The sequence below is a fragment of the Sciurus carolinensis genome, chromosome 12 (genome assembly GCF_902686445.1).
Source record: "Sciurus carolinensis chromosome 12, mSciCar1.2, whole genome shotgun sequence".
NCBI lineage: Eukaryota > Metazoa > Chordata > Mammalia > Rodentia > Sciuridae > Sciurus > Sciurus carolinensis.
Window position 1 is genome coordinate 112,640,837 of NC_062224.1, and position 144,179 is coordinate 112,785,015.

General features: G+C 43.4%; 1 protein-coding gene and 1 long non-coding RNA gene across 3 annotated transcripts; one reads left to right on the forward strand and one right to left on the reverse strand.

Annotated features, from left to right (window-relative positions):
* The first annotated feature begins 6,613 nt into the window (after window positions 1-6,613).
* LOC124961954 (uncharacterized) lies at window positions 6,614-13,810 on the forward strand. 2 transcript variants are annotated; one of them, XR_007104390.1, is made up of 3 exons: window positions 6,614-6,867; window positions 8,311-10,418; window positions 12,748-13,810. It is a non-coding gene; the product is annotated as an uncharacterized LOC124961954 (long non-coding RNA). The 2 variants fall into 2 exon arrangements; XR_007104389.1 differs by lacking the exon at window positions 12,748-13,810 and adding an exon at window positions 10,589-12,140.
* Window positions 13,811-16,408: 2,598 nt separating this feature from the next.
* Window positions 16,409-90,372, reverse strand: Mroh9 (maestro heat like repeat family member 9). Its single transcript, XM_047519995.1, has 20 exons — window positions 90,319-90,372; window positions 56,952-57,031; window positions 56,273-56,408; window positions 55,613-55,699; window positions 52,124-52,228; window positions 45,919-46,054; window positions 44,963-45,012; window positions 37,517-37,666; window positions 35,250-35,404; window positions 33,536-33,701; window positions 32,448-32,590; window positions 31,430-31,567; window positions 29,934-30,054; window positions 28,034-28,171; window positions 26,022-26,198; window positions 24,361-24,513; window positions 24,148-24,264; window positions 23,496-23,598; window positions 18,109-18,171; window positions 16,409-16,719 (listed from the first exon to the last, which is right to left on the reverse strand). Exons 1-20 carry the CDS (start codon window positions 90,370-90,372, stop codon window positions 16,409-16,411), a joined length of 2,583 nt encoding a protein of 860 aa, XP_047375951.1.
* Between the last annotated feature and the right edge of the window lie 53,807 nt (window positions 90,373-144,179).

Here is a 144,179-nt window from a genome sequence, read left to right on the forward strand (position 1 = left end):
CCCCAGCCCTGACCTCTCCCTCTCACTTGCATTCAGATGAATGTGCTGTCCACCATGTGACACAGTCAGGGGGCCTCTCACCAGACCTGAGCAGATGTCAGCAGCATGCCCCCAAACCTCCAAAACTGGAGACTAAAGAAACCTCTTTTCTTTATACATTCCTTGTCGCAGGAATTTTGTTATAGCAGTGGAAAAAGTACTAGCAATGACTACTAATTCACACTCCCACCATTAGTGTATGAGTTCCCCTTTTTCCATGCCAGAATTTGATATTTTTTGTCTTTTTGATAATATCCATTTTAAATAGGGTAAGCAATAGCTTACTGTGGTTTTATTTGCATTTTCCTGGTAACAAGTGATGTTGAATATTTTTCATAGGACTATTTGTAGTCTTTCAAGAAATGTCTCTTCAGGTTTCCCAGAGTCTTAACTGGTTTCAGCATCAACATTAAAGTTTAAGTTCAGGGGCTGGGGTTGTGGCTCAGTGGTGGAGAGCTAGCCTAGCTCGTGTGAGGCACTGGGTTCCATCCTCAGCACCACATAAAAATAAATAAATAAAATAAAGATATGGGGTCCATCTACAACCAAAAAATTTAAAACAAAATTAAGTCCAAGTTCAGAGTCTTATTCAAATATAATACAAGTCAGATACAGGAGAGACTGGGCAGGAGTCATTCTGAGGTCAGTTGCTCTCCAGCTATGAACAAGGAAGCTCAGTTACAGGCTTCTGACATAAAACAGGGGGGACAGACGTTCCCATTCCAAATGGGGACATGGGCATGGAGAAAGGCACAGCTCATCTTTGCCTAAGTAAGCCCAAAAGATGGTTTCAACTGTGAACAGAGATAATGTATCTTCTTCCTTTCTGATATTGATGTTTCTTCCTTCCTTCCTTCCTTCCTTCCTTCCTTCCTTCCTTCCTTCCTTCTTTCCTTCCTTCCTTCTTTCCTTCCTTCCTTCTTTCCTTCCTTCCTTCCTTCCTTCCTTCTTTCCTTCCTTCCTTCCTTCCTTCCTTCCTTCTTTCCTTCCTTCCTTCCTTTCTGTTTTCTTTTTTTTCATGCCTGGTTGTTCTGGCTAGGGCTTCTAGGACCATATTATGTGCAACCTGTGGGAGAGGTTACCCTTGTCTTCTTCCTGATCTAGAGGCAAAGTCTGTTTTTTAGCCCCTGAGTTTGATGCCAGTTGTAGACTATCCCATTGGTCTCTATTTTATTGAGGTAGATTTCTTCTATACCTTATTTCTTATGAATGTTTGTCATGAAAGAATGTCAAATTTTGTCGTGTTTTTTTTTCTGAATCCATTGAGATTCTCATCTAATTTTTAATCCTTCATTCTGCTAATGTGACATATCATATTTATTAATTTGTGTCCGTCAAACCATCATTGCATCCCAGGAATAAATTCCACGTGATCATGTTGTGTGACCCTTTTAATGTGCTGATGAATTCTGTTTGGTAGAGTTCTGTTGAGGATTATTGCACCTGTGTTCACCAGGGGCATGGGTCCGGGATTTTCTTGTCGTGTTTTTATGTGCCTTAGTTATCAGGGCAGTGCTGGCCTTATAAAACCAGGGTGGAAGCATTCTCTCCTCCTCAATGCTTTGAAAGCCTTGAGGAAGATTAGCATTGATTCCTCTTTAAATGACAGGTAGAATTCACCTGTGAAGGCATTGGGTGGCGTCACCTCTTATTGTTGGGAGGTCTTGATTACTTATTTAATCTCTTCATTTGTTATTGGTATGTCTAAAATGTCTATTTCTTTATGTTTTGATCTTTATAAATTGTGTATTTCTAGGAATTTATCCATTTCATCTAGGTTATTCAATTTGCATATAATCGTTCAAATACCTCTGACATTTCTTTGCATTTCTGTGGTATTGATTGCAGTGCCTCCTCTTCCATTTTTAAATTTAATTTAGTGGAGTTTGAGTCTTCTTCCTTTTTTTTTTTTCTTGGTTAATACAGCTAAAGATTTTTCAATTTTATTTATTTTTCAAAAACAAATTGTTTAATTTTTTAAATTATCTTTCTACTATTTCATTTATTTCTGTTATAATAGTTATTATATCCTTACTTCTGCTTGCCATAAGCTTTAGTTGGTAATTTTTCTCATGCCTCATTTTTTCTCATGCAGAATATGCAGAATGAGGCCTGAGACCATTTTTTCCCTATTCTTCTTCTTCTTTTTTTTTTTTTTTTTGTCTTTTTTGTGGTTCTGGGGTTGAACCCAGGGCCTTGTGCATGCTAGGCAAGTGCTCCACCACAGAGTATATCCCCAGTCCTTTTTCTTTATTACTGTAGGACTTTATCACTATGAACCTCTCTCTGGAGATGACTTTCCAGCTTCCCATAAGCTCACTTATGCTGTGTTACCATTTAAAATCATCTCAAGATATATTTTGGCTTCTCTTTTGGTTTCCTCTTGGATCTATTGGTTGTTCAGAGTGTGCTGTTCAATGTCCTCGTAGTTGTAAATAGTATAGCAGTCCTTCTGATTTTGATTTCTAATCTAATCCCACTGTGGTCAGAAGGGATAATTGATAAGATTTCAATCTTCTTAAAAATTTTAAGACTTATTTTGTGACATAACATATGACCTAGCCTGGAAAGATCACACGTGTGCATTCTGTGGTTGTGTAAGGGATAATTCTATATGTCTCTTAGGTATATTTGGTCTATAGTTCCAGTCAAATCTGCTGTTCCCTAATTGATTTTCTGCCTGGATGATCAGTCCATTGTTGGAAGTGAGGTACGGAGCCATTTACTGCTATTGTGTTGCTACCCATGTCTCTCTTTATTTTTGTTAATATTTACTTTATATGTTTAGGTATGCCCAAAGTTCAATGCATATATATCCAAAATCATTATATTCTCTTGATTAACTGGCCCCTATATCATTATATAGGGACTTCTTAGTCCCTGTTACAGTTTTTGGCTTAAGATTTTTTTTGCCAAATAATTTCAACACTCTTCTCTCTTTGGTTATCATTTGTGCATAATATCTTTTTCCATCTCTTCCCTTTCAGCCTATGCATGTCCTTAAAGGAAAGGGAGTCTCTTGCATGAAGCACGTTGTTGAATCTTGTGATTAAAAAAAAAAATCCATTCAGCCGTTCTGTGTCTCTAGTTGGTGATTTCAATCCGTTTATATTTAAAATAATTATTGATAGGTTAGGACTCACTAGTGCCATTTCCACCCCCTATTTTGTAAGTTTTTTCATTGCACTCTTGCTGTCTTTTGTAGTGGATGCTTTGATTTCTTTCTTTTTATCTTTTGGTTTCCACTAGAGGTTTTTTTCCTCTGTGGTCAACATGTTGCAGACACAAAATATCTTATAGTTTATTTAAGATGATAACTTCAAATCAATAAAACTCTACATTTTTACTTTCCTTTAACATTTTATGCTAAACATGCCACACTGCATCTTTTACATTTTAAGTCTGTTAGCAAATTAATGTCACTATCATTGTTTTTAATACCATTTTGTCTAAATTTGATGATAGAAGTTATAAAATATTTACACACCACTATTACATTTTTATTCTGAATTTTACTACATATTCATCCAGTGAGTTTTATGCCACCATATTATTGTTGAGCATCATTTCATTTCAACTTGAAGGATTCCTGTCTATATTTCTTAGAATAAAGGTCTAGTGTGGATAAACTCCCTCAATTTTTATTGGTTTGGCTTTATCTCTCTTTTATTTCTAATGGATAGGCTTGCTGCATGCAATATTCTTTATACACAGTTTTGATGAATCACTTTTTCTCCTAATACTTTCAAAATTCTCTGTTTTTTATTTTTGACAATTTGGTTATTATGTATGTAGGGTAATCTTTGAGTTGATGTTACTTGTTGACTTTTTCATCTGGTTATACATATTCTTCCCAAGTGGTGGGAAATTTCCAGTCATTGTTTCTTAAGTATGCTTTTTTTTTTTTTTTTTTTTTTTTGCTTCTTTTTCCCTCTTGTCTCCCTTTGGAAGTCCCATAACTATAAGTTCATTTGTTTAATGATGTCTCATAGGTCCCTTGTGCCTTCTCCACTATTTTTTGTTCATATGTTTTTCTTTTTATTTCTCCAGGTGGATGATTTCAAACTATTTATGAGTTCACTGATGGTCTCTTCTGTATGATTAAGTCTATTATTGACGTTTTCTATTGAATTTTTCAGTTCTGTTATTGTACTCTTCAGTTCCAGAATTCCTTTTAGTGTTTTCTATTTCCCTACTAAATTTTTATTTTGTCTATACTTCTTTGCAATTTTATTTAGTTGTCTCTGTCCTTTTAGTTGTCTCTGTCTTGTATTTTAATAAGCATCTTTAAGATAAGCATTTCAAATCCTTTGTAGATCTCCATTTCTTTGGCATCCATTACTGTAGCTTTAGTGATTTAATTTGGTGACTTCACGTTGACTTGATTCCTCATAATCCACGGAACCTTATATTGGTGTCTGTGCATTTGAAACAGTTAACAACTTGCTAGGCCTTACATATGAATTTTGTCATGTCAAGAGCTTCTTCTGTTGACTCCCTGGGCTGACATGATATGGTCAGGTAGGTGGAGCTGAGTCAGGTGGCCTCTGCTGTGGCCACAGTGACACCTGGAACGGGCAGACTTGCATCAGCATTCTGGTTTGACATGGTTCTTGCCTGGTCTCTGGGTCAATGTGACTGCCCTCATGATCTTGGCCAATAGCACTAGAATCAGGATTTGGTTGAAGGCTCAACGTTGCGTGCAAGATGGTGGGCCTATTACTAAGCCATTTTAGTAATGTCTTCTGCTATGTCACGGAGGGTTGCTGTATGGACAGGATTGTACCAGTACTGTAGTGGAAAGTGATGGAACCAAGTTACAAGGCTGTTTTAAGGTCCACAGGAGAAATGAGATTTTCAGATGTGGCTTTGTTGCATGTGTGGATACGTCTCTGGCCAGATCCTTCAGTGAGCAGGACGCCTCTGAACCATGACTGAATGGGACTGGAATTGAGACACAGAGACTCCAGGATCTATAGTCAGACCAAGGTCAGCAGGCTTTCCTCTTGGTGTTCCCTGTTCATGCCTCTTGCAGGGTTCCTGTTAGGAGCCCCTGGGGTGTGGTTAGATCTGGGTCTTGGGCTGCTGCAGGTCCATGGCCAGGACCAAGGTCAGTGGGTTGTTGCTTGAGTCATGTGTGGGCATGTTTCCATCAGGGGGCTTGGTAGACTGTGCTGGTGGCAGGACTAAGGCTAATGGGGCTATGGCTATACCCATAGAGGGACAGAGCTACTTCTGGAGCTATCAGTGGGGCCACAGTGAGTAAGCCACCCAGACACAGGCCTGCCTTCTCAAAATGGGTATCCTTGGTCTTGGGTTTCCCTGGGGTTTCATAACTTCCTACCTGAATCCCCAAACTCCAATGTCAACACTTTTGTCCAAGAATGGATACCAAATTATTATTGCTATGGGGGGAAATATACATGGGAGTCCACATATTCTACCATCTTGCACCAGATTTTGTTTGAATTTCAAAGAAACTTTTGCTTTTCTTGACTGCTAGTTGATTTACTAGAAATAGGGTATATATTTCTAGTGACTATGTTGTTATAGCTGATAATGCTTAATGGCTGAAAGGTTCATATGAAATACTGATGGCTTTTATAGATTCAGATTTGATCACCAAAACTGCTGTGGAACATTTCACAAATACTCGCTCTTCACAGGTCATGTGCTGATGCTGATGTCTGAACTGTGTAACAGCAGAGGCAGTGCCAGGGTAGGCTTGGTCAGCCCCTGGCACCTCCTGTTACCAATTTAAGAACCTTTTGAATTTCATAGCCAGAAGAATGCTGGGTTTATTTCCAAAAAAATATTTTCATATATTTTTATCTAGCTATGTCATGTAACTGTGGGACCTAAATTACTGATGTGAAATTACGCAAAATGTTGGGTTGTTGCCAATTTCTAATTTCGATAATGAGAATGGTAGCAATGATGATAAAAATAATTTTATCCAGCAATTTCATCTTCAGGGAATTTATTCTATAGAAATATAAATACAAGTATGTTTCAACAAATTATACAGATAAGTTTATTTCAATGTCATTCAAAGTGTCAAAAAACTGGAAAAAAATGAATGCTTATTGTTAGATAAATGGATGTCTTTCTATTCCCTCTGTGGGATATTCTTTGGGTTCCAAAAAGCATAAATTAAAATTATAATGGATGGCTTGGAGAACTATCCCATGAAGTATTGGGAAGGAAAAAAGCAATATGCATTAAAATGCTTATAACATCCTAATATCCAAAATAAACACCAATCTGATTTTAAGGAAATTCTGTATAAATGTGAACATAAATGTACACAGACACACTCGCCTACATATATACACCTCATCGTTAGTGCTTTTCCTTGGTGGGGAGGCTCATGTGTGAGTAGATGAAAACTCAAAGACTGAGCAAACCAACAAAAGGACGGGGAGGACTACAAAATTTGTCACCCACTGGGGAAAAAAAATAAAATGTTCTAGAACTTAGATAATAAAAGAGATAACAAGCCAGTGTAAATTTGAACAGGAGTCTAATACAAAGCTTGGTTGTGCATCTGTGGTTCCTGACCTTTGGATGCATGTTGGAAAATACTGACACAAAATCAGATCCAGCAAGGGCATCGTGTGGGTCTGCCTGTGGTGTCCCTCACAAGGGCCAGTCTCTGCTCCTCATGCTGCTAATGTGATCCCAGGAGCAGGGAAACCAAATGGGCCTTCATTAAGGGAACTTAGGACTCTGAGTTCCCTTCCAGGAGAGTTGCTGAAATTCCAAAAACCTGGAGTCACCAGGAAAGACAGCAATTACCAGAGCCTTCCAGAGCAGGAACCTCACAGAGTAAGAAAATCACTTATAACTCATTAGAGAGAGACTCCTTGTCTTGGTTGCTTTGATATTTTTGGTGGGTGTGGGGAAGAGTGACAGGATAGAGTTTAGGGCCTAATTCTACTCTCTGGATTGCATGACCTGATTAGTGCACAAGGTCCAAATACTCTTTACAGGGCTGGTTTTGGACTTGTGGGGAGCAGAGCCAGTCATCTGGCCTTCCCTCCAGAGAAGCGGGCCTCTTCCTCCCTACAGTCTACGGACAGCCATGGCTCTCAGATCCAACATCCCCTGAGACACACCTGGGGCAAAGGAGGGAGCAAAACCGGGACCCTTCCAGTGATTATTACTCATGTCTGCATTGTAGAATAATAATTCTCAAAATTTACTTTCCACTTACAAACACTTAATTTTAGAACTCCACAAGACCAAGGATTAACATTCCAATTGGCCTCACTAGACCTTTTGGCCAGGGCGATTTTCTGTTGTGCGGGAATACCCTTAGGATTTCAGGGAGGTTAACCTGCCCTGAAAAACTGTCCTTAAACGTTTCCAGATGCTCCTGTGGGGAGGCACTTCTGACTCTGAGAACCACTTACAGGTCAGCCCACTTATTTTATTTTTAGATCAAATAATGTGGAGGAGGTTAATTGATTTATTCAAATTGTAGCTGACAAGTTCATCAAATATTTTCCCAACACCTACTATGTGGCAGGCACTGAGTAGGGTGCTGAGGGCAGAAAGATTTGTAAGGCACAGAGTGCAGAGCTTAGCAAAGAAGACATGTGGAATAGTTAATTTCACTGTTTTACACACACACACACACACACACACACACATACTTTGTTCATTAATCTAGTAAGCCAGTGCCCACAGTGTGCCTGGTAACAGTTTTAAGCTTAAGTGATCTGTAACTTATACTGTTGCTACTTTCCGGTTATACTCCTATGCATCTGACATACAGTGACATACAGTACTTAGACTTTAGGATCCCCTCCTTAAATTTTGAAATAGTACTCCCATTTCACTATCCCTCCCTGCCCCAGGATATCATCAAAGGAGACCAGTCATTGATTGGCCCCTCTGTAACACAAGAAGTCACTTAGAAGTTATCATCAAAAAATAAAACTCTTTGAAATTGTTTTAAAAAGTTTGAAGTTTTTGAAAATGTTACAGTGACTATTATTGTGGATCATCTAGAGATCAATCAAGATTTGAGGAATGTAATCTTTGAATGTATTTGTTTACATGAGACCTAGTGTATTTGTCAGCTAGCTTTGTTGGCTTGACTTCTGAAGGTGCTGGAAGAGATTCAAGAGTTCTTCGACCTTTTCATCCGAGAACAAAAAATAACCCTGTTTTCCTACACAACTCAACATTTTATGGAGTGATAAGAGTTGAGGCTTTGATATGATCTGCATCTTACAGCAAAATGAATTTTTCTTTCATTCCCAGGAATTATGAAGACCCCTGAGTCCCTGTTTACTTTGACATCTGAACCTTGCGCAGCTCACCAAGGCCTTGGTTATCATCATTGTGTAAGCTTTTCTTTCTAAAAATGGATCGGTTCTGGCAGAGCGTAGGGGTCGTGTCCACTGTTTTCACTTGGATTTTCCTCAGGCCCAGCACGATGCCCTCTTCAGGAACAGGTTCTCACCTGGTCACCTGCTGAATGTCCCCGTTTCAGAATCAGAAGCCCAGCACGGCAGGAGGGGCTCCTCCTAGCAGGTCCCCGAGGCCAGGCGCACTTGCCAGGCTTTGGCAGGCCAACGCTGCTGCTCCTCGCCCTTCGTTCCCCTCTGGAGATCATCAGTTATCGTGATGTCTCAACCAGGGATTACGATCAGCCTCGGAGAAAAAGTGTAGAACTGTTTTCTCTTCGTTTGGCGACTTTCTATTCTGGTCTCCCCAAAAGATCGCGTACCAGTCCCTGAGGCGGTGTGTGCGTTCGCTGGAAGCAGGTTCCTCAACGCGGGACGACCTGAGCACGTGACCAGCCGCAGCACAAGGGACCCCAGCCGGCGCGACCCGAGCCTGCTCCACCAAGTGGGGGACCAAGCCCAGGCACAAGTCCCCTGCCCCGAAGCGCCTCACCCTTCCCACCCCCGCAAGAAAAGAGCATCAGCCTGCCCGAGGCCAGGGGATTGCCGAGCTGCCATCTGGAGAGCCGCGCACGCCCGAGGTGCCGCCCTGGATGGTGCAGGCCACAGGCTGCCCCTGGACGCGGACCCCGCGTGCGCGCAGGCTCTCCAGAGCCGTCTGTGGCCTGTTACAGCAGCACATTCCCAAGTCACATGACAGTTGCCTGTTAGGACAGGATTCCGGGGTCTCCGGTGGACGAGCTCCGGGAAGCAGCTCTGAGTCCTCATGCGGTCAGCCAGCCCGCTCCGGCTGGCAACACCGTCCACTCCGAGACCCACCCGCACCGCAGGAAGCAGTTCTGGGGGTCTCTCCCTGGCCCGCCCACCTGCTCAGACGCTGCCTCGTTTGTTGTCTCGCGTTGGATCGGGACTCCAGCTCGCAGCAATGCTGCGGTCCGAGATGGGTCTTGTCCTCCTAATCACCACCTACACTCTCCGAGGGAAGGGAACACATCGTATGTTCATGGGAGCATCTTGGGTGCCTAGCACTTTGCCATTTACTCTGTAAATATCTTGTAAGAAAAACTGTCACGTGAGATAAGTATGAAAATGCTTTTTTGTTTCAAACCGTGAAATAAAATCTCTGGAGGCCAAGGTGCATGAATATAGGCCTATTAGGAAATAGCAGTCTCTGACACAGGCCCTGGTTGATCTGCCCTCCAAAGTACCATCTCCGACTTTCTAGTTTGATATGGCAATTACATTATATGAGCTGGCAGGGAGTGCCCAGGGACACACTGTCGGGAGTACCACGTGCCGCTCTGGGCTAGCAGGTGACTCTGGAAGGGCGCATGGTCGAGTGCCCCCACCCCTGCAGCGATGTGCTGTCTATCTGGACCCCCAGGGTGAACAAGCTGAGCACATATGAACCTGTGTATGAGGAGCCTGCAGCGGAAGTCCCCTGACCCCAGTACCCTTGCTTTTATCAAAGCAGAGACTCAAGTTTTTCCCCAAGCGACATACTGTGGCCTGAGACCCAGCTCCCAGGATCTTAGTCAGGGCTTCCTGTGGAGTTGGGAATTTCCTCGATGGGAGAAGGGGACCAGGCTTTCTGTGATGCCCCAGCAGCACCATGTCCTTTTCTGGGCTCACAGCCTGGGGACCTGGGGGTGAAGGAGGCTGCTGGAGCTCCTGGCTCCTGCCGATTCCTCTCCCCCATCACTGTCTTCCCATGGCAGCTTCCTTCAGTGGCGCTATCCGTCTTTTACTTATTGACTTTTCTGTCTCCTCCTTTGCCTCCCACTAGGGTAAGGCTTCCTCGTGGTTTTATTCACTTCTGAAACCCCTTCAATTAAACAATGTCTGTGGAGACACTTGATGGTATCATGAGATGGGAACCTTCCTGAACACGTCATCTTTGCCCCTGATGCTCTGGGCAGCTGGCATTGGATCTCCCCAGGGTCTGAGGAAGAGCAGAGCCAGGTGAGGTCCTTTGAGGTTTTAATTGTACTAATAGGTCCTAGGTTTGGCTTGCATTGAACAGAAACTCCAGAACTACTCGAATCTCTTTTTATTTTTTATTTTATTTTATTTTTTGTTACTGGGTACTCAACCACTGAGCCACATCCAGCCCTATTTTGTATTTTATTTAGAGACAGAGTCTCACTGCAGTGCCCAACCATTGCTGAGGCTGATTTTGAACTGGTGATCCTCCTGCCTCAGCCTCCTGAGCCACTGGGATTGCAGGTATTGCTAGAATTTGAACCCAAGTCATCTGGTTCCAGAATCTAAGGTCTTAATCACTACTTCATAAAGCCTCCTTCTATCAACAAATCCAATAGGTAAATGTAAATAACAATAACTATATAGTGGGATGATATTTTGATAAATGAACTAAATTTGTTGTCAGTCACTATTTCCTATAACTTGATGATCTTCCTTCAATAGCAGTGTCTTGATGCCCTTAGGGACAGTATGACAGAATGTAAGACAGAAAACAAAAGAATTGAACTGTGAGGTCTGGGCACAAGCAATAGATTTGAAAGAAGAGCATTGTATCTCCTCATCCAGGGCAAGTGGGCCTGTCTCCTCTGGAGGAGAAAGGACTTAAGCTGTGTTTTGGTTACTCCTCTCCTAAATTCCTGTGTTAGCTCTTCACTGCTGTGACAAAATTCAAGAGAAAAATGACTTGGAGAAGGAAAGATTTATTTTGGTGATGGTTTCAAAGATTTTAATCCATGGTTGATTGGCTCCATTGCTCTACGCCTGGCATGAGGCAGGACATCATAGAGGAAGAGTGTGGTAGAAGAAAGAAAGGTACTGAGCTCCTGGCAGCCAGGAAGGAGAGAGGGAGAAAGAGAGAGAGGGAGAGAGAGAGGGGGAGAAACTGCCCTGGCAGAGAGTACTTGGTAAATATTAACTCATTAACAAATGAAAGAATTTCAGGGAGTGTTCCAGGACTTGTTTTGGAAGAGAACCTGGGTGTTCTATTGATGCCCAGGGCCACTCCTTCCCCGCCTGAGACCAGCTCTGTCTGGGGCCTGCTCTCCATTAAGCAAGGCCACAAACATATAATTTTTTCCATTCCCAGTAGGAATATATTTTTCCTACAAGTAGGACTATCGTCGAGATAACTGATGTAAAGATTTTTGATAGCCGAGGTCTTCACAGGATGGAAGGTTCTCTGATCAGTGTGATGACCTTACAAAGTGAGGAAGCTGCAGACCTGAGGAATCGAGAGCCAGCGGGTTTCAGTCGGAGAGTCTGGGCTGGAACCTTGTTGCTCCTCATGGAAAGTTACTATGCAATTTGATTTTGTTATCTATAAAAAGCGAATTTAAAAATTGTTTGCTTTGGGAAGATTGCTATGTGAATTAAATAAAAGGTATAAAGTTCTTAGTGCAATGAAAGTTGACTGCCACACTCAGCTGGGATACACAAGTACTCTGGGGAAGGAGCAGGAAGTTCGTGGGAGCCACAGAGCCAGACAGGTGTCTGCCACTTTATAGTCAGGGCAGAACAAAGATAGATATGGCAAAGAACCTTTACAAGTCAAAATTAATGCTTTGACAGAACAGTATTGTTATAAATGTCTTATTTAGTAAAGCTTTAACCCATGTTTGAAATTCCTTGAGTTTCTCTAAGTACATGAATTGTTTATTTTAGAATTTTCTGAAGTAGTTAGATAATGTTTCATTATTGGAGTTATTTCATGAATTTTTTTTTTTTTGTAAATGCATCTGTAAATTAATGGACATTTTATGAGTGAGGAATAAACCAAAACACTCCCAAATTTCAAGATGTTATGTAATGACTTATGCAATTACCACTTTTTAAATCAGCCCCTGCTGATTTATGTCTGTTGTATCTTCTTGGTGCACATTGTGAAATTCCTCTGCCTGGCTTGTTTATTACAATGAACCTTGTGTTCATCTTAGACGACATCAGCCCAGACAACTCCTACTATTGGGGTTCTGCATCATTTATTCACTCTCCTCTACTTAAAAAAATCAGTTTTTAGTATTTTTGGTTATGATTATAACCTCTTAATGAAATGTCTTCCTCTGTATTTGATAGTTTGCAAAGGAAAATTTTACCTTGAGACGTTTTTCCTATTTGTAGGTGGTAAAGGGAGACTCAAAGGAAGAAATCATGTAGTTAAAAAAATGGGATCCCAAAGTGTCAGGATTAAATTTGCTGACACTTGGGAATAGTGCAGTCTCCAGGTCTCATAATACATGCCTGAGTGGTGATCTAATTCCAACCACATATGAATATTGTATAAGTGCAGTTCTCATATTCTTTGATTAAGGACCTCTGAAGAGTCTCCTTTCAAGCTATGAAGTCAGAGTTCAACTAGATTACTTTCTCTCCACGTCATGGCAAGTGGTCAGGGAGAGATGCAGCGGGAGCACCCACCGAAGAGGAGTCAGCAGTCTGGTGGACTCGGAGTGTCAGGATTCTATGGCAACTCTCTGAATGGCATCTGGGTGGTCTAAGGTGGCCTGAGGTGGTTGGTTTGACTTCTTGGGCCTCAGTTCTTGGATCAGAGGCACCTTACTGGGGCTGGAGGACCAAGTGGGACACTGACCCTTGTGATAGATATGCTACTGTATTTTGAAGTATTCTAAGTGTTACGGAGGTGCAGACCCAGCTCTGGCTCCCAGTCACAGTCCCCACTGATGCCCTGTCTTAATCTCAACTGCAAAACCACAGTGCAGCTTGGTGGCCCTTCTGACTACACGGGCCCTCCTCAGCCTCCAGCAGATTGCCATGGAACCAATTTTTCCTGACTGTCTAATTAAGTCACCACCCTGCTCCAGATCATCACTTCATACTTAACCCCTTTAGCCTCTGTTTCTCTGCATAACATGGTTTTAAAATTTCCAAAATATTTATCTGGTTCCTAATATGGGCCAACAAGGGTGCAAAGCATTGGGGATTTGATGGCAGATACCATGCAGTCCTTACCACAAGAGAACTTGTCGATGAATGAGAGGCAAATGATGTTTCAGCTTCCTCTTCAATGAGAGAAACTAAAAATCATCCATTGGATCACCATGTATGTGAGTGCTCACTAAATGACAGTCACTGCTCCAGCACTTGAGGTCGCCCTGGTGGACACGGTCAAGTGGTCACTTCCACTGCGGCTCTGTCCTGGGTTGGACTACTCTGGAAGCAGTACGTGCATGTCATTGAAGAGTAAAAATCTGCTCTTTCACCTTATATCCCAGGCCACAGGGTTCATCACCATTCATGACTTGTGGACATTTCCAAGATTTTCTATGTGTCTACCACCATCTGCATGTATTTTATTTTTAAGCAAATGCCCAACTCTAATTCTGGTGCATTAAAATGAAGCACATTTTAACATCTCTGAAATGGGGATACACATTATTGTCAATGCCATCTTACGGTTTTAGTTGGCAGCTTGTTTCTGTTTTATTTGTGATACTTGAGAGGGCGGATCTCAAGACTGAGTCAGTGAATATGGCATTGTGATAGGGACCTGGCTATGAGAACAGAAAACCAATACTGTCTCAGGATCTACATTGGGCTGAAAGGTAGAAATGAAATCCAGTAGTGTAGACAGCAACGTCATTTTTCTCACATAAGCTGACATTCAGGAGCTGGGGACATAGGGCTGATGCATGGTGGGCCAGATTATAGGTGCCCCCGCCCCAGGAGCATGCTGGAGCGAAGCATCTCTAAGACCTTGCTCACTCTGAGACTCAAAGGCAGAACACACTCCCTCACTTTGCTCAGAGTCCAGAGTTGCATCTGTTGGCTCATGACCACTATTTCAGTCTTCAAAGCCAGCAGAGTAGCATCTTCAAAACTTTCTTTCACATGGACCTCCCATCTTTCTCTAATAAAGACCCTTGTGATTACCTTGGGACCACTTGAATAATCGACTAGAATCTGCCCTTCTCACAATTCGTGATCATCTCTGTAAATGTTCTTTTACCATGTTAAGCAACATTTTCAAAGATTCAGGGATTAGGAATGGGATGTTCTTGGGGATTAGGAATGGGATGTTCTTGGGGAGATTACTATTGACCCTACCTCTCTAGGTATCCTGCTATTTTATTGAAGGTTGCCCTAATCTTGAAAGGTGAATTCTGGAACTTCTGGGTGATATATCATATTATGGGTTAGGGGAAAAATTAAAGTAATTCATTTTCCTTCACTTCTTTAGCACTTATAAATGTGCTAATGTTTTTGTTGAAGCAGGAGGGGAAGGTGTTCTGTTGGCATCTCCCTAATCTGGCAGGTATGGGCTGAGCATACATCTGGGGCCAGCCATGTGAGTCCTAGAACACACAACCAAGTGTAGGAGATGACCGCTACTTGCCAGAAACCCCAATTGTACAGAGCAGAAGGGACATAGATTACTTTATGAGTCTGGTAAATGCAGTGCGTCATATAACCCGGGATGTTCAGCAAAACAGGAGCAGCACCCGGCAGGGCCTGAGGAGGTGTGGAAGGGCACCCAGTGCCACCTGTCAGGTTGACTAGAGAAGCGGGCGGAGGATCTGACTTAGCAGTGGTGGCGCAGGGGAGTCATCTGGGCTGGCTGCTGCCTATGCATCTGAGCTGGAGCTTGAAATCTGCAGGGCGGGTGGTGGGATGGGAGGTGCGAGTGAAGGGGGAGGCAAGGTCAAGGTGGACCCTGCAAGCCCAAGTGTGTCCTTCTCTTTCTGCCTCCAACACTGATGTCGATCATGTGCGTGTTCTGCAGGAGGAGCTGGGGTCCTTTGTCAACAGACCCCAGCCCTCCTGGCCCAGGAGTCAGGTGCTGGAGGAAGTTCAGGGAAGCGGGGTGGCTGCTGACCCACCACGGAGAGGTGACCCAGCAGAGAAACGCCGACACACGTGAGCTCCAAGTCTGCACATCACAAGACGCCACACCCAGTCACAGGGGAGTGGGTGCAAGTCTAAGTGCGGGTGTCTGCTGTGGCCAGAGTGGCATCTGCTCCAGGGCCCTTGGGGAGGAGGGAGGGGAAGGGGAAGAGGGGAAGATGGCCTGGGACTCACGCCAGGCAAGGTCACTGTAGTGCTCCTCGGCCAGGACCCTGTGGGCCTGGGTCCTGAGGGCAGCAGGGAACCGTCGCTGAGATCCACTGTCAAGCTTCATTTCAGAAAGTCGAAGCCCTCCAGGCTTCAGGTCTCTGCCATCTTCCTTCAGGTCCCGCCCTTCTCCTGCCCACCGCTGACTGACAGGTGCCTCGGTGTCCACCTAGAGCACACTCCCTCCTCCTGTCCCCTCCCCCGTCCAGGCCATCTGCTTGTCTCTGAAGTGTGCCCAGGCAGCCTTCCTCCCAGCAAGACCCAGAGGACCACACTGTGCGTCACCTGCCCCGAGAGCCTCATTCACATCATCCCGTGTCCCCGCTGCCCAGTACAGGCTGTGGCCTTCGGAAGGTGCTGAGTGATGGAATCAAGTTCCAACAGCCTTTCATCAAACACTTCACCTAAACAGCTGGCCCTCCGTCTTCGCAGTGCCACACCCATGGGTACAAGCCACTACCATCCGAAGGATCAGAGAAGGATCGCGTCGGTACTGGACACGTCCGAACCTTTTCATCTGGTCACTGTGTCCTAAACAATAGCACACGACACCTATTTATATAGTTTTTACATTTCATTAAGTGTTATATGTAATCCAGAGATTATTTAAAACAGGGGAGGATGTGTGTCGATTACACGCAGGTGTCATGCCATTTGGTGTAAGGGACTGAGCACTGCAGAGCCGGACATGTGTGAGGCTACTGGAACCAGTGCCCATCAGCACAGAGGGGTGACTGTGTATTTTCAGTTGATTCAGTGGGTTGATCACCATCAACCTAGAAAGGCACCAGATTTTGCAGATTTCATATATAGGGAATTAAGAAGGGGCAGTGAAAGCTTCCAGCATCCTCCAGAAGGGCGTCTATGCATAGGCTCGGGTAATTCAGAGGGAAAGGAGAAACTCATTTGTCCTCTACGTCCTGCTCCAAGTCTTCCTCAGACTTGTAGCTCTTGGTCAAAATCTCCTCTTCCTCCTCTTCCACGAGGCCTTCCTTATTGCCCTTCGTGAGCTCTGCAGGGGCAGAGTCTTGGGGCTTGGGCCAGTTATAAAGAGGCTTCAGTCTTTTGGTGTAGAAGAACTTAAACCATCTTCGGAAGATTTGTTTAATAGTTGAGGAGGTCATCTTGTGGGCTATTTCCTTAAAAATACCATAGGTGATTTCTGCTAACTCCTGAGTTATTGGGTCTTCATCCCGGATGGTTTTTTCAATCACTAGAATGGCAAAGGGCACTCAGTTTGAGGCAGCTCTCTCTCAGAGGCCAGGAAGCTCTAGCCCTGAGCAACCCACCGCCTCTAACCCCACCACCTCCCTCCTGCCCACTCCCTCTTCTCACCCTGCCTCACCCATTTCTTTTTCACTTTGACAAATAGCATCCCATGGAAAGAGAAATGGAAATCTCCACTAAGTGTTGACTGGGTTTCTATTAGGTTCTCATAGCATCAACATACAGTATGAAACTTATGAACACACACATTATATTGATCATCATAATGGAAAATATTTGGGATCCATCCACATGATTCGGGTTAAAAGTTAAGGTCATCCAAAAATGAACTAGTGCACACATTTTAATAAGATGAGGTAGGCACGTACTCCTCGGCATGGGGAGAGCTTCGCAAAAAGTCATGGACAGTCACAAGAGTTCTAAACACCAACAAGGACATGGCACGTACGCCTTGAAAGATGTGGGCGAACACAGAGACCAAAGGCTGCTGGGATGCTGTGCGGACGGCAGCCCGTGGGAAGCGGTGGTTTCATTTCTTAAGAAAAGAAGTAGAATAAGGAGGGACCTTTAGAAAGAAAGAAAGGGCAGAAGGAGCAGGAGGAGGGGGAGAGGAAGGGGAAAGAGGTCGTAGGAAAGACCAGGCGGGATGCAGGCTGGTGCTCAGCAGGCCCGAGAGTGCCCTGTGAGCCAGGGACGTGGCACCACTGGGGCAGGCCGGCAGGGAGGGTGGGCGCTGGCGTCTCTGTACTTGGGCTCAACTTTGCTGTGACCCTAAAACTGCTCTGAAAAATAAGTCTGCTTTTTTTATTTTCAAAGGAAGGGATGAAGGCAGCTCCCCACCTTCTGCCTCACTTGCTTGTCAAGAATTCTGACCCTAATGAGGCAATAAGGCTGAGGGAGAAAGAGGCCCAAGCCCAACCATTCTGATAGAGCCACATGACCCTCTTCTGTTCCCTCCTCTGCAAGTGGGATGCACGTTACTGTCACCTATACTGGGAATTCTGCCAGGGGAGGGAGGAGATTTTGCCTTTTGTTTGCTGCTGAGGCCCCAGAAGCTAGAAAAGTGCTGTCACCCAGGAGAGGCTGGAGAGCCTTGCGGGTTGAGTGAGTGAAGGAATCCATGCACTGTCACTCCCGAGGGCCCCGGGGGGTGGTCAGGTTGCAGGGAAAGAGAGAGAGAGAGGAGGAGACAGAGAATAGAGAGAGCCAGGAGACACCATATAACCCAGTCCTTTCACTGACTCCTCAGCTGGCCCTGCCACTGTGCCCTCCTTCCATCTGGGCACCCTCATGGAGAACTCATGTGACCAGAGTCGCAGGTGAGGAATTTATTTGCACCTATGTGTAAATATGTCATTATGACCTTAGTACGTACCCTCAATCATGACTTCAATTTCATCTCTGAGTAGCAAATAGGCACCCAGTTTTGCCAAGTACCCTAGGACAGAGTGAAATTAAAGTTACCCCCAAACACATTATGAAAACACATTCTCTGATACTATCTGGCTACATGCTTGGCTTTCTTTAGAGCAAAGTATCTATAGATGATCTTCCAGTCATCTTTTAGTGCTTCAAATAGTTACTATTTAATAAAACTATTTATTGAAACACGTGTGTGATGACCCATTAAGTCCCAACAATTGTGCAACTATTTTAATGAAATTGACAGGTGTGTTCAAATAGGTTGGAAATCATAATCTAGAGGTTCTTATATGATCTATTACCATGAATAATATGAATGACTATTATCACAAATCATTCACCTATGACTTTTTTCAAAAGAACAGAGCTTGAAAAACAGACATTTATTTCACAGTTACCATGAGTGGGATCTTTGTTGCTCAGTTTCAGGTTTTTAGGCTCCATACGTGGAATGCTGGGACACCAGGGGTTAATGAACGACGACAACAGAACCAACCCTCTTAGCTACGTCCAAGACACCAGTGTCCCCGAAACGCGCCTCAAGCCCCTTGCGGTTTCTTCCTCCGCCTTTCAGAACTGCTCTTTCAGGTCTGCCGCCTTCTGCTCAGCTGTAGGTTGGGGGATTCACCCTGGTCTTGGATGCAGCAATGGTTCATCCATTCCATTGACATGTGGCAGATCGAAGTTTCCTTGAAACCCAGTCATGCACCTTGGTTCATGTTCACACATCATCTACATCTGCATTCACCTTCAGCAGAGTTAAGTACCTCCAGCAAAGATCCTGTGGCACCCGAAACCTAAAATATTTACTGTCAGGTTTTCAACAAAAAGTTACCCTGCTATGTGATATTCTACCTTTTTAATTTATATATATTTTTAGTAGCTCTGGGGATTGAACCTAGGGCACTTTACCACTGAACTACATCCCCAGTCCTTTATTTTGAGGCAGGATCTTGCTAAGTTGCTGAGACTGCCCTCCAATTTGTGATCCTCCTGCCTCAGCCTCCCAAGTTGCTGGAGTTAACGGGCATGTGCCACTGTGCATAGCTATGATATTCTATCTTATGAATGCAGGCATTATTTTTTTTTTATTCTGCCGATGATGGACATTTGTGTTATTTTCAGTTTGGGGCTACAATGAGTAATGATGTTATGGACATTCTTGTGCATGAATTTGAATTGCTGCTTGGTATATAACTAGCAGTGGATTTACTGGGTAATGGAGATACTTATGTTCAATTTTAATAGTTACTACTAAATAGTTTTCCAAAGTGATTGTATCAACTTCCACTCCCACCCAAAGCATGGCAACGCTGGCCACCATCTTACTGCCTTCAAGTCTATGGAGTGCCTTGATGTCCAGGAGAACAAGTCCTTCAACTTTGGCTGGTCTCAGGTTATGGTGGCTGCTCACAACCCTTTCGATTTTCATACAAAGCTTAGACCAACTCACCCAGCTTCACATAGGCCTCCTAAATCCCAGGTAAGGATTTGTCCCGGATTGTGTTGACGGCTTGGGGAAATGGTTACAGTATCTCATCTTTCAATCCATGATCATGAGCCATCCCTTCATCTGAGTCTTTTAAAACATTTCTCATGGTTTTCTATTTTCCTGTGTATCAGTGTTGCACATCTTTTCTTAGTTTTAATATATTTGTTATTTTTGGTGTTATTGTATCTGAGAATTCAAAACTTTAATTTTCCAGTTGCTTATTGTTTGTGTACAAATATCCAATTGATCTTTGTCAACTGATGTTGTATCTAGAAACTTTGCTAAATTGGTTTAATTTGAGTAGTTTTTAAGAATTCTCTCCAATGTTCTAAACATATAGACATATTTTGTGGAAATTTTGGAAGTTTTATTTTCTTTGATTCAAACTTAGGCATTTTATGTCTTGCCGTTGCCTTATTTCAGTTGTGGATAATTCACGGCCATTATCTGTTCAAATGGTTCTTCTGCCGCATTTTCTCTTTTCTTTTTCTGTAACACACACATCAAAACTTTCCTCCATGCTTCGTATTATCTTATGCTCTTTCCACATTTTCTATTATTTCTCAAAGTTTTGATCTTGAGGCTGAATATTTTGTTGTGACATACTTAATTCTCTCATTCTCTTTTAGGTTTCCTTCTAATCTGCTGCTAATGTCATCCATTGAGTTCTGTATTTATTTTAATTTAATCATTCAAATATATTAGTCATTTATTTTAAATTTTATATCTAATATCTTCAATAACTACACATCCTGGATTCCACTTCTATAGTTTTTTCTTCGGATTAAAAACATTTCTATAAGACTAGTTAATTTTGGTTAATAAATATAAGCTATTTTAGGAAGATGTATATTTTCTGCATTTCAAATAGCCCTTCTTAGAGGAAGTAGCAATTTACAGTGTCATTAGTGTAAGTGATTGCTCTTTTCCTGCCACCTGACCAAAATGTATAGTACAAAGTTGTTGTCTTTTTTCCCCTCCAGTACTGGGAATTGAACCCAGGGCACTCTACCACTGAGTCATATCTCCCATTCTTTTTATTTTTTATTTTGAGACAGGATCTCACTAAGTTGCTGAACTTGGCCTGGCCTCCAACTTGTGATCCTCCTGCCTCAGCCTCCCTAGTAGCTGCAATTACAAGTATCACCAGACTATTCAGCTAGTATAAAACTTTTGATTTTCCTCAACGTCATGGACAAAAACATTTCATCATTCAATTTGCTTTACTGTTTGTGCAAAGTTGTGAAATGTTATATTTAAGTGCCAATACATGTGTTTTTCATATTCTTTGCCCATTTTTCTACTGAGTTGGTTGTCTTATGATTTGTAAGGATTCCTTTGATAATGGGAATTCACCCTTTGTCTGTGATAAGTATAAATATTTTGCCTCAATTTGGCTTTTAACTCTGTTAACTTTACCTCACCAAAAAATGTTTTATTTTTATATGTAGTTAACAATCTTCCATTACGGCTAGTAGGCTTAGACTTTTACTTAGAAAGCTTTTCCTTCTCCATGATTATAAGGCAGATTTTCTGGATTGTTTTTATCTTGTTTTATTTATAATTTTGAGTTGACTTTAAGCATTTGACTCTTTGATCATATGGAACTTATTTAATGTAAAACACTAAAAAGAAATAAATTTTAAAATTCCTAGTGGCTCACCAGGTGTCCGCACATCACTTAGAAGCCGCCCACAATTCACTTTCTAAAATGCTGCATGATTGGGGGCTGTTCTGGGTGGTCTCCGTTGTGCTCATCTGTCTGAGCAGTCCCTGCAGTTTTAATGACCACTGCCGTGTTGGTGTCTGACCGGGTTGGTCCCCGCTCCTTGTGATTTTTGCTTAGAAGGTGATTCTTGCAAGCTAACTCTTCTACTTAGTTTTAGAATCAGCATGGCAGTTTAAAAACAAAGCCAAACAAAGCCTATCAATGTTTTAATTAGCCTCTCGTTCCATGGATAGATTTAGGAAAGAATTCATACCTTTTTGTATTGATTTTAACTTTCCCCAAATATGATTTATACCTTTCTCTTTATTCTAACTTTCTTTGTGTCCTACAGTAATGCCTGCAGGTGTTCTTCATAGGTATACTGCACACATTCCAAAGTTCAGTTTTTGATGTCCCCTCCGCCCTCTGTCCGTCCTTCCTTCCTTCTTTCCTCTTCCCATCTCTCCTCTTTCATCTTCCTTCCTTCCTCTCTTCAGGAGCCCTCCCTCCCTCTTCCCCTTCTCTCCTCCTCCCCTTCCCTCCTCTCCTCCTCCCTCCCTCCTCCCTCCTCCCCTCCTCTCCTCTTCCCTCCTCCCTCCCTCCTCCCCTCCCTCCTGTCCTCCCATAACTAACTGAAGTTATTTATTGATTTATTTCCAGCTTATAGGAGATTTCCTTCCCCCTTTAACTGCTCAAAGAATTCTCTAACTCCAAGGTCCAATAATTAGGAAATGTCTTCATGTTGCATTCTGTATCCATTCTTAAAAAATGATTTATCATCTCAGTGCATTTAATCAAGTCTTTTTATTTCTTAAATTATACTCTTGGTCCTTTCTTGGTTGTCATTATTCACTTCAGGGACATTGTTCATGCACATTTATTTTTCATCTGTTAGCATATCTACCGTTACTCGTTAACTTTTTTTTTTCCTTCCTGTGTGGTGCTGGGGATTGATCCCAGGGCCTTGCGCATGCGAGGCAAGCACTCTGCCTACTGAGCTATACCCCCAGACCTTACTCCTTAATTTTTAAAACTGTCCCTCGCTGTTCTTTGTTCTGTTTTGCCAGCATTTCTTACTCGCGGATCATCAACAATGTATATTTTCTCTGTTGCTGGTTCACGGCCATTCTCGCTTTCTGCGATGGTTGTGTTTTCCTCACACTTTCCCCTCTGGTCTGAAAGCTCATTTTCCACGTGCTCCTCTTGTCCCATCCTTTATTTCCTGTGTGCGTGTGAGTTTGTTAGATCTTTTTTTTGAATTCATGGTTTTCATCTGCTCTGTAGATATGTTTGCTAAAATTTTTCTTCTCTCCTCTCTTCTTTCCCTTGAAATACCTCTATCCAAAGATCACACTGTTTGCTTTTTTAAAAAATTACTTAGCTTTGAATCTTGTGATTGTCATATGCTGCAGTTTATTTGTGGAATATATTCAGATATTTGTGGTAGAACTCAGCCCAGCAGGGACTGTCCCTGGTTTGACACAGTTCTTTCCACACGGGGCATGGGTGACCGTGTGTTCTGGTGCATTGCCTCCCTCACCGCTGCCCCTGACATTACCTGGTGCCAAAAAGGCTCAAGGTCGGATCCCACCATCACGTGGGGACACACACCCATCCGGGAACTTCAGTGTCACCAGTGTTAATTTTGATTTTCGCCGTGAGAATCTCATGGGAACGAACTTTGCTCAAGTTTATCACGATTGGGGACTTGAGCTGTCTTCCCTTGAGTCTCGCTGGACTCCACCTGCCTCTACTTTTCTCAGAAAGGCGCTTCCTCATTGGTTGGAGTCTGTGGCTGCAGGTGTCCCAGTTTTGTTGGCGACGGCATTGGTGCATGCTTACAATTATTCTCGGGATGGTGACTTCAAGCAGTGACAGGAATGATGAGCAATGACATGTCTCTGTCTTAAGATTTAAAATCTGCCCTGTGGAATGTGTTTTGTGCAGTAATTTGATCAGATGTTCGCTAACTGTGCATGACAAAGACAACTCTGTCCTCACCACGTGTATTAACCTCTGTTCATCACAGATGTCACCGTGACAGGCGCCGGACATCATAAACAAAGAGAATTTGTGACTTTTAATGCAGACTCACACTGCTAGCCTATTCTGTACCTTGAAAGACAAGAAATTTATTTACCTACTAAAATAACTGATCCTCTCCTCAGATATGGTCGGGAGCTCCCCAGGAACCCTAAGGTATCAGATATTAAATCTGTAATGTAGCTCTCGTGAGAAGCGACCTGAGAATAAAAAGGGGAAAACCATCTCTCAGTTTCTGAGATAACGTCTGTGCTCCCTTCAGAGGCTTCAAGTCAAGAACACCGGCTGCTTACGCTGATTCAGCACCGGCGAGGCCTGGGGAGTTCTGTGTGCGAGCCGCACCCTCTGGCGACTTGCCAGGTGTTGAGCTTTGGTGATGGGACTCCAGAGCCCCACTTGCTGAGCTCGGCCACCGCCGCCCCCGTGCCCACCTCTGCTCCTGCTGGTCTGCAGAGGACCAGCCCGAGGTGTGGCAGTCACCCACTTTCCCTCTGGGATCTGGGTAGTCTTCCTGTCTCTGGATCCATCCTTAGCCCGAGGGTGGGTTAGGGACCAGCCCTGAGGCGGGGCAGTGGAGCGTTCTCACTTTCTGCCGTCGGAAGCCCTAGCTGCAGCCTCACGTCCTTGTCATCTCTCTTCGCGTTCCTCCCTCCAGATGGCCCTCTGCCCTGCCTCCCGCTCATCCCTTCGCGGGTCCCTTCAGTTGCGTCTGCAACTCTGAACGGTAGAGAAAGGGAAGGGCTACTCACGAGATGGTTACAGATATTGAGCACCACCAGCTCAAAATTGTAGTTTTCGTCTTTGAGGAAAGTGGATGTTGTCCACTTCAGCTGTGAGGCACAGATTCGCAGTGTGTACTTACAGGCCTGTGAGAGAGAAGGAGGCCCCTAAGGACCTCTTCTTTGGGGGGTTGCATAAAACTTGGTGATTTTCAGCAACATTAAGGAAAGAAATAGTCTTACTTTCGATACCCTTATCTCCTTATCCTCCAGAAACAGGATCAGGGGCACCAAGACGCTCAGGACCAGAGGGTTCAGCATCCAGGTGTACTGATTCATGTCCCTCAGCAGCTCCCCGAAGTGCCGAATGGCCATGCTGCGGATGCCCCCGTTGCTCTGCAAGGCACGAGGGGCAGGAGACAGAGCCTGCTGAGCACGGCCGGCACTGCTTTCTGTGATCATCGGGCGCCACTTGTCTGCCTGTCTGTCTGCCTGTCCGTCTACCCTATATTCTTACAGGTGTATATCCAAATGTCTGAAACTGTTATTTACTTTTAGGAAAGATTTGGTTTAAATAGTCAGCTCTTTTTCTGGTTTTAATGTAAGATTTACTTACTCATTATCAGCAACAGCCAAAATATAAAATCAACCTGAATGTCCATTAATGGGAAAATGAATAAAGGCCACACGCACGTGCGCGCGCACACACACACACACACATACACACACACACACAGGAGAACTCTTGGTCATAATAAAGAAAAAAATCCAGTCCTGGCCAAAATACTACTGAACCTGGAGTGCAGTATGCAACGTGAAATCGGCCAGGCCCAGCACAGAAAGGTACTGCCCGCTCTCCTTACACACAGTCAGGGAGCGTCACACTCATAAGGCTGATCCAGCAGTGGCCTCTGGGAGCTGGAGGCCGGGGGTGGTGGGATGTAGGACAAGGTAATTCGAGGGTATGAAGTTGCAGTTAGATGAATATGTTTTGGAGTGCTGATGTATAGCACATGGACTCTGGTGAATAATAATGCATTCTATACTTGAAAATTGCAAAACAATTAGATTTTAAATGTTCTGACCATAAGAAGTGTTTTGTGACATGACGGATTACACTGGTTAGATGGCTTTAATCACTTCATGGTGTATACATCTATCAAAACGTCACATTGGACAACAATAATGTACACAATTTTCATTTGTTAGTTATGCTTTCACTGGGGGAAATATTGAAACTAGTTATAAAAAAATGCATTTTTAATGCACTCAGATTGCATTCAAAAAACTCTCAAGTAAGAAGTGAGTTTCTTAAATTTAGGAAGGTGTGTAGTACTTAATCCTGTCCTCAGGGTATAAGCTGGAATAATCTGTATAACTAGGGATAACTTAACCAGGACATGTGCACACGCAGTTAGACTTTGCAGAATCGCCAATGAATAGCAAAGGGAGTGCCTTGCATACGGACATACAACGGAGTTGGCAAGGGTCACTTAGGCCAAATAGGAGGTGACGACATTATGAAGATCCTAGAAGAGAGAAATCTCAAGTCACAGTAAGAGACTATTTTTTAAAAATACGATATTATCTAATAATACCAAGAAAATATCATCTTCTAGCATTGACACCACTAAGCTGTAATTCTTTCACCCACGGATGGAGGCTGTTCCTTGATTCTCCTTTCCTGTGGACAAACTTTTCTAGGTTCTCATAGTGTAGTTAAAAAATACATAAAAGGCCTGACAGGTATTCAGGCCTGGAAAGGAAAGCTGGCTCTGAGGGAAAGGCTGCCGCCATAGCCCCCACCATTGCACCTGGGCAAATGGGACACCACCCTGGCCCGCAGCTGGGGTTCTGCTGACTCACAGAACCGACCCGTCTACTCTGCTCTCCATCTAACTCACGTGATCCATCAGAGGACAGTAACTGGAAGCGATTTTGGTGCACAGTGATGAGTAGGTCACCCTGTCCAGTTTGCCTAGAAGTTTCCGGAGGGTGAGCAAGGCCCGGATGACAACGGTCTTTTCCTTGGAAAGGAAGGCTTCCAGGATGGCCATCAGTAGGCTGTGGACGTTGTCTATCTGCAGGTAGAAGGAAGATGGCGGGGTTTTGGAACTGGAAGAAGACTTGTGCTAGCATTTGGTGGTGCCCACCTTACTCTGGCCTGCTAGCCCTGGCTCTCAAGAGTCACTCGTCAAGTCGTCAAGGATTTTGTAGCCGATTGTTTTTTAAAAGTCATTATTAAGAGTTAAATTGTATTAGTTTAGCATTAAATAAAACCAAAGGTAATACTACAAACGGATGGATTCCCAATTGTTTTTGTGACAACTGACTGTTTTCTATGTTCCTGAGGCTACGTGCATTCTATCTGAATGTGGGAATATTAATGTATCATTGTGCCTCTGCCAACTTCATGTTTGACAACATTCTTTTGATAGCCTGGAGTTAACCACGGTGGAAATCTTTACAGGAAAGTTGGTCTCGTTTCCAGAGAGCTGGTCATTAAACATGGACCGCCATGCCATTGGCAGCATGACCTCTAAGACCAATGGCAGTGACCTGCTTAGACACCAGACCTGCTGAGCCACTGAGGCAAATCATGGGAATCAACTGCAGGTCAGAGCCAAAGAGAATAGGAGGTAAGAAAAACAGAAACAGAGACAGCAAAAAAGACAAAGAAAGGCAGGAAGGAAGGAAATAGAGGGAATGGATAAACATTATTGCCAAAATAATAGCTATAAGGGGATGAAAAATATGCAGTTAAGGACCACTGTCCCCCTGGAAAGTTGAGTCTTCACCAACCGTAGGGAAACCTCAACCCAGATCACTCCAATACTTCTCTCACTCTCCTAGCTAACCTGGACACAGAATGCCCCTTTTGTTGTTAATAACATTGGGAAGACCTCTGGATGAAGCAATAAATAACTCGCTACTTCCTAAAAGAATATATACTGATGATAAACCCGTTCATTTGCATGATTTATTTACAGCAAACAGATCATGGCTCATGCCATTCTAAATGCAAAAGGGTGTCTACTGACAGGTGTTGAGCTTTTAGAGACTATGCTGAATAGTAATCAAGTATTTATTATTAGGCTTATTATTAAATCAACAATGATTTATGCCACATCTACAATCTCAGCATAGTACAAGACCCTTTGGAATGTGGAGTTAGTAAACCCAGAGGCATGCTTAGATTCTGTGGACCTGAAAGGCATTCGTATGATTCAGTGGGAAACCAGGTAAGACAGTGACTCTCAACCTTAACCTTAGAATCAACTGAAGATTCTTTTAAAATGCAGACTGAAGGTCCTCAGCCCAGAATTTCTGATTCCACAGGGTGTGGGGTGGGGCCAGATGATCTACGTTTCTAACAGGCTGGAGGTGGTGGTGCTGTTGGTGGCTCCAGACATGAAATTTTTCATAAGACTGTGTTCATGGCCCTTTTGGCTCTGAGGAGAGTGGGGCTGCCAGAGATGAGAATATGCAGTGACGTTCACCTGGAACTGATGGCTTCAACAGGAGAGAAACGTGGACGTGTGCAGGCGACAGAGGAAGGTGTGAGGAGTGGAAGGGGAAGCTGGAGTGAGCTCCCAAGATGGGAATAGGTGTGTGCTGGAGGGAGATTAGCTGAGGAGTTTATGGTTTGGACTGTAAGAGGAGTGCTCGTGAAGGGCACTGCTGAGAAATTCTGAGGGCAATGAATGATTTTATGGAACACTGATAAATAAGGCAACGAAGCCCCTAAGTTGACTTGTATTCTCTTCATTTAACTCAGTATTCTTATTGAAAAAAAATGCCAGGTGTGGTGTGGTTTTAGCTATACAGAAACTGGAAAATATCCATGTTTTATTGTAAAGATATTGAGCAACATCAAAATATCCAATTAGGACAAACACAAACCCCATCCACGTACGTCATTGACCACGGGCGCCATGTTGGCAACTTTCTGAAGGCTCAGCTTGCTAACTATAGGATTGGAATCTTGGATCCAGTGTTTGTAGAGGACCAAAAATTCTTCCGGGAATGGGTCCTTGAAGAAGTTATTCAGAAGCTGAAAGGAAAGAGTTAATAAGTTAACGAGTGGAGTCAGGCCACCTCGCATGATTTCTGCCTGGCATGACGTCGAGGCATTCTCAGCAAACGGGAATACAAATCAAACTCAAACTCCAAGAACGTATGTGTATTCCTCTGCACGCGTGTGTGCTCACAGAAGAGGGGACAGCAATCAGAATAACTCATAGACACTTTGCCTTTGTTTTCAGGATTTCTCTCCGTTTTTGGAAACTGAATGACTCATTTAATCCTCACGCAGATGGTTGAGTTTTTAAAAATATTTTTTAGTTGTAGAGGGACACAATACCTTTATTTTATTTATTTGTTTTTATGTGGAGCTGAGGAAGGAACCCAGTGCCTCACACGTGCTAGGCAAGTACTCTACCACTGAGCCCCAGCCCCAGCCCTGAGTTTTTTGGACAGGGGATGTTTACATATGCCAACAGGTGATGCCTACAAATGGACTGGTAAGCAAAACAGTTCCAGTCCATGACCCTGTAACTTACAGACCAACTGAGAGACTAGTACCGTGCAGGAGAATACTAGACACTGTTCCAAAGAAAACAGTTGTGAATGGTGACCAGCACTAGGAAGGAAAGCTACCAGATACTGCAAGAGCATTCACCAGGTACTCAATTTAGATTGTGTGATAAAAATGTGATTTAGAATGAAGAGCGATATTTAAATTTAGACGTGAAGACTGAGTTGACATTAGCTGGACACGGGGTTTGAAGAAGACACCTCCAGGAATGGTAATCATGTACCAAGGCCCTGAGGTTGATGAAGCAGGGTGTGATTGAACACCTTTTAAAAGAGCAACCATAGGGAAGGGGGTAGGGAGGACAGGTGATGGTGAGGTGGAGGCAGGAGGCACCTGGAGGCCAAGTTGAGGAGTTTTAGTCTTTTACAGCCAATTCCCCCAAAAGACATGATTATCATAAGCCACCTTGTCAAATAAGTGCATTTTTAAAACCTCTTAGAAACACAACAGCTTTAAAAACACAATTTTCATGGAAGAAAATTCCAGGCTTTCTTTTAACAATCTTCCAAAGAACTTTCCTCCAAATTAAACACCAGATCAGAAAGTATCCACCACTTCCCTCCAGCAAGATGTTTTTTTTGTTTGGTTTTTTTTTTTTTTGGTACTGAGGATTGAACTCAGGGGCACTTGACCACTGAGTCACATCCCAGTCCTATTTTGTATTTTATTTAGAGACAGGGTCTCACTGAGTTTCTTAGTGCCTCACTTTTGCTGAGGTTGGCTTTGAACTCACGATCCTCCTGTCTCAGCCTCCCAAGCCACTGGGATTACAGGCCTGCGCCTCCACGACCAGCACCAAGATGTTCATTTAACCATGGTATGGAAATAAAGGAAAGCCCACAGAGTACATGGAAACTCAGGGACCCCTCCTCCAGTTTGTGGGTCAAAATCATAAACCACAGAAACCAGACAAACAATAAGGATGGCTACAAGACAATGAGAAATAATAAGAGGATTCTATGAAATTTATATTACAGTTGGAAACAGATTCGTAGCTTGAGTCTACATGCCTTACTTAAAAAGAAATGCTAAAATCGTTCGGGACAGCCTCCCCTCTCCAGATGTGACTCCGCTCCGGGTGCTGGGCCCAGCTCACTCCTCCGCGGTTCTCCTGAGTCTTGGTAAGAACGTACCCGGATGGAGATGAGCGGCTGCGGCCTGGCTGGGTAAAGACCAGGGCAGGGACCAGAACACCCTTCACGTTCTCCTAGAAACTCACTTCAGTGAAGAATATGATCGTGACGATATTGTCTTCAGACCTTCTAGGACCTTCCACGGAGATCTTGTAGAAATAATGTAAAGTCTCTGGAAACTGTGGGAAGTTAAATTCGCTGAGAGTTCTGTAAAGGACAAGCAGCTCCAGATGAGCACAGAACAAGAACACGTCTGCAAAATCCTGACAGTGAGAAGAGAGGTCGGCGCCCTCGGACTCTCCAGCGCCCCCGTGGGAGGGAAGACACTCTCTACCGTTCCCTGGCCAGGGCACGCTGCAGCCCACCACCAGGCCCAGGACGCTGCAGAACCTTGTGCCCGGATCCTGCCACCGTTTCCTTCCCTGGGGTCACTCCTCTGTCCTGTCTCCCCAACCCTTGGCCACACAACAGGGGGACCATTTCTGTGCAAGCTCAATAAATATCTAAAGCTCAATTCGAGGCAGCCGCATGGGTCACTGATGTGGTTTTGAACCAAACTTCCTTTGAATGCTCCAAGGAAGGAGAGTCAGGGCCTCTGCTGGCTTACTCAGGAGAGGAGGTGGCCAGCTCTGATGTCCCTAGCCATCCTCCAAACACACCTGGGCAGAGGCCGGGCTCACAGCAGCCCTGACACGTGGGCCTGGATCAGCTTGGTAGAGGCAGGACTGGAAAGGGTGGCCTGACAGAGCTTCCGCGTCAGGACTCCACACTGGTTTCCTTAAACTTTAATGTGCTTACAAACCAGTCAGGGAACTTGCTAATATGAGATTCTGAATTCGATGATGGTGTTGCTGCTGGGCCGTCCTGTGCGTGGAGTAAGAAGATTGTGAATGCTAAGGACAGAGTGACACTCAACTAGGGACCACTTGTAGGGTGCAGAGGTGCTACACTTTTACACAGGAAGGGCAGACAAGTGGCTGTTTTTAAAAGCAACCATGGACCACATAGGCCGTGCTTTCTGGGTTGGGTACAACTTCCAATGGTCTATCATGTTGACAGGCACCATATCTCAGTTTTTGGTCAGAAAATCTGACCCCTGAAATCTTAAGCTTGCTATTCACCAAATAACCAGAAAACACACCTTTCCAGTACATGAAAAATAAAAATTCTGTTCCATTGTATTTTCTAAAACTTTCCTGACTCGTTGAACATAGGTCTTTACTGGAGCTCTTTAAAGCACATCTAGAAAGTTCTGGTGCCTGCCAAGCAGGAGATAGCTAACATCAGAAGGGAAAAAATCAAGCTTACCTTTAGTTCTCTGAAAGGTACTTGCAAGAGAAACCTGTTCTGTAGAAAGAGAATAATGGGGTACCACCAAATAAAAGGGAAGGAAAGGGAAAATGTCCCCCCCTCCAAACTCCTCAAAATAATTGAAGAAGTAGAATCAAATGCCAATTCAGACCACTTGGAGAGATTTAGAAACTGGAGTAGATGCTGACTGAGTCCTCTGGTGTCCTAGGTAAAGGAAGGCGGAGAAGGTGGTGCAGAGACCAAGCGTCCTACACAGAGCCCCCTTTCTTACTTGGCTATGAGGTGAACCCCATGGTGATGATACAGTGCTTGGGGAAACTGGTTCCAGCAGTTCTTCTTCATCAGAGCAGCATCCACCTCTTGCAGTCCGGAACAATTCAGCAGCGCTCTCAGGGCATCCCGGGCGTAGCTGAGAACCCCCCAAAAAAGCAGTCGTTAAAGGACGGTGACCTTCACATAGCTAAGTATGCGTGACCTGCCCCTTCATCCCCTCTTAGGCAGGATGTAGGTTTTGAGGAAGGGGATGTTTCTGGGGAGGCAGATTGCGGAGCGCTGTCATCTTGACATAAGGGGCAGAGGTTAACTAACACTGTAGCCGTGAGATCAGGCTACCCAGAGAACCGCTCGCCAGCTGATGGGCTTATTTGTAAGACATTCAGCAATGTAATGGCTTGCAGAAGGTGTCACTGTTCCTTGGCGGAGGCCATAAATGGGTAGGATATGTTTCCATCTGCCTGGGGTGGTTGGCCTAAAGAGCAGGGAGGGGTTATACATCCGAAGGACTGGATCCTGTGTGAGGGCGCCCCTAGTGTAGACGTCCCACACCAGACAAGGCAAATAGCCAAGAGTTGGGCTGGGAATTCCCTACAGGGCGGTGACATCAACTGACTACAAGAGGGCGGTGAGGAGCCTTTCCCTAGGCAAACACGCCAATGTCAGAAGTCTCCTGGTCCCCAGCCAGGAGAGGGCTCCACAGCCGCCTGCACGTTGCACACATTGCTTTGCTTTCCGTGCACACTAACCCAGAGCGGTTATGGTCTGGAGCCAGGGAGCCAGTGCAGTGTCCCTGGTTCCCTCCTCCCCTCCCCGACAGAGAGCAGGGGAGGTTCTGGGGCCTGGATCCCCCTACGCTGCACGCACACCCCACACCCGGGAAGGTCCCGCCTGGGTACTCGGGCGAAGGTACTCTGCCCTTCGGGGTCATCACTGAATGCACCCACAGGATGCAGGAGCCCCGGGGGGCCCAGGGCTCAGCTCTCTAATGTGCAGCGGCTGGTTGGCACTCTCACAGGGGCCTGTCCTGGGGCATCACTCGCAGCTGGCTGCTGTAGAAGAGCTGCAGCATGAGGGCCAACAGGAGCTGCGGGAAGAACTGGGCCACGGCTTTCTTGTAAGAGCCCACCGGCAGGAACGTGCCCAGGGCCTGCGAGGCCTGTCGGGAGGAAAAGGACCGTCCTCTTAGCCAGGGAAGAAGGGTGGGACCCTGCCACCCTCCCGCCTCCCCGAAAGAGCTGCGCGGTGCCTGCGCTCACCCAGCCACAGCAGACCAGGAGCAGTGCCCAGCGTCCTCTGCTAAGGGGCTTCCAGGGCACCAGGCAACCCCACCAAACCAGCAGGAAGCAAGCTGGTTCCCAAGGAGGCAAATATCCCAAGGGTCCCTTCAGAAGTGGCCGAGAAGAAAGGTCCTACCAATGACCCAGGCCCTCCCTGCGCTTAAGCAATGGCGGGGGGTGGGTGGCCTAGGTAAGGGGAGGGCCGGCGCGTGCACGGGCCTTTGGGGTACTGACCCCTGCGATGCCAGCACGGTAGACCCCACGTCCCGGCACCTTGCTGTGCTCCTATTATATTTCTGTAACACCTGAATTTATTCCCAACAATGGTGATGAGGGTCCTTGGGGAAGCCCACAGTGGACACAGGTGAAATTAGGCCTCAGGTGGCTAGACATCCAAGTGATCCAAGCTGGAGGCGGCTCTCTGCTCTCTACACCTGCTCCCGGTGCAGTTCACCCAGATTCCTGTCCCCCTGTCATTCACCAACCCAGGTGAGCTTCTGTCCCCAGAGGGCATTTGGCTGTCTGATCTTCCTGGACACATGCAAGGGCCGCCCTCCCCAGACTCAGGTTTCTGACCAGATGTCACCTCAGCAGAGAGTCCGGCCCCGCCCCGCTGACCTGAGCCACCCCACCCCACACAGAGACAGGACGTGCCGGACCCGCGGCACACTCATTTGTCCCTCCCCTCCGATCTCAGCAGAAGGCCAGCTCCAGGGTCGGACGGTGTGGGGAGCGTGGGTGCCCAAGGCCAAGGAGGCGTGACTGAGCCCGGGCTGACTGGGGTCACCCACAGGCAAAGCCGGGGGAACACGCGTGTCCTTTACCGCCACGGGCATCATGTTGGTGGCATCCAGTGAGAAGCGCCTTTTCTCCTCCATGTCTTCCTCCGTCTCCCCGGGCTTTCCTTTCAGTATCAGCAGGATTGTCTTCAGCACAAGAGGGGCCACGCTGGGCTCAGACCCCGCCGCCTGCCACATCAGTATCAGCGTGCTGCGGACACAAGACGCTGGGGACTCAGGAAACCTGCGTGCCAGCCCTGCTGCGTGGCACAGTCGGGGAGGGAGCCCTGTTCTGACATCCTGGCAGCAGAGGCCGGGCAGACGAGCCCCGGATGAGCGGGATCCCACTGCAACGATCCCCCCATGGGTGTGGGACCTCAAGAACAGAGGAAGAATTTAAGTTAGATCTTTTGGAAACTCAGTCAGCAAGTCTGTATGTTCATTTCTTACTGCTGTGTACATATCGGCCAAGTTCAGTGTCAAGAACTGACCAGTTTTCTGCACTCCACGCTCTGCTCCTCTAGCACGTGATCTGGTTCGTCCAGGAATAGCGAGTGACACTTTCAAAGACTGGTGTGGAGGTACAAATTAATGTACGAATCAATATGTAGAAAATTCTTTAAAACCCTAAATAAAATAACTAAAAATAAAAATCAAAGCCTGAGCTCATTTTGCTAAATGTCCCACCTTTAATTGGTTGACACAGATGTGACTCGAGCCCTGGCTTCTTCCCTCTAGTCCCCAAGCTCCTTTCCCTGCACACTCAGCCACTGTCACCGTTACCTGACTGCATGTCTTTTTGCCAGTATATCCCTGATGTCCTGTCGACCTACGCAGGCCTCTGATGCCTATGGCTCAGTCTTTCCGGTGGCTCCTCCAGGGCCCTGGACTCCTGGAACTTGGATGTTCCCAGTTCTGTAGAGCTGTCCCTCTGTAGGGCTCACACCGGAACCACGGGCAGCAAATCTCACAGCCTTTCTTACTTCCTTGCCTCTTGCTCATATATTCTGCTGACCAGTCCTCCGTGTTTCTCTAGCTTGGCTCCGAGTCCTAGCCTTTTCTACTCCAGTCCTCGCCTACCATTGCATGAGACTTGTGGCAATGTCTCGAGGTCACCGGGCTCTGCTCATGCCTGTTGCAGGTGCTGCCTCACACTGTGCATCGCAGGTTCTACCCACAAGGATATGCTCCCCACAGAAAAGGCTCGAGGGCCAATAACGCTGTGCACACAGTGGTGCCACAGTCCTGAAGGAGAGGACACTGGGCCTTCCGAAGATCTTTCCAGAAATGTGATGAATACTGAGATATGCTATGGGTTTAAACCTCCTAAAAATAGCAATCTTTCAGTCAGGAAAAAAATGGTATAGACTTTGTTCAGAATGTAAACAAAGCACTCTGAATATTTTTCCCTCAAAAAAATAAGGAAATTCACAAATGCAAAGTAAAGATCCTTCATCATTTTGAGAAGTTTGTTCCCACACGATATGTGATTGAATACAGTTTAAGGCCTCAGATAATCATCATTTCTTGAGGGCCTACTGTGAGCTATCATGTAAGGTTACAAATTATATATATGATCTTATCTGAGCCTTACGTTCATCCAACATGATATAAAAATAGATATTGTCAGAAAAAAGAAACTGGGCCTAAGCATGGTGAACGGAGATTGAGCCAAGTCCATCTGACTGTGGAGGCTGAGGACAACCCCGGACAGGGGCGGGTGTGAGGGGCGGGTGTGAGGGGCGGGAGGTTGCCTTACTCATCGGCGGGCACCGGGTAGTCCATGAGTTGAAAGATGACCTTCTTGGGTGAGGTACGCGTCAGCAAGGCAGTGACCCGCAACATGGCGTGCTTCATATTGTGGAAGGGATTCTCATACAGTTTCTTATAAATAAAGGCCACAATCTTAGACACCTGGAAGAGAAATTCCTCAGGTCAACTGGAGTCTCCTGTTGCAGGGCCACCTTTAAACCAAGGCATTTCTCAATGCAAAAATTCAGTCCCAGAAGGGTCAGAGCAGCAGTTAATAGACAAATAAGCACCAGCAGAAAGTGTGTGTGAGTGTGTGTGTGTGTGACAGTGCACTTATGTAGAAGGGGGACCAGTGGCAGGGGGTGATAGGCTAGGGAGGGAGGAAGAGAGGTGCTGGGGTGAAACTGATCAAGTTATGCTGTGTGTCTGTAAGAGCAGGCCACAGTGGAGCTCACTATTCTGTGTTGCATTTATGAATATTGGAGAAATGCCCATTTTTTAGAAAATTTGTTTTGGGAGGCTAGACTTCATTATATAAGGCATACAAGCTTAATGATAGAAACCATAAATACTTTCAAGTTCTTAAAGAAGAAAGTCAAAACAATTGAGTAGGATAATGATGGATGTGTTTATTTCAAAAAGCTTTCTGAAAATGAAAGACTTGAATCCACATATGGAAGGGGTGAACTGAGTATGAGAGGAATCACCCCAAGTGTAGTCATGATCTGGTAAACACTACGCATAGATTCCATGTTAGTTTTATTTTTTTCTCTTTTTTACCCGTTCTTGAACAAGGAGTGTCCCACCTAGGCCTGGGATTTGTCTGAAATCAATGAGGTGTTAAATAGTACAGTACCTCATGTGCTCCAAGTACAAGAGAGACCTCACACCTTGTCTCCTCCAGGGACCGCCTCCCTGTAGGGTCCAGAGCTGCTGCTGCTGCTTGTCCTCCTGCTCTGAATGCAGCTCAGCTCTGAAACAAGCCAGCTCCGGCACTGGGTGCTCAGCTCTAGGAATGATGGCCTGTTTCGTGCTGGAGAAACACTGACGTGCTAGATGATGCAGAGCTCATAAGGCCACATACCATGAGGGGCCATTGAGGGGATTTTCAGGAATATTTTTAACCAAGCGCGACCCCGTGCTTAGTAGCACAGCTGTCTGTGGGAGCTGGGGGAGGGTGATAAAGTCAGAGAATCACAATTTTGTTCAGTTTCTGTGTGGTTAGTGGTTTGCTGTAGCAGAGGAGTTTACATATGGCTTTCTGATGGTGTCCTTTCTCTCCAGGGACCCGGAAAGGTTTCATCTAGCCTCCCTGGAGTGTTCTTTCCTCCTGTGTTAGAGGAGAACTCTGTGGGGCAGAGTGGGGGGGTCGTTGTTGTGGGTTCTCTCTCCCTCTTGTAATCCTCTCTTGCCTGCCACCACAAGATGATGCCACAAGAAGACCCTTGCTAGATGCAGAATCCTCGACCTGGGATGACCTGGGACTTCCCAGTCTCCAGAACTGTAAGAAATGAATCTCTATTTGTTTTATATCACCTGGTCTCAAGGATTCTGTTATAGCTACACAAAGCAGACTAAGGCAGAGACCCATAAATTCTCTTCATCTTTCTTTACTTATTAGGAGGGAGAGGATGTTAGAGTATGTGAATGGCAAGAAGTGAAATGAAAGCAGCTGAATTAGTTCTGTGTAGTGTTTTCACTTATTTGGTAAGAATGAAATACATTTGTGTGCATATACTATAAAATATAAATTGCATTATTTTGGTGATTATGCATGAGCTAAATGCTCTTTTATTTACAGTCATAATTGACATTTTGCAACACAGATGTGGAGAGCAAAATTTGTGCTAATAGTTTAAAATTGTTAAAAATTAAAACTGCTCTTTTTACTTAGAAAAACATTAAATAGCAAATAAACACACAACGAATACTTGAGAGAGGGAGACTACAGAGGAAAGGTGAACATCCTCATGTGCTTAGACACATAATGACACCATCCCTCTGTGGTGGGTGGTCACAGGCCCATCTTTGATTTTTCCTACACTCCACAAACTAGGCAGTTAACCTTACACTAAGCTGAGGGTTTTTGAAAACTTTCCCTAAAGGCTGTGCAGATTTCAATTATAACTCTACTTATTATAATTAATGCATTTCTTTTAAAAAATCAGATCAAATATGGCAAATACTCTGTACTGAAGGAAGTAGATTTAGAGCAAAGTCAAAAGGTAGTCTGAGAATGAGCCCTGGTCCCCTTCACTCCCTGTCGGGCCTTACCATGGTGACTTTCTGGGCGTGATACTCCAGAGTCAGCTTCAGTATGGAGGCTGCCTCAGACGCGGTATCATAATTGACTTCAGACAGTTTAATCAGGAGTTCCCACACGAAGTCGGTCAGCAAGGAGGGCAGTAAAGTATTTCCTACACTCTGAAACCAAAAGGAGAGCGGTGGCCTCAGACCTCATAGCAACACAGGAAATCACTAAACTCAGGCCCTGGGGGGAGCTCCGGGCCTTGCAGGACCTCGAGACTCTCACCGGCCATGGTGGGCCCTTCCTTTAGTAAAAACTAATAGTAGTTATATTTTCTAACAGTGTTAGCATAAAGATAACTGTAATCCCAAAATAATTTTATTCAATTTTGTATTCTGATTTTAAAACAATCTTGCTGTCCAGGTATTGGGAACATCTTCAGCTTTGGAAATGAGTTTACTCAAGTCAGAAACAAGCATGGCAAGCCGAGGCAGGAGGAGATGGGCAAGAAGTCACGGTGACTCCAATGTGCACACTTTTCTCTTTCCCACATCAACGACTAGGAAGAGAGAGAGGGTCTGTCTGCCCACAATTGAGGTCAAAGAACTACTATGCAAACAACCCCCTTCTAAAGTTAGAGGAATATCAGTGAGCCAAAAACTTGGAATCCAATTACATGACTATGGACCTAAGAAAGATGAATGAACCCTTTTCTCCTTGAACTTTGCATGAGAAAAAGGCACATTCTTCCAAGTTCAGAAGGTGCCCAATCTCACCAACAAAGTTTTTCTGTATCACCTCTACAGGGAGGGAGATTGCTCTTTCTGAAGGAAAAGGACTGAGGTCTGAGTGAGAAAGCATGACCACCAGCCCTGCTTCCACGGGTCAGAGAGGCAAGAGATGGTAATCCTGGAGAGCTGTGGAAGAAAGGCAGAAGAGGGAACCAAGGCTTGGTGAAACAGACGGACGGTTGTAAATAGTGGCCTTACCCGAAGAAAGCCAAATTGAATATAAGATGCTGAATTTTAAAAAATCATCAGAAGGAGGAATATTCTCTTTTGAATATTTGTTGACTCAAAAATTTTAGTATCTATTATCTATCTAAAAGTTGTGGAAGTTTCTCGGGTGCCACTCAGAACTGAAGTTGGGTGTTTCTGCTGTGTGAAGACGCAGGTGTGACGGTAGACGTGTTGGAGGATAGGGTTCGCTTCATCAGGTGAGGTCTGCACCACGTCATCCACTCTCTAGAGACCCCTCGTTGCCCCTTCTTGCTTTACGCCCCCTTGCCATGTGTTCTGGATGCTACTTGTTCTAACAGTTGCCTGACATGCTGGAGACTTGATATTCCCTCGCTTGCCATTTATTTCTCCACGTTGGACATAACTTCAGAAAACAGGCGTTTGTGAAGAACCTCTTCTTGTGAGTAGATGAATTGTCTTGGATTCTTTCCTTTCCACAAATTCCCATGAGTGAGATTACTAGGTGTTTTTGTTTGTTTGTGTTTGGTATAAACATTTTTTTTTTTGACAATGACACTTTCATGGCCCTCTGTGAGTCCTTCATAAGACAGTGTCCTCTTTTACAAACTGTCACTATATAGAAGGAGAGTGCCTTTGTCTATGGGCAGCCTTTTTATTTCCAATGCAATCCTCTCATTTTAATGGTGTTTTGCTTCGGTGCCTTGAGCTGACAACCTGGCTGTGCTGCTCCTGTTTGCAATCTCTGGACTTTGTGGTCCTCTTGATCCCCTTGCTACAACTCTGGGTTCTATCAAGCCACCTATTGGTCTTCTTGTTCCAACCTTGGATGCTCCAAACTCACCTGTTCCTCCTTCTCCGGAAGTCCCTACCTCTGTACGGCCCAGCTATTGCTGCTGTACTCACTGCCAGCACTGAACTTGCTTGGGTCTCAACTGGGAACTGAAAAACAGGTCATAAGCACAAAGACCCAGGGCACCCCAAACCCAAGGAATTCTAAACCTGGTAGACATTAAATGCAGAAGAGGGAGGACACCAGCCTGGAGGTTGTGACAGCAACTCTCATAAACCACTTGCAAGAGGTCCTGCGGAAGCCTCCGGTCCCAGCCTCCTGAGCCCATCATGGCAGTCAGGATGTTAATCTAGGGCACCACGGGACTGGAAGTGGGGATGAGAAGGGTTTGCTGGCACCCCTACATAGATGCCTCGTTTCTTCACAAAGGTGACCAACTTCAAGGCCAACCAGGCTTGTGATAGTTGAGGGGTAGTGTGTAGGAAAAACCCTAGATTTTGGAAAGATGTGCCTTCCTGCGTGTGCATATTTAAGCTATCACTGTGTCACATTAGATGCCTGGCTTCAGCGTATTTCAGCCTCCCACAATTCCATTCACTTCGGCCAGGGGAGGAGTAACGGCTTTATGCATCTAGTTCTAGAACTCTCAGGTGCTTCCTCCTCAGAAGATGAGCAAGCCGGAAGGGGCTCCCCAGTAGTTTTTCTGAGTGACTGTCCTCCTGATAGCCCAGACTTTGCCCATTGCTGGGCAACTCTTTGAGCCTATGGATAAACCCATGGACTTTGGAGAAAGTGAGAAATTATGTAGAGCTATGCGACTTCAGGACTCACCCAGGGATTAGGACCATCCACTTGGTACTGAGGCTTGTTCCATACATTTTTAAATTTTATTTTCTTATTTAATAGCTCTTTAAAAGAAAAATCTAAGTCGTAATTTCTGATGTTTTCAGGGTAAATTATGATCATATTGAAAAGCCTGTTAAGTGGGGACTCCATTAATTTTGCTAAGTCATTAGTCAGGAGTTCCCCATGTTTGAACTATGTGTTATTCAAATAAAAAGAAGAGTAACTAGGAAACATTCATCTTATTTGTATTTTATAACCATTAAAATATTTATGAAGTAAATATATATTATTAGAAAATGCTATAAAGTGCTATACTTGAGAATAATAGACTTAATTCTTACCGATAAGAATAAAAGTCAGGAAACCAAGTGCTCTGTATATCATTTACCTAAGTGGCGCAATGATACCTGAGCAATCTTAACTTTGTCTCGTTGCAAGTTCTTGGGTTGGAATTCCACGTGAGGAGCCACAGGCAGGTAGCAATAACTTCCACGCATGTTATAATTTGTAGGTATATTTTTTTCAAGGTCTGTTGTATTAAGGAAAAAGAATTTAAAGTTTCTACTTGAACACGGGTTCCTTTGGTGATATTGCTATTTCCAATTTTCTTTTCCTCCCCAATTCTATAGAGCTGGTCTTCTGAACATGTAACTCTCTAACCAAGTTTTGTCACATAAAATATTATAATGGCACTGACCCAGAATTTAGTAAGTATTTAAAAGAGGCCATGTGAAAAATGAAGGACATAAATAATTTTTATAGGTTGACCAGCAGTTTAGGCCATCAAATATGATGTTCAGTGACCTGGAGAAGCTATTTCTAAGTTGCAGGGTTTGTTGGTCAGAGAGCTAACTTGGAGGAACTTTGAAGACAGCTGAGGAGTGGGGTACCAGGAAAGCCAGAGACTCTGAACAAGTGGTGCAGGTACAGATGTCCTTACTTCCAGAAAGATGTGTTTTAAGAATTTCATTCATAAATAGCTTTATGGAGCTGTACTTGATATATAATGTTTAAAGTGCACAACTGTGTAAGCTTTTGCATATGTGTATACCCAAGACCCCATTACTACAGTCAAGAAGTGAACGCGTCTGTTGCCTCCAGTTTTCTTCATGTTTTTTCCTAACTTCTCACATCTGCTGCCTCTACCTGCCTCCAGGTTCCAGGGCAACCACTGATCTACCTTCTGCCATGTGCCTTCTGTCAAGTTTGTATATTCTAATTTTTTGTAAATGAGGTCATATAGTACCTACCCTTTTTTCCACATTTTTATTGGTGCATGATAATTGTACATAATGGTGGGAGTCTACCGGGTGTGATGATTCCTTTTACTCGGCAAAACGATTGACATTTACCCACATTATCTCCTGAATCAACAGCTTATTGCTTTGCACTGATGGATCCCGTGTCCTACTGCAGGTGAGTGCCAAGGTATCTTTCTCCATTCACCTGCTGGCAGGCACTTGGGTTGTTTCTAGCTTTTTCCAGCATTTGAAAAATCAAAGCACTACAAACATTCATGGGTAAGTGTTTGTATGACTATTTGCTTTCATTTTTTAGTAAATACCAAGTGGTGGAGTGACTGGATTGTATGGTAGATGTAGGTTTACCGTTTTAGGATACTGCCAAATTAATTTTCACCAGCAATGTAGGCATGATTGATCTGCTGCATACATCTTTGATAATGTGTTGTATGGTCAGTCATTTCAATTTTAGACATTCTTTTGGGTATGTAGTAATGGTTTAAATTTTGTTTCTTTAATGATTATATATTGAACATCATTTGATGTGCTTCTTTGTCAAAATGACTATTCAAATCTATTATAATTTTTCAGATTGGTTGTCTTTTTTATCATTGAGTTTTGCATGTTCTTTGTGAATTCTGGATATGACTCTTTTATCTGATATGTAATTTGCAAGGATTTTCTTCCAGTCTGCAGCTTAGGGACTACAAGTTTCCATCAAAGAGCAGAAATGCTTAATTTATCAGTTTTTCATTGATGCATCATCTTTTTTGTATTGTTTATAAAAAATCTTTACCTGTCATCAAACCCAAAGATTTCTTCCAGTTTTACTGTTTTGCATCTGGTTCAATCATCCATTTTAAATTCAATTTTAAAAATTGTCCTTTTTCATGTATCAATCTGTTTTAATTTTTAATTGACACATAGTAAGCGTACACATTTCTGGGGTAGAGTATGACACTTCAGTATGTATGCAATGTGTAAGGATAAGATCAGGGTATATGCATCATCTCAGCACCGTGGTGAATATAAGTAATGACCATGCATATCCTTCTCTTGTCCCAAAGCTTTCATGAAAGTTGTCCAATGTTGCACACTAGTTATGATGTAGTTTAGGATTTTCACAGACACACTTATTAGGTGAAGAGAGTTCTACTTTATTCTTAGTGACTTTTTAAAAAAAAAATCAAGAAGGGATGATAGACTTCATCAAATTCTCTTTATCTACTAAAATGACTATATAGTTTTATTTTTCACTTGTCAATGTGGTATATTGCACTGATTGACTTTCAAATGCTAAACTGATTGCACTCCTGGGATAAATTCCACATAGTCATGATGCATTTCTTTTATTATTGTACTTTATTAGCTAAACTTTGGAAATTTTTGCATCTGTATACATGGGGGTCATTGGTTAGTGTTTTTTTTTTTTCCTTGACTGCCTTTGGTTTTGATATCAGAATTATGCTGGCATCAGAAAATGAGCTGGAAGGCATTCTTTCATCTTCACATTTCAGGAAGGATTTGTATGGAATTGGTATTAGAAATGGTATAATTCCTTCCTTAAATGTTTACAAGATCATTTCTTTCAGGAGTTTTCTTTGGGGGTCTGAAGTTGCCTTTGCAAAAAGGCTTTAACTACAAATTTAGTTTCGTTGGCAGATATAGGAGCATTCAGGTTTATCAATGTCCTCACAAGTAATTTTAATAGTTTGTACCTTTTAATTAATTTTTCTTTTTCCCCTAAGTTGTCACATTTATTGGCATGAAGTTTTATTCATTGTCCCTTGTTATTCTTGCAATATCACGTCATTTCTGTCATCCCTAACATTGTTCATTTGTCTCTTCTCCCTTTCAGTGTCCATGGTCTTCTCAAAGAATCTGCTTCTGGTTTCCTTGTTTGGCTTTCTCCTGGTTGATTTCCATTCTCCATATATGCATTTTATTCTCATCTTCATTCCTTCCCTTCTTCTGCTTCCTTTGACTGTTTGTTCCTCCTCCTCCGGTTTTGCCCAGTGGAGGCTGAGATCACTGATGTTAGGACTCTCCTCCACTCTCCGAAAGGCAAGTCATCCTGTGAACTTTCTCTCTTTACACTCCTTTACCTGCATCTCACAGATTCTGAAATTTTGACAATTTGAACTTCATTTAATTCAAAATACTTTTCATTTTTCTTTCTGTCCTGTGGGTTATTTAGAAATATGTTACCTAATTTTTAAATATTTTGATTTTTCCAGATTTTTTTGTTTTTATTTTAAAATTTAACTCCATTTAATGAGAGTAAATGATTTCTTGATGTTTATTCATCTAAATATCATCTATTCTGGAAAAGGTTCTACTTAACAAAAGCACTAAAAGGAATGTTCATATTTTATGATTGGTGGAGTGGTCTATAAATCTTGATCCTTGTTGATTTTTTGGTGTAATTATGTATTGTTGAGAGATGGGTGTTGAATTCTCTAACTGCAGTCGCGGATCTTTCTTTATAGTGGTTTGTTTACATTTTGATTTCTTAGGATAAAGTATTTTTGTTTTCAGGTACATAAGTGTTTAGGATTGTTATGTCTAATTAATTACTCCTTTGTCATTATTAAATGACTCTCTTTTTCCCTAGAATCATTCTTTGTTCTGAAATATATCCTTTAGATATTAATATAGCCAATCCAGTTTTCTTTTGATTCAAGTTAGCATGTTGTATCATTTTCCCACTTTTAACTTTTAATTTTTGTGCCTTTATGTTTAAAGTGGGTTTCTTGTAGGAAACACTTAGTTTAACCTTACTTTTTATCCAATCTGACAATCTCTGTCTTTTCATTTAGGGTGTTGAGAACATTTACATTTATTGTAATGTGGTTAGATTGTTCCCTTAACTATTTATTTTTATTTTTCTTATCTGTTCTTTCTATACCCACTTTTGCCTTCTTTTGGATTAAGTATTTCTTATAATCTCATTTTATTTCCATTTTGGTTCATTATATGTCTTTGTTATATTATCTTAGTAGTTGTTTAGGGTTTATACAATACATTTTCATTGTATCACAGTTTACTTGTGTGATATTTCATGACTTTGTGCATACAGGAAACTTAAAACTGTATTCATAAGTATTTCTCCTCAAGTCTTTGTGCTATCATTGTCAAACATTTTTATTTTTTTGTGTTCAACAGTTGAGTTTTGTATTATTTTTTGTGTTCAACACTTGAATATCAAAGAAACTTAAATAATAAAGACATTTTTAATATTTATTTACATGGCTACAATTTCCCATCCATTTTGTTCCTTTAGTTTAGATCTAAAATTTTATCTGGCATCATTTTTTCCTTCAAGGATTCCTTTAGCATTTCTTGAGGTGTAGATCTGTATTCTATCACAATGCATTCCATCAGCTTGTATATCTAAACTCTTTCTTTCACTTTGGATTTTGGATGATATTTTTGCTAGCTATGGGATTCTAGGCTGACAGTTTTTGTTTCTGCTCTTTATGACTTTGCTTCATTGCCTATGGTTTACATTGTTTCTGATGAGAAATCTGCAGCATATAATGTATCTTTTTTTCCCTGGTTTCTTCTCAGATTTCCTCTTTATCATTGATTGTAAGCAATTTAATTATCATGTACCTTGATGCCATTTTCTTCACTTTTCTCATGCTCAATTGAGCTATTTGGATCTATGAGTATTCAGCTTTTATCAAATTTGGAAAAAATTCAGCTGTTATTCTTTAATTATTTTTTTGTCTCACTTTTTTCATATTTAGGAACTCAGACATGTATGAGGTTGACTAGTCTCACAGCTCGCTGAAGCTCTGTTCATCTTTTTCAGTCTTTTTTTATGTTTAGTTTTTGCTAATTACTATTATTGTGTTTATAAGCTCACTAATCTTTTTGGCAATGTTAACATATATAACAACATATATGCATATATTTATAAAAACAACATATATATACACACACATAAATATGTGTGTGTATATTTAATCATCATGCCATATATGTGTTGCTCCTTATCTGAGGGTAGATTTATCCTCTGATACATTCTTGACAGAGACAGAGAATTCTAAAATTATTTTAAAGTTTTGTTCTGAGATATAGTTAGGTTGCGTAGAAAGAGTTTGGTACTTTCAGGTCTTGCATTTCTGCTGTGTTAGGCAAACCATTTCAGCATTTATTGTAGTTTTGGGCTGAGTTTTCCCCACCACTGAAGGAAGACTCTTCTGGGAATTCTAGCTGATGATCCACTAGACGGAAAAAAAAGTTTGCCTTTATTTTTAAAAGTCCATTAGGAACCTTTCTTCTTCCCAACTGGTCCTGCTCTCTCTGGCCTTCCTATCCCCCCATCTACACCCCATGTTTACCTAAGCACAATACTTTATAGATGCTGAAGAACCAACTATACCACTCTGAGAATTTCTTGACAGTGCCAGGGAGACATTTTAAGCACATTTTAGAAAGTGCAGCTGTGAGTGTTGGGCTGGGATTTAGAAGTTCACGGATGTAGAGCCTTCCTGGGACTCCCAAGGAGAATTACGAGGGGCCGAGTTTAGTAGCCTTCAGGAGGTGGGACGAGCCTTTCTTACCGTTCTGCCACTTCGCCATGCAGAGCAGGTGGAACATACCCATGGCGGCTTGGTACACGATGGCGTTATCCGTGTGGTTACACAAGAGGGCCAGCTCGGCAGCCAGGACGCCCAAGCACGGGACGTCCACACTCGTCTGATGGAGAAAGGAGGAGAGCATTGGTTACACGAGTCAGCGTGAGTGTCTGCATCCCATCCTCTCATCCATCAGGATGGGTTTCGAGGAGAAGCCTTAAGAGTTTTAAAGGTCTGTCCTGGAATCCTGGCTCTGTCACTGAGTCTCAATCTTCTCACCTGTGAAAAGCCATCCTGTATCAGTCATGTGAGCACAGAGGGGGACGTTCATGACCGAGAAAGTGCCTGGCAGAGTGCCTGACAACAATAGCACTTGGGGGCGTTAGTTTCTGCTCCCAGGAGGAGGGAACAGTGGCAGGGAGCAGATCCCCGGGATAGGAGGGAGCAGGTGGAATGTGGGATCCAAAATCTTGAAAGCTCCCTTTTCACATGCGAAGTGCTTTAGACAACTCTGTAAGTCACTGGGAAAATGTGATTTCTTTCCTCCTGGGATTGCTCTTCCCAGAGAAATTCTTGTTTTAAAAACTCAAAGCCTTTGCTTCTGGGGTCAAAGCTGTTACCATGATGTTTATGTCTCCCCCCACCCCCCACAAGTTCTTTGACACATAGGCTTGACTGACTTTTCTGGCCAGACCCAATGCAATAGGAGAGAGGAGTGCAGACATTAGAGAAGAGAGAGGAAGACACATTTGCACTTAGAAGGTGTGAGTACCCTTTGCCAGTTGTGCATGTGTGTGAACAGCTAGGGACTCTGCCCACACCCAGGCTTAGCAAACTTTGGTGTGGCCTGCAGGGTGTTCTTGTCTCCAGGGCAAGTGATTTCATTTCCCAGAGGTGCTTTGGTGACTGGGGCAAGAGCTGATGGTAGAAGAATCCAAGCGAACCCTCTAGACAGGTCCCAAGACCTGGTTCCTTCTCTTTCTACCTTTTCCCATTGACTTTTCTCATGCATTTTCCCTGAAACCCCACAATGGCCACCACCACCACCACCACACACGTACGCACACCTGGGAAGAACTACCTGGGTCATGGGCCGTGGTCATGGCTGGACTGGTCTCAGTGGGTGACAGGAAGATAGTGCATTGTTATGGTTTGGATGTGAGGTATCCCCCAAAAGCTCACATGTGAGAATGCAAGAAGGTTCAGAGGAGAAATGTCACGCAATCAGTGAACTAATCGCCGATGGGATTAACTGAGTGGTAACTGGAGGCAGGTGGGGTAAGGCTGGGGGGCATGGTTCATTGGGGGCGGGACTCTGGGATATATATTTGTACCTGCAGCGTGGAGTCTCTCTCTCTCTGTCTCCTGATCACTGTGTAAGCCACTTCCCTCTGCCACACCCTTCTGCCGTGATGTTCCGCCTCATCTTCAGACTGGAGAAATGGAACTGGCCTTCCATGAACTGAGACCTTTGAAACCGTGAGCCCTCAAATAAATCTTTCTTCCTGTTATGTTCTGGCTGAGTTCTTTTAGTCACAGCAGTGAAAACGCTGACTAAAACATGCATCTTTCCCCTGCGGGAGTCTTCCTTGGGGTCTTTCCACCCACACTGTGTGCATGAGGCGAGAACCCTCCAGCATTCACACGCCCCTCTGGAAGTCACCCCGAATCTCCAAGTAGCATGCTTCACTCCCGTTTCTAGCATCAGTTGGGGTATTGCCTCTCTGCTTCTGCTGTGGTAAGTTAGGATTCGGCTCAGTTACGTCCTCCACGTTGACACAACCCTCTTGGTAGAGCATATTAACCTTGTAGTGGGTGACTGCCGTCGATTTTTCTACTTCTGTGTTTTAACAATGCAGTGCAACTTTGATTTCTTGCTTCATGAAACAGGGCTGTCTTACTGCTCCTCTAATTTGCAAGATAAGGGGTTGGGAGCGCTCTTCCCGTCCACTTCCCTGTCTATTCTACTCCCCTACTCTTGCTACCTTTGTCTTTTTTTTTTTTTATTATGGCAAAATTTATACAAGGTCTTAAATTTGCCATTTTGACAATTTTAAAATATATAAATAAATAAATATATAAAATATATAAATATAAATAAATATATAAAATATATAATTTAGTTGGCAAAATATATAATTTAGCTGTGCAACCCTTGCCAATCCCTCATTCCAGAACTTTCTCATTACCTCAGGTAGAAGCCCTCTGCCATGAAGCAGTGACTGCCCGTCCCCCCTCCTGGCCTGGCGGCCGTCCAGCACCCTGGGTTCTCCTGTCGCCCAGTTCACATCAGGGGGATCGGATAACACACAGCGCCCCCTTGCGGGGTCAGCTTCTTTTACTTCCTAGGACGTTCTCGCTTTGGCCATGTTGTAGTGTATCACATTCCCCACACCCTGGACCAAGTAACACACCATCACATGACTACCTCAGGTTTTCCTTTGTCCGCCTATCTGTTGGTGGACGTTCGTGTTGTTTCCCCTTCTGGACTGTTGTGAATTCTGTTTTGAACATCTGTCTTAAATTTCCGGGTGTGTGTACCTACGATTGCTTGGTCATGTGGTAATGCGGCGTTGAACTTGTTGAAGAACCACTTACCCATTCTCTGCACTTCTGTTTTGTGTCGTGTTTATACCATCTGTATTGTGATCAGTAATTCCTTTAAGGGTTTTAGTGCTTGGTCTTCAGGTGATCTTGAAAGTTGAGAATCAGTAATAAGGTCTTGTGACTAAGTGACACTGTTCGACGCATAGGTCAAACTCATTTAGTTATGTTTCCTATATGCCATATGCATAGGCCTTCTCTACTCTTTTTGAAAGTAAGTTCTCATCTTTGAAAGTAAGTTATCTGCTTTTGATAGTCATTTTCTCTCTTTATTTGTCTTCGTGTGTCTCTTCATTGAAGGGTTTTCTCAAACATCTGGCAAATTTTGGTGTCTCTTCCTATTTGAGAACAAAGTGCCTCTTGTTTGTAGCCAGCTGGCACGCCTTGCTTCAGGGGCGCTGAGAGTGGCGCCTGGGTTCCTCCTGCAGAGTTTAAACAGGATGTGTAATTCCTTTTCAGAGAACTTACAGTGGTTTTGTGTTAGTCAGCTTTTCATTTCTGTGACTAAAGTATCCGATGAGAAGGAGGAGAAGTCACTTGGGGGTTCACAGTTTCAGAGGATTCAGTCCATGGCCGGTCAACTCTGGCCCAGAGGTAATGGCAGAATGCTGTGGCAGAGGAGAACTTCTTGGCTCAGGGCAGCTGGAAGGTAGAGTGAGGAGATGGGAGGGACAGAGAGAGTCCAAGGCCATGCCCTGCGTCAGCTGCACCTCCCGCCTACAGTTACCACTCAGAAGTCCATTCGGCTATCCATGGGTGAATCCAGCAAATCCACGCTGGTGAGGTCAGAGCCCTGATCATTGCTTAAAGACCCACCTCTGAACCTTGCTGCACTGGAGTCACGCTGTCAACACGTGCGCTCTCTGTATCCAAGCCATACTAATTGGGGGAGGGGGTTGGGAGAAGTCCTCCAATTCTGTCTGATAAACTCATTGTGCATCGGGGAAAGGGGACACCGAGCCTTCTGATTGTGCTGATTGAGGTTTGATGAGTGCTTCAAACGGGCATGACTTCAGCCTTTCCTCGACTCCCTCCCTTCAGCATCCCTTGGACTTTTGCAGCTCCAGACCCCGTGGACTCCTTTCAGCTGTCCTACCCCAGTAGTGTCATAGGCTACTGCATTGGTTCCATGGCCAGACTTTGCTGTTACTCCTCTGTCCTCCAGAAGTTTGTGACATTGCCAGCCCACTGAAAATCCTTCACCAAGCCTCTTTGTGGATGTGAATTTATACTTTCTAAAATCCTGTTACCATCATTTTGTGAGGACTCTGGAGGGAGAGGAGATGAATGCAGAGGGACCACCTGTTAGGTTTAACTGGGAATCTTCCATCCAGTTCTAAAGGCTGATGTGCCAAAGGAGCAAAGGTAGCAAAACTCTCTGAATGCAATAAGATGATGTGTTTAGTTCACACCTCTTTTCCTGTTGAAAACTGAATACTTTGAAGAGATGAATAATCTTTGAGTGTAGGAGTTTCTCAACCCTGATGGGCACATGGGTTATGTGAGGTGAATTATCACTTTAAAAACATATTTCTGACAAAATACAAATGATAGTCAGAAGTCTTTACTAGGACAAGAGCCTCTGAGGCTGATCAGGACCTAGGAAGGATGATTTATGAAGAAAATGTCTTTTTCCATTGTATGGATAGTACGAGAGGAGAGAATAGGTAGTTATTTAATTAGAGTAGAACAGAAAAAAATATTCATTGTCTGTTTTGTGTCAGACACAGTGATACAGAGATCAGGCCTGTGGAAGCTCGGCTTAATTTATTTACAATATTTATTGATTTTTTTTGTCCTATAACCCCCTCCCCCAATTGATTTCACTGAGCTAATCATTTCAGAAGACATTACTTTAATAAGAAAGCTTCCTTAATGAAGTGTACGCTTCCATGACTCTGGTGCGCTGGCTGAGTCTGTTTCAATGTCCTGAAAAATGCTGGTGTGCTTCCACCTGGTGGCGCTTAGTGAGCACTGCAGAGCGGAGGTGCAGGTAATCCCACTTGGGCTGTCAAATCGGCCAAAGCAAGGAATCCTTGACTAAAGCACCAGAATCTTCTGCTACACACCTGGATTTACACATTCGATCTCTCGTGGGTGGAGAGAGCCTGGGTGTGGGGGGAATGAACCTTACTTTCATAACAGAATGACAAGAGGGAGGGGTGACAAAAAGAGGCAACTCCAAAATGCCCCACCTGCTACCAAAGCCCACTCTAGGATTCAGGCATCCAGATGCGGACAGAGGCATGCAAATAGCCCTCCTCAGGTACTCACTGTTGTGCTGGGAGCTGCGCAGAAAACAGACTCGAGTGGTACTTAATCCCAAGCCCCACTTGCAAGATTTTCCATGCTGAGCCTTCTGGATATTTGTATAGAACCCAAGCCATTTTAGAAGTAAGAGATGTTGTGGGGCAGGGCTACCTTCCCAAATCAGAGAATCAAGAGATTACACGAGCCACTAAATCTCTCTTTGGGCACTGGAATAGGATAGCATGGGGCAAACATTGTGGACCGTGCTCCCCTGTGTAAGTAAATTCTATTATGCTCCTGGCTGACTTCAATACCACAGTAACCATTCAGCTATTTTTAAGGCTGATCTAGATATTTTTGTTTTGATCCAGCTGGGGTTTATACAGGTGGTAGGAGATGGACACATGAGGGTAGCATCACAAAGGCTAATTTCCAATTCCCTTTCCACTTAACTGCTCCAGAAATAAGTCGTCAGAGAAGCTGTTAGTACAGGATATTTAAAAGTCCCATGTAGCATGACTTGGAAACAGACTGAATGGACAGTAGGCACAAGAGTGATGCATGGCATGACGTTTCTGAGAGCCAAGGAAGCTATGTCAGTGTGGAAGACCTGCAGAATCACCATAATACTCATCAATGGAAGAGTAGTTCAGTAGATGGTAATAGAGCAAAACTGTAGGGACTGTGTTAGAAAGAATGAAATAAAGTTGCGTATATTAACATGAAAACATCAGCGGGGCGTGTTGTCCAGTGAAGAAAACAAACTGCAGCACCCCGTGCAAATATGATGTCACTTCAGTCCAGAAGCATGAGTGATAAGCTGTGTCTCAGTGTGTGGGGACATGTGGGTGTAGACAGTGTGGTTTGACTGGACACACGTCACACCAGCAGGCTGGGAATGGGGGTGGGGAAAAGAAAAGGAAGACGTAGGCTCTATCTCTAATGTACTCAAGAATTGCTTGTATAAATTCAAAATAGATAAATAATGATTTGCAAATAATTTTGGAAAATAAAAGGAGAGTATATGGAGGAAGAGAAAGGTGGAAAATAATGTCCGCTGTGGTCCACAGAGGAGACTCCAGAGAGTCAGCAAAGCCTGGTGTCAACATGCTCATGCTGCTTCTCTACAGTGTAGTGCAATGATTTACCTGTTTTTGAGAAATTTTGCTCTGGTGATTTAAAGCCATGTGGGGTGTTGACTCCCTTCCAGATACTGCCAAGCACCAACATGGTCACACCATGCAGGCGCCCAGCACTCTTGAGACCTAGGACGTGGCAGGCAGCACCCTAGAAAGGCAGTCTTCAGAACGGGGTCATTGTTGACAGTGTGACTTACATCTCTCGTGACTTTCTTAGATGCAAATCCCAGCACCCTGCTGATGACCGACATTGCTTCCTCCTGCAGGTACCAACGCTCTTGATGCATCCACACAGTCATTTCCTGTCGGGAACACCTGAGTCACCTTAGAACCATGGTATTTCCATTTCCTAAGGAACCTCCCTCCTCATCTCTAACTTCACCAGTTTGGGGATCCCATGCACTTTTGATTAATCCATGCTTAACCTAATTTTATTCTAAAAAATACGGACAACAGTCAGTATTTCATCTACTGTAGTAACTCTATATGGGTCTTATTGTATTTAACTCTATTCAACAACTGACTAATATACACGGTACCAGCCATTTCTGCCCGGCAACCGTGAAAGCTTGGCATGGGTAGGGATGCCATCATCAGCTGTTTCATGTCTTCTTTTATAAGTACAAATATTTCTCAAAAAGATCATGGAATCTGTTCTTTGGCTTTAAAAGAGAACTAAAATGTTATCTGATCAGAAATGTTACCTCTTCTTGTCTTCAGCGATACCAATTCCTCTGCAGACTCACCACCCAGAAATGTTCTGATCCTTGGTTAGAGAGTGTGTTAGTGGAGGCAGTTCAGTTAGAAAATTCTTGCTAGTTTTCATTCAAATCTGTCTTTCAGTGCCTTCTCTCTGTTCTGAATCCTAAGAACCAGGCGTATTTCCCACCTTGGGAAGGGAATAGACTGCACATGCCAAAGGGCACAGTCTTCTTAGGTGACCCGTCGGAGTCCACTGTACTTCTGCCCACGGTTGGCCCAGTCTCTTCCTCTTCTCCTGCGGCCACATGGCACACTGTTTTGAAGTGCATTTCCTAAGCAGAAGGGTTTCTAAGTGTCAGGGGTCAGACTCTGCCTTCTCTGGGAGTGAGATTTCAGCTCTTTTTGAGGATCTGGGAGTTCCCAGGCATGATAGCGTTAAGAACAAAGTGGCTAAGGAACTGGCTCCCGAGTCGTGGTGGCTTTCCCACAATGGTACTGCTCTTCTGTTTCCTCCCTTTTCTCCAAAATGGAAGAGATAATAGTAGCTTCCTCATAGGGTGATTTTAGGGACTACAATTTGTACTCATATCCTCAGGACCCGACATGAAATTTTCAGTAACAGGAACTACTGAAGCTGGATGCAGCGGCAAAGGCCTGTAATTCCAGTGTCTCTGGAGGCTGAGGCAGGAGGATCATGAGTTCAAAGCCAGCCTCAGCAAAAGCAAGGTGCTAAGCAACGCAGAGAGACCCTGTCTCTAAACAAAATACAAAATAGGGCTGGGGATGTGGCTCAGTGGTTGAGTGCCCCTGAGTTCAGTCCCCATTTTCAAAGAAAGAAGAAATAGGAACTATTGATTGCGACCTGGGACAGTTAGCAGGGTATGCAGGGGGAGGGGAAGTGATAATCCCTTTAAAAGGTTACAAGGATAACATTTTCAAAGGCATAAAAATATTTGGCTCAAATTCACAAATTAGCCCAATCCATTTTTACTTTCCTTCACGGTCTTTCTTGTCTTCAAGGATACCAATCCATCTTCTTTACTTTGGTTTGTACAACTCATGGATGCTTCTGTAGGGTAAGTCAATGTTTTCCCAGTAATTTTAGACTGCTGGCTCCTGATGCCACCATGTTAGGAACACAGAATTGAAGAACCCAAAACATCCATCGCAGTCTTCTCTGACTGGGACATTGCGTGGACGAGAGAGCTTCTACTTGCACAACTATACTAGGTTTGCACTCGCAGGAGCTCTCTGCAGTAGTCTGCTCCTGTGACAAATCTCTGCCTGGGCCTTCAGGCTGGCTGTGACATCTTTTGAAATCTAAGTAGAGGCCACCATGGCTTCACAGCTCATGCGTTCTGCATGCCTGCAGAATTAGCACTGTAAGCATGCTGCCAAGGTTTATGGCTTGTGACTTCCAGAGCAGTGAGTCAAACCACACCTGAGCCTCCCTGAGTCCTGGTCAGGACAGGTAAGGGTGCTGTGCAGAATTCAGGGACCAGTAACCAGCTGGTGCAGAGGAGTGAGCACTGAGGTCCTGTGGGCACCTCTAGAACCCTTACCTCTGAAATGCCTCCAAGGTCATTCCCCCATCGATGACCAGAACCTGGCTTTCATGCATGTTAATCTCTTGAGCAAATGGTCCCTTGGTCACATACACCCTTAATGTTTTCTCTCAAACTTGTTTTTTAAAAATTCTTCACATGGTCAGGCCAAGAGTTTCCCAAATCTTTTCGTTCTGCTCTCCTTGATTATAAATTTCACCTTTATGCCACTTTTCTCTTGTCTCATTTTGCTGTAAACCATCAAAAGAAGTCATGCAGCACCTGGAGCTCTGCTAAGTAGAGATTTCTTCTATCAGGTGTCCTTATTCATCAGTAAGTTCTGCCTTCCCAAAAGCTCTAGAACACAGACATAGTTTCTCCAAGTTCTCTGACACTGTGTAGGAGGGTGGCCTTCACTCCTCTTTCCAATGTCTTGTGCCTCATTTCTTCTGGAGACCTCCTGAGAATGGCCCGCATTCTGCTTATGACCCGTTATGTGATTCCCTAAGAAGATTCAGGCTTTCCCTACGGCCCTTGTCTTCTTCTGACTCTTCAACAAAATGGCCTTTAGTGCCCCATTCACACCACCTAGGCTCTTTATTACCCACTTCCAAAACAGTTTTCACATCTTCAGGTATTTGTGAGAGGAACAGACTCACTTCTTGCTACTAATTTTGTCTATTAGTCCAAGTGTGTTGTTAGAACAGAACATCTGAGACTGGGTAATTTGTGAAGAACAGAGATTTATTTCTTACAGTTCTGGAGACTGGAAGTCCAATTATCTTCAAGGAGCCCTCATCAGGTGAGGGACATTTTGCTGCATCATTCCATGGCAGAAAGTGGAAGGGGAAGAAAGCACACAGGAAAAAGGAGGGAAGGGGGCAATTTATCCTTTCATCAAGGACCCACTTCCATGATAATGACATTAATCCATTCATGAGGGAAGAGTTCCCATGATCTAATCAACTCATAAAAGTCTCACCCTGCAATACTGTTGAATCCAGGATTAAGATCCCAACATATGGACTTTGGGGGGCATATCCAAACCATAGAATGTGGTATGCATGAGGACAGAGGATCTGTATGGTTCCTTCAGCCCAGAGTTGACGCAAGGGAAAGGTCCTTCCAGCACGGTCATGGTGTGGTTCATTGTCCTGTGGACTTGGAGGCATTTTAGGCCAACACTGTTTTCTGCTACTCCACCCACGTTCACTTTCAACTGCCACATAAGACTTGCCTTCTCAAGTGGTATTGATGCCACCTCTCCAAACTGATTTCTTAAACGTACATTTCTGTAGCTCAATTAAAGGGAGGGATTTTGTTTTGTGAGTAATTCCACTCCACTAGAAACAAATTTCAGCCACCAAATACTAGAAGTAGATGTAAATATGGGAAATTAGAAGTAAGTGAACTATAGTGAGCTCTTTATATTCCTCTTACCCTTAGGAGCTGTAGTTTGTAGAGGTCTTTAGACACTAAGATCAGAAGAGTGTCCTCAAATATGTGTAAACTATTTTGGTATAAACTCTGAAATACAAAAAAAATTGCATAACCAGTCAATAACCTTATATAAGAATTTATCAAAGATATACAGTTTTGCATCTGGATGTCCTAAATTCTTCCCATAAACAGAAGATAAAAAAAGGAGTGAGGTGGCTCTATGGATAAAAGCTTACCCAATACCACAAGCCATGAATTGCTTCTTCAACTTGGAGATGAAGCACATTGTGTAGCAATGCCAAGAAAATAGAGACCTCAGATATTCCTAACCTTATTATGGGACTCTTCCTACTTTCGTCTTTCTCTGCTCGGTAATCTTTTTTTTGCAATACTTTTTAGTAAACTCCCTGCCCTTGTGAAACCAATTCACCAAACACACCTTCATCATTCTATAACCCCTATTTGATCCATTAAATTCCATGGGTCACAGAATTCACAAGGACTTTAGGGATGTAGGTTAGTGCTGAAGAATTCTGTGATATCTAAGAGGAGTGGAGGAGAAGACAACAAAGACTACAACCTTCTAATATGCATTCTACAGCTTCACTGTGGTGCAGAGCAAAGTCTCAGCACAAGTGAAGGAAGAAGGGTCTCACTCACCTCCTGGTCCTCAAAGTCCTCACTTCTGATCCCCAATGCTTTCAACTTTTCAAAACTTGGTAGAGCGAATAGCATTCGAAAGGATGATTCGGTTATCTTCAGCTGAACTTCATACTGCAGTATGGGATCCACAAAGCTGACAAGAAAAAGGTATAACTATTAAATGGATGAGAGGTTGAATGTAACCTGACTTTATGGACTTTTTTTCTTAATGATAAGAGAGGGTATACTAGAAGGCCAGATGACACATGAGTCTTAAAAATTCTCCTAGCAATGATGCCTTCAATATTAAGCAATCAATTTATTCATAAATATGATCTACATTATTTCTCCATGAACACAATAATGTAAAGATCAAGTCCAAAAACCCACACTAAGCTTTTAGATCATTTAACTGCATGGTGCCACTATTTCTGTAGTCAATAGTGCTATGTTTTGTTAATATTTTAATATTTCTGATATTGGGATGCATCTTTCAAGGTAATGACAAGGGAAAACTGCCCGTCCTCAGCTAGAAGGACCATCTACTTAGCCATGTGATACAGAACTACTGGGGAGAACATAAGAAAGAATAATTGCTGAATCAGGATGATGGAATCTTGAGTCAATTTTTATTTCTCACAATTATGTTTTTTAAAAATATACCATTTCAATTAGTGAAATAAGAGGGTGACGTTACCTGGAGTTTATGGCCAGGATTATGGACTGATGACACAGCAGGTCTGCATATACATTCCATAGTTCATAAGCTTCATGTTCCTAAGGGCCATGAAAAAAAATCAGCAGTTGCTGGGCTCAGTAGTGCACCCCTATAATCCCAGCAGCTTGGGATCCTGAGGCAGGAGGATCTAGAGTTCAAAGCCAGCCTCAGTAAAAGTGATGTGCTAAACAACTCAGTGAGGAGACCCTGTCTCTAAATAAAATACGAAATAGGGTTGGGAATGTGGCTTAGGGAACGAGTGCCCCTGAGTTCAATCCCCAGTTATAAATAAATAAATAAATAAAGAATCAGCAATTACAAACCAGTGAGACAACATCCTGTATAGTCCCTGCTATACTGAGCAAAGGGACCAAAACAGACTAGAAACTAATCCCAAGAGTTTGTAGAAGCATTGAGACTAGAAAAGCTAATTCCATCCCACAGTAGTGTTTTGGCCTAAATGGTGGCCTGTACAACCAGCCACCGTGCTTCCCTAATTAGCATTTGCAGATTGTATTTTGTTAGGGATGCTCTTTACCAGGTGTCCTTCCACATACTTCTGTAACTGCCAAGTGCAATCTATAGGTGTAGAGTCTACCTAAAAAAAGGCCAACAGGGCAATTTTAAGACGGGTCTTACAGAAGAACGACTGCATTCACGCTACAGAGTGAGAATCACATACAGGTCAATGGGAGGCTGTACAACTTGATTTTATAACCATTAAAAATTGGAGAATATCATGCTAAGTGAAATAAGCCAAACCCCAAAAAACCAGGGCTGACTGTTTTCTCTGATATGCGGATGCTAATTCACAATAAAGCAGGGGTGCTAGGGAAGAATAGTTACTTTAGGTTAGGTAAAGCGGAGTGAAGGGAGGGAAGGAGTATGGACATAGGAAGGACAGTAGAGTGAAACAGACAGTATTACCTTGTGTGCATGAGCAACGTGATCTTCCAATATGTACAATCAGAAAAATGAGAAATTATACTCCATTTATGTATGATTTATCAGAATGCATCAATGCATTCTACTGTCATGTATAACTAATTAGAACAAATAAATTTTTTTAAAAAAAGTTGTAATTAAAGAAATTCTAGTAGGAATTTATATTTTTTGAGAAGAAGCTTGAGAAGTCCTCCATTATCTAAAACAATTTAGAGAATGAAGAGTAAAAGGTGGAGACATCACCCTTTCTGGTTTCAATCTATATTATTATTTGAATGACATGACTGAGCATAGAAACAGACTCATAGACCACACAGAATTGAGAGTCCAGAGATAAACCCACCCATAGATGGTGGGTGCCAGGAGCACATAATGGGGCAAGGATGTGCTCCCAATAAAGGGCGTTTGGGGGTCTGGATTATCCACATGCAAAGGAATGAACTTGGACCCTTACCTTATGCCACATGCAAAAGTTAAATGGTAATGGATTAAAGACTTACATGTAAGACTAAAACTGTAAAACTCCTAAAAGATAACTGGAAAAAACTTATTGTTGGTTTTGACATTGGTTTGTGTTTTTGGGGGGGAGGAGAGGTGATGCCAAAAGTATAAGCAATAAAAATGAAAATAAACAAAGGAGATTTTATCAAATTAAAGTTTCTGGAAAGAAAAGGAAATGGGTCAAACGATTAAAAGGTAAACTGTGGAATGGGATAAAATATTTGCAGACCACATATCTGATAAAGTGTTATTACCCCAAGTATATAAGAAATTTAACCCAATACCAAAAAATAACATAACCTGATTAGAAAATGGGTGAAGGACCGAAATAAACATTTTCCCAAAAATATATATACATAGATATAAATGGCCAACCAGTATATGAAAACACGCTCAATGCTCATCATCTGGAAATGCAAAGCAAACTCACAGCAAACTATCTAACCTCACACCTGTTAGGATGGCTTTTCTGTAAACACAAGAGGCAACTGGTGCTGGAGAGCTCGTGGAGAGAAGATAATCGCACACTGCAGGTGGTAATGTAGATTGGAGCAGCCATTACCGAGAACAGTGTGGAGATTCCTGAAGACATTAAAAATAGAACTGCTCTGTGATCCAACCATCTCACTTATGAGTGTATTTCCAGAGGAATTGAAACCACAATCTCAACCACATCTGCTCTGCCATGTTATCTGCAGCATTATTAACAATAAAAGTTGAGTATTATTGAGCTGTGAAAAAGAAGGAAATCCTCTCATTGGAAGCAACATTGGACTGAGTGAAATAAGCTAGACGTAGAACGACAAGCACAACGACAAGCACAGCATTATCTCACTTATGTGTCGACTCTAAGGGGGAACTTTAGAATATGTAGGAGGAAATGAGAGGGAGGGGGTATGAAAAATGGTGGAATGAGACAGACATCGTGACCCTATGTACATGTATGATTACACGAACGGTGTGAATCTACATGGTGTATAACTGTAGAAACGGAATGATGTACCCCATTTGTGTACAATGAATCAAAATGCAATCTGTAAAAATTAAAAGCTAAATAAAAAATAATTAAAAAAAATGGAACTCCTAGAAGCCAGGAGAAGAATGGTGGTTACCAGGGGCTCTCGCAGGAGGAGGGGAATGGACAGCTGTTGGTTGGAGAGGACCAACTTCCAGATATAAGATGAACAACTTCTGGACCACATGGTTACTATAGGTCAGCTGCAAAACTGTATCATACATCCACACTGTGTTGTCTACTTGCTTACACAGCAAAAAATTGTTTCATTGACCTACAGTAACAGGGACCACTGACTGCCTTCAGTTAACAAGCTTCTCTCTTTCTCAGGGAGCCTGATTTGTGAGTACAGCTTCATTTGTGGGTATTCTTCTGCCAAATATTTCAAATATTTGGGGACTTATTTGGGGACAATTTCAAATCAACTTTACCCAGTCTTTCTAGGTCTTCAGTTTTCTCTCTCTCATGTCTTTTATTGTCTTCATTGATGACAGTATTATCTATGAATAACTACTGATCAAATAGCTTCTCCAGTCAGGGTTGAAAAGTATCCCTTTATACCATAAATCTTAAATAGGCAGAAAAAGTCTAGGTTGTTATCCTTGTTAACCACAGTTATCTGGTCAGGTTGGAGGCAGAAACACTGACTTATCAAGTCTAAGGTTAGAAGAACTGTAGATTGTCTGGTGAACCTCGAAGGAAATACTGTGACTATTGATCACTACTGCCCAGTGAGTGTGTCCACATTTAAAAAACCTATTACTATTTATTAAAGTTTGCCTGTGAGGCATCCTCCAAAAGCTCCGGTGTTAATGCAGCAATGTTCAGAGGTGAAATGATTGGATTGTGGGAACTATCATCAGTCCACCCCAGTTTGAAAGAACTGGCTGGGTGGTAACTGTAGGCAGGTGGGGCGTGGTTGGAGGAGGCGGGTCACTGGGGATGTGCCCTGGGGGTTACGTCTTCCCTGCGGCATCTCCCCCTCACCCCTGCTTCCTGACCCCTCCAGGAGCTGAGCAGCTGTCTTCTGCTGGGCCCTTCCCACATGATGTGCTGCCTCACCTTGGGCCAGAGCAATTGAATCTTCCATCTGCGGACTGAGACTCTGAAACCGTGAACCCCAAATAAACTTTCCCTTCTCTGTGTTCTTGTGGGGTGTTTTGGTCATGGTGAAAAAAAGATGATGAAAACACTATTGGAGGAACACTTATTATAGCATTAGGATGACCCACATAGATATATTTCAACAGCATGACTGTTCAGGGCATTAGCTCTTCCAAAGAGTCCTCCTAGCACGTGACCCACATTGTCATGTCACTCAGCATTCAGATGCCAACTCACTACCACACCCATCCCAGTCCAGGCACGTCAAGAGACACTCTAGCTCTGCTCTGAGTCGATTCTTCAGTATGTTTCCATGCATCTCAAATACTGAAGGGCTGGCAGTATAGCTCAGTGGGTAGAGCACTGATCTAGCATCCACAAGGCCCTGGGTTTGATCCCCAGAACTGAGAGAAGGAACAAAGCCCACCAAAGTGTCAGATATTGAGGAATCCCAAAACCCAAAGGCATCAGATTGAAGGATTTCCTAAAATGTGCAATCTGATGTCTAAGAGTAGTTCCACAAAGAAAGAATGGAGAGAACGTAAGGAAGAAAATTGCCTCACCAGTGGTGGAAGGCAGTTTCTAGAGGAAAATGGCCAAGATCTTTATATCAAAAACATGAGTGAGTGCTGTGGATACTGGGGTAAAAGCACGTCTGGGCACGTAGTTATAAAATTTTAATTTACTAGAGGTGAAGATAAATACTAAAGGCTTCTAAAGAAAGAAAGTAGCTGACAACTGTTGGAGAATCAGGCCACAATTGGATTATTCACCAGTCACAATGGTACCAGGGAGCAACGCAAATTATGCAAATGATGCCTTCAAATCTGCTTTTAGAGAAAAAAGACTCACAACCTAGAGGAGTGACTAGAATAATAATGTGATGGCTATTTTTAGGGTGGTGATTTCTTTTTACTCATCTACATTGCATGAATTTTTAAGTGAGAACAAATTGCTTTTGTAGAATTATAAAAGCATTTCAAATTGATCATCTATCCACCTCACAAAGATAGTGTCCTTAAGTTCCCCAAATTAGAAACTGTGCAGGCCATGTTCTCTGGTAGCAGTACTATAAGATTATACCCTAAAAACATAAGAATGGAACAATGGATGTTTTATGCAAAAAGGTGAATACGTACCCCTGACTTACACATACACAAAAATAACTCAAAATGAATCATAGATATAAATTAAAGAGCTAAAACTACAAATCTTTAAAAGAAGACATAGGAAAAAAATCTTGGTTACCTTTGGATGGGAAAAAAATTTTTTCCTCTTTTCTTTTTTTTAATATACAACACCAAAAGCAAGACCCAACAAATTAAAAAGCAAAAGAAAAGATAGACTCAGTCAAAACTAAAACTAAAATCTTTTGCTCTTCAAATAACAATAAAAAGAAAGAAACAGTATACTGGTAAAAATTATTTGCTAATCGTATTTTCTGTTCTCAATAACATACAACGTATAGAATATCTCTAAAGAAATACGTGATGTTTGCCTGAAGAAAAAAACTTAACTGAAGATTCAAGTTAGTGGAAAGAAATAAAATCATGTTCCTGGTGATCAGATAGTAGTTTAAAGAGGTCCATGATCTGTAAACTAATCTATAAATTTAGCACTTTTAGTCAAAATGCCAAAAGAAATTCTGGGAGAATTTGACAAATATAGTCCAAGTTCTCTGGGGGAACAGCTCCAACAGAAGGTATATATAAGGAGAAGAGGGAATTCATCAGATTGGTGAGCCTCACCAGAGACCAGAGAGTCTGCCATGGCTGTCTGCAGGCTGGAGAGCCAGAGAAACCAGCAGCTGCTCCATCCAAGACTAGAAGCCTCAGAACAAGAGGGACCCATGAGCAGCCCCAGTTGGAGGCGGAAGGCCTGGAAGCACCCTGGACCCGGACCTTCGAAGGCTAAAGAGCCTGGAGTCTGCAGCCTGCAATCTATGGTTGCAGCAAGAAGGAAGAGTTGAGCTTGCGAGTGTGTATAGGCCCCCACTTCCACTTTGTTCATCCAGGCCCCCTGCCTATTGGACAGAGTCACCCACATTCTGGGCAGGTTTTACCCCTCAGTGTGCTGACCCACATGCCAGTCATGCCTGGAGATAACCTACAAACCCATCCAGAAGTGCACTTTACCAATTTTCTAAGCTTATCTCAATCGGGTCAAGTTGACGATCAAGATGAAAATTCAAATTGCCAATGCATTTTTGAATAATCGTTGAGATTTTCCTTATTAGATAGAACAAGGGAAAGGGGGCCTGGGGGTGTAGCCCAGTGGTTCGACTGTGCCTAGCATGCACAAGGCTCTGAGTTTGATCCCTAGCACTGCTTTATATATATAAAAAGGAGACACAAGAGGATCCTTTGGTATGCATCTGAGCAATCTTCTCTAGCCTGAGATTAGTAGGATGCTGCTGCCGCCGCCACCGACATCTGTGGAAACCACTGCAGCTGTAATGGGGACCAGAGGCTGCCTTTGCTGAAAGCGCCGACTCTTCACTCAGGTCTGCAGATGCCCGGTGGGTAACCAAGGCAGGCTGAAGCTTGGCATCTCCGCCTCCTTCTTGTGTCTGTCTCCTTTATTAAGCTTCGGGCCAGATTCCTGTTCAGCTCTGCATGTAGGCATGCAACACAATGTTTATTAGCCCTGAATTTACTAACCTTTCTTAACCCCGTTCAAGACTGAGGACATCAAGGTAAGAGTAAGTCAGGTATTTTCAAGATTCAGCTGATGTTTACGACCTCCTGTTCCAGACCCCAGAGTGGCTCTAGAAGTCACCAGTCATTGCTTCCAGAATCAGTAGCGCCTTGCAGGCAGATGACCCCATGAGACTGTCCTCCTAAACAGGAGCGAGTGGCTCATGGGAACCAAATCGTGCCCCTTCCAGGATCACAGTTCTGATAGGTGGACGTCCTACAGTGTGAATGGGATTGTCCTGAGCAGCAGCAATTTCCTTGACACAGATGACAGTAAGACTATGTGGGCGGAACTGAGGGAATGACCAGCTGACCACAGTTTGACCAAGACTGCGTCATTAGCAGACCTCTCTCCCTGCCTCACCTTGAGTGGTCCGGAAGTGCCCAAAGGCCAGCAGGAACTCGACTTAGAGTCAACCCTGACCTCTACACCACACGAGTGTGTGTTCTGTTTCCTAGAGACATTTGGCCATTTCCATTTGTGTGTGTGTGTGTGTGTGTGTGTGTGTACAACTCCTGTGTTTACAAAGCAAGTCTGTCATTCTCTTGAAGATAATTTTATTTCGGGACTTGACCTTTTCCACAGCTAAGGGAAACGGACTCTGCTATTGAAAAACAATCTTAAAATCTGATACCGAGGGGCAGTTCTTACTTCTCAGGAGCATGCTCTTCCTGTGCACTCTTAGCAACTAGTTCATTAATTCGTTTTGCCTTAGAGACAAAATTGGTGGATGTGACGAGTTTGCTTCTGTAATTAGAATGCCCCGAACGAAGCCCAGGCTTTCTACCTGTACTGTGCACCTTTTTTCCGTGATTTTAATTGGACTCCTCATACCCTATTGGCAATGGTTATGGAATATGCATTCCACCAGATCAAAGTGGTATGATAGTCTCCTCTGATGGTAAATCTCCACTTGGCAATCGCTGCTAGTGGAAAACAGTTTCAAATCCGCATGGAAGATATCATCTTGCTTTTTACATATCTTGCTAACTAAGTTGCCGCACTCATTGGAGAAGGAAAGAGGGATTTTTGGTAGCTGAGATGCAAAGAAAAAATTTAATGACATCAGAATAAAGGTTAACGAGGCAAAGGATAAAAATTAAGATAAAATGGAGGATTCGAGGGTGAAAGACATTCACAGACATGCATAGTATACTGTCCTTTCTAAGAGTGAGAGATGGATTGCAGATTTAGATGCTGATTCTGCAATGACACTTAGGTTATCTATACAAGCATCTCTCTGGATGGACTTTTAAAGTGTCAGATCTTATTTATTCCAATGGTTAAAACAGTACCAGAGGGCTGATGGTGAACTGCGTCTCCACGTCCTCCCTCGTATCTGGCTTCTTTTCCTGGATCCCGCCCCTGGAGTCCACAGCCGTTACTAGTTTCCTGTGCGCCTCTGGCAGCAGATGTGAAGATACAGGGATGCCTCGGCCTCCAGGTACATGGAGGAAAGTCTTCTCCTTCCTCCTGTGACTGTCCCCGTCCCTCTTCTCTGACAACTCCCTCACCCCACCTTTTCCTGCAAGATGGCTGTCTCTATTACTGATTATTCTGATTCCAAGGATTCTCTATGTCTTTGGGCAATTAAAACAATCCCAGTGTTATTGTTAATGACAATCCTGTTTATTAAAATCTTTACCTTCATAATTTATTCACAGGTCTTTATTGATCCCCAGGGCAGGCAAGATTTTTGGTTTCAGGGTCAACACAGCTTGATGGTTAGCTTGGCGACTCTGCAACCAGACTGTGAGTGTGTATCCTGGGGTTGCCACTTGTAGTTTTGTGACCACAAGCAGGTCACCTCTTGCCCTAGTGTCCTCGTTTTTTAAATGGGGTAACAGCGGCACTCACCCTAGAGGGATCTTGTGAAGGTCAAATGAGCCCTGTGTGTAATGCGCTTGAAGCATACCCACCACGCTGCAAATGCCCCTGTGTTTGGAACCAGGAAGGCTATTCCCTCTTCCCTCTCTCACATCTCCACGTCCCTGATCCCCCTCTCATCTTCCCTGCCTTTTCTCTGGGGTTGCAGCTCTGGAATTAGAAAAAATACGTGTGTGTGCGCGCGCGTGTGTCTGGCATGATTCTTGCCTCCTTCCTGTGGGTCTTGATTTCAGACTCCACAGGTGGCAGTCACGATGTTCCCATTGACCAGGAACATGCTCCCTTAGGGGACCATCCCTGCAAGACTCAGCTACGTGTTCGGGGTGGCCCCGTTTCTGGTTGCTAAGCTTTGGAAGCACGAGCCTACTTGACCTGTGCATGCATAGGGCTTCCCAACAGCCGGTGGTCCCCAGGTCCCTCCGTCAGCCCCATGCCTGCTGGCTCTTGACCGCCGGTTACTCTGCATCTTCCATTCTGTCGGAGCAGCTCACCCCCTGGTGCACTTGGTCCCACAGTTCTGTCCTCTCAGTAAACCCAGAGAACCTCCACGACCAGGTCTGTGCCCATGGCCCTTCCACAACTCTCAGCACCCGGGGGTTCAGCCCAGACACACGGTCTTCAGGGCGGATACTGTGCACCTCTGGGAAGGCCAGCCTCTCCACCTCAGGACTGAAACACTGTTTCCCAGCTGCTGGGAGCATCAGTAGCTCTGAAAACTCCTCTTGACCAACAGCCTCACCTAAGATCGAGTCCCCTCGGGGACAACCTGCCTCTGGTGCTTGGGTGACCCGGCATAAAGGCTCAACCTCTTTGTCTCCAGGAGCAACACAAAGGCCACCTCAGCTCCAAAGATTCCAGAGGGGTAGCTGAGGCCTGCTGTGCCCTGTATTTCTGCTCCTCCCTCTATAAGCCAGCTTTTTCCACTCCGAGTCCCCAGGAAGTGATCCCAAGGGCAAATCCACCAACTTCGCTGGAGAATCATAAATAAAATCTACAAATACAGGTTGCTGGTTTCTTTCCTGGTGCCTTCCATGGCTCCTTCTCCTTGGATGCACTTCACCCTCATCTGGGTTCTCCGCTCATCCTTCAAAGTCCAGCCAGGTCTTCTCCGAAGTTAAGTGGAAAGATCCCTCTACGTGCGCCTCCTGGCTACTGTAACTTCCTCCTAGTTGATAGCAATTCCTAATTACTGACTTGTTTTATTTCTCTTCCATTGGACTGTAAGCAAGTTGAGGCTAATGTTTGATTCTATTTTATTTTGTGTCTCAAAATGGTAGCATGATATTTGGCCTATAGTGGGTGCTCATTAAATATTTTTAAATAAATGAACGAGTGAGTGAAGGAAATGCTAAGCTGCACGTTTGGGCTCTAAGGGTATTAATGATTTGAAAGTGATAAAACAGCACTGAACAGCAGGTCTCTGTCAAGTGTCCTCCTGCGATGGCTAGCAAAGTGAGCCTGTCCATCAACAGTTACTGATGTTTTCCTTTAGTTATCAGTGACTTTGACTTAGGGCTCCTAAGTCAACAATCTATAAATGGCTTAGCAGCCACACTGGCCCATTCCTCTTTCTAAGGGTGAAAGATCTTATGGTAACTTTCCCTGTGTCTTCTGCGTCAATTTAAACTTAAGATATAAAAATGGTGGTAGGTCTTATCAAAGGCTCAAGATTTTGATCCAGATTTTATAAAGCTAGATAAATATCCACAAGGACAGTACTGTGCCACACTTCAGGGAACACAAAGATGGGTAATCACAATCTCTGTCCTACAGGGATGACGGACAAGAAAACTGTCCAAAAGTCTAGGGAAAAATGCAGAATAAGATAAATAAAAAAGGAAAGCAGCAAATCACGAGGCTCTCCAGCAAGGGAGTGATTACGTAATCGGGCTGGGTATGGTGGCCTTGGCCGAGGAGGGTTCCCCAGGAAGGGAGTGAGGGATGGGAGACTGGGAGGGGCCTGGAGAGATGGAGGCGGGTGGGAGAGGCCGGAGGGGTCAACGCCTCAACTCTCTGCATCGGTGCTGAAGGCCACTTCCGGGCACCGGGGCTGGCAAAGCACAGTGCTGCGGGGAAAACAGGACAAAGCAGTTTCAACCACGTCGCCTGGTTTCCTTCCACCCAGTCTGGAACCTGTGAGTGCTCATGTGACAATCTTGTCAGAGTCAGTGACCCGGTTTCTCCTCCTGGACACTTGAGTTACTACCCTGTCCTTACAGAATGTTACGTACCAGGTGGTGCCATTTCACACGGGACTGCAGACTCTGGAGGCGACTCACTGCCAGAAAGGAGGAGACTGGTTAACAGCAAAGAACACCACCTCTCCTCCCCTTAGCGGGACTGACCCCCCACCCGAAGCTAGCGTGACACGCACGCACACACACACACACACACACACACACACACACACACACGCTGCAGACCAGCTCACTGTGGATGCTACTGAACAACACTAAACAGAAAGTAGCAGACAGGATAATAATGCATTACCACCCAGTGGCTTTTACCAAACACAGCGGGGCTCAAAGGAAACCTATAACATAACTCAACAATTAATCTAAAACGAGAATTTGCACGATACTTTTTATTAAGGAAAAAATTTCAAAAATTTTAAAGCTATACTTGATATAACAATTCTTAATAAAGTAGATTCGGAGTTAATTTCTTAAGGTGAAAAGCCATACCCCCTCCTCATACCCCTGGAAGTATCGTACAATATGATTAGAAAATAGAATCGCATTAAACTTGTTAGTTTCTAAATTTCTTTGCTTTGTGATCAGAGAATATTTCTGCTATCCTACTGTTTGGAATTTATATAGAAATTTCTAGCCCAATACATGGTTACTCTTGTGAATGTCCTGTGGCATTGGGGACAAAGGTCTATTCCATGTTTTCATGGATTAAGATTTACAGGTGGGTCCCTCTCTCTCTCCCACGCACATCTCTGTCTGTCTCTATTGTGCCCTAAAGCCTTACTTGATTTTCGACTCCTCAATGTCATACTGACAGAGAAGAATCAAATTCTACTAAAAACTGCACAACATTATTAGGTATGTTTACAAAGACAAGGACGTTTCCTCTGGTTTTACTTTGTCCTATCAGTTTTGACGCTGCCGTGTTTTACGATGTGGCGATGGTATTACTTTTCTACTGCTGTGTATCAAGTCATCACTGATTTCAGGGCTTCCAAAATGCCCACTTACTATTGCAGAGCAGGTCAGAAGGCTCTGACTCAGCCTAGCCAGCTGCACCCAGGCCCCACCCAGCACGGTATTAGCTGGGACTGCTCTTTCCTCGGAGGCTCAGGGTCCTCCGAGGTCCAAGGCCCTTTAGGTTGTGGGCAGAATTTGCTGCTCTGAGCCTGTCAGAGTGCGGGCCCTGTGCTCTTGGTGGCCATGACTGAGGGCACTGGTTGACTCTTAAAAGCTGTCTCCTCTTCCTTGCCAGGAGACCCCTGCCTGGGTCTTGTTTCCAACAGTCCAGACCCAGAAGCAAGGGGCTCAGGCGATGAGCTGGGCCCACAGCAGACGAGCTCCGACCGCTGCTTGCAAACCTGACAGGGCGGCAGTGTCCGCTTGCAGGACCTGCCTCACACTCAGAGCCTCAGGCCATGTCTTCCCTCAGTTTTCTGTCCTCAAGGAAGCGGGATTTCTAACGCATGGCAAAACAACAGGACGGGGCATTGGGGGCCACCTTAGAATTCTTTTTCCAGATGGGTTTTTCATAATTATCTTCATTATGGATTACAAACTTTCTTATTATGTGATACTTTTACAGAAATCACGTTCAATGTTTTAAAGTTTAATTCAAACCCCAAATTTGAGTCAGTCTCAGTTAAGATTCCCCAGTTTTGCTGAGCTCCTGTTTTTCCACTTCCCGTAAAATTTCCCTCATCTATTTATTTGAGGCCTTTTGGGAGATTTATTAGTGTTGCCAGTATGCAGCATGTTGCTGGGTTTTGTTTACAACGTAACCGTTTCCTTTCTCTTAATAGGTGAGTTCAATCCATTTTCAACTATGTACACAGAGAAACTGTTTCCATAGTTTAGGTTAGGTTTTTTGTTTTGCTGTTACCTTTAAGTTCTTGTTTTAAAATTATTTTATTTGTTCTAATTAGTTGTACATGACAGTAGAATGCATTTATACTTTTGAAAGATCATACGTTAGTACAGTGTAATCTCTCATTTTTCTGATTATACATATTGCAGGATCACCTCGGTCATGCAGTCTTACATGAACCTGAGGTAATAATATCTGTGTCACTCTACTATCATTCCTTCCCCCATACCCCTTCCCCTCCCTTCACTTCCCTCTACCTAATATAAAGTAAGTCTATTCTTCCCTATCCACCCCCCTTATTGGGAGTTAGCTTCCGTATATCAGAGAAAACATTTGGCCTTTGTTTTTTGGGGGGTTTTTCTTATTTCACTTAGCATGATATACTCTAACTCCATCCATTTACTAGCAAATGCCAGAATTTCATTCTTCTTTAAAGCTGAGTAATGTCCCATTGCATGCATATATATATATCCCACATTTTCTTTATCCATTCATCTGTTGAAGGGCATCTAGGTTGGTTCCATAGTTTAGCTATTGTGAGTTGAGCTGCTATAAACACTGATGTGGCTGTGTCACTGTAGTATGTTGATTTTAAGTCCTTTGGGTATAAACCGAAGAATGGGATAACTGGGTGAAAGGGTGGTTCCATTCCAAGTTTTCTGAGGAATCTCCATACTGCTTTCCATAATGGTTGCACCATTTTGCATTCCCACCAGCAATGTATAGGTCTACCTTTTCCCCACATCCTTGACAACATTTATTGTTGCTTGTATTCTTGATAATTGCCATTCTGATTGGAGTGAGATGAAATCCTAGAGTAGTTTTGATTTGCATTTCTCTAATTGCTAGAGATGTTGAACATTTTTTCATATATTTATTGACCGATTATATATCTTCTATGAAGTGTCTGTTCAGTTCCTTAGCTTTAAGTTCTTTATTGTTTGTTTCCCAGTGTGTGTGTGTGTGTGTGTGTGTGTGTGTTCAATGTGAAAGGTTTGTCCTCTTGTGTTGGCGGTCAGATTGACTACAATTTTTTAGAGTGTTTCTCAAAACTTCAGAATCTGTAGATTCCCAACTGTGAGCAAAGGTGGGACTGATTTGTTTCCTCCTGCCTCTTCCTTGGGAGGTTTTAGTTGATTAAACTGCTAAGTGACACCTTTATGCTTTTGTGCTCATTTTAATGATTACTTAATCATTTCCAAGTTTCAGTGAAAAAGAAATCAGTGTACTTTCATTACCTTCCCTCAGAGCTTCTATCTTGTGCATAATTTTATTAGTTAAGTCATGCATATACTTTCAAGGTTTACAACATTTACATTCAGCTTGGTGATAATAACCTCCCTGTCCTTTATGCCTTAGTGCTACATTTAAATAGATTCAGGACACCCACGCAGGTTTTCTGTGTTCATCCCTGTTGGGTGGAAATTCATTTTCTATTTTATCTAGAGGTGCTTCTGGGAATCACCTCCCTTGACTTCCTGTCATGAGTTAGATGGCCAGCTATGCTTTTCTGAGTTACGTTTGGCAGGTAGGGCATCTCGGGCCACCAGGTTTTCCTCTCAGGGTGCAGAGGCCAGCCTCACTGCCATCTAGCACTGCCCCCAGAAAAGCCTAAGTTTAGGTGGTTCCTGTTGACATTTACTTCCAAGAAGATTTATTGAAACTTTTCTTTTTCCTGTATTTCCCAAGGATTCTTTGCTTATCTCTAAAGTGATTAACTCTACACAGGCGTAACTCTCCTCTGATGGTTTTGAGTTAATTTAGGGACATAGTCTATTTTGCAATTTATATTTTCACAGAAAGTTTCATTAGAATTTTACTTCAGCGTGTCTTCTCTTCTGCTACTTTGGTCTCCTTGGTGACCTCCTTTCAACCTCGGCCTTGTCCTTCACGCCCTGGCGAGGCTTTGACCACTGCCTACTTCTTGGGCCATTTCCAGCACAGCCCCCGTCTCCCTGAGAGTATTTCCCAATTCTCCCAGCGTTGCCCTAGTTCTTCCCTAGTTCTTACGTCTCTACTTTGAGCTCACTTTATAGATAAACAAAATTGCTGCATTCAATTAAAAAAAAAAAAAAAGCTTACTCATCTGCTTTTTGACAATATTTTCCCAGAGTTACTTAACTGTCCTTCATTTTTATGTCACTTTTCTGCTTTTTTCTCGCAAAATCTTTGTTGAGAGCCTCCTTCCGTGTCACTCTCACAGACCGCTGCTCCCAGGTCGGACACCTGCTGCTCCTCGGGCGGAGTTCTCCTCCTTGCCCAGAACTCCAATGTCCATTTGCTCATCAGCCCTACGTTGCTCCTGGTCTCCTGCTGGTGGTTTCAGAGCTACTGGGGACCCTGTGCCACCCTGCCAACCACAGCCGGGCTGTATGATTTCCTCTCACCCACCTCACAGGCTTCTCCTGTTGCAAAATCAGGGCCCAAGAGGGTCCTTCGGGTGCACAGCCCATTCCCGTTGCTCTGCCTGAGTGGGCTGCCCTGCCTTCTTCATGTTCTCGTCTCCCAAGGAACAACTGGTGGTGACTCCAAAAAGGGAAGCACCTCTGGACCCACAGGTGAGCAAGAGGCTGTTCGAGGCAGGCCCTGCTTCCCCAGGATTCCGCCCGTCTCTTAGCCGGAGTACTTGGATCACTGTCTCCAAGCACTCCGTATGGTACCAAATGTACGTCAATGACTTTAGTCAAAGTTTGCTCTTTAAAATTCTCACAGGACTGAATGTAAAGTAATTTTAGGACAGGTCTAGGGTATTTCCCATATGACCTTTTTAGCTGTTCTTTTTTATATATGTGATTTATTTTAATAAGTAATGACCAATTTTTTACTGATGTTTATTGAGTCTTGGGCGTTTTCCAGTACTTGATGATCTCTTCTGTGTCTCTACTCATTGAAATCTAGCTTCATTGAGGAGGAGGATACGTTCTCTGGCAGGGAACACAATTTCAGATCTTCATTGCTTGGAGTGAAATGAATCTGATGGGTACCAACTTACAGGTGCTTTGGAGTGCCAGAGTTAAATGCCTGCTGGGTAGGAGGGAAGTGGTCACAAGGTGGGAGAGAAGTTAGACACCCTGTGTCGACTTGACCCAGGATTCTCGATATCTGATTAGGCATCATTTCTGGCTGAGCCTGTGAGGACTGGTCAGGGCAAGACCGGCATCTGAACTGGTGGACTCAGCAAGGCACAGCCCTCTCCAGTGTGTGTGGGCACGTGCCCTCCGCTGAGGACTTCAGCGGAGCCAATGGGCAGAAGGAGGTTCAGCTTGACCTTGGCTCCGCCACCCCAGCGCTCTTGCTTCTCAGGCCATCAGAACACAGCTGGCACCTGTCATCAGCTCTCTGGCCCTCCAGCTTCCACACCATGCACGGCTTTCCTGGGACCTGCTGATGGGCAGCAGACTGCGGGGCATCTCAGCCTCTGTAATAATGTGAGGCTATATCTGATGATAGATCAGTTTCTACACAGAGGTTCTGTGGCTCTGGTGGACCCTGACCATGATAGTGTGAAGTTAGGGAATTAACTCATGAAAATGAGTTTTTCCAATTGTTAAATTTGATAAGAATTGTCGATAAGGGCTTGTGGAGAAGTAATTTTCAAATATATCTACAGTTTTTATTCTCTTAACAAAACAACAGCAGCAGCAGCAATAACACAAAACAGTCACTTACTTGTCTGTGATTTCTGTATAATTGTTGATCACACAAAGTATCCACAAGAAACTCCCGTATGTGACCCCTTAACCAAAGATGAAGGGCTTTGGAGAGTTTTCAACCAGGAGAATCCTTGCAAGTGTTGTCATGGCAACCAAGAGTTCCAGATACTCCATCTGGAATCCATGTGGCACTGGCTAGAATGTACTGGGGGTCCAGTGGCTGCTGATGCTCTCTGAAACCTGAATGTTTAAAATCGTATAATGTTTTAACTCTGGAAATAAGACCCACCTGCCCTCTAGGGTGTGTTGTTAGACTTTTTGTTGTTAGAGATACTGGCTTTATCTTATTAAGGTAGTAACTCTCCTGGACTAATTTTATAACTTCTGTAGTAATGTCATAGGGGGCTGCTGAATTCTGTGTTCAGTTAGCTTAGTGTCATCGATTGACTAGTTAGAGAATTCCTTAAGAGCTTTGAACCAATAAGTCTTGTGGCCAACTGTGTGTGTATGTGGTGATGCCTTCACAGTTCCAAAGTCCACAGCTCTGCCTTGACTTCCTTACTGAATGCAACGAGCCCCAAGGTCAGACTGAAGCCTGTGATCAGGGCCTCCTCAGGTCTTCCTTGGCAAATTCCAAGCCCTGCACATGAACAACACCCTTCTAGATTCCCAGGCATATATATTCTAGAGCTTTCAAAGTCCTGTGGTCATTTTATTCCTCAAAATTTCCTTTTAAGCTTTTTGATCAGATGCTGTTTGCCACCGTTGGACTTGTCACCTAAGACAATCACAGAGTTAAACAATTGCTGCTGACTGTTTTTAACAAGTGCTCTGGGGACAGAGCTGTTTGTACTGAATGAGCCCAGTCAGATCAATGCAGACGCATTCCGTGAAGGATGTTTGTCTGGGGAGACGCCAGGCGGTCACATCGTGATGGTTTCCTGAAGAATGGTGGGCGAGGCACGAACCTTTTGTACCCTCTCCAGTTGTGGCAAGGCTGCTGGTTTTCATAGCTGGTGTGGGTGTGAGGTTGTTGATTCTGAAGGCTATTGTGGACTAGAGGGAAGAGGATTGGAATGGGGTCAGCTAAGACCACAAACCCAATATTCTTACTGAGATTCCGTAATTTTTCTTGAGTAAACATAGCTCAAATTATTCTCGTAGCTTAACATCCAGAGTTCTGAAAAGGTTGATGTTTACAATTTTGCTTTTGTTCCCATTGCTTTTGTGAATGATCGGATTTTTAGAGGTCCCTTCTTTTACCATTTCAAAAATGCTTCCATAGAATGTTTTTCAATCAGAAAAAAAGGATTGGAAAACATTTTCCCATAGTAAGAGAATAGACAAACTGATCTCTTCATGCAACAGAACTCATCTCTCAAAATAATAAAATAATATTAAATATCTAAATAGCTACTAGAAACAATTGTTAAAAATCAAATTGTAGAATAATGCCCACAGTAAAATAGTTCTATAATTAAAATACATACAGAAAAATATTTTTGATGGGTGCAAAATAATATTTTTGATATGGAGTAAATTATTTTTTAAGAAATGGACTGGGAAGATAGAGACCTCATGAATGACAGTGATGGGAAATGGGCCTGGAATGAAAAAGAAAAAAAAAAAGATCAACTCTTTCAACTCTTTCTATAATATTGTTTTTCTTTTATTAAAGAAAATCTGAACACATGAGTGTGTGCTATGTTATTTTCAGTATTTAAAATGTAAGAAGGAAGTCATCAAGGATTGAATCCCTCTGTTCTCAAAGGGAATTCCTTTGACTCTGTCCAAGTTTTGTAATCTATGGGTGGAAAGAGCAAGAGGCAAGAGAAGACAAATGGCTTCTGAGCCACAACCCCTGCCATACAACAGTTTTGAGATGGCTTTCAGGTCTGGAATGTTAAATTCTGGTTTCCATTTTGCTTTTAAATGATCACAAGTTGAAACCAAACCCAAAAACCTGAGCCAGTGACTTCCTCACTGAAATCCCCTGGTGTTTCTCTGTTCTGGCGGGGAAGGGGCACGGTTGGCGCTGCTCCCCTTCCTTCATGCCTAGTGCTGGTTTAAAACGACCCCACCATTCTGAAGAAGAGAAGGGAGCTGCTTGGTCATCACAGCCACTTGCAAGAACAGAGAATCTTCCAGAGACGGTTGATGTCCCTGCAATGAGCTGGGAACACAGATATCAGTTCTTTTGACAAGTAGGAAGTGGGAAACCTGAATTGCCATGACGAAGTCATTTTTCATGTGACTGTTTGACCAGGGTAAAGATGAAGAACAGCCCAGCCCCTGGGCCTGTCAGCCAGAGAACCCTTCAAAGCCAAGTGCTCCCATTACAACATGGAACCACTAGGCGTCGCTCAAGATCAAACCTGCTGCCTGGCCTCAGCCGGTATAACCAGGGCAGCAGAGCAGAAAGGCCTACCGCCCGGGTTCGCCCAAGCTAAGGGAGAAAAGGGAACCCACCGGACACGACGGGAAGCGGCCTCCCTCCAGCCCAGGGCCCTCGGGAGACGGTTTCAGACGCCCCGTGCCATACCTGTGTACGGGTTGGAATCAGCCCTTGACAGAAAAATCATTAAATAAGCTCACAAAACTCAAGAAGTACGTAGGGATGATGACTGCCAGGAAGGGCGTTGGCATTTCAAACCTCAAGGCTGCCAGCGCCTCTCCGGGGAGTTCCAGCCAAATTTGCAACAGCGGCCCCCAGGTGACGAGGAGCCAGGTATTTTGGATTCTCTCTGGACAGGGAGACTTGAGATAGGAATTTTAAACATACCCACTTCTCCTATTTTACTACGAGTTTTTTCTTTTCATCTTTTCTTGAAACCATAGCCAGCAAGGAGTTGAATGCAGTGCCCGTTTGTCGAATGAACAGGACCTTCACCAGATGCGATGTGAGGCAGCGACGGTGAGCCCGCTGCTCAGGCGCAGTGCTTCAGGATGAAATCAGAGCGTCCCTACCTGCACTTCTCGCTGCCCCTTTAGAGTGCCTTCGTGGGAAAGCTCCTTCCCTGCCCCTGGATAAAAACCTGAGGTGCACTCACGACATTTCTGACATCCTGTTGCTTCAGAGGCTCACAGTCACCGTGAGCAGCAGAATGCTAGGGTTGAGTCATTCAAACTGCCCAGTTTCACACGCAGCACAACTTCTTCCCTCCAAGCCTCAGCTCCTCCTTCCCTGAACCAGGACTGGCAGCCACCATGCGGACTCCAGAAGGGGTCTGGGTCGCCAGGCTCTCAGCAGCTCTTTTGAGGTGTTTGGACGTTTCTATTGGAAGCCATTCCCGAGATGTGATCCTTCAAGCAAGAGGCCGTGGCGATGGCCCAGAGGGGAGGCCATGCAGGCAGGAAGGGAGACGGGCGCAGATCCTAACTCTACTTGGAAAGGAGGGGTTCCGTGTGAGCTGACGGGTCTGATGTGAAGATGTGAGAGGAAGAGAGGCCATCAGCAAGTGGAAGGGTGGATATTCCACTCTGTAAGACAGGTGAGCCGAGGGGGCAGCCAGGATTGTGGTTAGGCTGTTCACTGTGCAGATGGCCTGGTGAACCAGCTTAAGGTGAGGACGCATGACATACAGGCCCTGGGGACTCGTAAGGGTCAGTCCCCTAACTCACCTAGCACAGCAAAAGAAATCCAAGTCTGGTTACAGAGAGAAATACTTTATTGAAAAAGGAGGCAAACATCTAAAAATTAAACAAAAAAAAAAAAAAAAAATGAAGCAGCAGAAAATTTCTGACCCCTGAATGGAAGTTGGTTCTGAGTGTGAGCATGATGGAAAAAATGAAGAGGGAAACATCATTAGGTTCGTGCACATACAGATTCAAGATGCCATCAGGTATGTGTGATGTAGCAGAGTGAACCGGACCTTGTTACCTCCTGTACCTATGTAACTGCATGCCCTTTGATTCTTCAACACGTGCGATCGGAGAAAGGAGAAATTGCACCCCGTTTATGTATGATATGTCAAAGTGCATAAATGCATTCTGCTGTCATGTATAACCAATTAGGACAAATTAAAAAGCTAAAAAAAAATCAGGGGAAAATATGCCATAAATATGACAAACAGGTGAATACTCTTAAATCAGCGGTCTTACAAATCAGTGAAAAAATACAAATAGCCAATAAGAAAATGTGAAAGATCCCAAAGATAAAATTCATGGAAAGAGGAAAGGCACATAAATATATTTTAAAATGTTCACCTTGACAAGTAATCAGAATGAGGAGGATTGGAGCAAAGCACCCGCCTGGGCTCATGGCTGTGGGTGTCTGCCCCAGCGCTGTGGGAGGGACCTGCCTGGCCCGCCCAGTGCCCGTGGGAACACATTCCATCCCCAGCCTTCATTGGCAATATCAATCAGGAGGCCAAGGAAATTTCACACCTGTGATGCGATCCTCACACTTCATTCAAGATTGTGTTTGTGAAGGCATTCATCACAGTATTGTTTATACTGTGAGCCAGAGAAATAATGAACGTATTAACAGAAGAAACTGCTTCCCGCTATTGAGGCATGCCTAAAACTCAAAATATCAGGCAGCCATTGCAGTTATGTTGTGGAGAACTCTTATTAAAGATGGGAAAACTCTAATCGTATATTTTTTACTGAATAAAATCAGACTGCAAACTACATACACTGTGACTCTAATTAGATAAGCAAAGAAAAAAAGACAAAAATGGCTATAGAGGAAAATTAATGAATATTAAATATGCATAATCTTGAGCATATAGGAAAATAAGAATAGAGAATTTAAAAGACCCACCCCCAAGATGTAAGTAAGGCTATTGTTTGGGCTCAGAAAATGATGCCCGGAAGACAGACACTTTGATACCCTGAGATAACCCAGAAGCTGCCTCAGAACCAAGGTCCCGCTGACCTCATCTTGTAGCCCACCTCACAACCCCACCCCAAGTGCAGGAGGGGGTCTCTAGAACACACTCATCTAAACCAATGGATGGAGTACCATCATTTCAAACCCCCTCTCTGGGAATCTCTTGAGATCACTAGAATCTCTTCAGAGGGGAAAGAAGACACTCAAAGTCTCCATGCCCAGGACACCCTATCCAGAAAGATGTCCATCTAGTCTTGTTAGGGCATTCGTTTTATTACATATGGATTTCCAGTTTTCCCAGCACCATTTGTTGAAGAGGTTATTTTTTTCTCCAATGTATGTTCATGGCACCTTTGTCTAGGATGAGATAATTGTATTTATGTGTTTGTATTTATGGGTTTGTCTCTGTGTCTTCTATTCTGCACAATGGTCCTCATGTCTGTTTCAGTGCCAATACCATGCTGTTTTTGTTACTATAGCTCTGTAGTATAATTTAGGATCTCGTATTGTGATGCCTCCTGCTTCACTTTTCTTGCTGAGGATTGTTTTGGCTATTCTGGGCCTCTTATTTTGCCAAATAAATTTCATGACTGCTTTTTCCATTTCTACAAAGAACATCTTCAGAATCTCAATAGGAATTGCATTGAATCTGTATAGCATTTTTGGTAGTATGGCCATTTTGACAATATTAATTCTGCTTATCCAAGAACATGGGAGATATTTCCATCTTCTAAGGTCTTTTTCAATTTCTTTCTTTAGTGTCCTGTAGGTTTCATTGTAGAGGTCTTCCATCTCTTTTGTTAGATTGATTCCCAAATGTATTATTTTCTTTGAGGCCATTATGAGTGGGATAGTTTTCCTAATTTCCCGTTCACTAATGTATAGAAACATAATTGATTTCTGGGTGTTAATTTTATATCCTGCTACTTTGCTAAATTCATTTATGAGTTCAAGAAGTTTTGTGGTGGTATTTTTGAGGTCTTCTAAATATAGAATCCTGTTGTCTGCAAATAGGGATAGTTTGAGTTCTTCTTTTGCTATCCATTTGTTTTTTAAGGACCTTGGGTGGAAAAGTTTTCTGTACTTCGTTTTTCAGACCATTGGTATTCCAGAGAAATCCTGATTCATTTACACTTTACTCATTATGATGTTTTTCAAGATCTGTTTCCAGTGGGTCTTTGAAACATGGTTCTACTGACTGGGAAGAGTTCTGAATCTCATCTCCCTAGAGGGCACTAAAAGGAGGTGGTACTGCCCAGGAAAACTATTGGACTACAACCTCTTTTGCAAAAGGAACTCGCAGGGATAATCAGCCATAATGTTCTCCTTCCTGATACAAGCAAACAAAGGAAAAGAATATCCTGGTGGCTCTAAGCAATGAGAGATTAGTTTGACCAGGGAGGCTACGGCCGTCCTGGGAATCACAGGAGCTGTACCTAGGAGGATGTTAAGACTTCATCTAACTGGTGGGCTGTCAGTTACACCTCCTGTACTCCGTGGAATAAGCCTTGTAGCCAAGGACAGTCTCTGCTCACGGACTGGCTTAGTCATTTACTAATGACAGTGCATGAACTTAATCTGATGAACAGCTGTAAAGCATTCAATTACTTCAGCAGTGTTGTCCGTCTCTCTTTTCCTATCAGTGCATCTACCTGTCCCCTGAATTCAGTCTCAATATCCTCTTAGGGAAGGTTGACAGGAGGGCAAGTATCTTTTCAGCACAATGATTTCATTTCCTTTGGCTATAAACACAACTGTGGAGTTGCTGAATCACATGGTATTTCTTTCTCAGGAATCTCCATACTGTTTTCTGTAATGGCAGAACTAATTTGCATTTCTACCAACACTGTCTTTTATCTGAATTCTTGCCAGCATTTGTTATTTTTTGCCTTTTTATTGATAGTCATTCTAACTGGGGTGAAATGATATTTCATTGTGTCTTTGGTTTGCATGTTCCTGATGATTAGTAAACTTGAACATTTTTTCACATACTTATTGGCCATTTATATGTTTTCTTTGGAGAAATGTCTGTTTAATTCTTTGGCCCATATTTTAATTGGATTTTTTTTTGTGGTATTCAGTTTTCCATGTTCCTTATATAATTTGAATATTTCTTTGTCAGATGAATAGTTTGTAAATAATTTCCCCCATTCTATAGGGTTTTTTCATTTAATCATTCCCTTTGATGTTTGAAAATTTCTTAGTTTGATATGATTCCACATGTTTACTTTTACTTTTGTCATTTGTGCCTTTGGGGTTCTATCTAAAAAAAAAAAATCATTGCCTACACCAATGTTGTAAAGGGTTTCCTTTATGTCTTATTATGGTAATTTCATAGTTTCAGGTTTAACATTTAGGTCTTTGATCCATTTTGAGTTAATTTTTGTATATGGTGAGAGAAAGTTTCATTCTTCATCATACATATAATCAATTTTTCCAGCACTATTTACTGAAGAGAATTATTTTATTTACAGGCCTGATTTTATAGGCTGAAAACTTAAATGATCCATTGAAGAGCTGTTAGAACTAAGAAATAAATTCAGTAAAATTGTGGTATACAAAATCAACAAATGAAAAATAGTAGCATTTTATACACCAATAATGCACTTGCTGAAAAAATAAATTAACAATGCAATCCCATTCACAATTGCTAGAAAAATAAAATATTTAGAATGAATTTAACTTAGGAAGTGAAAAATCTCTATAGTGAAAACTATAAAACACTGATGAAAGAAATTAGAGAGGACACACAAAAAATGAAAAGATATCCCATGTTCATGGATCAGAAGACTCAATATTATTAAATGACCATATTACCTAAAGTGATCTATAGATTTACTGGGTATAATGCATTTTCCACCAAAATACCAATGCCTTTCTTCATAGAAACAGAGAAAAAACAAACCTAAAATTCATAGAGAGCCACAAAAGACCCAAAAGAGCCACAGTGATCCTAAGGGAGAGAAAGAAAACAATGCTGGAAGAATCATAATACCTGACTACAAAACATACCACAAAGCTATAGTAACTAAAACACATGGTACTCACATAAAAACAGACACAGACCAATGGAACAGAATAGAGAATCCAGAAATAAGCCACATACACGCAACTGATTTTTAAACGTTTTTATTATACATTATAGTTATACATAATAGTGACATGTCACACTGTGACATAATCATACATGCATGGGCTATAATCTGCTTCATTTCAGTCTCCAGTACTTCTCTTTCCCTCTTCTCCTCTCTCTCTCTCTCCCTGTTCTCTTTCCTCTATTCTATTGATCTTCTTCCTTCTATTTATTTATCATTTTTTTAAAAATTCAGAACTTTATAGATTTACCTAAAGGTAGAATTCACTGTGTATATTCATATATGTACATAGCATAATTTAGTTAATTTCATTCCACGGTTCCTCCCTTTTCCCTTCACCCTTGATTCCCTTCCCCTGCTCCACTGGTCTCTCCTCTTTTTCATGGGATCCACCCCCCATCCCCACTTTTCAGTTAACTGATCTTTGATAAAGTCCATTTCCTACCCTCTCTCTCTCTCGCTCTCTTTCTCTGTATCTCCTCTTCTTCGCTTGAGATGGTAGGGTGGTTAACCCATACTCACTCCATCCGTGCTCTGATTTTCAATTGCTGCTCAACCCCCTGCCCACCCCCCAAATCTGTCTTTCACTTTTTCTACTCAACATTTTTCTTACTAAGGCAGGCCAGTGATCCCTGTGCCTGGCATGTCCAGTGGAGGGAGACATGCTACAGTGCCCATCACTCCCAATTCCCCCATCGCATTGGACTATGGAGACATCTTCCTTCATAAAGCACATTCTTCTACAGCAGGTTCCCAGGGTACCACTCTCCCCTGATCCTCCGCTGCCCCCTCAGTGACTGTTTCTTCTCTCTGCCTCTGAAATATTCATTTTCCCCAAGGGTTTGTCTACCTGCACCATCAGAATTCTCCAAAATGATGAGCTGTAATCAGGACATGGGGGTGTCTTGTCATTTCACATAGAACACTGGCATCTGCTCTCCCTCTCCTGCTGTGTTCTTGCAGTGAGAAGCGAGTCCTCCACACATGGACATGAAAGGAAGCTGCGGCACAGAGGTTATGCACTTGAACCCCAGGCTAGTCTGTCTGGGTTCAAGTCTCAACTCTGCTACTTGGTAGCTGTGGATTTGGAGTGATATCTCAAAGCTCTCTCTGTCTCATGCTGTTTTTAAAAGATTTTCATAGTATCTACCTCCCGAAGTTATTACGAGGGTTAAATGATTGAATAATCTATGATGCTTTAAAAATCATCAGTATGTAGCACATGCTCAGTTAATAGTAGCTATTATTAACAAAATGTGGTGGCTCCTCCCTAGAGTCCAGCAGGTTAGACCCTTATTTATCATTACTAGTACACACAGCATCCCTGTTGTGATAAGAGCTCTTTAGGTAAAAGAAATATCTCTTAATTAAGACTCACTTTTGGAACCATTGTTTTTGCCTTTAGAAGACCTGGAAGAAAGAAGGGTACAGCTACTTGGTCTGCAGAGAAGAAATGTCAAAAAGATCGGGAACTAATTGATGAGGAGCTGGGAGAGGGTGCTTGTACTTTCAAATAAAGCTCCCTCTAAGGTCAGAGAGTCCTATGTCCCAGTCTGTCAAGGACAGTCAACTCCAAGTTAAATCGATTTGCACCAGCATAGGTATTAACAGGACCCAATTCACCCATAAAATTGGCCAATGTTAGAAAATGATCTATGTGGCCATCCTCCTCCAAAGGCCACTAATAGACAAATTTCTTTTAGCAAAGGGTGAAATAAAGCTATATCAGAGAAAGAAACCACCTTTCACTTATTTGACAAATAATTCAGTGAGAACGTAATATTTTAAGAATCCTTGTAATGTGAAGAGGAAAACTCAGCACTTGGAAATGGCATGCACTTTTATGTTGGTATTTCAATATGACAGCTTTGCTACACAGAGGCCTTAGGTGCTCAGGGGACAGTGAGGACTTCAGTGCAGGATTCGGGTCCTGGTGTGCAGGTTGTAAGGACTTCTGGTTTGGAGGGGAGGCACTGTTCGGTGGGGGGGGCGGCAGTGATACTGAAGATGGACCAAGGGCGAGTACCATTAAGCAAACAGGGTGCTGAGTCAGGAAACCCAAGACATATAGGGTGTGGACTCACAGAGGGCATTGTATCAGAGGGCTTTGGAATTTGGTCGTCACTGTAAAAGAAGCCAGTGTGAGAACGGACACTTGAGAGAGTGGTCAGATATTGGATAGAAGCCAGAGCCTGCTTTTTCAGGCCAAGCATGTTTTCATAGGCAGATCCTCAGGAGTACTGAGAGCTTCAAATGCCCACTCGCTTGCTCACTTTCCAGAAAAGCTGTAAGCTACCTTGAACCCCAGTTATCCATTGATAGCTAAGCTCATTCTCCTAGGTGATTTTAATCACTGATAGCTACTCTGGGGGAAAGGTTCCAAAAAGATGTGGACCAGGTCAAGTCTGTCCTCTAAGCTAATGGAGAGATCCTCTACCAGAGCAAGACTTCAAGAAGACTGTTGAGCCCTGTGGATTACAGAGCACCCCTTCCCCTGCATGGAAGCAGTCCTTTCCCCGTGTCTCTCACTAGCTCTACAGTGACACAAGTCCTGAGACAAGAGTAAGCAACACGCAGCAGACTGACCCAACCTTCACCAACACAGAGAGTCCACGGGCAAATCCCATCAACATGGCGCCTCCCAGGTATAAGAGTCCTTCAAGTACAAATGAAAGGCTCAGGATCCAGCTCCGGGCTGCTCGTGGGCACAGCAAAGCCCATTGTCATTTCAAGCTGAGCATTTGTTCTCAACTGCACAACCCGTCACTCCCTGGGAGAGTGGACGTGCTCCCCTGGAGTTTACTTGCTGCCCCAGGGAGACCCAGCCCACGTCTGGCCAGCCCTGTAGTAGTTCTGGATGGTAAAGAAGCTAGCTGAGTTCCCAGGAAACCCCAAGGGCCAGACATCTCCAAAATTAACTCCAAAAGCTTTTGTATTAGATGAGATTTATAGTCCCCTGAGTCCCATATTCAGCCACTATGTAAAGTGGGAATTTCGAAAAAAAACTACCGGGGACTTAATTCTTAGAATTTGTGTGCCCCCGTGTGCGTGCGCACACACACACACACACACACACACACACACACAGACTCAACATTTTGAGACCACAGGACTTCTTCAAGGAAGTAAACCATATTTGGTCAGAATTGTTTGGGAACTTGGATTTTGACTGATGAAACTTTTTATTCTGTGCAGACAAAATGAGACACTCCAAAGTCTGCTCAAAGCATCAAGTTCTGTGGGTGTGGGTGTGGGTGGGGTGGTCGAGAATGAAAACGACTGCAGACAGTTCTTCCTAGAAATGAGTACCAGTCGACTGACTTCCTAGAACTGAATATCCTGAAACCTAAGGAGTAAACTCAGGCCAGATGCAACACAGCTTTAAAGTTGATTACTCACGATTGACGCAGACTTCACAGGTTAAGGGCGCAGTCACCCACAAGTGACCTCCCTTAAGATGCCAGCCGCAAGCCTGTGATTCACAGGACACTGGCACTTCTGGCCAACTGGCTGTAAATCTGAGGTTTCCTACTCCTCCCTCGGGTTCTGTAATTCACTAGAAGGATGGACACCGCTAAGGAAGCGGCTGTGCTTGTGGTCACAGTCTTATTATAAAGGACAAACGAGGAAGGACCAGCCAGAAGCAGAAAGTCATAGGAGGAAGCCTGGGAGCGTCCCAGCATGAAGTTCCTTTGTCCTCAGGGTGCACAGCCCTCTTGGTGCACCAAGGAAGCGTAACTATCCGAGGAGGTTTTTACTGGGGTTTGGTTTATTGAGTCACTGACTTTGTGATGAAACTCAGTCTCCAGTACGCCTCCTTTCTCAGAGGTCTGACTGGTATCATGTGACTCAGAGTCTCGACCCTCTGATCACGTGGGTGGTCTTCATGGTAGGCCAGCCCCCATTCTGGAACTACCTGGTCAGCCCCCATTCATGTTAGGTCTACCCCCAGTTGCCACATTAGCATCAACTCGGTGTGGCTCAGCCACCCACCATGAGGAGTGAGGACATATTTATCATCTGGGAAATTCTAAAAGTTTTAGAAGTTCCTTTCCAGGAACTCAGGTTCCAGACCAGCCAAATTTTTCTTATTATACAACTCCCAACTGAAACCATTGCAGCCAAAGTGAAGTTTTGTAGGGAAGTGGTGAGTCACAGAAGGGAACAACCGGGTCTCATTTCACCTTGAGTGGTCCCATTCCAAACAAGGCTGAAGGTCTGAAGGATGAAAGTCAGGTTTATACAACAAAGTGAGCTCAGCAATCATGGAAACTCATGAACCCATGTGTGACAGATGGCATAATGCGCGGGCATTAAGATCATGCTCAACATGTTTACAGACAAGAGAAAAGTGCTTAAATAACATTAAACTCTAGTTAAAGAGCAAACAAGAAGAACAAAAACCACATGACAGAATTAGCCACTGCTGGAGTGTGGAGGGGTGGGCACCTGTACCGGAGGAGTGAAGTTGGAGGAAAGGACCCTCCAGAAGGTTCTGGGGTTGGGCTTCATCTTCGTGGCCCTAGAGGACAGGAGGCTTCAACATCTGCACCAGCTGTGAGATTGAAGTGGTAAGACGTTGTGTTCAGTATCAGATGGAAAAATAAAGCTTCAACCTCACCAGCTGAAGGCAATAAGAAAACAAAATAACCATTGAATCCATTGGTCTAATGACAAGGGGTGGATTTTAAGAGTGATTACCATTTTTATGTGATTTCTATCTTCCTACATTAGCTTTTATTTGAATATTGCCCAAATTTTCTATGACGAATGTGTATTTTTCTCTAGTTAAAAAAACAACAACAAAACAACAAACAACATGGTAAACTGGCATTAAGAATATTTTATTGTCTTATTTCTTCCTTTTTTTCCCTAGAAAATATGTAAATTTCTTTCAACATTTTCTATAAGGAAAATCCTTTGCTAGGTTTATAAAATACCCAGTGACAGATCATTAGAAAGTGATTGTTTGCTTGACAAACATTCAGGAAAGAACCCCTTTCAAAATCAAGCATTCTGGATGAATATTTAAGGGCAAATGTGCAAAAATACACTTTCTTTTTTGATCCAGAGACTGCTGTGAAAAATGAGAGCTTTACACTTAAATTTTCATTATCTGCTACTTTACCCTGGGTACATTTCCCCACAGTCCTGAGACTGATAGGGGAGTTGCCACACAATGCTGATTTTTTTTTCTTTGAATTGTAATGGTTTGATTCTACTGTAAGGAAGACATTCTCCTATTATACAAGAACTTGGGGTCCTTTTTTGAGTATGTCTGGTGACATATCGTCAGATCAAGATTATCCCCATGGTAGAGAGGAAATAATAACAGAGAGGATCTACATTTTAGATGCGAAATCCTTCTGTAACTTTTAATTTAACCTCTTATTCTGTATTAGATTTTCATTCATTGCATTCCTTAACCTTACCCTTGAACCGTAATTACATCTCTAGCAGACCCTTGGATTAAATTCCTCGGAATGTCTTCCATTAAAAGTTACTTTTGACACAACTCAATGAGAAATTAAGAATACAAGAACTATTAGTCTATAGGGCAGAGTTTTCTAAATATTACCAGCTGACCCCTGAGGCCCTGAGATCCTACCAAGAGGTCACAAGGACAACACGGGTGTCATCATAATGTAGTGATGTACCCAGGCATTGCTGAGTGCAACTGTGAGTCTTCTGTGGTGAAGCAACACAGTAGCACCAGCTGTACCAGTAGTCCCTGTCCTCTTCACTACCACACACGGTAAAAACAACTCATGAACAAACAGACCCAACAGCCAAACAGGCAGGACCAGGTGTGTCTTTCAAATATTCTGCATAATGAAATGCAGTCCCGCAAGCCAATGCTATAGGACCCCTCCCATCTTCAAGGAACGGTGCTTCTGCATCTGTTCAAGTTGTGACTGAGCTCACCACTTCATTCATGAAACGTCTTTCCCCACTTGAAAGGAGTGACAGGCTGTGGTTATTCAGCTTTGGATACTTGGCAAACATCTTTTCAAAAAATGAATGAAGTGAGTCCATCACTTCGGGGAAAATAAGTGTCTGTTGCCAACGATAAAATTAAAGTTTTCAAGAGAAAATTAGAATCTTGGAAAATTTTATCCACCACCATGAGTTTGAAAGCTTTCCAATAGTTAAAGACTTTTCCGATGAAATTGGGGTTGGTATTAATAAGTGTGATTTTGTGTCAGCATTTGGAAGATCTGCAAATTTGGCGAGCCATGATGTTCCAAATTATCAGTGAATAATGTTCTGGACTCAGGCATGGATGAAAAGATCTCCTCAAAGTGCAAGACAGACAAATGGACTCGGGTGGAAAGTTTATTGGTCTGGAGTCAGGTTGCACGTTGCAATGAATCTTTAATAAAGTACTGCTTATTACATTTTAGTGTGGTAGCAAAGAGGAACCATGAACATCTAAGGGGACACAGGGCAAGATGTGATGTCAAGAGGGACCTTGTAGGAATGGCCCAACAGTTACTGAAACAGTGATTTTCTTCTATGTATATTTGTTATCTATAAATGTTGTCAAGACACTAAAAGATTTTGTTGAAATTCCTGCTGGTTTTGGAAGGTGCTTCCCTGTGTGGAACTGGTCTCTAAGAACTGGAACTGCTTCCTAGTTTTCTTTCCCATCAACAATTTACTGGGTAAGAAACCTTGAAACAGGGCCCATAGACCTTTGTAAAGATCCATTTTGATCAGTAGTACCTTTTAAAAACCATGTTTTAAATAATGGCTTCAGATTTAAATTTTTTGTAAACAGTTCTACAATTCAGTCTCTGAAATCGCCCAGGAAGAACTGACCTATTAGAAGATAAGTGTGATTTGACTTTGAAACACACTTCACCTCACAAGTGCCTTGCAGATGAGAGTTTTGTTCTTGGCTCTGTGGAAAATATATAGTTGCTCTTGAAAACTGCTGCCGGGAAAGAATATGCTTACTTTGGATGTTCCCTGCGAACAGTTAGGACATCTTCTACAAAACAAACATTTCCTTAATTTCAAGGCATATTAATGGTATTTTCAGATGCCTCCAAACAGACCTCAAAAATGACCCATGCTACCATCAATATTGAGTTCCTGGAGCAACCATTCCTGGGGTCTCATTAGCCATGAATGCTCAAATAAGAAAGGCCTGGAAGACAGAAGGTGTTATTGGCTAAGGATCAATCCACAGAGTCCTTTGGAAGCTCAACTCTGCTAAAGGAAAGATGAGTGATGGGGAATGATTCTGATTCTTGTAGCCAGAGCAATGTCCAGTTGTCTGCTCAGGTCCTCCTCAGCCTCACTGTACAGATTTCTTTCTCTATTTCCCAGTTTTTAGGATCACTTGCCAAATCTGGAAATGAGACACCTTATAGTCCTATTTATAATTGCTTTCATGGATGAGTGAATTTTCCCCACAGATGTAATGCTGGGATCTGCATCCCATACAACCTAACCTACTGGAATCTTGGGGTCTGAATTCTGGGGACTGTTTAATTGCCAGATGTGTGATTTATTTATTATTATTAATATATTTTGCAAATGACTTGTCTTCTCTGGGCCCGTTTTCTCCTTAGTAAAAGAAGTGGGTAAAGTGGATGACACAAAGGTCCACAGTTTTATGAATACTATCCCATAATTGGTTCTTGGGCTCCATGCAAAGCAATTGGTAAGTATTTCCACACATGCCCTCTCTCCTCACAGACCCATGTATGAGGTAGGTCTTGCCCTACTTGAGTTTGGTTTTTGGCAAGAATACTTGACAGGTGGTGCCATGAATATTCTGACCCACCATGCTTGGAGTCGAGTTTTCTCTGTATGATATTAAGATCAGTGGGCCTAAGCAGTGTTGGTCTGAGCCATCTACTACAATGTTTCCCTGAGTTTTCATCTAGTGGTTTTGGTGCTGATTGATGATCATTGATTACCTCCATTATCTCATTAGCATTCATAAGAGAGTGATTTCCAATTATATCCCTCCTCCATTCATTACCTTGGACTCTGATTCAGGAATCTCCCTTTATGAACTGTTCCGCTCCCAATAGAGTTAATCATCTCCTGCCCATCATATGTGCCTTGCCTTTGGTTACTGAAGCAATGTAGGTGTTATTAGTTGCAATAGATGAATCTGTTTAATTTCGGAAAAGGCACTTGGTAAGATCAAGAGAAAGTTGAAATACTTTAATTTATATGCCTGTCTTCCAACAACTCATTAGCTGTTCTAATATGTGAAAGATGGTCAGCCCAGTTTTCATATTAAACTTTCTCTTGAGTTTTGTTTTGGAATCATTTATTTTATGCATTTCCTTACCTTTGCAAGGTGCTCTGCTAATCTCTGAGTAGACAAAACCAAATAAACTGGATAGCCTGTCAGGGCCCACAGTGTAGTGGGAAAGAAAAAGTTAAACAATTGCACAAATGCTCCGTGACCTGTTACTTACTCATTTATGTCATGCATTTGTTAATTTACTCATCTTTCATATACCATGATGCTCTGAAGCAAGTAACAGGCATTTGTGGCTAATGGAGAGGTCTGTCATAGACCTTTGCTTCTTTAGAATCTCTATTTCTAAATCAGCCTTTTAGGCAGCCAGCATTAAAACCTCAGTTGTTTATGAAACTCACAGAATGACCAATTAGATACAATTTGTTAAGAGAATGCTGTTTCTACTTAGATCGATGATTATTATATTTCCCCAGAGTAGTTAACAATTAGCAAAATATCACTGGATCCTGATTGAAGATTGAAGGAAGCGGTAGAAGGAACACATATCCCTCAATCGCAGCAGAGATGTCTGTGCAGCATTCTGTGTAGGAACTGAGGAGCAATTGCACGTCCCTGCTTCACACACTGAGGTTCACTGGCTGTCCACGTCACAGCTGACAATGTGGGGTTTTGAAAGGAGAAGTATTAAAACTTTATTGACACCAGACATCCATTTGACCAAATATATAATTGCTAGTAACTTGCTTGGTAGATACACGTTAGCAACCTATTTAACATTTGTACAAACAGTCCTGTTAGTTCGGAGCCAAAGCGTTCAGTTTTTATTATTGAGGATATTAGGGTTTGTTAAAGAGATCTTGATTCCTCCATTACATTTGAGGATTTCCTTCTCTTACAGGAGAAAGAAATTGACAACATGTTGTTAGGAATTGAAGGAAGGAAAGCAAAGCAAAACAGCCTGAGCAGAGAGAACTAAGGCTATTTTTAAAACAGCTGTGTAAGGAAATTGTTTGCCTCCATTACTAAAGTTGAGATATTCTTTCTTCCATGCTTCCTGTGAGCAAAGCTAGTTGTCGGGACAACTAGCACAGGACTGTGGTCCTCAGGGGGTATCTCCTCAGCACCCTGGGTTGAGGTTGAGCACGGATACCTAGAACCATCTAGCCGAGTCATCCCCAGTAATCTGTGATTGTGAGCCGAGTGTTTTGCAATTTAGTGGACAAAGCAGGGAGAGATGAAGCGTCACATGTGGCTCCACAGTGTCAGCACAGCTACAGAATAACTTCATCACCACAGAGCTCTGCTGCACAGAGCTGAGAAGGCAACCTGCGTCGACGGACAGAGCAGACCTTCAAAAGCCAGCACGTCCTCCACCGCCATCGTCCACACCAGCAACAGGACCTTTATCTTTTATGCACGGGACTGGATTAAACTGCCTCTCTGGTGCTCACTCCTCTCCACCTCCTGGGTGAAATCTAGAGCAGTTGCTCTTGTGTTTCTTCTGATCATTCTTAGATGTGATTTTTAGTCATCAAACTTATTTTCATAACTATTTTGTCTAATTTCATCTGATAAACAAAACTCCAATCTTCACTACCAAGAATTCCCTAATGCGCCCACAGTTTCTTCTGAGTGACCATATATCTCTCCACCCTCTGCCTCTAGCTTTTGGCCCTTGTTAGATTCCCCTCTTTTAAGATGATCCCAGGCTGATTCTTAGGGGAAAACTCCTTATTGTGTTTCTAGAGCATATAACAATGACTGGCTCTGGGGCTCAGTATATAATTGTCCTTAAATAAAGATGAGCACAATTTTGTTAAGAAAATGAAATTTAATTTTGCACTCAATTACTTGGCATACATCTATAGCCCATTTTCTTTCCAAAATAAAGAACATTTTAATCAACTCAGAGATATCTCTCCTGCTCCTTTATAGTCAATACCTGCTGCTCACCCACTGCCCCATCCCCCGGGGCCATTGTTCTGATGACTTTCAGCATAGAGTGATTTTAACTAATACAGAACAGTTAAATGAAAACCAAACAGTATGCAAATAAATCAAACAAAGAAATCAAACGCCTTATTGGTGTCTGTCTTCTTTAGCTGTCAGAATGTTTTGAGGGTCAACCATGTTGCCACACATACCGTTCATGACACAGATGTCCCATAGATAGCTCACTCATCTGTTGATGGACATTTGGGTCAGTTTTGGTTTTGTAACTATTATAAATAAAGCTGCTCTGAACATTTGCTTTTTGCACAGATATTTCTTTTTCTCTTGGGTAAGAGAAAAAGGTAAGTATATGTCTAACTTCAGAAAGTCTAGCAGAATGTTTCCAAAGCCGTTTTACTATATAACATTCCACCAGAAATTTATGCAAAGTACGATTTTCCCACATTCTCAGTTGGTGTTTTCAGTTTCTAAATTTTAATTATTTGAGTGCATACAATCTTGTGTCCTGTGCCCTTGCTAAATTCACATCTTAGTTGTTATAGCAGATTGTTTGCATATTCCTTAGGAATTTCTTTGTGTGTAATTATGTTACCTATGAATAAAGATTGCTCCATTTCTTTCTTTTCATTACATATGTCTTTTGTTTCTTTTTCTTGCCATATTCCATCTGCTAGGATTGCCAGTACAATGTTGACTAGAAGTGATGAAGCAGACACATTTCATGGTATGTTCCAGAAATCTATATGGAAATTTTGACTAAATTGTGAGCAGCAAATACCCAGGATAAGACTTTTCACTTTAATCACTTTAAAAATATGTTGCATTTCAGGGGTTAGAAAGTGTTCAATTTTATAATAGCCTACCCACCCCTTAATACATATATGTACCCACTCTTGGAGGTACCCACTCCCAATATTAAGTACATAACCCCACATGAAGATTGTAGCATAATATGTTCAGACAGGGTTCAGAGGTACAAACAGAAATTTTGGAAATTAAGAAAGCATACACAAATTCAGAAAGAAATATCTAATAATAAGAATCACTAGATTTGAGAGTCATGTTCCAAGAGAATAGTAAGAGTACCAACGTAATTTAAGGTTAACTAGTTTATGAAAGTCCTTCAGTATACATCATAAAGAATAATACTTTGGCCAGAGCAATAGAGAAGATGACTAAAGGCTTTTTACATATTTAGAAAGTACTGCATTACTAGAGTTGAAAAACTAATAATAAAGTAAAAGAAAAAAACACAAAGGCAAAATGTGAGTTGCCAAGAACAACTGGAAGACACTCATACTGTCAATCAAAGCATAAAAATATAGCAAACTGGTTTCAAATCAGTCATTGACTTTTGATGCCAACTTTTCACCAGCCATATAGTCTCTCTCCTCCTGTCTCTCTTTGGACTCCTTATAAAGTAATTTATTTTAAGGCACTTTGGACTGATGCTTGTCCTCGGTTATGTGGCTGCCACACCCAATATGTTCTTTGGGAACTGAGTCAACACACATAAAAAGAGGTCTATTTGGGCCAGTTTTCCTGGCTCTGATTGGTGGGAGTTCTGGGTATAAGTAATCAAAGACAATGCATCAAGGACAAGCATGCATGGTGGGGAACTGGCATTGGTCTTCTTAGTGCAAAGCACGTGTGGTCTTCCTCTGCCACAGACACAATGCATTGCACACTTATGTGGAGGCCATGCTGTGGCCTGGCAACCTGGTGAAATCTTTAAAACTAGACTTGAGCTGAAGTGTCTCTTAGCTAGAGTCGCTGAGTCATCCAAACTGACCTGATCTAAGAAGTTAGGAGATGAGGGAAATTATAGGACACAGAAACTGGTCCAGAAAAGTGAACCAAGAGAAGAGCAAGCAGTTGTAACAATTCACAACTGAACCAAGCTAACCCCATCCTGAACTGGATGGAGATGAACTAACTGAGCTAGATTAATATAAATTTTATTGGGTTGCATGATTTCCCTTTAGAAATGGATACTTTTATATATAGACACATACATAACTATAAAATTTGGATAACACAATACTTTCACTAAATTATTTTTAATTACTTAGGTTTGCAACAGAAATTAAAACATTTAAAAATCTATTCTCTTGACCTCCAGGATCACATCAATCATCTCAGTGATCTAAATACTGATCTTCACACACACACACACACACACACACACACACATACACACACTCACAGATTTAGGGTCTTTTAAAAATAATTGTAGAGAAACCTGTGCTCCTGCTTCTTTCTACTTGTCTTGACACAGAAACTTACAGATAAATCTTCTTGAGAGAAAATGACTGTAAAACTGTGAGTCCAAAGGTAGGACAAGGCAAAACAATGAGATGAAAGAGGAAGTTGTAATAATAAGGAAACATTGCAGACTAAAGTAACCGCTCTGTAGATGTCACGAATAAATTAGACCAAGGAAAGGACCAGGTGTGGATGAAAAATGGACTGACAGCATGAGGGCACAGTGGGAGAGTCACACACAGGAGGGATGAGTAAGAGGAAGATGATAGCTCCACAGAGAAGACGATCTTGAAGAAGGGCGGTCGGTGTCCCTGAAGTCAAGGACTGCCTTAATCTAAAGATGGATCCCAGCAGCAATGTTCCTGAAGAATGAGTTAAATCTAGAGACTGAGACGAAATTCTGTACACTAGAAAATAGTGATACAGAATTACTTTAGAATAACTGTTAACTTGCCAGACTTCAAAATAAAAAAAGTAAAAAGGATATGCTTCCTTGATTTAGGCATGAGGCGTGAGTCATCAGGAAGAACACGATTCCAGAAGAGAATGAAGCAGTGACGACAAAGCTCTATGGGAACAAATGGTGCCCGAGGGCACCTCACCCGCCAAATTGCCATTCATGACCGCAGAGTCCACCGCAGACTTTGACTACCAAACTTAGAATCAAAACTAGTCAACTGAGGTGTTTTTAACAAAATTAAGAAGCTCGGGTTGGAAAACCGATTAAATTACATGACAACAACAAAACTTGTGGGTATGGAGTCCTTAAAATGCAGTCTGTAAAAATAAAAATGAAATAGAGTAAAAGTTAACAATAGTAGGGATTTTGGTTATAAAATGTGCTATAATTCCGAAACAAGTAAAATAATATAAGTCACAAAAATAGGAAGGCAGAGGATTAAAGGAAGCCCATTTGCACCAATCGCTTCTTTTCCAGTGACAGAAGCTCTACTACATGAGAAAATTTATCTTAAGTTTAGCTATTCATTTCTGTTTTCTTCTTTTGTTTCTTAAAGTAAAATTGTTAGGTATTTTATTTAGGTATGATCCCTCTTGCAAAATTAATTCATTTATTTATCTTCCTTTCTGAAACTCTCTGTAGCTTTGTTATATTCAAGTATCATTAGCTTCTGTTCTTGTACCCAGGATTAAGTTTTCTTCTATTTCCTTCCAAATAAATATCAGTTAGCTGCATCCTAACGATTTATAAGATTCTATTTTCTATTTTCCTTATGATTCTTTTTTCCTTATGATTTCTCCTTTAAGTCATGAGTTATTTAAAAGTATTTTTAAAAAGTTTTGCATACGTGGAGTACTTTACTTACTGTTTTGATTTTTTATGTGATTTTATGCTGTGTAGATTATTTTTTATACATTTTATGTTCTATGTAAAGCAATGTATATTTCCTAACCAGTGGGAGGGGGTCACCTCTATGAAGGTAGAAATAAGGACAGTGGATGAAGCCTGGAAACATGTGGTTCAGGTGTCCTGTATCTGCTTATTCTTGGTGGCTTTGGTGGGAGACACGTCTGCATTAGATTTTCCCTTCTGCATTGGAACTATTGATTTATGATTTTTATTTCTTCTTAGCTGTTTTTTTCCTTTGTTATATTGTGTCACACTTTATCCATACTAACCAAATGCTCTCAATTCTGTTATCTGGTGTTAGCATTATAAAATAAGCTTTATTTTCATTAGAACTTACTTGCTTTATTTCTTTCATAACTTCATTTTCTGCTTGCAACTTATTATTTCATTTATTTCAGTTATAAGCAGCATATATCTGGAAATTTGTTTTTTAATTTTATTCCAACTGTTAATCTCCTCTGTGAATAGGTGACTTCACAGTGTTTCCATTTATTTTAATTATTAAAGTGTGGACTTACCCCTTTCACCTTATGTCGTGTATTTACCCCTATTTGTTTCTTCTATTTTCCCTTTTCCTGTTTTCCATTGGATTCGTAGAGTTCAATGCATTTCCCTTTTCTTTTCTTCTATTAGTTCAGCAATTAAGTATTTCCATTTTGTTGGTGCTCACCCTCAGCTTCTTGTGCTTTATTGTGCCAAATCAGCCCCCGCTTTGTAATGGCGAAGTGTTTGCATCTTACTCTTGGATAAGAGGGTACTGTGCTCTGACCCTCCGCTGAAGAGCTCTGCTGACTTTGTGTTAGTTTTGCCATTTTTAACCTGCAAGAACCAGTCACTAAGCTTCTTCCTGTCCCTTGATTAATTTTCTGGGTGGTGGCTTACTTGCCATGCCCACTGCGCTCTTGCTGTCCCCACAGGTTCTGCTTTCCTCCAGGTTTCCCTAACACGCTTGGGGCCTAGGACTAGACGTGATGGAGGCCCTCACACCCACGCATCTGTGTCTGAACACTTAACCTTGCACAAACAGCCAACAACGTGTTAAAGGATATTCTGTCCTCCTTCGCAATTCTACTTCCTCACAACCTAAACACCAGGTTCAAATGAGGATTTCTCAGGCTTCGTGGACCTCTGAGCCAGAAAGTCCTTACTGGAGCGAGTGGGCCCTGGCCTTTATTCTGCACCTTCGGCGCCCACACGGGTCTCGCTCTGGCTCCATCCCACGTGGGGAAGGGCATGGTTCTGCCCACCCATATGCTCAAGCTCCATCTACAATGCCTGCAAACAGCTGCCTCTTGAGACAAAAGGGTCCCTACTGGTGACACCTCCTGCATTTAGGAAAACAGACCAAGGAAAGAGATTGACCCAGGACCTGAGAGTAGCCCCTGGGTTGTTTTGACTGGAAGTTCCAGGGTTCTAGGCGTCTAGAGGAGGGTCCAGGAGAGGCAGGTTGCAACTGAGCACAAGGATTCTTCCTTGAAGATTGAGGCTCAGCAAAAGCAGAGTGGAGAGCAACTTAGTATAGGGTCAGGAGAGCCGCCTGACCCCAAGAATGATAACGCCGGGAAGCGCATCCTCTACCATGAGGAGTGATGCGTGCTAAAGGGTTTCTCCCTCTCTTAAACAATAGTTTAACTGAATAAAAAATGCTGAGTTCACAATTATTGTCTTTAGCATTTCCTTTTTACTCCACTGTCTTACCTGATATCTATTATTCCTAGCTGACAACTACTTTCAATCTCATTGTCAAGTGTGATAGATAACTAGCCTGTCACTATGTGTTTCAGTTTGAATGACAGCCATCAAATGTCAACCCTGGTTGTTTATGGGCGCAGCTTCATAGATCCAAGGACTTTTAGGGCTAGAAGTCATTTGTGGAGGACGTAAATGACTTTTCTTTCTTGCTTCTTCCCCATCTCCTGCTTCTGCCTTTCAGAAGAACAAGTTGGCCCACATTTTTGATGATGTTCTTTGGCAGGTTGACTGCTCAGATCCATGCAGCTGGTCATTTAACCGAGAGTTACTTAATTTGGAATGTGCTATGCAGACCATCATGCCAGGTGGAGGAAAGGAAGGAAGGCCCAGTGCAGCCTCAACACCCAAGACACTGGGCCATGAGCAGCCCATGGGCCCTGCAACTGCAAAGCTGGCAGATGGTTCCTGCCTTGGCCACTCACCTTGCACAAATGCCTTCTTCCACAGGAGCCATGAGGCAGGGGCAGGGTGGGAGTGAGAAACTAAAACCTCCCGCTGGATCTCAACACTATTAAGTCCATCTCCTTAAATTGATGGTGTAGACATGGCAACGAAAGCCCAGAGAGGTGAAGTGACTTCCCCAGGTAATAAAGCCAGTGAGGAAGCAGAAAATAGAACCTAGATGAAGCTTCTAGCTCTAGAATATTTCTGGATCCTGTATTAAGTTTTCAGCTTCACGTATTGACTCTCAATCTGCTTCCTTCACAGAACATAATTTTCCTCACCATATTCTCTAATATGATCCAGCAAGAGAAGAATGTTCACAGTCAGAAGGGACTGAGTTTTAATTTTGCCTCTATCATAGTTTATTAGGTCCATAGTCTTGTCTTTTCTGTCAAGTAGGGATAAGAACATTCATCTAACAGTGTCTTGAGAAGGTCAATCTAAAGCCCCTGGCACAACGCAGGTCTCGTGGTGGAGGCAGGATGGACGGTGTCATTGTGGCTGCTGCTGTCAGTCATCTTAAGAGTTGGGCGTGGTCCAACCTGGCATCCCTTTTCTTTGAAGATCTTATCCCAGGCACGTGTTTGGGTGTGTATATGTGTGTTTTAAGAGTTTGCATGGGACATCTCCTGGGTCTCTCATGGGACATCTCCTGGGTAGAGACCCGTCTCCCTTGCTGCCCAGGACAGTGCTTACCACACTGTGGATGAAGACTGACAGGTGACGACTAATATCATCATGTGATACCCGGGAAGCACTCTGAGGCAGGTAAGTGCGTGGAGGCGGTTCTCAGCTCAGTCCGCTCTGACCCAGCCTGGGCACAGCCCCGTCGGCACGGAGTGGGCTGGGTCCGGCAGCCCCTGGTGCGTGCCAGTGCCTCTGCAGCCCGGCCGCGCATTAGCCCAGCCAGGCACTCCGTCCCGAGGGTCCTCAGTGCCTCAGCGCTTCCCTGGTGCCATCTCTTCTGCCTCGGCTTTGATATCCCCACAGGAATTCCTGACTGGTTTCTGCAAAGTCTGAGATGGGACTAACTTATGGAACTTTGAGGGATTTTGTTACATTTCTACTTAATTCAGCAGATAAGAGCGCCTGGGAGAGGGGCGGTGTTCTTTCCCTGCAGCCTGCCAAGCCCATCCAGCATTTCAACTCCAAAGGGGGAAAGTGCAGTGCTGACTCTTCAGGAGTCTTGGGAACTGGGGAGAATATATGCTTCTTGGAGAGAGATCATGAGATCCAAAAACCACACACAGGCAAGCCCCAGGGTACCCGACTCGAAAGTAGTTAAAGGCCCAGTCGATGTAAAACTCTAGGAACTTCGAGGGAGAGATGGAGATGAAACTGTCCTTTCTCACATGTACTATTTAATGTGACCATGAAATCCATGAATTTGGTGTGATAGAGGTGGGGCTTTTCAAAGGAGGCTTGGAGCAGTCACAGTAGGAATAGACAGCAGGTGTGACGATCGACCTGAAGACAGAACTGAGTTCCTAGCAGGCATGTGCTACCTGGTGGAACCCAGCACACCATCCTTCATACACAAACTTCAGCTCCTCAGCTGAACGTTGGGAGTATTTAATGTCTGCTTCCCGAGTTGGTTTGCTTGTTTGTTTTGGGGATTAGAGGAGCTCATGTGTGCAAAACATTCATCACATGAATGGAACCTATTAAAAACTCAGTAAATGGTAGGTTTCTTAGATGGTGGCCAACACACACATGCTTGCTGAGTTAAATTAATCAAGTATTTATTAAACACCAAGTCTGCACCAGACACTGTGCATCTCGGAGCAGAGACAAAAAGGACACAGTCCCTGCTCTTGTTCTGTCTTCCAGATATTCTCTGTCACTGTGCCTTGTCTTTTGACCATTTTGTTTTTAAGTCCAAGACACTGAGCATGTGGAATGAAAGTCCCAGAAGAGCAGAGACCTCGTATGTCTCCTATTAAGTATCCCCAGGTCTAGAAGAGTGAAGATATTCACCATGTATTCACTGAGAGTCTGTATATATTAAACTTGGTCTTGACATTTGGGATGAGTCAAGGCACCCTGCCCTCCCGGAGCCTACATTCTGAGTGAATGAATGAAGTTCCTTCATCATGCATATAAAAAATTTGCCATCAACCACTTTTTTTTTTTTTTTTAAACCGTGCATAGAAAATTTCCCTGAAGAAGAGAGGCAACTCAGAAGCCATACTCTCCTTGGTAGTGACATCGCTTACCTCCTCCCAGACACCGATCTGGCAGGGCCACCAACCCTGCTCGCAGCTTTTATTGAATGACGTGTGAATCTGGGGTCCAAGAGGATGGCTCTCTTGGGACACAGTGTCATACTGATGCAGTTTAGGAGTCTGCTCTCCGGTCCAGCAATTGTTTCACGGGTCCTCAGCCTAGAAGGCAGTTCTGGGGCAAGCTGGGGACCCAGGAGCCTCGCCAGTTTGCTCTGGCCAGTAGGTGGGTGTCTACTGGCTTCAGAATCTGCTCTCTGCAGGGCCTGGGTGCCTCCTCCATCAAGTAAGCTGCCAGGTTCACAATTGGAACATAAACAGGCCAGCAGGTTCTGATTAATCCAAATTGGAACTATTCAAACAGTCACAAAAAGAGATCTTTTCCCCTGAAGGAATTTACATGTGAAGAGAGACTAAGATGGGAAATAAACATTTCTATAATGATTAAAGTTAATTGGCTTGAAAGGATGCCTCTGAAAGAAATGCTTTCTGGTTTTAGTTCCAATCTATTTCGGGACAAGCCTGTTTTTCATAAGATTGGTAACTGCAAACAGATACTGCCCTTTCATTGGAAACAGATGGTCCAGGACATAATTAAAGAAGTATGCATTGGCATCTCAAATAACTGCTTTCAATTACAGCATTTCAAGAGTATTAAGGGGAAATATTTTAAACAAGACCACTGCAAAAATAGATTTTGTCATTAACTTTGAAATAATATTTGACTTAAGGCTGAAATTTCCATGTGCCAGGTCTGGATCTCACAGACTGATGCTGATTGGTGCAGGAGAAATTGAATCATTATGTCCTATCGTTTGCGCGGGGGGGGGGGGGGCGGGGGGGATCTTTTTTTTTTTCTTTTAAGGCAGAGAAAAATGTATTTTTCCCCTGTTAAGGCTCATATTTTATTTTGTGCTTGAATCTCAGTCATATTTCACAATCTTGGGGCACTGTCATAGTGGAACCATTTCACTGTGGAGTCCAGGGCTATCTGTTTATCACTTATGTGTGAGTGTATGTGTGTAGCCAGGGGGTGCAGGCCCAGGTCCCCCCTCAAACATGTTTATACTCCCTGAAACCCACATTGTTAAGAACACCCTGAGCAACTGCACGCTGAGATGGGTATGCACAACCTAAAGTGAGTCGGTGTGCGAAGCTGGCAGATTGCCTGGGCTGGTCCATTTGTCGTCTGTAGTCAGCTTACTGTGATTTTTTTGTTAGATAATTTTAATGGAGATTATAATAATTATAGCAATTAAAACCTAGCTCTATGGCACTATTTACAAAGTGCTTCACTTATCTTGTGTGAACATCTCGCCCAAGGCTGGCACTGTGCCAAAAGATAAAACAGTGAGCAAGAAGAAAGTCCTCTTGGGGCTGGGGAGATAGCACAGTTGGTAGAGTGCTTGCCTTGCAAGCATAAGGCCCTGGGTTCTATCCCCAGCACTGCAAAAAAAAAAAAAAAAAAAAACAAAAACAAAAGAATGTCCTCTTGGAGTTCATGATTGGCAGGTGCAGAGATTGTGGATAGAGAGGAGTGACCAATGACAATACAGCATAGTAAGTGCTGGGAGAAATGTAGTCTGGGCCTTATAAAGCACCAATTTCGGGTGACTAACCCAAGCAGTATCTTCTCCCCAATGACCTTAAACTTGGTTTGAAACAGAAGAGGAAGGCGCAGTACAGTGCCTCACCTTGACAACTCAGGCGCATCTGACTCCTGGGACCCAGGGCTCCCTGGACTCCAGCAGTGGTCAGGCAAGTACAGTCTAATCCACTGATTATGAATGACCATGAATTGGTTAATAAGCACAGAATAAAATTACTTTTGGTTATATGTACACATGTTTACATAGTACACGTGTCTACACATAGAGATGGAGAGTCAGAGACAGAACATGCAGGGGTCATACGACCTCTGACCCACCAACCGAGGTTGCCTAGACCTGAAGCTCTATTTCCTTATCATCTGGGTTGTGGGCAGAACATTGCAATTGGATTTTTGGAATATTTTTTCACCTGCAACAACTAAACCCTAAAACGTGTGGTAATCACCTTCATGGTTATGCTCAGTGTTTAAGTTCTCCAGGATGATGTTCAGATTAGCTCTACCCCATAATTAGCTTTTCCTGGTCTTGGATTCCCTTTCTAGCTCGTGTGTGTGTGTGTAAAACCTGTATTCTTTATTATTTATGGAGCATGAACAGAGGCATTAGCATTTGTGTAGTCCCTTCAAAAAGGGACTACATAGATTTGCTCCCAAATAATTAAAAATAAAATGTGACACAGAGTAATCATGTCTTAAATAATGAGGGGGAACATTCCCAATTTGGGGGAGGGAATGAGAAGAATTCTGGACTCTGGCTAAGGGAGAGGTACAGGGGGTTCAGAGCCTTCAATGATGATAAAGTGAAGGGAGAAAAGTCCTCTCAATTAAGAAACTGAAAATTCATCAGACGAGAGCATACTTCGGCTCAGGGTGGGCCCGATGCAGGGTGGTAGATTGAACGGCTCCAGGCCTGACGTCTCTTGAATCCGAGCCCTGCCACAGTCTCATCTTGGGTGGAGTGCATTTCCTTTCTTAGACTTTGGGCTTGGCCCTGTGACTTGCTGTGACCCTGCAGGCAGGAGGGACGCTGGCCTCCCGTGGATCCTCTCATGCCCTCTGGCCACTGCTGCCTCCAGGAGAGGTGTGCCCTGGCCGGTTCTGGGACAGGCCCCCAGACAGTGAGAGACATGTGGAGTGGAGCCACCAGCTGGCTCCAGTAGCGAAGCCACGTACCAGCTTGAGGCAGATCTCCCCAGCTGCGCCCAGCTTCAGGCCCGCTCAGCAGCCAACTCTCGGACCTGGGAAAAGAAATGTTCTTTGAAGCCAGTGAATATGGAGTAACTTGATACTAAGATACATTATAGCCAAAGCTAATTAAAAATTGTTTGTGAAAGAATTGGTGGGGTGTAAAGGGGAGAAGAAGGTGGAGCTAGAGGCGGCTTCCATCTCCAAACAGGCAGTTACTACCAAATGGCTGGTCGGCCCAGTGGTCTGCTGCCTTTCCTGCCTTGCAGAAATTTACTCCTGGCTTGCTTGACTTAAAATTCAGAGCTAATCTGCCGAGTTTTGGGGTGGGAGAGCTGCTATTTCTAGTTCATAAATATTCTAAATCTGATAATAATTAATCAAAAAATGAACTAGGAAAAGTCAAGTGATAAGAGAATCTGTGGTTCTAATATTCTAGAATTCTGGGTAAGTTCCCTTGTAAAATGTAACTCCAGGCATCTGTCTGCCTGGTCCAGTGTTAGTAAGCTCAGGAACTCAGTGAACCCTATAAAAGGGCTGAATGTCAAAGGTCTAGGTTGCCAGGGCTGTTTCAGGATCTACAGCTGGTCAAACGCTTCCCCTGTAGCTCCCTCTCTGTTCAACCCTGCCAGCTCATTACTTCTCCTTCCTTCCAGCCTAGAATTTGTCCCCTCAAAATGTTGGATTGACGTTCTGTGAATTTTTTTTTTTTTTTTTGTCTTTTTTAGTCCCAGGAATTGACCCCAAGAGTGCTTAACCATGAGCCACACCCCCAGCCCTTTTTATATTTTATTAGAGACATGGTCTCTTTAAGTTGCTTAGGGCCTCACTAAATTGCTGGGTCTGGCTTTGAACTCACGATCCTCCTGCCTCAGCCTCCTGAGCCACCGGGATTACAGGCGTGTACCACCACACCCTGCAAGGTCATGTGACTATTAAAGATCAACGCTGAGGTTATGAGTCCCGAGACTTCGGAGAGCACCTCTGCGTCAACGCTCAGTTGGGGACTTCAGCCTCTCTGGGATGGAAGGCTCCTCTCTTGGCGAGCATGCATTGAGGACATGTGATCATGTGTTTGCCTGTTTGCTACATCGGCCATGTTTGTCTCACCTGCCTGTTCACCTGATCTCAGGAAAATCCACTTGGATCATGATTGCTCGAGGGGTGGCTGGATACCCAAGTGAAAATGTCCTGCAACCACTTGGACCGCTTTGAACATTTACATCTAGGGAAGAGTGGTGACTATAACGATAGCAACATGTTTTTGAACACTGAGGGCCAGGAGGCCCTGTGCCGGGGTTCCACCTGCATTATTTCACTGAAGCCTCACCACAATCCTGTGCAGTGGGAACTGCTATTAATCCAGGAAGGTCAAACAACCACTCACAGTTCCTAAGTGGCTGAGGTGGGATAGGCACTGGAGTAGAACTGGGTCACTGATCTTCACTCCTCTGCTAAGAGGTGTTAGCAGAAAGCACGATTTGGGGTATACTCTTAAAGACCAGGACTCTCCTTGCTACCTACTTGTTTTGTCCACAGTTAGAGGCATTGTTAGTCTTAGTCCAAGTTTCTCTTGATAGGCCCCCCAAACACCTAAGCCCTTCAAATATAGTGAGGGGTATCCCTGTTCTTTTTTCATTTATCCCTGCCTTACAGGTCCACTCAGGGGCCACCCCCTTGAAGTCCTCCAACAGGACTGGATTTATACTAGAAATCCAGAAAATTCTAATTTGTTACTAAGCATTCGTAAGACAGTAGAAATAAAAACGATTGTGGCCTTACCCAAATGAGCTCTTCATCTCCACTGAATTTTATCACAATATTGATTTAAAAAATAAATCTCACATATTTAATTTTGATAATTTCTTCTTTCTGAAAATAAAGTATTCCCCCGTGGTTACCTGGGGCCAGGGAGCACAAATCATTGTCTCGGTGATACCAAGAATTGGAAGGAAGTCCACCCTGGTGGTTTTCATGTGGCAAACTGTCTGGGTTCTACTGATGAGATGAGTCAGGAAGTTAAAAAAGAGAAGAAAAGCCTTTTAAAACATACTATGAGAAAAGCGTTACTTTTTTCTATTTAGAGATGCTTGGGAGACTTTTCCCCTTTGGTAAATGCCACAAAAGAGTCATTTCTCATGACAACTGAGAGACAGTTGGGCAAGGACTGTCCCTCTGGGAATGTTCAGGAGAGCACTGGAGCCGGGGCCAGTCTGTGTGAGACACCAGGAAGAAGAGGCTCAAACACGCCAGCTACTCTGCAAGCAATAATGGAGGTAGGAGGAAAGTAAGGATGAGAGTAAAATTCTAAAGGAGAGCAGTTCTCACCACACAGAAACCGTAGCGTGCATTCACCATTCCCACTGGCTTAGTGGAAGGGGTACTAGACCTGGACGCATTCTTGAAAATATACTGAAAATGTGACCATGCCACTTAAGATGAGGCTGCACAGAGTGTTTTGAATTTTGAATCTTGAACCTCCTTCACTTATAACGCCAGTGATCTTGAGCGATTTGCGGCAGCTTCAGATGCACTGTTTGCATGGGAGGCGGGACAGCCCATGGAGTACGAGCAAGGGTGCCGGCCACGCCGACGGAACCTGAAATACAACACGCAGACCTCAGATTTCTAGAGTGACCACTTGGTTGGCATCAGGATGATGGAGTTTCTGTTACGGAGCTGAAACACATGCTGCCAGTTCTCAGAGTGCCTACATTAAGCCTGGCACTTTTATATGGTGGTGTTGCTGAGGGATCGGGTCCGCGGAGGGAGTGGAGAAAGCAAGCAGATCGCCTGTGGGACACACCTGCAGGCTTCGACCGAGTGACGCCACGCAAGGGGACACCGGCTTTGGATGGGACTTGCTCTTGGATCTTGGTTTTACCTGTGTGGCTTGAGGAGAGCCGTTCCAAGCCTCAGATCCCATCTGCAGAATGGGAGCAAAAAGACCATGTAGCAACCCCTTGGAAAGGTTGCAGATGACTTATGAGAAATGCCCAGCAGGAGGTAGACATCTGATACACAGCAGCTACTGTCACTTGGCTGGTCACCGCTCCTTCAGAGCAGGGACTGAGTCCCCTGAATCTGTGCTCTTTGCTATGCTGAGCCCCAGGTCTGTCACACGTCAGGTACAGTGAATCTTCGCAGAAGGAAGAAATGACCAAAAAGCTTGCTTAAGCTCTTGACTTTTGCTCTCAATGTCATCAGACAGAGCTTTTTGCCTGACACGGGAGGTTTTTCCCCTGCAGGGCCAACTGAGCAGCACCTCTGACTTCAGAGCATATCTTCAGGACAGATAAATGACAACAGCCATGAACTGGCTGTCAGTGGTATGTGACCATTGATGATACATTCCCATGCCACCCAAACACTGGACTCAGTCCTGTACCCGTTTCCCAGGGCCATTATGTCTGACAAGTCGCTTGGAGAAAGTTAGGTCCTCTTTGAACTTGATTTCCTCATTCATAAAGAATCACCTTAACTGCTGGTATGAGAGGCATTGAGACCTGTGTTCTGCCTGGCACAGCGAGGCCACGCGGGGTTTGAACCTGGTGTGTGACACTACCACTCAAGCTCTTCGCGTGACATTTGACTTCCCAAGGAGTTCAAGCTCAAGGGAGAAAGGAGCCACACCTTACTCAGAACCACTCTGTGTGCACAGTGGCACCAGCCATCACACGGGGCAGAGTGATGACCAATCAGTGCTTCAGGAGCTGAGTCGCTCCCAACTGTTACCCAGTTTCTACATGGATCAGGAACATGGCCCCAGGAAAATGTGACTTCAGGCACAAGTAACCATCATGGATTCACAATTGCAAGGCATACCAAAGCAACTCTTTACCTTTTCAATATTAATTAGAGCAACCTAATTAGATTGCTAGAAAATACCACGCCATGACATCTCTTGGTTTTAATGAGGCTTTAGACAAATCAAACACTTAGGGAGGTTGTAGACGTGAGTAACAAAACCCAACTCAGCCCAGCCACAAGATGAAGTCCACGCGTTGGGAAGCCTGTGGAGGGATCAGTGCTTCCAGCAGCTTGATAATGTGATGGACTTTCTGCTTTTCTCTTCTGACGACAGTGCTGCTGCATCTCGGATGGAAGCCGTGCTGTGGTGGAAAGAGGACACACATGTCTCACCCGAACGGGCACCTGAGCGTCCGCTCCAAGCACTGCAGGGAGCGGCAGCCGACCTAACAGGCCTCGCTATCATGTCATCATCAGCAAAATGCAGTGCTTAGGGAGGGACCCTGGCAAGGTTCAGGAACTGACTGGGCGGGGGCTCCTCAGGTTCCATTGCCTCTACACAGGGGTGGGAGTGGAGTGGGAAAGCAGCCCGTCACTGTGTCTCCAGTGGCCACCCGTGCTCACGGAAGAGATGTCGCTCAGACTGGATGATATAGTTGGGTTGATTAGTAGCTGATAAAATGACTTTATGATCTACAAACTGGAGAGAGAAGACTATCACCTATGTCAGGGCTCTTCCCTTCCTTTACCCTACCAGCCTCTCCTGCTTTAATACAAGGGGGAAAAAAAGTCATTTCAGAGAGGATACCAGAATAATAGAGGGAAGGTCAAGGGGGAGAAAAGAGGAGAGAGAAGGGGGAGGTATCGGGAAACAAAACTGACCCAATTATATTGTTATATTGTGGGCATGTACAGATACATAATGACAGATTCTACTCTTATGTATAATTATAATGTACAAAAAGAAACAGAAAAAAAACAAAAATGTGTCATTCCATGTCGGGGTTCCCAGGACCCCCAGCCTTGGGCACGGTCAAGATGGCGCCTGGCGCTGAGCCAAAAGCGGCCAGCTATACAGTAAACAACCAGCGAATTCCAATGATTGGCTAGTTAACGATGTGATTAGAGCATGCCCCCCTCGTGTACCTATTCTATGCCTGCAGCTGTCCGCGCGTGTACCTCGTGTGCTCTCCCCTGATTGGTTGAAGTGTATATAAGCTTGGTGGGTGGGGGAGTAGGCGGCGGCTGAAGCGGAAGCTGGGAGTAAGAAGAAGCTGAGAGAAGAAGAAGCTGAGAGTAGGAGAAGAAGCGAGGAAGAAGAGTGCGAGCGAGGACGTGAGCCGAGCGAGAGAAGCGGAGTGACCGGAGCAGGCGAGAGTTAAGCAGAGGGAAGGAGAGCGAGAGAAAGAAAAGAGAGAAAGGGATTAGAAAAGAGGGAAAGAAAGGAAGACTGTGCACAATAAACTTCCAAAGCTTCAGACGTTTGTCGTGTCTCTCTCTACGGCCAGAGGGAACGCGATAATTCCACACACATACACAATATGAATTGCACACTTATACAAATGTTTCACAACCCAGCTGTGGGGCTGTGGAAAGCAGGCCTGTGTCTTACCCATCTTCCCAGCCTTATATATAAGAAAGAGCCCAGTTTTCAATATTAGTTAGTAATCAATTAATGAGGAGAGGTTTCAGGAAGGATTTCAAGTCTTCACATGTGTGAAAAATAAACTTCCTACAATAAATGCATTATGTAAACCACTCACCATCTTTGCCCCTGAGCTGTGAAGGGGATGGACATTGGATTAATGTACAATTAAGGATCCCTGTGATCCTTGAATGTGATGATTTCCTGAGCTTACCAACTGTGTGCACTTTGAGATGGAGGCCCAGACGTCTCCCAAGTAGAGGTCAGGATTCTGGATGGTGAGAAGGCACTGGGGTAAACGGTCTGTTTCCTGGGAGTCTGGACCTGCCTCTCAGGGTCCTGACCTCTACAGAGGGAGCATATTCCATTCTCCTTGCCAGCAGTGAGGACTGGTCCTTGTTGATTGGGATCTGGAGTGAACTTGGCATTCTCTGTCTGCTTATACATCAGATGCCAAGATAACAAGAAACATAACTGCAGGACGTTTCATGAGCCAGCGTAGTTCTGGAAATGGGGAGGGATTTCTTATCAGGAGCAATCTTTAGCTCAAGTGCTCTTTAAGAAAGAATAAATAAGAGCTGAAGTCGACATGGCAGACACTCAGTGGTTACCTAGTGCTGACGCTGGGCAGGCTCTCTGGCTAGAGGGATCATGTACCCTTTAGAAATCAGGTTCCAGCCTACAATAAAGTTTGAAGTTTGGTTAGATATTTGCAAAACACGCATTTGCACACATGCATACACACACACTGCAAAACAGCATCCTCCATAGCAAAGGGGAGGCTAGGAAACCTCACACCTGGGAATCTGCTGCACACACCACACCCTTCTTGCTGGGCCCACAGGGTCATGTGTACGTTGGGACCACCCCTAGTGGACCAAGAAAATCATTGAATTCTGGAGCAGAAGGATCCTTTTTGGACCCTAGTCCAGGATCAAAAAGAACCTCAACTGTGTCTTTTTTTTAAAATTTATTTTTATTGTAAACAAATGAGGCACATCTTGTTTCTCTGTTTGTAAATGAAGTAGAGGCATACCGTTTGTGTAATCATACATTTACATAGGGTAATGGTGTTTGATTCATTCTGTTATTTTTTCCCTTCCTCCCCACCCCTCCCACCCCTCTTTTCCCTCTACACAGTCCCTCCTTCCTCCATTCTTGCCCCCTCCCACCCCCCATTATGTGTCATCATCCGCTTATCAGCGAGATCATTCGTCTTTTGGTTTTTTGAGATTGGTTTATCTCACTTAGCAAGATATTCTCCAATTTCATCCATTTGCCTGCAAATGCCATAATTTTATTATTCTTTATGGCTGATCAACTGTGTCTTAATCCAACGTCCATCCTCTTCAGAGCTAAGTGATTGGAGGCGGCTGGGGGAAGGTTGAGAGGGGGTTCAGCCCTCTCATTTGATTCCAGCATCCATACTTTGTCCACCCTACTAGAAGTGACTTTCTTAAATCCTTGAATTCTCCCAAACATTCCGTGCAATATCAGTGTATTTGATTTTACCATCTCTTACCCCTGTCCTGCCTCTCCTCCAGGGAAGAATAAGCACAGAGAAATGAGAAGGAAGAGTCTTGATTTTCTACTGGAACCTCAAACTGCTAAATGCTCAAAAGAGTCCATGTCACCAGATGAGCACAGTCCAAGGTGGACAGAGATTATTCTTAAGGGGCCTCATGAGGATGGAGTTCAGGGGAGAACCAAGGACTGGCTGCAGGTGAGGAGCTGTGGTCTTGGGTCCGGTTCTAATATCCAGGTCTGTGAACAGCAGGAGGCAGTCTCTCTTGGCTCCAGTTCCCGGCCTTACTAAGTAGCCCTTTCCAGAATATTTAAAATTTGAGAATTATCAAGGATTCCCAACGTTTTACCTTTCCAAGTAGGGACAGTCAAAAGAAAGTTTGCCGCAAGTAAGCATGAAACCCCAACCCTGTCACCAAGTGAAATCGTCCCTTTATAAATGAGAGGAGCGGTAGCACCAAAAGCAAGACCATAAACTTTTATCCTAAAAAATAAAATTTGGAGCTCAACTTAATGTTAAAACCCTCACCGTTTCCCGCTTTGTGCCTCCCTCCTCTATGGGCAAGTGCCCTGGGCTTTATCCAGGAACATCTGTGGTAGCTCCTCTCGCATTTCTGTCCAGTGCCCTCACTGGCATGCTGTGACCCTGAACCTGACCCTGGCCAGTGCACTGGACATCAAGAGGAAAATTCCAGGGTGCAGAGGGGAAGGGAAGCCACACAGAAGAGCAGAGAAGTCCAGCCCGGAGAGAATGCTCCAGGTTCATCATCAAGCAATGATTCCTTGCTGGACTTCCAGAGCTCGCCTCACCCTCCAGCTAGGGAACCAAGTCACTAATGCGCACAAAAGCAAGTAAAGCTACGCTACACTGGCATAAACGCCACCAAGGAAAACAAAGCGGGGGAGTGTGATGGCGGAGCCCGCGGAGAGCCATCAGCGAAGGTCGGCCTGAGCTGTCCAGAGGGAAGGGAGGGAGGCAGCCAGCACCTGCAGAAGAAGCTGCTGGCACGGAGAACAGCAAGCAGAGGCCCCAGACAAGCACGTGCTCTGCAGACTCAGGAAGCTGTGCCCAGAGGTAAGGAGAGAGAAATGAAGGCAGAGGTAGCTGGGAGCCAGGTCCCAGGGGACCTCATAAGCTCCCGTTGGAGCCAACTTCCCTGAGTGGAAGGTGAACCATTAGAGGACATTGATCAGAGAAGTGACAGAGTCCAACTTAAGTGTTAAGGAAATCTCTCTGGCTTCTATATAAAGAGATGTCATGTGGACACAAGAAGCAAGGAATTGAGTTGATGTTGTAACTTCCAGTCTGGAAAATGATAAAGAGTATTTGTAACACAGAGAGAATGGAGATACCTGAAAAGCACCCTTGTGTTTTTGACACAGCTTTTGGAGTTGGGAAAATGAGGAAATAATATTCTCTTCAATGGGAAGACTGCTAAGGTTCAAAAATAACTATGAAACACACACACACACACATACACACACACACTAATTTTATACACATAAAATATTTCTCTGTGACTTACTACATAAACTCTTATCAATGTTTTATATTTTTAGGTTCTTTAAGACTTTCCTTTGCATTTTTACTTTATTAGTTATTACTTTATATAATCCATGGGAATCCTGTGTATTAGTCAGGATGGGCTAGGTTATGCTGCAGTAACAAACATACAAATCTCTTCATGGCTTAATGCTATAAAAAAACATATAGCAAATGGGAATCAGCATCTTATGGTCTCATCTTGGTTAGCAGAGACCAGACTGAGAGATGCTCCATCTTAACATTCAGATCCACAATTGCTGAGGCAGGAAAAGGATACTTGGTGACTTCTATACTGGCTTTTACAGCTTCTACACTGCTTTCCTCTCGTTTCACTGGTGTGGGTCATATAGTCGTGCCTAACTCCAGATGGGGCAGAGATGACTCTTACTCTATGCACCTAAAGAATAAGAAGGGGAAGAGGGATGCTCCCAAGGACTCCTATAGCCTGGCTCTCTATTTCTTAGGGGGCCTAGATTTTCCTTGCCCTCATCTTTCCAGTTTGTGCTTCCTCATGCTAGTTTTCATTATTTGTCTCAACTGGAAATTTTATGACCTGTAAACTTCTGAATCACACCACTCACATGACATTGCTCATTGCCTTGTGCATACGCAGAACTGGTATCTGCTATTCTGAATGGACACACACACACACACACACACACACACACACACACACACACACTTTACCCTGCTAGGATAATCTTTGTAGCCAGGAAATCAACCCAAGGAGGTCCTGGGAAAAATATCTCCCAGAGACAAAAAAAAAAAAAAAAAAAAAAAGTCCTTGTTTCCTTCAGATCTCCTCTGTTCTTTGAGATGTCTGTCTGTTTCTTTTAGACCCCTCCTGTTCTTCCATGGTCTCTTATTATCTACCTCCACACCCACTTGGGTTTTCAAAGACTGTGGCAGTGCCAGCAGACAATTCCAGATTCTCTCTCCCCCCTGTTTGCTTGCTAGCAATGGGAAACCTTTCCTCTGTGGACGAGAGTGTTCATGAGTGGCAAGGTGCTGTCTTGTGCAGTAGGGATGGGCTTGTCGCTTTGAAGACGTTGTCTCACAAAAGCAGTTCTGATCTCTCAGGTCAGGGACTAATATCCACATGTCGTCTCATGATGAGTGTTTCAGACCATCTGATCCATTTTTCTTGGAGACAATTCAGAGATTTGACTATGTGACAACGACAGGAACAGACATGGACTAATTAACTGAAGCCCCACGAACAGGGACCTATCTTTGCTGATTTGTTAAAATCATGATCTGAATTATTGGAAGTAATGTCTTCTCCACAGGAAGACAAAAATCACGTGAACTCACTCACGTGGAGTCTAAAAACATTGATCTCCTGGAGATAGAGAATAGAATGGCGTTTACCCTCTGTTGTGGTGTTCCACAATTAACAATAAGGTAATGCATTTCAAAATAGCTAGAAGATAGGATTTCGAGTCTTCTCACCACAGACTTTTTGGTGTTTGAAGTGAGGGACAGGTGAATTATCCTGATTGGATCGGTACACAATGCATACATGTATCAAAATATCACGTGTACAATGGTTGTGTGTCAGTTAAAAATAAAATAAAGCTTCAAGAAAATCGAGTCTCAGCTTAGTTAAGTGGCAGGTGTTAGAGGTTGCCGTTTTGCCTCCAGCACTTCCTTAGGAGGAGGGTAAATGCACCAGGTCAGCAGGTGGGGACTTTTCCTTTCCCACACTACATCACGCTGTGGCCAAGTCCACGCTGTCCATAAAAATCACAGCGGACTCTGCTTTCTGTCCAACAGGTGGCAGTGTTGTCTCACGAAAGGCCTTAGGACCCAGGGCAGCTGAGCCGTGGCCCCTGGTTCTGGCCTTTGTTGTTGGCACTTTTGTTGAGTTTTTGATCCCACCTATTTTTCACAGGACAGAGCAGACCTGAGAAGTGCCCAGCGTTCCTTTCCGGAAGCACTTTGATTTTGAGAAGACACCCTCGACTGAGGAGTGAGTTCAGTTCCTGGTCACATTACTCACAAGTGATGAGAAACATTTAACTTTCCCCTTTCTCCCCATTCCTTGGACCAACTGGGAAAGAATTCTTTGTTTTTTTTCCTCATTTCTGTCAGTGATCAATTGAACCATAATTAGTACTACCTGAATTGACCGTTAATTAAGTAGATCACTTGTACAGTGAGACTGTGGCAGTTTCAGAATCTGGCTCTCCAGTTGGCTATACAGCTCAAAAACCAGAGAACTGCAAAAGAAAAAGGAGACCCTATCTTTATTCTCCAAAATTCTAACAATCTAATCGGTAAGATAAATATTCATATTCCACTAGTAATCATCTAGGCAGGATGCTCTTATTTTGGGAAATTATTAGTTAAAAATGAAAACCATGACCCAGTAATGTCACCACTGGGTATATGTATGCAAAGGTAAAGGGATCAGTGTGTCAGAGGGGCCACCACACTGTGCTCATTACGGGGCCACGCACCACAGCCACACCGTGGACTCAGCCTGTGTGTCCGTCAAGAGAAGACTGGGTTGAAAATGTGGTGTATGCACACAGTAGAGTACAGTTCTGACTCGGGAACGAATTCTGCCATTTGTGAACCACAGATGACCTTGGAGGACACCATTAGGTGAGATCAACCAAGCCCAGAAGGACAAATGCCACCTGGTCTCAGTCCTGGTAGAATCTAAACTAGTTGGTCTCACAGAGGTAAGAGCAGGGCGGTGGTCACCAGAGGCTGGGACAGCAGGGGAGAGGGAGATGGCCCGCAGGGGCAAGGTTACAATTGGATCCGAGGAGAGAGTTCTGGGGTCCTACAGCACCATCTGACGACTGAGGCCAACACTTGGCTAGGCATTAACCATTCTCTTTCTATTACTTTTATTTCCTATGGGGTTTCATTCATTGTCCTTCCTAACAAAATATAAATGCATTCACCTCCCAGATCCTGGAAAATAAACATAGAGATTGGGGTAAACATGGATTTATTAATTTCGCAAAGACAACTAAACTCCAGAACTCTAGGGGTTTACTAAGCATCCAGAAAGTGTGCAACTTTTCCCACAAGGGACATCAGTCACATTCCACCATGCATTTCATTAAAGTTAAACATCATATTTACAACTCTGTTGTTTCCCTTTTTGGGGAAAAATATATTTTCAGCTGTGGGAAGAGGGACCAAATGACTAAATAGGTGTTCCAAAATTTTTGTTCTTTCTGATTCACACCACAAAGGCTTTAAAGCGGGGAAACTTACATAAAATAGGAAAATAACACACACACACACACACACACACACACACACACACACACCCCTCCACACAATTAACTTAACTGTAGTTAACGTTTTTCTGTCCTTAAAGAAACAAAAAATCATGAACAACATCTATAACATTTTGGGGCCTGAAAGCAACGTAGAGAGCTTTAGTGCAGACAAAAATAAAATTCCTGAGGGTGACGGGATTGAGGGTGGAAAGCAAAAACTAAAATAGAAAAATTCAGGCATGTTTGATTTCTATTCATGGCATAGGTTAGCAAGAGAGGAAAATAAATGATCTTATTTAGAAATATACCAAATCCTCTGACAGCTCATTTCAAAAACTTGCAAGTATTTTTCCTCATTGTTGAGGAATGGGATACGCTGGTTAATACTTGCCACGGGTACTTATTAACTCAATGCAGCTGAGTTTCAGGATTCTTAATTAGGCATCTGGCCACTTTACATGGGGGCTGAAAAAAATTTATTTTTTAAGGGAAGTGACTAAGTGCTGTAAATATACATTTTAAATTTCTGCTAAAATACTGGAAGAAATATTATGCTCTCCATTTTAGCAAATTAGACCTGTAATAAATCGCTAGAATTCTGTAGTTTATTTGTCTGGAATTAAATTAATACCTAAATGTTTGCCCAAAACTCAAATTATAGTTCAAATAATAAGATTTCTTTCTTAAAATTCCCATGCTTACTTCCAACTGATTGAGAGATAATGCCTTCCTATTAATACTTTAAAAATGAAACAAAACAAAGGCGAAAAAAACTTGGACATAATTCTAGACTCACATGGGGAGAGATTCGTGGTTTCCTAGATTGCTTAAACTTGGATTTTTACGTGCCTGGTAAGTATCTCCATAGTTTCGATCATTCCATTTTCTGATCAAAGAGAATAAAATATATAGTCAACAGGGTACAGGATATAGAACGTCGCCTGAGGATCTTCAAGTTTTTCTGTTCTCTGGGAAAACCCTAAAGCCAAAAATCTAGTTTTACTTCTTACCACTGGGAATATCCTTCAGAAGTTTCTAGATACTTCCTAAGATAAATGATATCTTCTTGAGGCAATGTGGGATGAGAAAGGGGAGATTTGGAGCATGCATTTCAACAAGGCCATCTGAAAACACGTTATGGTTTAGGTTTTGGGGTCCTCCAAAGCTCATGTGTGAGACAATGCAAGAAATTTCAGAGGTGAGCCGATTGGTCTATGAGAGCCTTATCCTGACAGTGCATTAATCCACTGGAGTGGATTAACCAGGTGGTGACCGTAGGCAGATGGGGGTGGATGGAGGAGGTGGGGTACTGGGGTGTCTTTGGGGTTTATATTCTGTCCCTGCTAAGCGGAGCTCTCTCTGCTTCCTGGTGCCATGTCCTCAGCTGCTTTCCTCCACCACGTCCTTCCACCATGATGCTCTGCCTCAGCTTGTGCCCACAGCAATGGAGTCTGCTGACCATGGACTGAGATCTCTGAAACTGTGAGCCCCAAATAAACTATTCCTCTAATTGATCTTGTCCCCTCTTTTTGTCACAGCAGTGAAAAAACTGACTGAAAGAAGATGCTTGCGCTCTCTCTGGAAGATGCCGTGCTCACTTGTGTCATCTGTGATAAAAGAACCTTTAAATAAGCATATTCTCTAGTCCAGCACGGTGGGGCAGCCTGCCTGCCATCCCGGCAGCTGGGGAGGCTGAGGCAGGAGGGTCACGAGTTCAAAGCCAGCCTCAGCACAAGCTAGGTACTAAGCGACTCAGAGAGACCCTGCCTCTAAATAAAATACAAAATAGGGCTGGGGATGGGGCTCAGTGGTTGAGTACCCTGAGTTCAGTCCCTGATATATATATAAAAAAAAAAAAGCATATTCTCTCTTCTATTTCACTCCTCTCTCTCTTTATTAGAGTTTCTATTCTATTTATTAGAGTTTTATAATTATATATAGTAGTTGGGTTCATCCTGACAAACTCATAAATGGAATTCAATTTCAGTTTGTTATCCCTCTTTTTCCCTCCTATTCTCCCTCCCCTCTCCCAGTCTCTTTTCCTCTTCTCTACTAGACTTCCTTTTATTCCTCTATTAATTGGTATCTGATTGGTTCTTTATGTTAGCCTGTCCTTCCCTCCCCCTTTCCTTTATTTTATTCTAGCTTCCACATAAGAGAAAACATTCAACCTTTGAGTTTCTGAGTTTTGCTAATTTTACTTAATATGATACTCTCCATTTCCATCCATTTACAGGCAAATTTCATAGTTTTATTCTTTTTTATGCCTGCATAGAAATCCATTGTATATATCTATATATACACCACAATTTCTCAATCCCTTCATCTATCAATAAGCATCAGGACTGATTCCATCATAATTTAGTTATTATGAATTGAGCTGCTATAAACTTTGATGTGGCTGTATTGCTATCGTATGCTGATTTTAGGACTTAAAAAAGCATGTTCTCTTTGATTCTCAAATTTTACCTCTGAGTTTATCTCTAGGAAACAAATGGATTTTCTTACAAGGATCTATGTATCAGGATACTCATTACAATGTTGTTTATAGGAACCAAGAATTCAAAATAGCTCAGAGCCAATCAATAGGGGTTGATTAAATTTTATCTGATCATCCGGAAGGGTACAACCACTCGAAAGAAGATGTCTACCAACTTAAAGAATGACTGGCCAAAAAGATTACAAGTGTCAATGCCTTTGTAGAAAGAAATGTGAACTTAGGTGTGTGTGCATGAGAAGAAGTCAGGGAGAGATTGTATACTCGAAGTCAACCATGGTTTTGTCAGAGTATGACAGACCTTTTTATCTTCTTCATTATTGTTATACTTTATATATTTTTATATATGTTTTATATATATAAAATAAACACATGCTATATAATAAACACATGTGGCACCATGTGTTTCAGTGACTGGAAACTTAATGTGTATAATTGAACCCCACTGTAATTTCAATAAGAATCTCCTTGTTTGTTTCTTGTGACCAGTCTTCTTAGTGCTTATTCACATATGAGGTTTTGTCTTGCATAAATCAACTCCTCCTTCATCTCCAGAACTCTTGATTTCTGCCACAAGACTCCAGTCACTCATACAGAAGAGTGGTGCACTTCTATGTACCCAGTTCTGAGGACAGAAGCTTGGAGTTGCTCTTGACTCTGTCCTCCCACGCTGAACACCCAACCCAGAGCAAGTCTTGGTTGTTTCTTTAGTGGAATCTGAAATGTGATCCAAGCAAAACCCACCCACACCACAAAGGCACGAGCGAAGGTATTTGGTTGATGTAAGTATTCTACGTTGTGATTACGGTAATGATCACTTGACCGTATATACTTGTCAAAAATTATCAAGGGACTGAGAATGTGCGCTCAGTGGTAGTGTTTGCATACCATGCACGAAGCCTGAGTCTGATCCCCAGCACTGAAGAAAAAGTTATCAAAACATATACTCAAATGGAAGAATGTTCTACATGTAACTTACACTCAAGAAAGCGGACCTAAAATTTTTCTCTTGCGTGAAAATTTGCATTCAATTTACAGGGCTTGCTTTTTGTGCAGTTTCCAATATTTTTTTAATGTTTCTGTCCTTCCTTTTCCATTTAGATCTGAATTATATCTTCTCAAAAAGGCTGCAAGTGCATGAGGACCTCTCCCCGCTTGGTCACATCTGAAAGAATCTGCTTGTCCACCAGGTCCTGAGTCTCATGATCTACCTTCCAGCTTCCCTCTGCCGAGAGTGCATGGTGGGGCGGTGCCATCTCATCCTGAAGCTCCTGCAACTGCGGTCCCTCCCTCGGAACCAGGATCTCCACACGAGGGTCTCCACACGAGGGTCTCCACACGGTCAGCTTGCACAGTACTTGAAGTGCTCCACACCCCGGCCAGTTTTTACTTTTTAATCATTTTATGTCACTGCTTAAGTGACACAATATTTGGACATACTCATGAGGAACAGTGCAGTGTTTTGATTCATGTCTATTTTGGGTTATTCAGGACACATTTGTCCTTTCTTAAGGCTGCATAGATTCAAAATCCTCTTTTCTAACTACTTTGAGATACGTGTAGGGTGAATATGACTAAGAACAGTGTTTTGTGTATCTCAATTTGATTTTGAGGACCAGTCAAGCCTCTGGGAATGCCCTGGGGCCCACGCTAGGAGCAGTTTGCACTTTAACATGAGTTAGCAAATAAGGGGTTTCCAGTTTCCAACGCCCCATGCAAATGAGGCGTAAGTTAAGGGAAAGGAGTGAATCCAGAGAAAGAAGAGCTTGCAATAAGACCTGAGATGAAGCATTTGGGGGAAATTGGTATAAATAAACATTGGGTATATCCCTGGCTGCTCTTCCTCCTCCTCCTCCCTAAGTACAGGTCTATACAGTAGTCCTCCCTTATCCCTGGGGAACACATTCCAAAATCCCCAGTAGATACCAGGAACTGTGGATAATACCAAACCCTATACATGTTATGCTTTTTCCAATACATGCACCATGTGATCAAGTTTAATTTTTAAATTTGGCATGGTGAGAGATTTACAATTATTAATAATAAAACAGAACAATTATAATAATATATTGTGATGAAAATTATGAGTGTGTTCTCTCTCTCAAAATGTGTTACAGCGCTTCTACCCTTTCACTTAAAAGAAGCAGTTAATGTCTTTTTCTGGCATTTGGAATTGCCAGCATCACTATTCCAGTGATTTGGGACTGTTATTAGGTAAAATAAAGGTTATTTGTACAGAGCACTGTGATACTATGACATTGACCTGCTAACAGATGGCTACTGACAGCAGGTAGCATACAGCATGGATACACTGGATGGTGGGACAATTCCTGCTTGGGGCAAGGTCTGAGATTCCATCACCACTCAGAACACTGCACAGTTGAAAACTTCTGAAGTGCTTATTTCTGGAATTTTCCATTTAATATTTTTAGACTGTGGTTGACCAGGGGTAACTGAACTGAGGATGAAGAGGACTACTGTACATCATTTCTATAATATCCCCCTTGACAATCCATTTAGTCTTGTGTATATAGCATCCACTCCAATAACCAGCACATCTATTGTCCATTCCTACCTTCATTCCAGAATATCAGTTCTCGGAATCTCACACATCTCTAAATTCCTGCGTCTTCTCTTCCCAGTCGTGTTCATTGTCCTGGCTTCTGTGATGACTCTCCCTACCTGGCACCTGCGTGACCAGAGAGCAGTGCCTGACAAGCAGACCTCCTGAAGCCCTCGAGCACCATCGAGCATCATCCCATCCTCTCCAAACCTCTTGTCACGACCCCAGTTCAGTCACCTGCTGCTTTTCTGTAGTTTGTGGCAATAATCTCCTCTCTGGTCCTCAGCTTCCTCTTCCTCCTGTTTTTCTCTTTTCTAATGATGCCCAACTAGGCTAATGCAATCCTCTGGCCGAGAAACTTTTCATGTTTTCTTTTAGCTTTGAGAATAGAGTTCAAGCTCCTTAACCAGCCTTTTGAGGTCACAATGTGTCCTAAACCTGATTTGTGAACCCCGTTTCCTGGTATGGCCCTAGTCTCCCAACCCCCAACATTCCTACTGGGAGTCCCTGGGCTTTATCTGCTGCCTCCGCCCTGGGAGCTGATGGTTTGCTCATGTGTTTGCCCTGTGCCCCCAAGTCGGTTGCTGGCTTTTGGAGGGACTCCCTCTGGCTGGTTCATCTTTGTAACCTCATAGTGCCTAGCTTTGTGCAGAGTTGAACATAAATGAACATTTGTTTGTTTAATGAAGGTCACAGGGGAGAGAAATGTAAATTGAACAGAAATAGAGAAATTTAGATGTGGGCCATTGTTTAGCACTTCTATTACTATTTGGTTAATTTGTGTGTGTGTGTGTGTGTGTGTGTGTGTGTGTGTGTGATTTTCACTCATTTTCCCTTCACTGAAATTCTCTTTATACCATACAGTTGCTTAATCATTGGTAAAGGATTCTTTTTATGCGCGAATTATGGAGCACAGGGGTACCTTTCAGAGGCCAGATGAAAGCGCAGATTCAGAAGGGGCACTACCATTCCTGGTGGACATACGCATGTGTGTTCAGGATCTTCCACACACCCCGGGCTCAGGTGGAAAGCTGACCGTCACTGGGGACTTGCAGAATAGGACTTTTCAATTTAGGCCGCATTGGGAGATTGGCCTATGGCTACGTTCTCTTGCTACGTTCTCTCTCTCTCTCTTTTCAATTTTTTTTTTTTTTTTTTTTTTTGTGGATGGACACAATGCCTTTATATTACTTATGTATTTTTTATGTGGTGTTGAGGGTTGAACCCAGGGCCTCACCCGTGCTGGGTAAGCGTCTATCACTTAGTCACCGCCCCAGGCCCAGCCTACTACGTTCTCTTTTAATCTCAAATTCACAAATAGTTTCATATTACAAAGAAAGAAAATCTCTGTAGTATAATCCAACTGTTTAAAAAATATATTAAAAATTGTTAAACAGGGCCAGATTTAAGGGTAAATTGGCCCTTTACTGTAAACAAAATATTGGAGAAACTTAGAGCAAAACTGATCTTGGGTATTTTCAAGCAACATTTTCATTATGCTCTCAAAAACCTGAAATCTGGAAGTGTAAATCACTGGAACAAAGAACTTGGTTCATCAAAAAGACCAAGAGGGGGACCAGGCTCCTGACTCCCCAGTCAGTGACCCTCAGGGTTTCAAGAGACTTTGGAGTAAAACAGTTTCCTGAAAATGGTTTCCCCCATTTCTCCCTTTACACAAAACAGGAGTGAGAGCAATCCTTCACAATGCCGCCATTTCTTGCTGTGCGGCAGGCGCTGAGACGTGTCGCACCTGTGTAACTCTGTTAGTCCCACAGCTGCCGTCTGAGATCCTAGTCTCCTCTCACAGATGACGAAACTGAGCTGCCAGGTAACCGCAGGGCCTCTCAAGGAGCTCACCGTTCAGCCCAGGAGGAAGACCCGCCTCGGGGTTCCACTGAGATGTCCCTATCCATCAGATCATGGAGTGACGCTCACCCTTCTTCTTCGACTTGGCTTGCCGCAGGAGTCTCCTGTGTCCTCCCCACTGGCTGCCCCTGGATCCTGGCGCTCTCTGTAACATCGATGTCCATGCCTCTGGCCTGTTCTCCGTACTTACTAGTCATTTCTTAGCACACACACTGGGACCCACCCCGTAGTCAACACGTAGGTCGCCAGACCAGAGCGGATGCAGGCAGCGACGGGTCGCACCACATTCCTTCAGAAGAGAGCTGGGCAGAAATAATGATGGGGGCCTTCAGCTTCGGGCTGAATCTGGAGGCCTGAGGTGGGCTTATTTCCTCCACGCTGGGATCCAATTTCAGGGGCTCCCACTCAGGCCTGGCTCTCTGTGGGGCTCAGGTGAGGCCAACTGCACGTCCCCACAGCCTTTTAGGTGGAAATCTGAACAGCTTAATCCAGTCCGTTCCCCAGCATGTCGGGATGGGCCCCGCTTGAATCTCACGGAACTCCTTTCTGTGTAGACTGTCGTCACCAGGAATGATGCACGTCAGGGGTTTCAAAGTCTGCCCCCCGACCTTCTAATTACTCAAAACAAGTCCTCTTTCCCAGTACCCCCATTCTTGCCCTGGCACCCACTTCTCCCACCCTGCTTGTCATTTGGCACTGGGAAGAAGTGGTTCAGGAGAAGCCTGAACGAAGTGACTCTGGTCACCATCTTAATAACTTATTAGCTGCCTAACGTGGACCTCACTTGATTTCTCAAAATCTCATTTTTCTTAGGTTAAATAGGTGTAATAATAGTGTCCACCTTATGGGACTTTTGTGATGTTTAAATTGGGCAACACAGTGCATACCATACCGCCACTGCTTAATAACATAGCAATTATCATTATTACTCTATCATGATTTTGTCACCCAGTAGACTAAAGACTGCAGGAAGGACATGGAGCAGAAAGAAGTCTAGGGGTGGATTATGAACAGAGAGGCCAAGAACACACGGCGACCATGGTGACCTGAGAGGAGCCTCCTGCCACATTTCTTGCCAACTCGGTTCCTGAAATGCCTACAAATCTTGGACTATGAACAAAGCTTCAGTTGTTCACAATTTGCAATCAAAATGCAGGTATTAAATCAAGGTTGGAAAGGGATATTCAGTCATCTTTTCATCTCCTTTCTACATAAGGTCAGATAAGAAGCAGGATGCAGGGAGATGGAGGGAAGGGTTGAGGGGGAACTCTGCGCTTACACACCAGACTGCTCTGCACAGATGTGGCTGCTGGCCAAGAAAAGACTCTCCTCCGCTTCACCCTGGGAAAAGCCACAGGTAACAGCCTACCACTCAGTTTCATTATCCATTCTTCCATTGACTAAACGCAGGCTGGTTCCGTGGTTTGGCTATTGTGAACTGTTCTGTTATAAACATGGGTATGCATGTATCCCTGTAGTAAGATGACTTTAATTCTTCAGGAAAAATACCAAGAAGTATCATAGCTGTGTCATATGGTGGTTCCATGCCTAGTCTTTGGGGGAACTTTATACTGATTTCCATAGTGGTTGTACTAATTTACAGTCCTACCAACAGCCTGAAAGCGTTCCTTCACTCCACATCCTCTCCAGTATTTCCTATTATTTGCATTCTTCATGGTTGCCATTCTGACTGGAGGGAGATAACTTATTTAATTTTGATTTGCATTTCCCTAATTGCTAAAGATGTTAAACACTTTTCTATATATTTGTTGGCCATTTATATTTCTTCTTCTGTGAAGTGTCTGTTTAGTTCATTTGTCCATTTATTAATTAGTTTATTTTTTGATGTTAAGTCCTTTGGGTTCTTTATATATTCTGCATATTTATCCTCTGTCAGAAGAGTAGCTGATGAAGGTGTTCTCCCACTTTATAGGTTCTCTCTTCACATTCTTGTTTTCTTTGCTGTGCAGAAGCTTGTCAATTTGATGCCATTCGATTTATTAACCCTTGGCATTATTTCTTGAGTTTTAGGGGTCCTATTGAGAAAGTTGTTGCTCTTTCCTCAAAGAGGAAACCCATCTTTCACCTAACTCGCTAGAATGGAACACAGACTCATTGATTAATGTACTCAACAAATATTGATTTGTTATGTTTGGGGTGCTCAACATGGGGATATATCAATCACCAAAAGTGTCACAAGTCTGTGCCTGAGAAAAGTAGCAGGAAGGATCAGAGATTTAGGCAGGGTGGATAGAGAGGGAGGGGAAGTGGAAGGTCTGGGTGTGGAGGCTGATCTAAGTACTTGATTTTCCTTTGAATGACATGGGAGAGCACTGGAAGGTTTTGCACAGGGGAGTGACATTATCTGACATTTTAGGATTACTCTGGTTACCGTAGTGAGAATAGGTTAAGGAACCGCATGGGCAGAAGCAGGGAGGGAAGCCCATAAGAAGGGTGATCTGAGCAGGACCTGATGGCGGTTTGCATCAAGAATGGCAGGTGGGGGGTAAGAATTGGGATGTAATCACTCTACAAATCACATTTAAAACTTTGAGGACAAATGAGGTCTTCAGGTGTTTGAGAATATCGAAGAAGAGTCCAACGGCCAAAGCCTGGAGCAACCCACACTTAGAGACAGTGGTTGAGGGAGATGCGCAGGAGACTGAGGAGGAGCAGACAGAAAGGCGGGCGGTGTCTTGGAAGCTGGCTGAAGTCGATGAGCATGCTGCTGTTTACCGAGAACTGAGACAGGATCCTTGGACAGGCAAACATGACTCAGGGCACTAGGTGAAATACAGACGAGGAGTGGGTAGTGAATAGGGCACTTCTGGAAACATAAGCCTGGTGGCTTTAGTCAGCTTTTACCCCACTCTGACCAAAAGACCTGACAAGAGCAATTTTAGAAGAGGAAACATTAATTTGTCACTCATGGTTTCCGAAGTCTCAGTCTGTAGGCATTCGGCTCCATGGCTCTGGGCCCAGGGTGAGGCAGAACATCATGGCAGAAGAGTATAGTGGAGGAAAGCAACTCAAATCCTGCCAACAAGGAAGCAGGGAGAGTTCTGCTCACCAGGGACAAAATATAAAGTCCAAAGGAAGCCCCAGCACCCTGTCTCCTCCAGCCACACCCCACTTGCCTGCAGTTACCACCCAATTAATCCCTATCAGTGGATTATGCACTAACTAGGTTTAGACTCTCATAATCCAATTGTTTCACCAATGGACTTTCTTGCATTGTCTCACGCATGAGATTTTGGGGAATACTTCATATCTAAAGCATAACACCGAGCTCATGAGTTTTCTCCTGTAGAGTAGGTTGGGCTCAATCTTTCTTTTGTATTGTCTAGAGTTGGTCAGAGGACTCTACCTCCCAGTCAATGCTGAGAGCAGGGCGGCCTATCACTTGAGGCAAGGGGAAATGGGACACTACCTTGCCCACCATGTGATTAGTACCATGTGTTCAGCTGAGGAAACTGGTATTTAAAATAGAAGTTACTTGCCCAAGATTACCCAGCCATTCTGTGTACAGCAGGGCTTTGAGCTCAGCTCTGTCTGATATCAGCGTCTATCTCTTTCACACTACTTTGACTTCTTCCTGTGACTGTCTCGGTGCTTCCAATGGGCAAGACAGTATTAGGCCTGTGATATCTAACAGAATCTCCCCAGTTCACAGAGAAGGGAATAGAGGCTCAAAGAGATGATGTGCCACAGGCTAGAAAACTGTAGGAAGTGGAATCAGTGCTAAAGTGACCCGTTCTCTCTCCTGAGAGGGTGACTGAACAGGAGGAAGGAGAGAAGTTACTCCCATTGCCTTGGGCTGCAGGACGACAATGATCCTCTGCACAGCTCTTTATGGTCACGAGATGATTTTCACATAGAGTTACTTCGTTTAAGCCTGGAGTGGCCTCTGACGGTGTAGAGCGATGCTGGTTCCACTCTTGAGATGAAAGGAGGAGGGGGAAGGCTGAGCCACTCCCTGCCGCAGTTGGTCCGCCATGACGCAGGCCAAGGGCTGGGTCTCTAACTCATCCTTCCTTCAATATTCATGGAGCATCTCCCTCAGGTGACAGGACCTGGGGATGAAGAGGCAATGAGGCACAGTTCCACCTTCTAGGGACTCACAGTCTAAAGGGAGATACATCTGAACACACCAGAGATGGCGACAGGTGGCCAGAAGCCCTTCTCACTAACACAACCGCAGTGTCCGACAGGGGCCTGGGGTGGAAGACCCGGGAAGCAGCGCTGTGACTCCTTGCGTGCCCCGGCCTCTGCCAACAGCAGGACTCTTTTGTTGTTGTGGGTGTGAAAAAGCAAAATGTAACGTGGTTCCCGCTGAAGCCAAGATGGACTATTTTCTGATCATTGTGTTGGATGTCTTCGCGCTCATGATCAGGGAGCCAGGACTACCTTCTTCCACAGAAACTACCTCGTCCTCTCAGACACCAGGATCAGGCCCAGAGAAGGAAGCCTGCCCATGTCCGTGATGCGCTGAGAAGAGAAAGACTTGAGAATTTTGTGAGAACGGCAAAAGGGCAGGGCCACAGCTTCGCATGGGTTCTAATTTAAAAAAAAAATCTCCATAAAGGAAAAACTAATAGTTCCATAAAAATCCCTATGGAAGGCAGGCAGGCAGGCCAGGTCGAGTCTAGCTTCGAGGCAAGCCTCTGTGACTATTCTGAGATTTTCGGGAGGGCAAGCCACGGGGACGAAGCACATCTGGACAGGAGCAGGCCAAGAGTTTCATCAGCGAGACCTCACCCTGACTTGTTTTGCAGGAGAAACTAAGGTGGGGAGGCCCTTCGCTCTCCCTCGGGGGTGCATTGCATATTCAAAAATATTAATTCTGGAACAACAGTGCCTGCAGTTTTGGAAACAAGCTAGGTCAGAGCTGCAGCTGACTGGATCGGCAGAGGGCTTCTCCGAGCCTCCCGAGGATGCCCATTCCAAGTCCCCGCAGCCCTTCAACAGAGAGTCACAGTGACATGAGCCGGGAAACAGCTACAAGGACTGCCACCTCTGGGCACCGCAGGTGCATAACGCAGACCATGACGCAGCGTGTGGGGTGAGCCCAGAATATGTCTCAGTTACAGAGAAAATTAGAGAGTCATTTGACTGTCTACCAACCTTGGTTGCAAGCCAGCAGCAGCGGTTCCATCCTTGCAGATAGCCCGTCTGGAACACGGGCCCAGGACCACCGGACAGTGTCCCAGCACTTTTAGGTACTTTGTTTCCCTTTTTCTCTAGCCTCCCGTGCAAGGCTCCCCTTGATGCCCAGGACCCACCCGAGTCACCATCAGGAGACACCTTCCCTCTCCATCCTCGCAGCTCAGCTGACTTGGCTTCCTCTGCACGGGAGCTCTTCCCTGGGGTGTGTAGACACGTGAACAACACCAGCGGCGGCCGCGGCTCCCTGTGTTCTCTCTCCTGTGGGTAGTTACATTTTAAACTTGAGAAGGGACGCATTAGCTCCAAAGAGTGGCTAACTAAAGGGAGAATTACTGGAACCGGGGCCGATTAAGGAGGGCATCTGAAAGAAGCGTCCTCCTCAACCACTTACTTTGCAACACAGAGACAGTCACTCCATCTGTTCCTGGGTAGTTTCAGCCCTATTTCCAGGAATACCCTTAAGAAAATATGGTAAGGTTTATAAACTCTTGGAATTCCATTTCGGGAAGAAGAAACAAATCTGTTATATTTTGATATATTTTCTTCCAGTCCTGCAATGTAAGGCTCTGCAATTTTTTCACAAATTGATTTATAAAGTTAATAGAGAGATGGATAATAAATGGATATATGTACCCACAGACGTATATAAATGAAAAAGTAAAATGTTAATGCAGAATCAAAATGGTAGGTGGGTCTGAATATGTTCACTGTAAAATTCCTTATGGCTTCCCATATGTTTAAAATTTGTGTAATAAAATGTTAGGAAAAATGTATTTCTGCTGTAATCACAATTATAGAAAGAAATTGTCCCTCAACATTTATTCTTATCATTGGATAATATCTTAAAAAATGGAATAAGAGAATCAAAAATAAGAATATGCGAGGTTTTTAAGACTTATTATAAAACACTTGTTTCAAGTTATTCCACCAGTAGAATATCTGACACTGTGGAGATAGCACTTTTTTAAAACTATGAACAACTTTCTTAAGATATAATTGACATGTAGTGAATTTCACAGACCTTGAGCACACAGCTCAGTCAATGGGTGTCAACATCTGCAGCTGTGGAACAACACCACTGGCAAGATGCAGAACATCTCATCACCTCAGGAAGTCCCCCTTCCCCTGCCCGCACTCCTCAAGCTAACACTAATGCTGATTTCTTTCTACAAAGGTTAGGCTTGCCTGTTTTTAGAGTTTCTTGCAGATGAAGTGATGTAGTAGATAGCCTTGTTAGCCTGTCTTCAGTTGCTCGGTAAGTTTTAAAGGTTCATTCTGCTTTATTTCACTTGTATAAAAAGACACATTTATAATGTCAGCATCATAATCAGACTATTACATTTAGCAATTAACAGCATGGGTGCAAAAAAAAAATATCTACATTAAAACACTTTGTAAGACTGCTTTACACTCTCCACGGGACAGAAAAGAAAAGAGCATGTTATGTGCTGTCTAAACCAGGCCTTCTCCGTAGCAGCTGGGCCCTGCCACCACTGTGCCTGGCTGAGCGCACAGATCTGCTGTAACCTGGAGCTGCCCTGTCACTTCTCCAGCTCTCTTTTCCTGCTAAGCTTTGTTTCCCGGCAGCATTTAAACCTTCTGCCTCTACCATAGCTACTGCTGCAGCTGGAACCACCATAGCCACCTTGGTTTTGTGGTTTGGCAAAGTGTTGGTCTCCACCACTGTAAGGGCCAGAGCTCCTGCCTCCAAAGTTTCCTCCCTTCATGGGTCCAAACTTTGATGGCAGATTGTTGTAATTGCCAAAATCACTGTAGCTTCCATCACCTCCGAACTTGCTTCCGTCAATACCAAATCCATGCTGGCCGTCCCTGCTGCCACCATATCCACCACCACCACAGCCATTGAAGTCTCCTCCATGACCAAAATTGTCACCACCACCAAAACCACCTCCATGACACACCAGAGTTTCCAGAGCCACCTTGCCGTCTTGGGCTAGATGGAGCACTGGCCAGCTCTTGCTTGGACAGAGCCTTCCTCACTTCACAGTTGTGACCATGCACAGCATGGGATTTCTGAATGACAATCTCATCCAAGGAGTCATGCTTGTCAAAAGTTACAAGAGCAAAGCCCTTCTGCTTTCCACTACTTCAGTCAGTCATGATTCCAGTAATTTCAGTTTTCCCATACTGTTCAAATTGATGATGTTCTTCAGTGTCTTCTTTAATGCCACCAACAAAGATCTTTTGGGTGGTTGAGTGTTTGAGATCCTCCTCTTGAGACAGCTCTTTGGTTCCACCACTCTTCCATCCACCTTGTGTGGTCTTGCATTCACAGCTGCATCCACTTCCTCCACAGTGGCCTAAGTGACAAGTCCAGCACCCCTGGAGAGCTTGGTGTTTGGGGCTCTCATTACCACACAGTGTGTGAGTGTTCCCCGTCACTCAAGATGGCTCCTCAGACGCTCCTCAGTGGCTTCAAAGTTCACTCACATGACTAGCTTCTGCAGCTCTACTAGTTCTCTCATTGATGGACATGTGCCGCAACCTGCACAGTCATTAATCCAGAAACTGGAGAGGGGCGATAGGGGATTGAGAAAAGACGAACAGACACACATAGAGAGAAAGCTGAGGCCAGGTGAGACACTGTCCTGTTGGAGGAGCAATGACCCAGAGCTAGCTCAGCATGTTTATTATATAGGTTTTATCATCAAAAGGTTATTTGTGGGGAATTTTCAGTAAAACAAACAGATTTGAAAGTCACAGTGAAGCTTGTGAGACATGGAGGTCATCTTGTTATGTCCAGAGTTCTCCATTCCCTGGAGCTGGTGCCTGAGCCCAAGGTCCAGCCTGATACGGCTCTGCACCTTTGCATGGAGCCTCCCAGGCCCCGTGTCACCGTAGAAACTGGGCCATCTTGACCTGCATCTTTGCACAGGAAGTTCCCAGCGCAAGTGCAGCCATGAGCTAGTCAGAGGCCATAATTCAAGTCACTGCTCTCCACAGATGTGAGTGTCTTTTTACAGTTTAAATGATGACTATTCAAAGTATCCTCAGACCATTTGATAGTGTTTGGATATGGGTTGCGTGTGTTCCCAAAGGTTCTGGTGTTGCAAGTTTGGTCCCAATATAGTGATCTTAAGGGGTAGTGAAATCTTTAAGTGCTGGGGCCTAGAGGGAGGTTGTTACTGGTGTCTCCCTGGTTGCTCTGACTTCCTGTCTCACCATGTGGTTCTCACATGTCATGCTGCCATGATGCCATCTGTCATGATGTGATGTAGCCATGGTTGTCCTCGACAGAGCCAGTACCATGTTGTTCAGACTTCCAGGCTTCAAAGTTGTGAGTTTTAAATAAACCTCTTTTCTTTATAGAGTAATCAAACTCAGGTATTTCATTATGGTAGTAGAACATGACTTAATATTTCAATCATAAAGTAAGCCATATGCCTCTGAGCAGGGTCTTTGAAGCTGATGGCTATATATGAATAAATAGACAATAAGAAACAAGGATTTGGGGCATCTGTTTCTGGTCATGGGAAAGTTACCTACAGAAGGGTGGAATTTCAGGCCACCTAGGGTTACCTGGAGGTTGGAGCAGTTTACACATAGAAACAGAACTCCAAAATTGTCTTTCTGCACAACATACAAAGAGGAAAAGATTCTCTGTTTAATGGCCAATTTCTACTTTGTTTTTTGGCATACATTTCAACAGGGTATGAGAACTTCCCATGAGAAAAATTCATTTTATCTTCTCTGTAAATATTTCCATTAAAAATTAATAGGCGGTGCATTCTACTTTTAATTCTCATGGAATTAGGTTTATATAGGAAATGAATGGCATCCAGTCAAAACTCCCAAAAGGGTATCTTAGAATTTTAGAGGTGAGTGACGCTTGAAGTCATCTAGCTCAAATTCCTTCTTGTGCAATTACAGAGACTGAGGCCCAGAGAGATCACATGACTTGTAGAAAGTCCTGCAGCTCATAGCTCTGACCTCGCTGGCCCAGCCCACTTTCTGCTTGTGCTCCACCACCGCGCCTCTGCCTGGCTGAGGTGTGACCTTGTCCAATGCAGGCCCTTAGGCATAGAGCAGGAGGGCTCCTCCGAGCCACGGAGCGTCCTGCTGACTGTGCGTCCATCCAGCTGCCAGGCCTGAGGCACAAAGGCCAGCTCCGGTCCTTTGCAGTGGGCGTGTGCCTGAATCTGGTACCTGTCTGTGGCCTCAAACCGTGGCGGCATCGCCAGAGTGCGTCAAGCTCAATCCCAGGAAGCTTAAGGACATTTGTTTTATTTTCAAAAACTTCACATTTTTATAGCAGCTTCAATTGTTCAGAATGTCCACCCAGCACAATAAACCTCTTAATTTTCAAAGGTTGCAACAAAGAAGAGGGCTTTATTCAAAAGCTCAGCTCACAGCAGTGAATTAAAACGCTTTCAGCAAGAAATAATTTCACAAATGAAAAAAGGAGTGGAGGAACCTGGAAGAGGCAGGGGCCGTCCCTGGAACAGATGACCAGAGAGTAGGGAGGCCATGGCGGTGCCGCAGAGCCTGGCTTGACCTCACGTTCCATGAAGCCTGCTTGCCCCCAGGGCAGCCATCCTGGGCTGAGGCACCCAGGTGTCCCTGGCTTTGTGTTTTGCAATGTTCTTGGCTAAGGCGTGGCCTTACCTCTTTAACATGCAAACTCACAGCCTCCGCAACTGCGAGATTTTTTTTTTAGAATCAAAGTGTTGATTTGATTTGATTTGATTTTTAAATTTTTTTATTTGTTCTTTTTAGATATACATGACAGTACAGTATATTTTGACATATTGTACATACATGGAATATAAGTTATTCTAATTAGGATCCTATTCTTGTGGCTGTACATGATGTGGAATAACCCTGACCATGTGTTCATTCATAAGGGCAGGAAAGTTATATCTGAATCATTCTATTGTCTTTCCTATTCCCATCTCCCCTACCTTCCCTTCATTCCCCTTTGTCTGATCCAATGAACTTCTATTCTTCCCTCCTTCCCCTTATTATGTATTAGCATCAATGTATCAGAGAGAACATTCGGGCTTTGGTATTTTGGGATTGGCTTATTTCACTTAGCATGAGAGTCTCCAGTTCCATCCATTTACTGGCAAATGCCATAATTTCATTCTTCTTTATGATTGAGTAATATTTCATTGCGCATATGAAGAAATACAAATGGTCAACAAATACATGAAAAAATATTCAACATCTCTAGCAATTAGAGAAATGTAAATTAAACTACACTGAGATTCATCTTGCTTCAGTCAGAATGACAATTATCAAGAATACAAGTAAAAATAAATGTTGGTGAGGCTGCGGGGGAAAAGGTACACTCATCCATTGCTGTTGGGAATGAAAATTGGTGCAGCCACTCTGGAAAGCAGTATGGAGATTCCTCAGAAAACTTGGAATGGAACCACACCATTTGACCCAGTTATCCCACTCCTAGGTTTACACCCGAGGACTTAAAATCAGCATACCACAGTGACCCAGCCAACGTTAGTGTTTATGGAAGCTCAATTCACAGTAGCTAAGCTAGGGAACCAACCTAGGTGCCTGGGGGCCTTCAACAGAATAGATAAAGAAACTCTAAGATTCTATAGGCGGGTAGCCAGGCTCAAAGACACTCAGGGGAACAGCCAGATGCTGGGGTGCTCTGGGCGGAGGAAACGCACATGGAACTCTGATCAATTTCATCCCACACAACACTTGAACATCTTTACTAGCAGAAAATGTGCCCCTGTTCTGTGTGGACGATGTGAAATCGCAGACTCAGAGCCTCAGGGCCGTGTCCACAGAGAAGCTCTCCTGCTGAACACCTTGCTCTGTGCACAGCACTTTCTGTTCTTCCAAGAGAGCAAAAGCCGGAGGCAGATTAAGAGGAAGACTTCCACTCGCTCTATTTTTCTCCCTCCGGTAAACAGTGCAAACAGAGTCACTATTTCAGGCACTGAACACTTCTGCCCAGCACCCCGTCCAGGTTGTGGTTAGAGAACCACTATTTCAGAAGAAGCCATTATCCCCACAGGGCCCTGGCTGCTTCTTGTTCCTTCTCCTTTATTACATCCATCCTGTTTCAGGCACTGGACACCCTAAGTTTCTTCCCATCCTCCCTTTTGTGAAAAGTCATCACGGTTATTGAGTAAGCTCCTTCGTAATGAGGTATCAATTGCCGCTAAGGCACAAACTTTGACCATAGATTTATTTTTGTTTTAAAGGAATAAAAGGCACAAGTCCAAGAAATGAAGCAGTAACTATAGGCATCATCAAGCAAGTAAGCAGCTCAGACTTGGGCTAACGAGGACAGACAGAGGCAAAAGTGCTGAGCTCAGATTTAAAGGCAACCTGGACATCCGGGAAGAAATGTCTGAGCTCCGAAGAATGTAAAACTACACAAGAAAAGGAGGAAGCAGTAGGAGAAGTGACTGTCTGCAGGAAGCATTCTTAAAGTTGACGATTCCTTGTTTGACTGTCAGACTGACCAATGAAGGATTGGCTTCAGTGCAGACAGGGGCGGAATTCCAGTTTTCTCCATCTAAAACTGGGGTTTCACTACCTGTTTTTCTGTATTCTAAGACTCCTACTTGGATTCATTTAGTTTTTAAAATTAGTAGTATGTTTTCATTTTTCATATCCATTTCATTTTGAAACAATTTCAGCCTCAAAAAAAAAACTTGCAAGATCGTACAGCGTTTCAGTCTACTCAAACTTTCACAGCTTTCCCAAATGCTACCTAGTATATAATCACAGGACAATTATCAAAACCAAAAATAATACTAACATTTGATGTGATGCTATTAACCAGTCTCAGATGAGCCTCGTTCAAACTTCACCAGTGGTCTCATTACTGTTCATTTTCAGGTCCAAGTTCCATCGAATTGTCTTAATTTCATCCAGTCTGGGACGGTTCCTCTGTCTTTCTGTGTCTTTCATGACCTTGACACTTTCTTGGAGTCTCTCATTTTAGTGTCTGCTCTTTCCTGGTTTAATTTGGGGTACTTGTTTTTTGGCAAGGAAACCCTGAGAGGGATTTTGCCGCCTTCCCATTGTACAATAAGATGAGATGCACGTGACGACACGTCCTTCCCAGTGAGGGTGACCTGGACACCCAGGGGAAGGTGGTGACTTCCAGGTTTCTAAACGGCTAGGCTACTATTTTTCTCTTTATAATGAATAAATGTCCTGGGGGAGATACTTTGGGGAAATGCAAATATCCTGTTTCTTGTTACGGTTTTGTCCACAAATTTTAATATCCCGCAACCAGGGTGTTTGACAGATGGTGCCTCCTGCAGCCTAGATCCTTCCTCCAGGTCTTCGCTTCCCTGCAATCCCTCCCGCCTCTCCTCTATCTTCCTCTCTTTCCTTCCCGGATCATCTTCCCTCCCCCTCCTTCCTCCGTCCCTTCCTTTCTTATTCCTCCCTTCTCTTGCCTTTCCTTCCTTTCTGTTCAAAGGACCCCACACCAGCCCTGGGAGCTCCTTTGGGCTCGCTCCTTGTCAACGCCCATGTTTTGGAACTCTCCCTTCACCCCGACATGGTGGAATACTTGGGGTACTTCCTGCGCTTTCTCTGCCTCAGCATTGGAATCATCCTCTTCCCTACGGAGCCTGGCTCCTCTTACTGGACAGAAGTATTTTGAAATCCAAACCTGATGCTAGTTATGTTCATTCTACTAAGCGGCTTTGTTTCTAAGCCCTGTCGTGGGGGAGAGCTAATGCACACAGCTGTCTGTCTATGTATCACCTAACTTGCCCAGTCTGTCAATCATCCATCACCTGTTACAGACCTTGAGTTCATACTGATACCTGCACTTCCAATCTAGCACCAAGGTGTTCTTTCTCAAGACATCTCACGTTCCTTTGGGTAATTCCTTTCTCTGACAGGGAGAAATCTGGTTCTCCTTATTTACAATATAATATATTTTCCTATTGGATTAATCTCCTAAAGCACAAAAAGTGTTTTCAGAACTGCTAACGCAAGCTGCTGTACAAAAACACATTATTAACTAGAGTTCTTGTGTGTGCCATTCAGAATACATACGTTCCTCGACTTATAATGGTGTTACATCCAATAAACCCACTGCAAGCTGAAAATATCATCGAGTCGAAAAAGCATTCATTAGGCGCATCTCACTGAACATCATAGCTCAGCAACATGGTGTACTGGAGAATTGCTGCTTTACCTTCAGGATTGTGTGGCTGGGAGCTGGGGCATACCCAGAGAGTAACTGTACCACATATCAGAGTCTGGGCAAAGATCAAAATTCAAAGCATGGTTTCTACTGAGTGTGTATGGGATTTCCATCATAGCATCAAAAAAATTACAAGTCGAACCATTCTGACTTGTGGATTGTCTGCATAGTCAAATCCTTTTTTCCAAAGTTCTTTAGTTGGTGGTCTTCTTCCTGTTTCCCTTGGCATGGCCTGGCCACTCGTTTGCTTTATAGTTAGACCCATTTGTTACTATTTATGTTGCATTTGGGGCTTACCCCCTACTCTTCACTTGCTTCATTTATTTCTTTACTGTGGGTGTCTGTGTTAGTTGGTTTTCCATTGCTGTGACAGAATACCTGACATAAATCAACTTTGAAGGAAAAAAGATTTACATTGACTCATGGCTTCAGAGGTTTTAGTCACTTGACCCCACCACTTGGGGTCTATGACAGTGAGTCATGGCAGGAGTGCATAAAGAGAACTTTTCACTCCACGGTGACCTAGAAGCAGAGAGAGAGAGAGAGAGAGAGAGGGCAAAAGGAGGGTCCAGGGCCACCCTATGAGCTTCGGGAATGTGTCCCCAGTGACAACTTCCTTTCATGATGCCCCACCTCCTGAAGCTTCCACCACTTCCCATTAACGCTATCAGTTGGGAACTGAACCTGAACAAGGGCCTTTGGAGGACATTCAAAATCCTAGTGGTAGCCAGAGGTATGTGAGACATCGTCACGGTCCATGGAGTCAGAGGAAGCTGAGGGATGTGCCAGCAAAGTGTGACTGAAGGCGTGTAATTAATAACTGACTAGCTAACTTGTCTTCCTTCCCAGATTACTTCAGAATTAATGCTTACACTCACCCTTCTCTGTCATCCCCTCAGGTACTTTACAGAAGGAACTCTAGAGGGAGGTCAAGTTAAATGTGGACACAGAAAGACAGACGTCTGAGGACTCACACGCAGCCATATTTACACATGGATCAAAATCATCTTCTGCTTCAGAACATTTTTGCTCAGTGGTCTCTACTTCTGTACAACACTTCCTCGGGGCTCTGGACGGAGCAGGTCAGCAGGAAGTCCTGCTGAGCCCCGGCGGAGTGTGAAGAGAACTGGTCTCAAGTCCTCCTCGGGCACAGAACTCAGCCTTTGGCGTGAGGCCGCGTGGTGGAAGCAGGGCCGTCTCTTCTCCTGGCTGATTCTCTGTCCCCTTTGAAGCCTTTGGCCACATTGAGCACCCTCCCTCCCACGTCTTTGCAACCCCTTGTGCACCAGCGGCTTCCCCTTCTTCTTCACTAATATTTCAAGTTCTCGTTCTCTATCAGGATACCTCATGTACGTTTGCTGCCACAAATTCTGAGAAAAAATATAAAACAAGTACAAGATCAAACATCAAAACTTGGGCTGCCTCCTTTATAAATGGCCACTCCAGTTCTTTCCTTTCCCACCAAAGGACTGCTGAAGATTTTCCAAAACCAACCAGAATATGTGGTTCAAAGCAAATCATAAACTATTTAGTGAGCAGCAAATCCTCCCCAAAGCCCCCTGAACTATAGTCAGAGCTTCTGGGAGAAGCAGTGAGGACGCAGAAACCACACAAGGGAGGGCAGGGGATAGTGTCCTGCCCACAAGGTGAATCTGTCGACTGACCTTCAGAAATCTCATTAAGCACCATGTGGGTCTCTGATGATTTTCATGCATAAAACAGAAAATAAAGTAAAAAAGAAAGAATCGTGAACCTCAGAAATTTCTTTTCTGCAGCAAGAGTTACTGATGCTTCCACAAATCTCTAAAATTGAGGGACAATATTTTTGTAAAGTATTTTTAAGTTTGATCCCTGGAAAACTGTATTATTTGATGCTCAACAGTATCTAATGATTCCCTACTCTAAGGATGTAAGGAAAGTAAAGGGAAGTAAATCACCCAAGATTTTGCTCTGTGTTATTTTTACAATGTCATAATGTAAGTCATTTGCACCCTATTTTCTGCTTTTGGTTTCCTAGTGCTTCAATTCTAGCTCAGTCTTCAAATCAGGTCACTAATTTCTACCATTCCCTTGTTGTGGCTTCTCTGTGCTGACATCTCTGTTGGCTCTGTTTTGCTGGGGAGTGTATTTTAAGCTGTGCCTCGCAGGCTGTCTTTGAGTTCTTATAAACTTAAAAGCAGTGTCTCCTGACTGGAAAATGCTTTGACCAACATTGGAATGTTCTGGTTTTGTTTCCATCACCTGAGGGGTCTGCAGCTATCTCTCCACCGTCTTTTAGAATTGACCTCTGCAGCAGTCAGGTCTGACACTAGCTTGAGTTTCCCCCTGGGTTAGTGACTTGTGTGTATGTCTTGCTGATGGCTTGGAAGATCAGACACACTTTGTTTCCCCTTTGGTTCAGTAATGTTACTAAGTTGTTTTTCCAAGTTCTATTGTTGTGGAGCACAACTTAAGAGCAGACCGATCACCACTGAGAAGTCCAAATTTGAGAGTCTTTATTAAGCCGACTGACTGTCTCACACAATGCCACAAAAATGGCTATTGGGAGAACAGCCCCGACCATAGGGTTGCAGGGGTTCTTATACCAAAAATCACATCAATCATAAGTGATTGATCATCAGCATAAGTCTGCTGCTATGATTTGAAATTACAAACTAACATCATGAAATCATTAGCAGCGGGGGAAATGGGTCAAAATGTACCTAGGTACAAACTGAAGAATGGTTACTAACATCCACACAATCATTGTTGACATCATTGTTCACATGGTGCATTGTTTAGGAGAAAGAGGAATCAAAAGAGAACAATTTTTCATCACATAAGAATTGTCATTTTGTATTGCTAAACATGTCACACTAAGTAACTGATGATGGGTACAGAGGCGGGGTGTTTCCGTGGGAGAAGCTCATTTCCTACATAACATGGAGTCTCAGAGCAATTTGGAGTCTGTTTAGTCTTTGCCCATATAGCCTGGCCTGTAACATTTCCATGGAGCCAAATTTGTCAGCCCGTCACACTATCCCATGTCAGGTTCTGCTGGGACACAGTGTGTCCTTAGGTCCAACACATCTTGTCCCCATCTTGTATTCTCTTGGGCCCCCTTTTACTCCAGTCTTTCTGAAGTAACCAGCGTGGGAAGGTGAGATCTGACAGTCTCTTGCCCTAGTAGAAGGGCTACTTGGGACATCCACGGGGAGGTTCCTGGATGGGGGCACTGGAGGAGACCGTGTGCAATTGCTTCTCACATCCCCCTTGAGCACACAGAGACCTGGGGGTCTCGTGGCAGTGCCTGATGTGGGAAACCCCCACGTTGGTTGAGTCCTTCCCTCTTTAACTCCTCCCAGCCCTCCTGGAAGATCAGCCATCTTTCTGGCGTCACCTCCCAGAACCATCACCTAAACATAACACCCTCTCCCGGGCTCGGCTTTCTGGGGGGCAATTTATTCCTGAATGGTTCTTTCCTTATAGGTCTGCGACTCTAGTCCATTCTCCTCCCTTGACTTCTCTGTAAATGTTTTCCTACCTTCACTCTCCCCCATTTTATCTCCTGAGCTCCCCTCAAGCCCTGCTCTGGGTTCTGGACAGGTGTGCTCAGTCCTCCATCTCCGTCTCTGTTTTGTTTTCCTTCTGTTCAGAGCTCGCCAGCTACTTCTCATGGGTGGTCTTCCCTTCTCCTGGGGTCTCCCATCTGTTGGGCTTCCACAGGATCCCAGTGGGGCGAGGGTGGTCCATTTCGTGATGTGCGCTCTCCGCCCACCTTTGGCTCACGGCAGTCCCTTCCTCACGAGCATGCTTCTGCATACCTGCCACTTTTAACAGATTGGCAACCTGCTGGAGAAGAGTGGGGGGAGGAGTGTGGAGAAAATCAGGGGCGCTGTCTGTGCTTCGGGGTCCACGTTGCTTCCCTTCTCTTGGGGACAGTCTCACCCGACGGCCTCATTCAGAGGGGCCAGGAGCTCACGTGAAGCTCTTTATAGATTGCCTGTGTGGCACATTGTGGTTCTGTTTCCCTCCCCTCTTTTCACCTTTAATTTTTTTTTTTTTCTATTAACACTGCTCATTTTATTTTTTGTTCATTTATTGTGGTGATGGGGATTGAACCCAGGGTCTTGCATATGCTAGAAAATTGCTCTACCCCTGAGTCTCGGTAGTACAGATTTTTTAAATTATTTTTTTACTTTTACAGACTGCATTTTGATTCATTGTACACAAAGGGGTATATCTTTTCGTTTCTGTGGTTGTGCACAACGTAGTTTTTTTAAACCTCTGTCAGCCTCTCTCAGCCAGGGACCAGATTACAGACAGTAGCTACTTCCCTTGTATTATTTTGACATCTAAAGTGACAATCATTGATTTTTCAAGAGCAAGTGATAACTCCTAGAGCTCTTTGCATTAACCAGAGGTGATATAAGGCTTTCAGATTTCCAAATTATGGTCCCAAATGAGTAATATTAGCAGTACCTACAAGTGCATTAAACGTGCAATTCTCGATCCCTACCTGGGAACTCAATGGACACTCGTTGGTGCCTCTGAAGTACACCAACGTGAGATCTGCCACTTTAGAACAATCGTTCTTCCAAACCGAGGGTTAAGCTTGTTGCAATGCTCAGCCTCCTACTTCATTTTGGTCCTAAGTACACAGAATTTGGGGTTTAAGTTTGTACATCAGGCTGAAGGACGGCTCTTTGGCCTAGGAAGATGGAGAGCAATTTTCTTCCTAGCTGCCTGGAAAAGGATGGGCCCAGACCCCAAGGCCAGAGCCCAGCCAGGCTCCAGATCTGCATCTCATTAGTCGCTGACCTCGGACGAGCCCCTTAACCTCTTCGGTCTCCTGTGGGTCATGTAAACGCCAGGCCGCTGAGCAACCGAAGTGCTCTCTGCGTTTCCTGCTTAGCTGAGGTTTATGTGCTTAAGTGAAAGGGTTTCTATTCCCCTCCTGTGGGACATCATCACCACAGAGTCCCTTCCGCCGTAGCTCATAGCCTCGACTGGCACCAGTCTCAGTTTATGCTCATTCATGCTCAGAGGGTGACAATCTCCCCAGGTTGGGGGACTTTACTCAAATTTCAGATCAGGCCTGCTTCCCCTGTGGCCTCAGTTCTGCTTCTCCCTGGGGTAGGAAGGACAGAAGGAGAGCATCCGACCCCTGCCAGCACAAGGCCAGACAGGGGCCGTGTCGCCCTAAAATCTGTAAGCCATTTCTGACTTTTCCTGGGCCTCCTCCCGTTTATAATTGAGGTCTTCACACTCCTTCCTCCTCGGCTTGTTAAAAATTTTACCACGTCTCTCTGTCAACCAGCGGCAACTGTAGCAGAAGACTCCTTCCCTTGGGTCTTTCAGGGAACTCCTGCTCCCAACACCCAAGGGGGTTCCCTTCATTCTCTCCTTCTGTTGGTCACTGATTCACTACTTAGGAAAGTGCCACTTAAAATGTGTCACTGGCCAAGCCAAGGCTGGTTGCTACCAATTTGTGATGAGATCAGCCCAGACATGGAGAGTAAGGCTGTAGAAACTTGTGCAGCCACTCAACAGTGCCAAGACATCCACGCAGGGAGCAGTCGGCTGGTTTCCATGAACAGAGTGTGGGGTGGCAGGTGAGCCATGTGTGTCTTGAGCCATGGTTTTCATGTTGGCAAGGACTGGTCACACACCCAGCAAGCTGGGCCTGCACGCACCCCAGGATCATGTTAAAACATGTCACATTTTAAAGTAAGTATGTCATCCAAAAACTAAAAGTGTGTAAAAATCTAAAACAGTGTAAGTATACATCTTTATACCTTACTGTATGTATTCACAGCTTAAATTTAAATCAAAAGTTTTTCAATTCAGTTTAACAATATTAGAAGAGTAGAGATTTTGTTACTTATTTTTAACTCTCAGCACAGATTGTACAAGTTTCACTGGACTTCTATCACATCTCTTCTGGATGTGGCAGTGTAGTAAAGCAAATGATGACAATAGAAGCTATTTTAAAAACTTCAGAGCCAAAAAGTCTGTATTAGTTTGATTTAGAAGTTTGATCTCTCATAGATTGGGTTCCATTTTTATAGCCATAACTCAGGTCAAAGTATGGTATTGCAGATTTTTATTGACTGATGAAATGATGAAAGATTTAGAGTTTAAGTACCATTAACATTTAAAACTTGAGAAACTAAATTAAAAAGTGATGCAATTTGCCAGACACAGTGGCACAAGACTGTAATTCCAGCAACTCGGGAGTCTGAGGCAGGAGGATCACAAGTTTGAGGCCAGCTTCACCAATTCAGTGAGGTCCCAAACAAATGAACAAGACCCTATCTCAAAATTGAAAAACTAAAAAGTATCGGGAATGTAGCTCTGTGGTAAAGCACCCCTGGGTTTAATCTGCACTGTAAAAAACAAAAAAACAAACAAACAAACAAAAAAAACCCCACAAATTTTTGAAGAATGACTATTAAATTAAACAAGTTGACAAAGCATGTGTTCAAATACTATACCTACATGTATGTAAGAATATAAGCACATATAGAAACACCATACTTGTTAATAAATACATAGCTATAAAGTCTCTTTGGGTTTCTACAAGTAACATTTCGTGTTGCTCAAAGAAACAAACATTATCAAAACCCAGGAAGAGCTTTGATAATATCATTTTTTCTCCATGTTTCATCAATATCCTTTATTTTTGGGTGCATTGGAATTATTCACAGATTCACTGTGAAGTATTTGTGCATGCACAAAATAAAATTTGGTCAATTTCATTCCCCAGTATCTCCCCTTTCCCTCCTCTCCTCCCTCCCCTAAACCTCTTCCTCTCCTCTTGTCCCTTCTATTTTCTATTTTCATGAGATCCCCTTTCTTTTCTTTTCTTTCTTTTTTTTTTTTTCTCTCTAGCTTCCACATAGGAGAGAAAACATATGACCCTTGACTTTCTGAGTCTGGTTTATTTCACTTAACATGATGTTCTCTGGCTCTGATGGTTTCTTTTATCAGTCAATTGATCTTCAGCTACCCTCCTCCAACCTCCAGTGGTGTGAGAATGTATTCAAGGTGACTGCTGGGAAATTTGAGGTGACTTTTCAAACAAGAAGGGAAGTTACTACATCTTCCCAGTGATACCAAAGGTCACTGTGCTTGGGAACCAACTACTAAGACACAGAACAAATGAAACTAGCAGATCATTATGGCAATTTTTTAATTATATATGCAATTCAAGCTTAACACTGTGAAGGAAGGACTTTTCTTTCAGGTTCAGTGACAGACAATTCCAACTATCTCATTAACTCTGTAAAACTACAAAGAATTACATTGTCCAAGACATGGTTTGGAATTTAAGCTTTGTTTTGGAGAAAGTTCTAATGGTGCGGCTGCAATGAGGAAATATCCTAGAGTGGGTTTAAAATTAGGGAGCTCCTGTAAGAATGAAAACCCGTTTCTTTGGGAATCTTGCTCTGAGAAAAGGGTCCTCCCCACTGAACGGTAGAACTAGTAACAGTAAAAATTGAGACACACTTTAAGACTGATGTGCTAATATTGTTCTCTTCATCATCATGATAATATGGAAGCCAATCATGAACAACTTCTATTTTATGCTGAGATATAATAGTTACCAAGGGGAAAAGTTCTATTGAGACTCCTTGAACTTTGAAAGGAACTCTTGGTGTTTCTGCAAGGAAAAAAATTTGTTTCCATCTTCCTAAAAATGCGAATTGAATCAACAGTTGTGGTTCTTCTAATTCCTCATCCTCGTTTTGATCTTCTCCATTCCTGCTGCTACTGACTGGATCACTGAGAACCAGTTTGCCTCCGGTTTATGAATGCTTGAGAATGTGCAAGCTCTCATTGTGGTCTTCTTCTTTTCATGAAGGTAATCGTTACTTTCTTCTTCAAGAATTGTCAAGTTCACCAACATAATTTTAATGGGCTGTAATAGAATTGTCTCTTAATTCTACAACTAGACTTCTATTTGCTCCATTAAGAAGTTAATAGAATTGGTTAAACTATGTAGCAAAAAAAAAAAAAAAAAAGATATAAATTGAAAACTCACACTGGCTATATCTTAATATCTACAGCAATCCTAATGATCTCAGGACTTCCATGCAAGGGAAGAAAGCAATGCATTTTCAATGACACAGAAAACTGAAGGAAAAGATGCAAGATTAAAGTTCAGAAGAGTAGAGATTCTGCAGATTGACATTTAAGTAATTTCACAACAATCATTAATGAACTAAATAATGATATCGATATTGCTTATCTGCAAAATGTTATCCAACTAGTGGTTTAGAATTTGATAGAGCTTTAGATTTTATTTTCCTATAACAACAACAACAACAACAACAAAATTCAGGCTTAGGAAATTCATGGCTCTGGAATCTATTTCCTTCTTTAAAAGATAATTTAAATTTAACTAGAAATTTTAGGATAAATTGTTGGAACTGGGCACTGATGGATCGAATTTTGAAAATTCAGCAATGCTTGCTTCATTTTGGATAAAAGATGAAAATGATGATCTGGAGATTGCTGAAATTGCTTTAATACATATTTTTTCATTTCTTTCAACAAAGCTCTAAGGATCTGGTTTCTCTAAGTGTTATAAAACAAAACAGAATAAATAACTTAGATATTTGCTATCTCATGGTATTAATGTCATGGGTCCAACCCCGATGAGATAAGCAAAGTGGAAAAAAGCAAGTCCATTGTCACATTAAAAAATTAAACTCTGATATACATAGTATTCTTTTAAAACATGAATATGACATTTAATCAGAAGAACTATTTTACCCATGATTTACTTTTTAATTATAGTTGTGCATATTCGGTGATAACTTGATAATATTTGTAATTTACTATTTTCCTGTGTTATGTATATTTATTGAAAAGTAATGTATCAATTCTGAATCTCATAATAAGAAAATCTTAACAATTGTGTGTTTTTCAATTTCATTTCTGTATTTTTATTGTATTTCACTAAAATATTACTTTGTAACTGGACTGGAGATTATTTAAAAATTGAGGAAATTTATAAAAGATTTTTAGAGCAACTGCAATTATATCTCAAGGGGTTCTTTTAAAGAGCAGCATTGGTTGAGGGGAAGCGCAGGCTTCCTCACTTCACTCTACCCCCTGTAATGTGGCGCTCCACCGGAGAACAAAGAGGAAAATCTGTAGCTGACCTTACTGTTTGCTAGCAAGGGAGAATCCCCCTTCCTCGATTTTTAGGAACAAATCCCAGTTTTGTTTTAAAATGCAATGCACCCAGTTAAAGCACTTTACTTACTAGCCTCCCTGGGGGCACCGGCTGGTGAATGGAACACAAGGAGCAACTGCTGGTAATCCTGGAGACTCTGAGGATGGCAGCCATGGACTCCTGTGGTTTTCCTTTCTGTTTCCTGCTTGGAGGAGATGATGAGTGAAGTCACAGTAGGCAAGAGCTGACCTTGAGGATAATAGCTGATAACAAATGACCTGGAGGTTAGAAACCACCTTTTAATGATGATGAAACAGAAGCATAGGAGTCAGGCTTTCAGATGACCAAGGTGATAACACAGTTGAGCTCAAAGCCAGGACAATTTGTGAGAGTGAGAAGAGATCACTAAAGCAATTCAAATAATGTACTTTTCTGGTTTAGTGCTGAAGATTGAACCCAGGGGCGCTTAATCACTGAGCTACATTCCCAGACCTTTATTTATTTATTTGAGATAGGGTCTTACTAAGTTGCTTAGGGCCTCACTTAGTTGCTAAGGCTGACCTTCAACTTGCAATCCTCCTGCTTCAGTCTCCTGAGTCGCTGGGATTACAGGCCTAGGACACCACACCCAGCAAATAATGTGCTTTTGAAGATTTATTTCTTGACTTATAAATTGGTTTTGCTATTTGATGAACCTGTAAAATAGATTAATTTGAAAAATATTTTCTTAGAGTAAGTTCTGTTGCAATAAAATAACATCTATCTACATAAAACAAAATTTTAAAAATTCTTAGATTATCTGAATATTAAAAAAATAACAAGCAGAATATTTTTAACACATGTATTCACATACTTTAACTAGTTTTTTTAAAAAGAATGTCTCCTTCTAAAGCTGTGATACTGCTGTTTTTTTCAATGTATTGTTTTTCCATATGATCACAGTATATTTAATTTTCTCCATAAAAGTACCACAACCTGCCTTAAAGTTTTTCATTTTGATTAATAAATTTGAAAGTGATGACCCTTCAGTCGAGTCATCTCTGAAGACCATGTTACTTTTGCTTGAGAAGATCCCTCACAGGCGTGAGGAATCTGGCAGTTGAAGAGAATCCTGCTCCATGGAGCACAGTCAGGGTCCCACCTGGCGGGATCAACAGGGACCACCCAGCACAAACGCTGCCACTCCACTAGGGTCTTGCCTCCATCCAGAGTCCTTTCTTCAGTAAAGAGTTTAAACGACAGCACATCAA

What these genes read in the sequence shown, in the direction of transcription:
- Mroh9 (XM_047519995.1), bottom strand. Translation starts at nt 90,372, where the DNA reads ATGGCGGTGGAGGACGTGCTGGCTTTTGAAGGTCTGCTCTGTCCGTCG. An exon ending in CCAACATGATGCCCGTGGCG is followed by an intron (nt 32,591 to 33,535) that starts GTAAAGGACACG and finishes TCCTCCCGACAG; the next exon opens with GCCTCGCAGGCCCTGGGCAC. An exon ending in TGGCGCCCGTGGTCAATGAC is followed by an intron (nt 26,199 to 28,033) that starts GTACGTGGATGG and finishes TTCTACCTGCAG; the next exon opens with ATAGACAACGTCCACAGCCT.